Source organism: Haliotis asinina, chromosome 2 (genome assembly GCF_037392515.1).
Source record: "Haliotis asinina isolate JCU_RB_2024 chromosome 2, JCU_Hal_asi_v2, whole genome shotgun sequence".
NCBI classification, from domain to species: Eukaryota; Metazoa; Mollusca; class Gastropoda; order Lepetellida; family Haliotidae; genus Haliotis; species Haliotis asinina.
The window spans coordinates 29,117,139-29,261,317 of NC_090281.1; the positions used below are offsets into that span (position 1 = coordinate 29,117,139).

The 144,179-nt window shown below is 39.4% G+C and overlaps 6 protein-coding genes and 1 long non-coding RNA gene across 7 annotated transcripts; 4 read left to right on the top strand and 3 right to left on the bottom strand.

The window, feature by feature from the left end:
* Positions 1-11,605: 11,605 nt before the first annotated feature.
* On the top strand, positions 11,606-91,808 carry LOC137273555 (tubulin beta chain-like). Its single transcript, XM_067806295.1, has 5 exons — positions 11,606-11,662; positions 13,367-13,475; positions 13,735-14,090; positions 14,297-15,120; positions 91,792-91,808. Exons 1-4 carry the CDS (start codon positions 11,606-11,608, stop codon positions 15,113-15,115), a joined length of 1,341 nt encoding a protein of 446 aa, XP_067662396.1. The 3' UTR covers positions 15,116-15,120; positions 91,792-91,808.
* On the top strand, positions 22,499-30,765 carry LOC137274115 (serine-rich adhesin for platelets-like). Its single transcript, XM_067807113.1, has 3 exons — positions 22,499-29,642; positions 29,938-30,126; positions 30,506-30,765. Exons 1-3 carry the CDS (start codon positions 22,499-22,501, stop codon positions 30,763-30,765), a joined length of 7,593 nt encoding a protein of 2,530 aa, XP_067663214.1.
* On the top strand, positions 52,722-72,968 carry LOC137272432 (sodium- and chloride-dependent glycine transporter 2-like). The gene is made up of 15 exons (XM_067804812.1): positions 52,722-53,091; positions 58,059-58,272; positions 59,093-59,224; positions 60,087-60,272; positions 60,967-61,114; positions 61,655-61,787; positions 62,026-62,160; positions 63,376-63,479; positions 67,691-67,815; positions 67,987-68,099; positions 68,828-68,956; positions 70,289-70,388; positions 70,814-70,914; positions 71,499-71,666; positions 72,190-72,968. The coding sequence occupies exons 2-15, from the start codon at positions 58,062-58,064 to the stop codon at positions 72,322-72,324; spliced, it is 1,920 nt and encodes a 639-aa protein (XP_067660913.1). The 5' UTR covers positions 52,722-53,091; positions 58,059-58,061; the 3' UTR covers positions 72,325-72,968.
* LOC137273546 (zinc transporter Slc39a7-like) lies at positions 76,405-84,658 on the top strand. Its single transcript, XM_067806283.1, has 3 exons — positions 76,405-77,403; positions 77,922-78,133; positions 79,944-84,658. Exons 1-3 carry the CDS (start codon positions 76,440-76,442, stop codon positions 80,193-80,195), a joined length of 1,428 nt encoding a protein of 475 aa, XP_067662384.1. The 5' UTR covers positions 76,405-76,439; the 3' UTR covers positions 80,196-84,658.
* A 1,531-nt stretch (positions 91,809-93,339) lies between the features above and the next one.
* LOC137272433 (tetratricopeptide repeat protein 19, mitochondrial-like) lies at positions 93,340-96,959 on the bottom strand. Its single transcript, XM_067804813.1, has 2 exons — positions 96,774-96,959; positions 93,340-94,602 (listed from the first exon to the last, which is right to left on the bottom strand). The coding sequence occupies exons 1-2, from the start codon at positions 96,953-96,955 to the stop codon at positions 93,663-93,665; spliced, it is 1,122 nt and encodes a 373-aa protein (XP_067660914.1). The 5' UTR covers positions 96,956-96,959; the 3' UTR covers positions 93,340-93,662.
* Positions 96,960-111,128: 14,169 nt separating this feature from the next.
* On the bottom strand, positions 111,129-123,430 carry LOC137272434 (uncharacterized). The gene is made up of 3 exons (XR_010956091.1): positions 123,270-123,430; positions 112,661-113,114; positions 111,129-111,687 (listed from the first exon to the last, which is right to left on the bottom strand). It is a non-coding gene; the product is annotated as an uncharacterized lncRNA (long non-coding RNA).
* A 3,450-nt stretch (positions 123,431-126,880) lies between these two features.
* Positions 126,881-140,032, bottom strand: LOC137272435 (uncharacterized). Its single transcript, XM_067804815.1, has 3 exons — positions 139,983-140,032; positions 128,623-129,071; positions 126,881-127,936 (listed from the first exon to the last, which is right to left on the bottom strand). The coding sequence occupies exons 2-3, from the start codon at positions 129,064-129,066 to the stop codon at positions 127,928-127,930; spliced, it is 453 nt and encodes a 150-aa protein (XP_067660916.1). The 5' UTR covers positions 129,067-129,071; positions 139,983-140,032; the 3' UTR covers positions 126,881-127,927.
* Between the last annotated feature and the right edge of the window lie 4,147 nt (positions 140,033-144,179).

A 144,179-nucleotide genomic window follows, 5' to 3' on the forward strand; every position in this document is an offset into this window, starting at 1 on the left:
GGACACTTCCGGCAACAACGTCCTCCACTGTGCCTGTCTTGGAGGAAATGTACATGTCGTGAAGCGTCTTCTGTCAGTTGGTATGGCAACCAGATATGCCAGGAATAAACACGGCAAGACAGCCGCCGACCTGGCCAGAGAAAAAGGTTTTCATACCATAAGTCAGCTCCTTGTTTCATCTGGCGTTTATAAGTAAAAAAGGACGCAGAAGGATAAAGCGTGTGTTGCTGAGAATTATAAGTACAACACATAGCAAAGTCTTTATGTTGTGTGCACATTTAAAAGACGTCTTGAATGACTCAAGATATATTTTCATTCAATGCGTGATAATTTGCTTGAGTGAGGTACGAAATAGAATCACTTTGTTCCTGTCGACCGTTTTTCTTTGATTGTATTATTGAAGGTTCATAACTGCGGTCTGTAAATAATCGGGTCTAGGCCAGACCAGTCATTGATATCATGAGAATTGATCACTGGTCCACTTTTTCCAAATTCCTTTTGTCAAAAAACGACAGAACCAGTGAAGATTCTGTTTTAGAACTGACATTCAGCAAACCGTTCTGTTCCTGGCATAAATGACTGTTATCATTGAGTGAATAATTGGCAATGTATGAATCTGGTTGAACAATCTCCCAAACCCCAACTCCTTGTCCCAGAGGCCTTGTACTTGGGAGATAAACATATTGAGTTGGAAAATCAGAGGTATATAACGAAATTATAATAGCTCTAAATTTGATATAAAACCGAACGCGTAGCTTGAGGTTTTAAACACAAAATTTAGAGCTATTATAATTTTGTTATATATCGCTGATTTTCCAACACAATACGTTTATCTCCATTCTACCATCACCATGTTATTCTGATTTTAAACAAATACTTAAAATGTTAAAAAAATCAGAGGTATATAACGTGATTATATACCTCTGGATGACTTTGATTAACCAATCACAATCTAGTATTTACAAAAGTCATGGTAGAATGCAGGTTATTGTCTGGACATGTTCCCTGAGTCACCAAAGTTAGATAACTGTCGCGGGTTTACATGAACCCCTACGCTAATAACTGTTCCAGGGAAATGGACAAGAACGCAGTAAGGAAAATCCCGTTGAGTTTATGCATGTATCCCTATCGTGTAGATTTGTCAATTGATTGATTGTCCTATCGGATCATTTTTATCTTTGTGGATGTCATGGATTTACAGTTACAGAAATAACCTTGCCAGAATTTTGAAAAAAATCCGAGTGATATGTATCGAATCGTATCGAATCCTTCGACAATATCACTGTACGAATAGCTTATATTAAGGGTTTTCTGTATCGTCACACCTCTATTACAGGCAGTCATCATATCCGTTAAATACATGATTGTTAGCCGCAGAATCCTAGCAACAACGGTGATCAGAAAGATACGAATCAGACGGTGCTTGGAGACAGAGCGATATGATGAAGTACTCTGCAGCTGCATCCACTGCTACTTTCAATTTGGGCAGCTCACCTGATCGATTTTTTAATTTTTCCCTGATACAATCTCTGAACTGGTCTTGGGCTGTAGGATAGGTTTGTTCAGCTATGTACATCTTGTCGCTGCTTCAAGGACGAGTCGATTCCTCTTATTGACACTGCATCATTACCACCACCCATTATTGTTTTTGTTGTTGTTGTTGATGTCAATCCCTTTGATTCAAACCTAAATGTTATAATTATGTTATAGGATATTTATATAGCTCACATATCCAGGCAGCTAGTGCTTGCTTAAGCCACTGACATATATTTCGCTCTATCATTGGATGTCAGTGTCAACGACTCATCGCATTATGAGTCTCAACTCCCTGGGGAGTACACAACTCTTGCTGCCTCTGGGCGCACCGAGTTATTTGTTGCTGCCTCATCCTATCGAGGTACCCATTCACAGCTGGGTGGACTGGGACAAATAGTCACAGTACTTTGTACAAGTTTGTTGCACGTTGCTGTACCTGCAACTATGTGTTTGCATATATTCATGTGGCCACCGTTTGGTCATATAACAACGGATTCGTGCTTTTTTTAAGTGCACAGGAGTCTGCATACAAAGTTGAATGTAAGGTTTTTACACTAGGTCACAGTTGGGCTGGACACCTCAACCACTTTGGATCACTAGCCTGGCGTTTTAGTCAGCTCGCCCACCGCGCCTCATGTTGTATTTACTATTTATCTTACCTTGCACATACATCGCTTTCTGATTGCCTGAGCGCTCTTTTATTATTTTCAATGCATCCTGCTTACAAGCGGGGTGCGTTGCGATGCACCCCGTTTCCAATGGCAACTCATTCGGTACTTCCCGATTGTACGTCTTTATCTCGAATAACATTGACTTACTTCAAATTAAGTCCGTGTATAATACTAAGAAGAGAAATTACACAGCGGTGACTTTACTAAGACAATACCCACGGGAAAAACAGTTTTATTTACACAGGTTCGTTGATCCGATACCCGTCGAAACGTCACATCCTATATAATAAAGAAGTTGTTGTCCATAAAGAATTTTCCTTGCTTATATTTTTGCACATTGTGAAATTAAAGATATCTTCTATGGTCAGTGTTACCTATCTGATTTATCAGCACATTTATTCAAGTTCCACACGCCCCCATTGGTTTATACCATTATCATCACGGGCTAACCGACAAACAATAAAACGGCGTCTTCCAAATTGCCAGTCTCCACTTGACGGACAGTGTCTTCATCAACGGCTGAATGAGCTTGACCAGGAACAGGAACAGATTCCACAGATTTCCAAACACATTTAAACTGGCAATGCTTGTGTTTGGCTACGTCATACGATGGGTCATCTTCCCATAAATTGCTTCCATATCATCAAAGGTCTCTTTTGGTGTGCGACCTTCAAGTACTAAACCTGATCAGTGCTCGGTACTCAACTGGCTCCATCGTCACACCTTGCTTCAATATAACGCTTGCCAAAGCAATGTCTTTCATAGTTCAATGCTGAACATTACCACATGACCCATACATCAACATGTGCGTCATTACTCGCATGAAAACTAAGTTCCCAAGCATGACTAGCCTCATGTCGGCCGGCCACGTAGGGAAGCCTTGTTCCCACGATAACAATAATCAGTCGGTGATCTCCAGAACTGATTCCAAACTGACACATTTAAAGTCCGGAAGCTTCCATGGTTCAGACAATTCCGTTCCAGAAATAAGCCGCAACTGTCGATTTAACACAACGTACTGCCCCGACTTCCAGCGATGAGTCCAGTTCGGTTCAGTTACAGCATCTGAGTTTCGTAAGACAAGATTAGGTCTTGGACAGTATATGCTTGAAAGATATACCCTGGTTTCACATTGGCCACCTGTAATTGTTGTGGTAGGGTTAATGGACGTCCTGGAGAGGATTTCACGAACGCTTGTTAGTGTACGTGTTGATGTGAAATGCTATGAGATGGCATTGACTACATTGTAAGCGCAGTTCATCCAGTCTTTTATTTGGAGTATGACTTTGGCTTTAATCTCTCAACTTGCGTCTTCTTTCAGCTGACTCCTTTGGTTTTCTGTAATATCTAGATGCACATCATTTATTATTTAAACTTTCAGTTAACATTTTCAACATGTAATCTCCCTGCCTGGATATTGATTTCATTAATATCCGATAACACAGGTATATTATCAAGTCACAAAAAGCACGACAGTGTTAATTATGCATGGTATTTTAATAATCTGGAATGTTATTTTATTTTTCACATGTTCAGAGTTTCACATGTTCCACTTGAAGGCCATCGGACCATGTACAAAGGTATTTACAATTCATATATATATAGCAATTTACAGGTAGGTATACGTGTGTTAGTATTCAACTAGTGCAGATTTACATTTCAGAGCTTCCTTGGTAAACTTTGCACATTTAATCAGAATACTCATATCATGTATTGCTGTCCACAATCTTCTACTCTCTGCTGAAATAACGCCAAAAGGAAGTGATGTTTCCAATATCTTGACTAAGCCTCGCATATCCAAGACCATACATATTCAGCCAAAACCTGATATAAGAAGGCCACGTATTGTGTCCAGAAGAGTCTAGGTTCTTAATGTAAAGATAGCATTGTTTGGAGTAGCGAGTGTCAGATATTCTTAACAATTTACACCAGTATTTGACTCATTTCAAGTAATAGTTTACATAAATTCCAAGTCTATCACATTCAGCTAAAGCTGCGTTAGTAGATACATGTTTACCTACATCTAAAACATATTTACAAAAAACTATTATGAAATCTATCAATAGCATACCTTTCATGAAATCCCCATACTTCTGCACCATACATCAAATTGGTTTAATTTTGGAGTCAGACAGTTTAAATAATATATTAGCAGGAATTATGTTTTGTATATTTATGCTGGAGTTCCTTAATAACAAGTAAAGTCTAACTGGCTTTGGATAAAAGAGTGTTTGTACACACTGCCTATGACAACCTAATGGAAAACATAACAAATAGATAGTTGTAACACTTTGCTGTTTTTAGTGGTTTCCAATCAAAACACCATTTCTCATCACTTCGTAAATAACCACCATTTCGAAATACTAATATTTCTGTCTTACCAATATTTACTCGTAAACCCTATGATTTGCAAAATTGACATAAAATTTCAGTCCTTTTCTGTAAGACAGCGACAGAAAGTATGTAAATCATCTGCACACGATAACAGAAGTAGCTCCAAATATTCTGCACTTATGAATATACATATATAAACTCATCAATGAACATTGAAATAGAAATGGACTAATTACATAGCCGTGCCTAACTCCACTTAGACTACCAAAGTATTTGTTATGGTTGTGTTCGATAATCTGATGCCTTTATTTTAGAATCGCTTGAGATCGCTATCTACAGGGAAACCAGTTAAGTTTAAGACTCTCTTGACAGTGTGGATAGAAAACGTACATCGAATCTCAACAGGTCCTTTCCCATAGTCATAACAAAGATCGTCCCTTGAACTACGAGGAGTGTCAGATACATACTCCATGTCTCCGAGGGGAACTCCTACCTCCAGAGACCAGTTGTTCATATCTTTCTTAAACAATATGTAACTGATCTGTAAGACCCTGAACAGGCTTGTTAACATTGTCCAACCTTCTGTGCAGCTCCTTGTTAGATTTAATCATCTACTTCAAGATCAGCTGTCAGTCACTGAATGGTGTGGAACACCGGATCATTATTATTATGTCTTGTAGATCTTCGTTAGGCTTATCGATAGGGCCAGGATTCAACTCAACAGGGAATAACAACATCAGCATCGCAATCTGGGAAGTTATGTTTGTCGTTGCGTGTTTTCGTGGTATCCGAGACGCTGTTGCCCTGTTACACATTTTGCTCAAGATCCACCGCTGAACAGGTGCAAATGACCCGGTTTTCATACGTGTCTGTTCTACACATATTCCCGTTGTGTATTATTGTTCTTATAATTGTCTTAAATATGTATATTGTCCTTGAATTTACATAAACAAACAGAACTCTCGTTCTACCCAACTAGTTCAGTTCGCCATGTTGCTCTCAAGATTTTTGTGAGACGTAACGGACATATATAGTTGTGTAAAATTCTTAGGCTACAGTGAGTAGGGCGATAGCTGCAAACGCAGCCTCGATGGCAAGTAGGGAGATAACTGTGCAGCCATCTTAAATTATACACTGCTGAGGCGAGAGGATAACTGTTCCAGTATTTTAGAGGTATTTCGGTGCATTTATTTCTTGATATTCACAGTGAAGTCAGTGACCTGTGTTGGAACCGGCCGTTTTACTCTTGTACATCCCTTGGTCAAGAGCAAAATCATATTCCCTTTCCAGACACGTGTTTCACCATCGACTAAGTCGTATTTAAAATCAAATTTTGTTGTCTTGAAACCCCTATCTCCAGTCATAAATGCCATGCCATGCAAAATATTATTTTACTACATGGTGAACGTTTGAGCGTGGCTACACCACACATTGTTTGGGAAATCAAAAGTAAATATCACCTTTTTCATATCTCGTTCAATGGTAACATTAGAAACATATTTGTATTTTAAGTCTTACTTATTAGTTCATTGTAATTTTTGACGAGGAAAGACAGAATGTACATGATGACTTTATTTGTACTGTTTCACCAATTGTGGTTTGTCGGAATAAATATTGAATTGAATTGAACTGAATTGCAAAACAAATACCACTAATTTGATGGAACACTGTAGGACAGGAAGGAAGGAAATAAAAATACATACCCAATCCCCTAACTTAGCAGTGTCTAAGCAGTGTCAAAGCTGCAACATATTTACGATATTCTAAGCCAGTAATATTAATGAACACGTTGACGAAGAATGAGAAATTAAGCTGAAGAATACGAGATAAAGATTAATTTTCACGACAGCTTAAAACGCATCTGAGTCTGTCAGTATTATTGTCTATTTTATGGGACGTTGCTTGTTGCACACCAGCCTGTGCGTTAAAGGAAGTCTAACTGTTTCTGATTATGCAAATGCATAGTGCTACATGTGCCCCTCTAATAGATTTTGACACAGGAATTTGTAGCTGTATAAAAGCAGATACCTTTTTTAAAACCTGGATTATATAAAATGTGCTTGTGGTCATTGATTGCAAGATATTTTAAAACGTATTTGTAAGGAATAAAATTATGAAAAAGGAACAGGTAAGCGCCCGCCATACCTGTTGAAAAAGCTCAACATGTTTCGCCCCGTCTTCTGACACACGAGGACTGACCAATAAAACCTGAGAAAAATCAATATCGGTATCCAGTGTTGCCTTACCTCCTCAGGGAAATGGAGAGGTGGTGTAACCTAGTGGTTAAGAAGGTCGCTCGTCATGCCGAAGACCCCGGTTCATACCCCACATAGGCACAGTATGTGAACCCAGTACTGGTGTCCCCAGTCGTGATATCTGTGTAATATTGCTAAATGTGGCGTAAAACATAGCTCGCTCACTCACTAATAGAAAATAGAGAAGGTTATAACAATGTCATCGTCAGCTTGCCGACATTACCAGTGTCAAGCAGCGACGCACTCATTAAATGGTCGTATTTTCCTCAGATTCCGCACACAAAGACAAAACTACGTTTTCATCTATACATGTATATAAACTGACACACATTTAACACATATGTAGTGTATACAGCTCCAGTCTCCTCTTTGATTTGATACCCCTGAAATTCCCAGGGTAGGTATGTTTATGACGGTAGAAAAAAATCGATGATCGAATATCGAGCAATTCCTTTATTCAACACAAACAGTGCGATATATAAAAATATCGTTTCCTTTAAAAGGGCGAGCCGTGAGGGTCCGGGGTAGAATTCGTCTTCAGCAATCCATGCTTGCCATAAAAGGCGACTATGCTTGTCGTAAGAGGCGATTAACGGGATCGGGTGGTCAGGCTCGCTGTCTTGGTTGACACATGTCATCGGTTCCCAATTGCGCAGATCGATGCTTATGTTGTTGATCACTGGATTGTCTGGTCCACACTCGATTATTTACAGACCACCGCCATATAGCTGGAATATTGCTGGGTGCTCCGTAAAACTAAACTCACTCACTCACACCTTGTACATAAGTCGAGAATCAAACATGGCCCTTCAGTGTTACGATGACCGTGAAGGTCCGGGGTGAAATATTAATCTTCAGTAACCCATGCTAGACGTAAGCACGCGAACTCAAAGGGGACTGCTAATGTTCGGTACAACAGAAGCTCTTTATAAACTCACCTAATAGAATACAGGGTAAGTGCTTTGGACCAAAATGCCCAGTTCGTTGTAACCCATGGCCATGTCCAGTATAAACGTAGCTTACCTTGTATCGCAACTTCTAAAAACCTGGGGTGCTCGAAGACACAGGTTCCATTCCCCCATGGGTACAACGTGTGAAACCCATTTCTGGTGTGCCCCACCCTGATGTTGCTGGAATATTACTAAAACCGGTGTACAATTAAACTCACTCACTTATTCAAATTAACTAAAAGCATGATAACAAAATGAAAGTCGACCTCTTGTAATATTAGCTTCCTTTATTAAATCAACTGTTTCTGTCTGTCTGGTGTGATTTGAAACATCTTATTGTCCAATCAGCAATTTAAAATTCCATGGTGTAATATGTAGGGGGCGCTGTGGGCCAGCAGTCTAAGGCGACATGCTAGTGATATAGCGAGCTTGGAGGTACCGGGATCGAGCCCACCTGTGACCGGGTGTGAAAACCTTGGCGTCAACTTTGTGTGCACAATCTTTCAGTCTTTTCACAACCTCTAGTAAACAGTACACATCCCTGTGCACTTTAAAGAACCCACGAATCCGTAGGTAGATGGTCAGATATTGGCCACAGATACTTGCGGGTACAGCAAATGGCTGTAAAACTTTGAGAAAGTACTACTATTATGTGTCCTAGTTCAGGCAGCAGTGAATGAGTACCCCATAAGGATAGGGGCGCCGCTTGAACTCGGTGCGCCTAGTAGGCAGCAAGAATTGTATGATCCCCAGGGAGTTGAGATTGAAAAATACGATTTGCAGCGGAGATTGACAACCTTTGAGCAGCTGAAATATTAACATAATAATAATGATTGATTTTCACACAGAACGACATATGTTCGTGAGTTAGATGTAGTGCCACTTTGAACATGATTTATTTCCATTGTGACAAAATGTGAGTAAGGCCCAAGTCTCACACGCATGCTGATTTGAATAAACACTTGATCACAAGCATACTGATACAGGCGACAGTTAGTACAAAAACTTAATAAGTTGGAAAATCAGAGGTAAATGAGGAAATATTTTTATACACCTTGTTATGTAGCTTTTATTTTCCCACACACTATGTTTATCTCCATTTTAACATAACCACGTTAAAGATTAAACAAGAGTGACTAAATTGGAAAATCAGAGCTACACACCCTAAGTATGTACAGAGTCGTGCCAACTATTTTGGGCCTCTTGACGTTATGTCCATAGACTTACATGTTAATTTAGTGCAGCATATATAATTTTCGTAAATTTAGTTTTCCTAAGATTTGGCACAATTGTGAAGAATTACTTTACCTGCAATTACGTAATTTCTGTTTAATTTCCCGTTGCTTATTTATCGAATGGCAACAAGTTAATCAACATGTGTACAGTGCCGAGAACTCCTTTAGTATGTCGACCTGTGGGATTGTGCATTGTGGAAACCCATGTAAGTTGATAAGTTTGATGTCATTAGTTAAATCGTGGTCGGAAGGTTGAATTTAAATTATGTGCGCAGAGCAGAGATGATTTCACATTTGCCTGTCAAATTTTACAAAAATCCATGGTATACTCACGTCTTGACAATTATCAATGCTACACTGAAATAACAATGAAGTCTATTGCAATATCAAAATTTATGAATTAATTTAATTTCTTTTTAAAAATTCACTATTTAAACAACGGAACACATGAAAAAGAGAAGGGTTGTTTGAAATCATGGGGCATTGAAGGCGAATTCTTATCCTTTAATCATTTTAAATCGTCTTGATACATCTGCGGCCGATAATTAAACGATTATTTGAAATCATCTGTCACAAAAGACGAATTCCTATCTGATGTTAAACGGCCTATACACCCGACGTTCAGTTAATGACGGCCAATATCCTTAATTACAATATTGTCGGTCATGCGTTTAATTATTTCAGTACATGTCACCGACATGACGAGTAATCACCTATTGCCCATGGTAACACGCATATTAATCTTGACAAGAGCCTCCATATTGTAGACAAGCAATCTTTAAGACGGCCATTATCAGTCAACTTAATTATGTCATGTTTAAATGTTGTCTATAGTGCATGTTGTAATCCATGTATGCATGCTAATGAAACATCTAACTGACCGTAACTTTTGTATTAATATTTCTGTATATGATATAATATTAAGACGTTTTTCACATATGCATTGTGTTGTTTTTACAATAATACTCAATTATAATTATCAGTTCTCAAGAACGCTAGCACTTAATAACCCCCTGCCAACCCCTCACTCACTCACACACACACACACACACACGCGCGCGCACACACACACACACACAGGCGCGCACACGCACCACCACCACACGTACACACAGAATTACGTCCGTGTTTAGGTTAGAGCACTCTGATCAAATCCAGTTATCAAGCGGTGAAGCGTATACAATATTTTTCTCAGTTGTTTAAGTCAACCCAAATCATGAATAAAGCACGTGTTAAAGGCACATTATCGGTTATACTTTAAATAAGTGTCGTAAATGAATGAGTGTATGTATGAACGATTGAATGAATGAATATTCCCCGTTTTCTGTTAAGACTTCAACTTCATTGTCCATCTGAGATACATAGGTAACAGCTACAATTTTTCATCCTGCTAAACTTCAAAATATAAAAATGCATTGTTGAGTTATAACGTTACTCTACAGTCAGCTTCCCTTGTGTCAGCGACAACCAGATATCCTTCAGTATGCTAACGTTGACACACAATTCATTATCCTTCTTACACTTAATGCAGAAAACTAAAATCAATATCCGTTTATGCATCTGTGTCAACATCTACAAGCTGTTATCCTTAAACATTTTCATGTTGAAATCCTTCATCCATGACCTTTTGACAGTGAATGTCATCCACTACAATCTATTGTCCTCTTAAGTGAACCCCTACAATCCACGATCCCTTCTGATTGCCATTTCAATAACTCTTCTGTATTTAAAAGTTAACACCTACCATTTGATACCCACCAAATATCCAACAGGGAGTAGAGTGGGACGCGCAGTGACAACGTGATATGTACGGTTACGAGGAGGGAACATAGATATGCTGGTTGAGATGTAGGGGATCGCAATGAATGTGGCAATAGAGCCAGACAAACAATACACACATCGACAGTACAACAGATGAGGACAGTTAGATGGTGAGAAACGTTATGGACCTAATAATATGGTGTTGTGACGTTTCGATTCTTGTATCGCTAAAGGATTACATCCGGAAGTCAGTGGAATGTACAGATGTTTAAACACGTTCAACTTCTCCTGTGGTGTATACCTTTTTCACTCGCTTCCAGATGCAATCCCTTGTCATCACATTGTTGCCTTAGTTTTCAATTATCCTTATAATATATAACCTTGTTTTCTACCCGATTCATATCTGTTTGACAAAGATACAAGAATCTGTATGGAAACCTCGCATAACCTGAATGATGAAGTTGTTTATCCATAAACCTTGTCCTTATCAGTATCACTAGTATGTGTTCATGTATCAGCGCATCAAATAACCATAGGAGCAAATAATTATATCTTTGCCTTCCAAAATAACACTCTTCGGGTGGAGAAAACGATAAAATAACCCTTCGGGACTTCTGTAGCCAAAAGAATAATCACCTAAGGATTAAGATTGCATTTTTGTTGTATTTACTTGCAGGGAAAATCGTCAACCAATCGGGAGAAAGAACACAACAAGGGTGGAAACCGTCAACCAATCAGGAAAAAGAACATAACATGGGTTTTACATATAAACATGCCTTAGTGAAATCAGTCACAACTCAAGCACAACCTTGAAATCAACTGTAGTAAAGCTTTGCACTTCCTTTCCTTCCACAACATTCAACATGCGTGAGATTGTCCACATGCAAGCTGGCCAGGGCGGCAACCAGATCGGGGTTCAGGTAAATTGATAGTCACTTTACTCCATGTATAAACGAAACATAATTCTCACTGAATATTTCGAGGAAAACTGTGAGTCATGATGAATGATAAATTAAACAACAAACTACGCATTTAAACACCATTGTTATATCACAAGTTAAGAACATATTAGCCAATCCTTTATTTTTCTTCGAATATTGTTATTGCACAAAAATCTTGTATTAATTTCTTTGAGATTTGGACAAAGATTGCTTTAAATACCTTACGTAGAGTAAGCCGAGTGTTGTAAAGCGAACAATGAAATTCAATCAATGATAGTTAGGGATATATGTAAAATTTTAAATTATGAATAATGATCTATTTAATCAACGACACACTGTTGAAATATCAATGTCCCTAACGTATTTAATCCAGCATTTATTCAGTATAAAGGCCTTAGGCACACATACATAACACATCAAATTATTAGAAAGAAAACCAAGAGTTGTAACATAAATAGCAATAATACAATTGAATGGAACTGAGTAACACTAAAGCATTCCTAATAGAGACAATAAGAGAGATTACTGCATAGTAATGAATGAATTAGATAATTACAATGTATTACTGATGTAGAAAGCTATATTTCTCAAATAGGTCATAACATACTCTACATTTATAAAGAAAATGAAATTCGTCTTGTACATTGTTTTATTTAAATACTTCACAAGAAAGAGTAATACCATCATGGAATCAGGTGCAATACCAATATTCTTGCAAATGGTTACTTAGCCAATCCTTGGTAAAGTCAATCCTAATCGTGGATATATTGGCTTTATATTTAGCAGGTGAGGTCCTATACAAAATGATTGTTTGATGTAAATGCATAATGATGAATATTTGCGAATATAAGAGAAGAGAGATGAGAACAAATTAAAATACAAACTTCTGTGTATTGTCTACTCTCTGCGCTTTCGAAACAAAAATTCAAGCACACCATGCTTGTCGTAAAAAGCGACTATGCTTGTCGTAAGAAGCGAGTAAGGGGATCGGGTGGGCAAGTTCACTGACTTAGATGATACATGTCACCGGTCCCCAATTGCGCTGATCGGCGCTCATCGATCGGACCACTGGATTGTCTGGTCCAGACTCGATTATTTACAACACCGCCGCCATATAGCTGGAATAACTCAACTCACTCACTCATTGATTTTCAACCAAGTATTTCTACAGAAGACACCACGTTGTGTGTTTTACTTACAAAATTTTGAGCACAATTTGACCATGAAAGCTGATTTGAAAACAATAGCCCCAAATAACTATAATAGGTTAAAATCGTCAATAAATTACAGTCAAAAAACAAATACTAATTTGTCCACCATGTCTTCTCAAAACCGATAGGTGATCCCCATTGATAGCAAGTAACTGCTGTAACAAGTCTATTTTTCTTTGCAAACCTATGATAATGTCAGGACATGTAAACAATTTACTAGCATATGAATCAAATAAATACAATCTGAATAATCACGCCAAATAAAGATACAACCATAAAAGCGGACAGAATGTGCAACCTTGTCGTACTCCACTGAAATTTATCACATAGCCATGTTGTTGAAAACAATTCTCATAAACTCGAAAGCAAACATATGGTATTTATTTAACGTCGATAGAGATTTTTAGCTGGTGTCGATAATATTTGAAGAGTTAGTTGTCAACAAAATATGCTACTTTTTCATTTAATTCAGTTCTGGGAGGTCATCTCTGACGAGCACGGCATTGACCCCACTGGCACCTACCACGGTGACTCCGATCTCCAACTGGAGAGAATTAATGTCTACTACAATGAGGCTACAGGTGTGTTTAGTGTTCAAATAAACTTCCGAGAAGAGAAAGTATACACTCATGTTCGGCAGCTGCACAAAAAAATCGGGATAAATATGAATCAATTCGATGACCTTTCATAATAGGATAATTTTCTAACCTTTGATTCGTCAAATACATCTCATGCTTCTGCAGTAGCTACTGAAGAGTATGCATTTCTAAGGTATATCTCGGGAAAAGAGACACCCAGTGGTACATACATATCTACGTATCAATTCGTTTTTCTTTCAAGGTGGAAAATATGTTCCCCGTGCTGTTCTCGTCGATCTGGAGCCCGGTACCACGGATTCTGTCCGCTCTGGTCCCTTCGGTCAAATCTTCCGTCCAGACAACTTTGTCTTCGGTCAGAGCGGTGCTGGCAACAACTGGGCCAAGGGACACTACACAGAGGGCGCCGAGCTGTTGGACTCCGTGTTAGATGTTGTCCGGAAGGAAGCGGAGAGCTGTGACTGTCTGCAAGGCTTCCAGCTGACCCACTCCCTTGGTGGCGGCACCGGGTCTGGCATGGGCACCCTCCTCATCAGCAAGATCAGGGAGGAGTACCCCGACAGGATCATGAACACCTTCTCCGTTGTGCCATCACCAAGGGTATGAACTGAAATTCAATCAAAGGCTTGTATACAGAAGTTCGATATCTATACTTGCACGCCATTCAATTCATGTAAATAAAAGAGAAGAAATATAAAATGACACTCAGGCAACATGTATGGATGTCCATCGAAATAAATGGGTTGTTATGACTAAGTTATGCCATGTCAACAAATTTATGTCATCTAATGGTTTCTTTCCTGCAGGTATCGGATACAGTTGTTGAGCCCTACAACGCCACCTTGTCTGTACATCAACTGGTTGAGAACACTGACGAGTCCTTCTGTATTGACAACGAGGCCCTCTACGACATCTGTTTCAAGACACTGAAGCTGTCAACACCCACCTACGGTGACCTCAACCATCTGGTGTCCGCCACCATGTCCGGGGTGACAACAGCTCTTCGATTCCCTGGACAGTTGAACGCTGATCTCCGTAAATTGGCTGTCAACATGGTGCCCTTCCCTCGTCTCCACTTCTTCATGCCTGGATTCGCTCCACTCACATCTAGAGGAAGCCAACAGTACCGTGCCCTGACTGTGCCCGAACTCACCCAACAAATGTTCGATGCCAAGAACATGATGGCTGCCTGTGATCCTCGTCATGGCCGCTACCTTACCGTGGCTGCCATGTTCCGAGGTCACATGTCCATGAAAGAGGTTGACGAACAGATGCTCAACGTCCAAAACAAAAACAGCAGACACTTTGTCGAATGGATCCCCAACAACGTTAAAACCGCCGTCTGTGACATCCCACCACGTGGTCTTAAAATGTCTGCCACCTTCATAGGCAACAGTACAGCCATCCAGGAGATCTTCAAACGTATCTCGGAACAGTTCACAGCCATGTTCCGTCGCAAGGCCTTCCTTCACTGGTACACTGGCGAGGGCATGGATGAGATGGAGTTCACAGAGGCCGAGTCCAATATGAACGACTTGGTGTCAGAGTACCAGCAGTACCAGGACGCCACCGCCGAGGAAGAGGGAGAGTTTGACGAGGAAGGAGGAGAAGCAGATGAAGCCTAAACTTTGTACTCTAGGAAATAAATCTGAGCCGATATAAGTTTTGTTTTCTTATTTTCACACTTACAATACCTTGTCATATTTACGTTTATGCTAAGCGTTTTGTTTATGCAAAGTCTTAAGTCTGGGACCTTTGAACCTTTTAGTCAAATAACAGTCGGCAACTTAACCCTCTGTTAATGCTAAATATCAGAGGTATTCTATCGCTTAGACCTGGTCATATGGCGATCCCTAACCCTCATCCTGTACCATAAACCAATGAACATTGAGTCGAATACCAGGACATGTACCTTATCACCAGTAGATTAACGAAATATAGGTCTTTTTTACATAGTGAATCAGGCATTGCACACGGTTTCTAACAAAAAAGTCAGAAATTATGCATGCGCGGATGTCTCTCTTTATTAAAATATTTACATTTATTCATCACGATCAATGTTATATGATGTACACTGTCTGTTTTACATAGCTGGTATTTTACTTCACATTTCTTCTTTAATGCTCAGTCGGTGCATGTAGGTGGGAACCGTAGCACACATATTGCAAAGCGAAATTGTGACAATTTCAAATAATATCATATTTCAAATTCGGATCCTGTGGTCGAGTAGGTTACGTTTTGACTTATTTGCAAACAAATACCACCAACTAGATTCGATGCACTCGAGTGTGCTTAATTGAGTACAAACAGATGAATGAACCCGAATTATTTATTAGTGATGTGTTGACAAACTGGGAAGACAAATTATTACCCTCTCTGAGCCAGTAAGCAGTCAACTGAAAGAGCACTAATTACATGTTGCCATGATCAAACAAATGTCAGATTAATCAGACATTATAGACACCATATAGTCAACAAGGATACTGCAAATGTTAAACAAATGATCGGTTACTAACATAAAATAGCTGAACAAGCAATTTTAGGCAATGTCAAACAATTGAAGGTGTTAACACCTTTCGTCTCTCTCTAATCACAGTTCTTCATTGGCATTCTAGAAATTGGTCAGTCAAGAGCAAAGGTTAGGACTTCTCGGATAGCAACTTACTGTTTATTGCAAAGGGCGTTTCGGGGTGGAGTCTTCCACCATTATTAACCTAAAAGTGTTCACAACTAAGGGATGAGATTGACATCTCCACAGGATGTTGTGACAGGCAGCAGAATAACATTTAAATCCACCAATCTGTATTCACTACAACACCACCTAAGGTGGTACAAGAGCAAAGCACAAAGCAAATACATTACACGTTATACATGCGTCATGCATATAGGAAGTGTTCCATGATAGGACTTGTGAAACATTTATGAGTTTAGGCGGAAGCTTCAGCTCTCTTGTACATTTAGGTTTAAAATATTTACAAATGTTATGTACATTTCGGTACAGAAAATATAGTTTGGGAATATTTATAATTGTGTTTCATTTTGAAAATGTTTATAAAGAATATCCTTTGAGCTAGGTTTCATGTTTTTCTCTCCAGTTTTAGGTAGAACAGATCTGAAAGAATATGCCCCTCTCCAGAGACTAGCCAATGTTTAGAACAAAGCGAGGGATAGACAAATAGTTCTCTTAGTCCGATATTGTTTAGCGTTTAGAATAAATCGTATCCAAGGCTAGCCATTTGGACACTGACGGTATTTGGTCAAACTACAGTGACACACTGTCTGGGTCAGGCGTCATGTTCGGTGCAGGGATAATCAAGTTTATGCCGAAATGATAACATTACTGGAATAGCTTTCTACAAAGCGGGGTTCTACCTAGTTCTACCTAAATTAGTTCACCAACGATCATAAGATTAGCGAAGTTCAGTCGCCATTCTACGAAACTTTTCAACATGTTTAAATCCCCAGATTTCTTTTTTTAAAGTGGTAGAATTATAGTATCAAAAGTAGATAAGAGACAGTCAAGTGGTAAATTTATATTGCGTGATCTCTTATATAAGCTGTACATACCCTTTGTTGCGTTTGCAATAATGGATATAATGACAGACAGACAGACAGAAATATTTTATTTAAGTGTCACATGAAATGTTACAGGTAAAACAGTATTTCATATGCTCTGGAAATGCACATAAGCAGCCACAATCTTGGCCTACGAGGTACTGCTTAACATACAAAAATGCACAGTATACTATCTGGACAATTGTGTTCATAGCATACATAAAGAAGTACATTGCTAAAACATGTTAAGAAAGTAACTGCCTCCTACGAGCATAGCGTTAATAGTATCGACTTAAAGTTTAAAACCCTTGATTTCAGTAGTATTCATTACCATAATAAATTTCAAATAATCACTATCATCTGGCCTAAAACTAAACTCATCCATCAAAATGAATTTAAGATGATAGTAAAAGGGACAATTTAAAAGAAATGAACTTCAGACTCTAGAGAATCACAAAAAGGTCATAATCTTTGATTTGTGGGTCTGGGCTATTTGCTATAACACCCAATTTTGATGTTAAGATACCACAGAGCGATGGCGAATTTCATGTTTTTCAAAGCACACATCATTTGGCAGATTTGTCTATTTTGCGTTTGCGGTGAAAGGATAGTTTACATATAGATACGCTGGAAGAAGATAATTAACGTGTAAAGTGGTCTAGAGCTGTCTTGTTAGTGTTCGGTTTCATATGGTTGTGCCAGACGGTTGAGGATGTGAATAGGTTTATAAATGAATTTCGCGTTAGATCAAAAGATATGCTTCATCAAGAATGGAACTCGAGCTCAGATTCAAGCTTACGGTATGACTATCACAGGATGTTGAAAACGTTACTCTAAAAGGAAAAATATTTATAAATAATTACAACATATAGTTAACGAACAACGATTTTTCAGTTTGGAATTAATATTTTCTCAGTATAAAGTGTAGTTCAAGTCGATATTCGAAGCTTCACTCTCAGAAATAGCATGTAATCCATTGGCAGAACTCTTCTACAGAAAGGACTCGTGGAGGTCCCGGGTAGAACAGGTCTTCAGCAACCCATGCTTGTCATAAACGGTGACTATGCTTGTCGTAAGAGGCGACTTACGGGATCGGGTGGTTAGGTTCGCTGACTTGGTTAACATATGTCGTCGGTTCCCACAGATCGATGCTCATGCTGTTGACCACTGCACTGTCTGGTCCAGAACTCGATTATTTACAGACCGCCGCCATATAGCTGGAATATTGCTAAAACGCCAACCTCAACTCGCCTACTCACTCTTCAGAACGGTTCTAGCATTTTTACTTGACTGAGAAAATGTCATCTCAAATATCACATTTGTTACATCTGACCACTCTCTTCGAGGTATTGTGTACGGATTGATCCGATTTAGTACTAGGTATATGCATTGAAGCATGAATAATTACAGTCCTCGTTCGAATGTTTTATAACATTACTGAGTGAAATCCATCCTTTATGGACACTAATAATAAAAATAACGATTATGGCTAATGACATATAAGGTGTACACTTAACTGGAACGCTCTCCAGCCATCGATGCAACTACTGACACGATCGTGATCAAATAGATATTCTTTAAACAATAAGATCCTCCATGACGCAACGCTATAACAAAGCTGCAGTTTGACAGACTCCCGATTGTCGATCCTACTTGTTCATGTGGCCATGACAGAAGATGTTTACTATTTCTTTCTGTCATGTCCCCGTTTTGTGCAGTTTCGATTTGATAAATATTTTGTCGTTAACCGACATATATACTATACTCCACGGCAATGAAGATATATCTCCTCCAGACAATCAATGCATTACAAAGTCGGTTCAAACTTACATAACTGGAACTTTATGGAATTCCTTTGACAACCTAAGAATATTAAATGCATTTCGTGTCTTGCTCTACATTTTCATTTTATTTTGACATTTGATTCATTCATGTGTGTCTTAGTGTCTGCTCCACAGAAATGGTTACGTCAGGATAATTGACTGGGCGAGATTTCTTAATTATGCTCTTAGTAGGTCGAATAAGGTCATAATGATTTAAATTTTGTAGCAAAGTTTAAACCGACTAAAGTCAGAACAATGACACCTGGCCATTGACTTGTTCGAAGAATGTACCCATCAATATCCACAAAAAGGAACGACATGCCATCCATCTGCGGCTGACAAAGAAACCTGTTCCATGCCATGTGCCTTTTACACCTAAAATGCAAAACAAATGTCATAAATCGTTATTAATCGTTATGAACATTTAAAAAAAACCACAACAATGTGCGAGCTCTTATTGAAACAGCTAAGCTACCACCGTAATCGCTAGTTCCAATTGACCGATTATTTCTTGGGCACTATTCAGTGATGCTTCATGCCTATCGCTTTCCGCAAGAGTAAGTCTTTACGTACACAAGAATATTTTTCTATGTCCTTTTCTGGGGCTTAACTTGGTAACTTGCAATGTGAGTAGGGTTGGAAGCGAACACCGTGATGCCATCACTGATCCATTCATGCAATTTTGTTTTCCCCTATATACCCTAAATGGACAAAACAGACTATTTTGATTCGACGTTCTATACCTAACAGATGGGTTTTCTCAATACACAGCACCGCAAAAGAAACGTAACTGTTTTTTGTCAAGTTTTGAAACTGAAAACCTGAACATGTTTTATGAGATTTCGTTAGTTTGAAACATTTTTTGCGTTTCTTTTGCTGTTCAGTATACGTAAAAGCGTATCACTGAAGTAAAGTCCATCTTTGAATTTCTCATAATGTGGCTCCCACTCCTCCACCCAACGCAGAAAAAAGTGAATTGATCCTTCCCTCCAAGAAGGGAGACCTACGTGAGTGAGTTTAGTTTTAAAGCCGCACTCAGCAATATTCCAGCTTTATGGCGGCGGTCTGCAATTAATCGAGTCGACAATCCAGTGATCAACAACATGGGCATCGATCTGCGCAACTGGGAACCGATGACATGTGTCAACCAAGTCAGCGATCCTCCACTGCGCGTGTATTGGAGACGATGTGAGGACTGTGAAGTATCTCCTTTCGCAGAGCGTGTTGGATATCAACAGTAAGGGGATGCACAATGGAGCGCCATTGATATTTGTGATATTGGAAAGGTGTCACGATTTGCGCATGTTTACGTCTAGCATGGGTTACTGAAGATTAATATTTCACCCCGGACCTTACTGAAGATTAATATTTCACCCCGGACCTTCACGGTCATCGTAACACTGAAGGGCCAGGTTTGATTCTCGACATATGTACAAGGTGTGAGTGAGTGAGTGAGTTTAGTTTTACGGAACACCCAGCAATATTCCTGCTATATGGCGGCGGTCTGTAAATAATCGAGTCTGGACCAAACAATCCAGTGATCAACTTCATGAGCATTGATCTACGCATTTGGGATACGATGACATGTATGAACGAAGTCAGCGATCCTGACCACCCGATCCCTTTAGTCGCGTCATAGGACAAACATGGGTTGCACAAGATCTATTCTAACACGGACTTTCACTAGTCTGTGTCAGAGTAAAACTGCGTGTAAGTTTCCTAGTTAACTGTTTTGATGAATCGAGCTGTTACTCTATTCGAAGGGACCTTGTTTTTAGAACTCAAGCAAACTGCGTATTTTCGTAAAATTCACCAAACAAAACATTACACTGACACAAATTAGCAATGTGCAAAAATACATGAAGACGTAAATAAAGCAATAAATATTTTTTAACACTGTGATTTTGTGACTAGGTAGCCAGCTCATTTTGTCCACCACTGTTAAGGAGACTCTTTATTGATTTACACAGACTACAGTGAATAGCGAACGTAAGTGTTGTCTCATTAAAAATTGAATTATCGCTGGGTTTTATGCAACCGAAATGTGACGCCCTTGAGCAAGAACATGCACATATGCAAGTTAGAAGTATTCTCAACAGACACTTCAAGCCGGATCACATTTTAATATTTCTAGTCAGTGATTTAAAACTAATAGACTAGACCCAAAGGAGGATCCAAGGACAAACTGAATAGTCAAACAAAGGAATTAATAAACAATGTGAATTTTAACACCCAGCCAATACCCATTAGTTAGTAGATGACTGTGTTAAAGAATCCGTATCGGAACGTCACACTCACGGAAATAAGTTGTTGTCCATACAGTTTGTCAATATTGCCTGAAATCATTATTTCCCCTGACACATCGACGACAACGTTATCGACTAATGTGTAATTGTTCGTCTATTGTTTGGTTACATTGGATTGAATTTTGTGCGGTTGCAAGTGACAAACCTGCCGCCACATAACATTATGCTGCGTGGTAATCATATGGAAATATGTGTCCCTGTGGTTAGTTGGTCGAAATACTGCTTTGTCAATAGAGGAGTTTGTAACACCTAATAATGTGTTGTTGGAAGTGGCCGGGACATTTGAATGCCAAAGCCGTGGAGAAGTTAGGTTGGCAATAACGTCACTGATGTGCCTATCTGGGGCAGTCATTGACTAATCTTTGTCGGAGTGTACCGAACGAAGTGGAAGGCTGTTCGCTGAACTGAACGCAACTGAACTATATCTATATATCTACACTGGTGTTGTTATGTTACAAATGCTTTAGCACCAATTTCCTACAATTATGGTTTTCACGTTTCACAATTCGCACGACGTTTTCGTCGGCTGCGTTCTTATCGAAACAATGTTAAGTTTTGGCGAATATTTTTTGCTTGGGTTCAAACCTGTACCAGCATTTCGTTTTTAATACAATTACTTTGAAAGTGATGACTCTGTTTTATCGGTAGATTAGAATTTGATATTGACGTATGAAAGAATGAGGGTGAAAGTAAATTTAATCACTATCGTAATACCATGCTGTCTCGTATCGACCATCCCCGCCCTTACAACTCCGAATTTTTAATGTCCGTATCAACTGTCGTCATGTAGCAGTATGGTCTAATTTTCACGAACATTATCTTCCAGGTGCATCCCTGCGCCGCGAGGCCCAGCAGACCCGAGGAAATGTGTGTACCCGTAACTGCCTCTACAAGACACTTGTGTGTCAGTGTTCATCCACTGCAAGACACAGGAAGACCGACTACAGTACCTACTTCACCATCAGTGGTCCTCGGCAATGATTCTATATCCACAGTTACAACCAACGCTGCTAATTCTAAGGTAATAACCACTGACATTGTATCTACTTTAACACCAAACGGTGCTACATCTACATCTGCAGTAACAGTGAACGATTCTGCGTCTACCGTTAACACCAGGGAGGCTATATCAAGAGCAGTAACAAAGGACAATGTATCTACCCTTACCACCACTGTTAATGCACCAACAGTAACAACTAAAGATGCTGTATCTACCGAGGAAGCATCGAATGCTGCATCTACCGTTGCCACAAGTGGACTTACATCTACAGTGACAACCAAGAACACTGCTACATCTACAGCAATAATCAACGATACTGCATCTATGGTTACTATCAGTGATACTATATCTACAACAGCAACCAGTGATGTTGCCAAGAGTGACACTACATCTACAACAACATCCACTGCATCTACCGTTTCTACCAAAGATTCTACACTTACAGTAACAACCAAGAACGCTGCATCTACCGTAGCCACAAATGATGCTACATCTATTGTAACAACGAAGAACACTCCATCTCCTGTTGCCAACGACGATGCTACATCCACAACAACATCCATTAGCACTGCATCTCCTGTTTCCACCAATGATTCTACACCTACAGTAACAACCATGGACCGTATATCTACCGTGACCACCAGTGACCCTGTATCAACAATAACAACGAAGAACACTCTATCTCCTGTTGCCAACAGTGGTGCTGTATCTACAGCAACAACTAAAGACGATGGAGTTACCACCAAAGTTGCTACAACTACAGTAACAACCTCGAATGCAGCATCTATGTTAACCACGCGTGATGCTACATTTACCGTGACAGCCCAGAAGCCTGCATCAAACATTATCGCCATTGATACTGCATCTACCGTAGCAACCAAGGATGGTGTATCTGTGGTTAACACCAGTAATGCTCCCTCTACAGAAACAACCACAAACATTGCATATAGTGTTACTACCAGTGATGGCACATCTCCAGTAACAACCAGGAATTCTACTTCAAATGCAACCACAAGTATTGCGACTAATACAGCAACATCCATGAATATTGCATCTACCGTTACTACCAATGAGCCGACATCAATAGGAACCTTCAAGGACGATGCTCCTGCTGTTAACACCAGTAACACTACATCTACAGTAATAACCATGAACGATGCATTGACAGTCACGAACAATGATGCTGCAACAACAATAAAAAACATGAATGCTGAAGATACGGTTACCACCACTGGTACAGCAAACACAGCAACAATCAAAGATGCTGCGTCTACCGTTAGCACCACTGATAATACATCTACAGTAACAATCAAAGACGATGCATCTACCGTGACAGCCCCGAATGCTGCATCTACAGTTACCGCCAGTGATGATACATATACAGCAACAACCAAGGACGGTGCATCTCCCTTTACTACATCTATAGTAACAACCACAGACACTGCGTCTGTCATACCAACCAGTGATGTTACGTCTACAGGAACATCCAAGAATGCTCCATCTCCTGTTGCCAACAGTGATCGTACATCTGCAGCTCCATCTCCTGTATCCTTAAGTGGTGAAGCATCTACCACGCCATCCCCGAATGGTGCATCTACCATCACCACGAGTGATGCAACACCTACAACAACAACCAAGGATAATGCAACTACAGTCACCACCATGGACGCTGCATCTGTCGTTACCGACGATGATACCATATCTACTGTAATACCTATAAACACCGCACCCAGGGTTACCAATAATGATGCTATGTCTACAATGCCTATCGAAGATGCTTCATCTGCCGTTACCTCACATTATGCTACATCTACCATAACAACAAAGTATAATGCATCGACCGTTTATACCAGAGATGCTACATATACTGTGGCAGCCAACCATGATGCATCTGCAGTTACCACCCCTGATGCCGCATCTACAACAGCCAAAAATTATAATATATCTACAAAAGGCATGAATGATGCTACATCTACAACAGTCACTGTTGATGCTGCACTGAAAACAGTCACTAATGAAACTACATCTACAACAGGAGCCAATGATGTTACATCTACAACATCCACGACTGCTGCTACTACAACAGCCACTATTGATGTCATATCTAGAACAGCCATCGATTATGCTACATCTACCAGTAATGATGTTGCATCTACAAGAACAACGAGAGATGCTACTGCAACAGGGATGAATAACGATACATCTACAACAGCCACATATGACGCCACATCTACAATAGGCCCCAATGGTGTAACATCTACAACAGCCACTAATAATGCTGCCTCTACAGCAGCCACTATTGATGCCACATCTACAAAAGGCCCCAATGGTGTAACATCTACAACAGCCACTAATAATGCTGCCTCTACAGCAGCCACTATTGACGCCACATCTACAATAGGCCCCAATGGTGTAACATCTACAACAGCCACTAATAATGCTGCCTCTACAGCAGCCACTATTGACGCCACATCTACAATAGGCCCCAATGGTGTAACATCTACAACAGCCACTAATAATGCTGCCTCTACAGCAGCCACTATTGACGCCACATCTACAATAGGCCCCAATGGTGTAACATCTACAACAGCCACTAATAATGCTGCCTCTGCAGCAGCCACTATTGATGCCACATCTACAATAGGCCCCAATGGTGTAACATCTACAACAGCCACTAATAATGCTGCCTCTACAGCAGCCACTATTGATGCCACATCTACAATAGGCCCCAATGGTGTAACATCTACAACAGCCACTAATAATGCTGCCTCTACAGCAGCCACTATTGATGCCACATCTACAACAGCCACTAATAATGCTGCCTCTACAGCAGCCACTATTGATGCCACATCTACAATAGGCCCCAATGGTGTAACATCTACAACAGCCACTAATAATGCTGCCTCTACAGCAGCCACTATTGATGCCACATCTACAACAGCCACTAATAATGCTGCCTCTGCAGCAGCCACTATTGATGCCACATCTACAACAGCCACTAATAATGCTGCCTCTGCAGCAGCCACTATTGATGCCACATCTACAACAGCCACTAATAATGCTGCCTCTGCAGCAGCCACTATTGATGCCACATCTACAACAGCCACTAATAATGCTGCCTCTGCAGCAGCCACTATTGATGCCACATCTACAACAGCCACTAATAATGCTGCCTCTACAGCAGCCACTATTGATGCCACATCTACAACAGCCACTAATAATGCTGCCTCTGCAGCAGCCACTATTGATGCCACATCTACAACAGCCACTAATAATGCTGCCTCTACAGCAGCCACTATTGATGTCACATCTAGAACAGCCACTAATAATGCTGCCTCTACAGCAGCCACTATTGATGCCACATCTACAACAGCCACTAATAATGCTGCCTCTACAGCAGCCACTATTGATGCAACATCTACAACAGCCACTAATAATGCTGCCTCTACAGCAGCCACTATTGATGCCACATCTACAACAGCCACTAATAATGCTGCCTCTGCAGCAGCCACTATTGATGCCACATCTACAACAGCCACTAATAATGCTGCCTCTGCAGCAGCCACTATTGATGCCACATCTACAACAACCACTAATAATGCTGCCTCTACAGCAGCCACTATTGATGCCACATCTACAACAGCCACTAATAATGCTGCCTCTGCAGCAGCCATTATTGATGCCACATCTACAACAGCCACTAATAATGCTGCCTCTGCAGCAGCCACTATTGATGCCACATCTACAACAGCCACTAATAATGCTGCCTCTACAGCAGCCACTATTGATGCCACATCTACAACAGTCACTAATAATGCTGCCTCTGCAGCAGCCACTATTGATGCCACATCTACAACAGCCACTAATAATGCTGCCTTTGCAGCAGCCACTATTGATGCCACATCTACAACAGCCACTAATAATGCTGCCTCTACAGCAGCCACTATTGATGCCACATCTACAACAGCCACTAATAATGCTGCCTCTGCAGCAGCCACTATTGATGCCACATCTACAACAGCCACTAATAATGCTGCCTCTGCAGCAGCCACTATTGATGCCATATCTACAACAGCCACTAATAATGCTGCCTCTGCAGCAGCCACTATTGATGCCACATCTAGAACAGTCGCTGGTTACGCTACATCTACAACAACAAATAATGATGCCGTACCTACAAAAGCCACCAATGATGATGCATCTATAACAGCCACAAATGTTGCTGCAACTACAACAACCACTAATGATGCTGCATCTACGACAGCCACAACTGATGCTGCATCTATACCAGCTCCCAATCATGCTACATTTACAGCAGCCACTAACGATGCTACATCTACAACAGCCAGTAATGACGCTACGTCTGCAACAGGCACCAATGAAGTCACATCTGGAAAAGAAATAACTGCTGCTACATCTACAACAGGGCCCAATGATGTTACATCTGCAACATCCACGACTGATTCTGCATTTACAATAGCCACTAATGATGCTGAATCTACAATATTCACTAATGATGCTCCATCTACAACAACCATTATTGATGTCACATATACTTCAATCACAAATACTGCTGCATCTACAACAACCAGTAATAATGCTGTACCTACAAGAGACACTAATGAACCCACGCCTGCAACAGTCACGAATGACGACACAGGTGCAAAAGCAACAACTGATGCTACATCTACAACATTTGACGCAACATCTAGTTATGCTACACCTACAATTGCCACTATTAATGCTGCACCTACAAATGCCACTGATGATGATATATCTATAACAGCCACAAATAATGCTGCATCTACAACAGCCACGACTGATGCCACATCTAGAACAGGTCATAGTGAAGCTACATTTACAGCAGCCACTAACGATGGTACATCTACAACAACCGCTAATGCTGCTAAATCTACAACAGCCAGTAATGACGCTATATCTGCCACAGGCACCAATGAAGGCACATTTGGAAAAGCAACAAATGATGCTGCATCTACGACCGCAAATATTGCAGCCACATTTACAACAGCCGATATTGGCGCCACATCTACAACAGACACGAATACTGCTGCATCTACAACAACCACGACTGCTGTTGCATATACAACAGACACAACTGATGCCATATCTATAACAACCACTAATAAATTTGGACATACAAGAGCCACTGGTGATGCTGCATCTACTACAACCACTAATTATGCTACATCTACAACAGACACTATTGACACAACATCTAGAAGAACCACTGCTTATGCTACATCTACAACTAGCACAAATAATGCCGAACCTACAGGAGCCACTAATGATGGTAGAACTATAACAGCCACAACTGATGCCACATCTACAACAACCACAAGTAATGCCGAACCTACAGGAGCCACTAATGATGGTAGAACTATAACAGCCACAACTGATGCCACATCTACAACAGTCACAACAAAGCCTACTTCTACCACAGCCCCTAATGAAGCTGCATTTACTACAGCCCCTAATGATGCTACATCTACAAGAGAAACTAATGTTCCTATGAATACAACAACCAGTAATGTGGCTACATCTGCAACAGGCACGAAAAACGCTACATCTACAAGAGCCACAATTGATGCCACATCTGCAACAGGCACGATTAATGTTACATCTACAACATCCACGACTGGTGCTGTATATACAACAGCTACTGCAGATGTCACATCTAAAAGACTCCCTAGTTATGCTACATCCACAACATCCACTAATGAAGGCGCATCTGCCAAAGCCATAACTGATGCTACATCTACAACAACCACTGATAACTTTGGACCTACAAGAGCCACTGGTAATGCTACATCTACAGCAGCCACCAACGCTGCTACATCTAGAACGACCACTAATGTAACTACAACTAGAACAGCCACTAATAACATTACATCTACAGTAGGCACAAATGAAGATACATCTTCCAAAGCCGCAACTGATGCTACATCTACAACAGACATTATTGACACAACACCTAGAAGAGCCACTGCTTATTCTACATCTACAACAACCACAACTGATGTCGAACCTACAAGAGCCACTAATGATGCTACAACTATAACAGCCACTAATGATACTACATCTACAACGGAAACTAATGATGCTCCGTATACAACAAACAGTAATGATGCTACATTTGCAAAAGGCACAAATAATACTACATCTGCAACAGTCACCACTCAGGCTACATCTACGACAGGCCTCAATGATGCTGCATCTACTACAGCCACTGATGATGCTACATCTACAAGAGAAACTAATCATGCTACGTATACAACAACCACTAATGTGGCTACATCTGCAACAGGCACGAAAAACGCTACATCTACAAGAGCCACAATTGATGCCACATCTGCAACAGGCACGATTAATGTTACATCTACAACATCCACGACTAATGCTGCATATATTACAAATACTGCAGATGTCACATCTAAAAGACTCACTAGTTATGCTACATCTACAACAGCCACTAATGAAGGCACATCTGCCAAAGCCATAACTGATGCTACATCTACAACAACCACGTATAGATTTGGACCTACAAGACCCACTGGTGATGCTACATCTACAGCAGCCACCAACGCTGCTACATCTAGAACCACTAATGTAACTACATCTAGAACAGCCACTAATAACATTACATCTACAGTAGGCACAAATGAAGATACATCTTCCAGAGTTTCAACTGATGCCACATCTACAACAGACATTATTGACACAACACCTAGAAGAGCCACTGCTTATTCTACATCTACAACAACCACAACTGATGTCGAACCTACAAGACCCACTAATGATGCTACAACTATAACAGCCACAACTGATGCCACATCTACAACAGTCACAACTCAGGCTACTTCTACGACAGCCACTAATGATGCTGCATCTACTACAGCCACTAATGATGCTACATCTACAAGAGAAACTACGGATGCTACGTATACAACAAACAGTGATGATGCTACATCTACAAAAGGCACAAATAATACTACATCTACAACAGGCACAACTCAGGCTACATCTACGACAGGCCTCAATGATGCTGCATCTACAACAGGTACAAATGGCGCTACAGCTACAACAGCCACAACTCAGGCTACATCTACGACAGGCCTCAACGCTGCTACATCTAGAACAACCACCAATGTAACTACATCCAGAACAGCCACTAATAACATTACATCTACAATAGGCACGAATGAAGATACATCTTCCAAAGCTGCAACTGATGCTACATCTACAACAGACACTACTGACACAACATCTAGAAGAACCACTGCTTATTCTACATCTACAACAACCACAAATGATGCCGAACCTACAAGAGCCACTAATGATGCTACAACTATAACAGCCACAACTGATGCCACATCTACAACAGGTCCTAATGATACTACATCTACAAGAGCCACTGATGATGCTACATATACAACAGCCACTAATGATGGTAAATCTACAACAGCTAGTAATGACGCTACATCTGTGAGAGGCACGAATGAAGGATGATCTGGAAAAGGTACAACTGATGCTACACCTACAACAGGCCCCAACGAATTTACATTTGCAACATATACGACTGATTCTGCATCTAGTTGAGACAACTGGAACAAACGACGGTACATCGGCCACAACTGATTCTTTATCTAGAAGCTAGATAACTGCCACTGGTTATGCTATATCTGCATAAGGCACGAATAACACTACGTCAACAACATCTACAACTCATGCTACACCTACGGCAGGCCTCAGTGATGATGCATCTACAACAGTCACTATTGATGGCACATCTACAACTACTACGAATGCTGTTGCATCTAGAACAACCACTAATGATGTTGCATCTACAAGAGCCACTAATGATGCTATATCTACAACATCCACGACTGACACTGTATGTACAACAGTCACTACTGATGACACAACAGTCACTGGTTATGCTACATCTGCAGAAACGCTCATGACTCTGCATGTACAACATGTCCTAATAATGATACACCTGCAACAGGCACAAAATCATAATTGATGCTATATCGAGAATATGCCCGAACGATGTTACATCTGCAACATCCACGACTGATGCTGCATCTACAACAGCCACTACTGATGTCACATCTAGAACAGCCACTGGCTATGCTACATCTACAAGAGGCACAACTGAAGGTACACCTACAACATACTCAAATGACGCTACATCTAGAACAGCCACTATTGATGCTACATCTGCAAGAGCCACTAATGATGCTGTATCTACACCAGCCACTATTATTGAAACATCTAGAAGAGCCACTTTTGATGCTCCATGTATAACAGCCACTAATGACGCTACATCTGCAAAAGGCACGAAGAACGGTACATCTGTAACAGCTACAACAGATGCTACATCTAAAACCGCCACCAATGCCACATCTACAACAGTCACTAAGGATGCTGCATCGACAGCAACCAGCGATGATGCTACATCAACGACTGATGCTGCTTTTTCCAAGTCCACGACTGACGCTCCATCTACAACAGCCACAACTGATCATACATCTATAACATCCACTAATTATGACAACAGGCCCCAATGACCAACAACAGCCAGTGATGATGCTACATCTACAACAGGCACTAATGATGACAACAGGCCCCAATGATCTACAACAGCCAGTGATTATGCTACATCTACAACAGGCACTAATAATGCAGCATCTACAACATACACTAAAGATGCTTCAGCTTCAACACTTACAACTGGTGCTTCATCTACAAAATGCACGACTGATGCTTCATCTATAAAATCCACGACTGATGCTGCATCTACAAAATCATCGACTAATGCTGCATCTACAACAGACACTAATGATGATGGATGTACAACAGGCCTCAATGATGTTACATCTACAACAGCCACTGATGATGCTACATCTACAAGAGCCACTAATGATGCTGTATCTACACCAGCCACTATTATTGAAACATCTAGAACAGCCACTTTTGATGCTCCATGTATAACAGCCACTGATGATGCTACATCTACAAGAGCCACGAATGATGCTATATCTGCCACAGCCACTAATCATGCTGTATCTGCAGCAACCACTAATGATCTACAACATCCCCACCTGATACTGATAAACATTAGCGTATCGTGACATGAGAGTTGTTATCAGCGATATTCACGTTAAAGGGCCAGGCAACAAATCGTGGAACATTTCTGCAGTCTCTAGAAATGCAGAAATCAGAAAACAACACCCTATTCACCGTTCGATATGCCCCCTCGGAAAAAGACATCTAAAGATAGCTTCAGTCTGGTACTTCTTTGTATGACGTTAGTCGCCCACTCACATAGAAACACCTTTGGGCATTAATGACGACGTTTGGAGAAAATAAGTTATGGGCCGTGAACGCAGTCTGTCCACAGGCATCGATCCCACGTCAAGATTAAAGTGTTGTGTCACTGTGTCCAGGCAGCAACGGTTACATCTCGCAAACAGTGGTCAATCTGCACGATTTGGACACTCGAGATACTGATGAACTTGGTTCTGAACCGCCTCTCGTGTTGTGGCTCATTTGCATGTGCCAAGTGCGTTGTTCTTATGGACTGTCAGTACCATGTCTTTCCAAGCAACGAAATTTCATTTGTGGCTGTAGAAGCTTAACGGTGATTCTATTTTCTTTTTGCTAGTGTGTCACATAGTTTTGCCTTTGGGTACAGATTTAACGAACTCTACAAGACAGCAGAAATAGACTTCAACGAAATCTTCAATACGATGAAAGGTTACAAACGTTACAAACGTCTTACGAGAGAAATGATGTGTGTGCGATCTGTTTGGATTGTATTTTCATAAACCAGCTCATCCTTGCGGAGAACAGCAACTATTCCAGATCGCTGCAAAAAACACACACAAACACTGTGATGTTGCAAGGTCGGGACACGGAGAAGTTGTTGAGTTTCTAGTGCTGTTGTAACATGTGACTAAGGGCGGAATGTACCTGCTAGAATAAAAAAGGTCGCAAATTGACATTGTCCATGCACTGTAGATACAAGCCATTGTATTCTGGTGTTATTGTAAATAAACACATAAAGGGACCTCTTGAACCTTTGTTGTATCAGTTCTAGTTTCATTATTGACATTATATTTTCCAAATCATTTCGTTATAGGCCAAATTCTTCTAACACACGGAGCCAAGGCAAAGTAATATAGGCTACTTATCGATAAATAACCACGATGTCTGCATGAAGATCGTCCAGTGTTGACAGATCAGCTCCTTACCGCCCCGTGAGCGAGTGACTTTAGTTTTACGCCGCCTTTAGCAATATCATGGCCGGGTACCCATTTATTTACATTGTACCCATTTGAGGAATCAAACCTGGCCTGACGAAGCGACTGCTTTACCGCCCTTTGATACAGAACCTTGCAACACAAACGTATAGTAAGATGTGACTAACGGGATCGGGTGGTCAGACTTGCTGACTTGATTGGCACGACATCGTATCCCAACGGCGTAGACTGATCATGATACAGCTTAAATGTCCGATCCGGACCCGATTATTTACAGACCGTCGCCAAACAGCAAGAATATTGCGGCGTTAATCAACAAACAAACCACTTACCATTTTCTCATTAATTTTCCTACTATCGAAAGAAAGCATGTCCCAGATGTCAGTCATGTTCTCACCTGTCTGACAGACAAAAGAACCCTCCAGGGAAAACAACATCGATACAGTTTCTATTTACTTTAGATGTATCTTTGATACTCCCTGGAAGCTGAGGCCTCGTTGATTTGTTCACTGTTTCTGATTTGCTGAATGCCTAATGAATTACTCATCGTTCGAGAAAAGCAGTGCTTCGATCGTAACGCCGGTGTTGTCGAAGGACAAACGTGCTGACAACGACTTTCCTTGATATGGGGACATGCCCTTGTGTACTTAGTGGAAAAATTAAACCAGTTGAGGTTTGTGAAAGTGGGCGAAACAACGGTTGTGTGTGAGTGAGTGAGTGAGTGAAAATGTAACGTCACCTCTGCATTGGTCAAGCTATATAGCCACACGAGTGATTGGGTGAGTGAGTGAGTAAGTGAGTAAGTGAGTGAGTGAAAATGTAACGTCGCATCTGCATTGGTCAAGCTATATAGCCACACGAGTGATTGGGTGAGTGAGTGAGTAAGTGAGTGAAAATGTAATGTCGCATCTGCATGGGTCAAGCTATATAGCCACACGAGTGAGTGAGTGAGTGATTGGGTGATTGAGTCAGTAAGTGGGTGAGTGAAAATGTAACGTCGCATCTGCATGGGTCAAGCTATATAGCCACACGGGTGATTGGGTGAGTGAGTGAGTAAGTGAGTGAGTGAAAATGTAACGTCGCATCTGCATTGGTCAAGCTATATAGCCACACGAGTGAGTGAGTGATTGGGTGATTGAGTGAGTGAGTAAGTGGGTGAGTGAAAATGTAGCGTCGCAACGGGATGGGTCAAGCTATATAGCCACACGAGTGATTGGGTGAGTGAGTGAGTAAGTGAGTGAGTGAAAATGTAACGTCGCATCTGCATTGGTCAAGCTATATAGCCACACGAGTGAGTGAGTGAGTGATTGGGTGATTGAGTGAGTGAGTAAGTGGGTGAGTTAAAATGTAACGTCGCATCTGCATGGGTCAAGCTATATAGCCACACGAGTGAGTGAGTGAGTGAAAATGTAGCGTCGCATCTGTATTGGTCAAGCTATATAGCCACACGAGTGAGTGAGTGAGTGATTGGGTGATTGAGTGAGTGAGTAAGTGGGTGAGTGAAAATGTAACGTCGCATCTGCATGGGTCAAGCTATATAGCCACACGAGTGAGTGAGTGAGTGATTGGGTGATTGACTCAGTGAGTAAGTGGGTGAGTGAAAATGTAACGTCGTATCTGCATGGGTCAAGCTATATAGCCACACGAGTGAGTGAGTGAGTGAAAATGTAACGTCGCATCTGCATTGGTCAAGCTATATAGCCACACGAGTGAGTGAGTGAGTGATTGGGTGATTGAGTGAGTGAGTAAGTGGGTGAGTTAAAATGTAGCGTCGCATCTGCATGGGTCAAGCTATATAGCCACACGAGTGAGTGAGTGAGTGAGTGAAAATGTAACGTCGCATCTGTATTGGTCAAGCTATATAGCCACACGAGTGAGTGAGTGCATGATCAATGTGTTACGACGCTTTTACAATATTCCAGCAATATCACGGTGAGGGATCCAATAAATAGGCTTCACACATCGCATCCACGCGCGAAATCGAACCCAGGTATTCGGCCTGACGAGCGAACGCTTTGACTATTTAGCTACTCCACCGAAGGTTAAAATGAAGATGAGTGATGGATAATTTAACAGAAACCCATGCACAGCTTCTGATTGTAGTCAAAGGGGGTGGTTGTAGTCAAATTCACTCTATTAATCCGGAGTAGTCGATCACCCGCAGTGGAAAGTTACATGAACATCCTGAGAAAGGCTTGACACACAGGCATGGACAACACGGTTTGTAACCAGTTTCGGGGATTTACTACGGGGAATATGCTAGAAGATGCATATATATGTAAATAGATTGATCATGTATATTTCCTACAGATTCAGCCTTTGTCACATCACTACTTTTGATATGCAATTGAGCATGTTAAATGAAGATGTAAAAGAGTTACAACCGACCTGTTCTGTCATTCAACATTCAAAATTTCAGTAGAGTTGCAAGGTCGGTGGGGGTGGCCTAGTGGTTAAAGCATTTGCTTGTCACTTCGGAGTCCCAGGTTCCATTCTCCACATGGGTTGAGTGTGTGAAGCCCAGTTCTGGTGTTCCACGCCGCAACAGTGTGTTCGATAACGCCGCAATGTAGGTGAATACCTTCTCATATAGGTGAATATGATTATTCCTGATTGATCACTCTTCACTCAGTTACATAGTCAATGAAGACACGTCAACACTGATTCACTGAACAAACACAAATCACTTGCACGACCAGATCGGCGAACAACACAGGAATATTGCCTGCCTCGTGCGCTGTTTGAAACCTAAAGATCTGCAGACACCAACACTATTCCTCTAGATTCACAGACTCCCCTTCACATTATCCTAAACACATGCATGTTTCACTCACGTGTAAAACCATACATCACACTATAACATCCATGGGATTTACACGATGCAGAAACATGTTCAAATAAGCCTGAATCATCAAGTGTTGACATGAAAATACTTGTAAATATTATTGAACAGTTAACATAACATAGTACTCCGTTGAAAGATGGACGTCATGGCGAAGGAATTGTTAACATTCGTCTGGGTTTTGCTGGATAGAAAATGTTTCGTCACAAAGTGATCAAACGTACCATGCCATCTTTCCATTGACAGGTGTAGGCGTTGGTGTGTTGATCATGTGTTTTGGCTGTACTGTTTATTTTACCGTCGTCTGTGCTGGTCTTTATACTGCGTCATCTACACACTGAGACCAGTCGCTCCCCGGACTGCCTCTGACAACGTATGAAATTCCGGCGTGAAGAGTGTCAAGGGAGGAACGGTGTTTTAAAATGAAATAATGTCAGGGCTGTTTAGTTCATTAACGAACTGTCAGTCCAACTGTTATAGTTAAAAATTATAAGGGTTTCGCAACTCTAAGCTGTTGTAATGTGTTGAATTTGTATATCCTGTGTGTAGTATTTCAATTTTGTCAAGTTTGTACACGCCTGCTTTTATTTTATTTTGTTAATGAACAGATTTTAATTTAAGAATTCAATAACGTCACACTACTGTGTCAGTGACATTTTTCGTTACATTTAGTATCTCTCGATATTACAATGAATTAAAAAAAATATATTGAAGTTTCTAAAGTTTCTAAACAGAAGACACAAACATGAATGAATACTTTTAAGACATTAATTTCTTTCGAAACTAGCGTTTCCTTTGCTGTTAGTATATTACATTGCGTCTTTTTCTCAGTAAAAAATGTTTGTTTCTGCAGTCACAAATTCCACAAATATCAACATGACTGAACAGTTAAATACAACCCACTGCGCGGCTACAGCATACATATGGTGGCTGATTTGGGACCGCTTTCTCGGTTTCTCGCCTGAAAAATTTAAGGCGAGAAAGCGATGGCCCAAATCAGCCACCATACATACAGTAATCACTCTCAGTTTGATGGCAATGGGTGGACCAACGGCTCTGTCTCGCACAGCAGAAGCAGAATTCAGGCAGTAGGTGCAAACAGTCTCCTTTTGAAGTGTAATCATTTGAAATGATGCCGAGCGTGTCTGGTGGATATTATTCAATGTGTTCTGCGTTCAGACAATAAGCTTGGGATCTACTTGTGATGTTGACATTAAGAGCAGGTTTGACATGTTGTGTAGAATAAAATAATCATTTAATCATAATTGTAGCATCAGACATACTATTCGATTAAGTTACAGACTGTATCTTTAATGATTCTGGATTGTATACTCTTTCGAGCAACATCTCACGGCTGCAGCTTGTGTTTGGTGTCCTGTTTCTCAAACGTATACTAAAAATACTAAATAAATCTACAAAGATCATGACAGTATGTCTATAATAACGGCAATCGTAGGGAAAGTGAGAAAATAATATTGTGATTAAGCGGATGAGTGAGTGAATTTGGTTTTACGCCGCTTTTAGCAATATTTCGGCAATATCACAGCGGGGGACACCAGGACTGGGCTTCACACATCGTACCCTTAAGAGGAATCGAACCTTATTATAGTGTAGACTATAGTCAACGTCCGTTATTTCCTTAGCATTTATTTTCAAAGACATTTTCCTGGCGTCTATGTACCTTATACGTATACGGAAATATACGAAGGTTCAGAACACCACGCTAAGCATTTAGAAAATGAAGGTTCCAGAGAAACGTCTTTTTTCACCAGAATGTATTTAATAAGGTTTACCTGCAAGTCGTCGAAGTGTTATAAAATCCCCAAGAAATGAAGTCCATTGCACAATTTCAATTTGTCATGAAAATGTACTCATGAATCACAATCAAACAACGCTAAATGTACTCATGAATCACAATCAACACACGCAAAGGCAAGTCAAATACCCACCTTGTATAGTACACGTCCAATAGGAGCTTACATCTGATATTATTGTAGTCACTGATGTACCAAATTTGGAAATGTCCGCCACAATACAACTGGACACGGTGGTGTTTTTTTCATAGCTTCCCTTAAATTTTGACTTTCTGTATTTTCAAGGGAGCACATCAAAATAAAGCTTACTTTTACTGGGTGCGGGATCGGCTACTTCGCCTTAATTGTACCGGCCTAAATTTCACATATATATCACTCACCCACCCACCCAAAAACAGTCACTCACCACCCATCCACCCACTCTGTTATGTAACGTTACTTCTTCAGACAGTATTTCAGAGAGTCAGGATGTCACTTGCACCAAACGGTTCCGGCTGACCAATGCTACCCTGCTGTGAATTGTACCCCCAGAAACACATTTGTCACTGTCTAACGTCTAGACATAACGACTACATGCTAGTATCTCATGTAATCTCCAGCCGCCCTACAAACGACGAAAGTGAAAATGACGGATTTTGCAAACTTGAAGAGATCAAGTCCGTCACCCAAGACAGTATGTATACCATGTTTGGGCTTCATTGTTTCTTCATTATATTTTCTGCAATACAGCTAAGGCCAAAGAGTTTTTCACTTTCAGATATTAGATATAAGCAACCATTAAAAAGCTTTGAATAATTTCATTCTTGACTTTTCGGGTAGTTTTGCTAATATCCCAGACCTGTTGATATGGACTTCCCAACATGAATGGAAAATGCCCAGATGCAGTAAAATCTAGGTAACGATCAAAAAGCAATCAAAATATCTGACTCTATATACTCCGATGAAGCCCAAATTTTGAGCGAGCCAGTGAGTTTAATTGTACGCCACAATCAGCACTATTCCAGTTACATGTATATGGCGGCGGTCTGTAAATAATCGAGTCTGGACCTGGCCATCCAGTGATCAACAGCATGAGCATGAGTCCACGCAGTCGAGATACTGCACCATGTGTAAACTATGTCAGTGAGCCTGACCACTCGATCCTTTCAGTCACCTCTTATGACAAGCATGTGCTCTTGAAGAACAATTCTAATCAGGGTTTTCATGGGCCCCCTGTTGTGAGAAGGCAATGCAGTGATATACTTCTTGTGCAGTGTGTGATTGCTGGAGTCATGCAATGTATTTTATGTTTGTATGCTTTGATATGTTTTATTGTTTGGTTGTTTATGTATTTATTTTGTTATTTTTATTTGTTTCTTATTTTATTTTTAATGTATTTTAAATTCAAATCTCGCTTGTTTCACTGTAAACGTGCATGTCAGTCCAAGGTCACAAATGACTCCACGTTCAGAGACATTGTCCAAGTGAGATTCGGACCATTATTAACACCATAAAGATCCGGACTTCTAATGTCTCCACAGTTTGTCAGTTGTCTATTATTGATCACTCTATCATTCGAATTCATAATTTATTGACTATGAAAACCGTAACTTTCATTTTCATCGATTGTAATTTAGAGGTTACCGTGCACGGATGTGTGATGTTCTGACAGAGGGGCGCCTCTCCTTGAACATACAACATTTAGGACACTGTTACGGTAAATAAATTGCCGTGGCAAAAAATATAAGAAATCCCCATGAACCAGCAAAATATAACACAGACAAGTTACCATATAATCACAATGCAGATTTATAGTTCAATACAGTTGAGTCGCAAGTCTAAGTTGATAGGTCACAAATATACAAATATCAGATATCAACTCAAAAGAGTGTACATGTTGGCGTTTACAACGGGAGCATGCTTATGAAGTCAGTGGTCAGGTAGACTGTGTCAAATGATGGTGATGCACTGATGTAGACGAAGGCAGACAATCGATGTAGACAGACGACGAGGCAGATGAACAAAATTCCCATATATTCCAAGTGTAGGTCCGTGTGTGTCCATGTCGCACAACACAACAACCAGCCTTTATAAATATTACACACAGTCGAGAACATTCAAGCAAAGAACGGCTGTCGCCATACGCTCAGAACATTTTCGGACAGGAAGTAAACAGACTGCCAAGGGCAGGTAACTCTGGGGCGCTATCTTAAAAGGCATGTCGCTAAAATACTATTACGCTGATATGAAATGTGACCCACAACTCAAGCCTAAACTCTAAACATTGTAATCTAGTGAAAACTATCACTTACTGATAATACAAATTTCAGAAAACACACTCTCGTATCAACGCTCATTTGTAAAATTATCCGGACCCGAGGATTACTATTTGTATCAATAATAATCCCTTCTACTGAAATGGAGTCATTAAAGCGTTGGCTCATTACGTCGAAGATCCGGGTTTGATTCCCAAGATGGATATCCTCCAACGTGATTCCGCCGGGTTTCGGCGGTTCAATATGACACACGGTAATTGTAGCTGAACGTATACTCATGAACTCACCCACAAAGTCTACACTGACATTGCTGTACGGGTGACGAATTCAGTAATTCACTTTCGTTTGGACAATGCATTCATGTATGAACAAGTAGTGTTGACTGGTGAATAATTTTGTTTAAATTCTTGGCGGTTGTTCCCTACAGGGAACTGTTTAACAATGACCTACAGGAAATAACGCCTACAGTCTTAAATAGACATTTTTTCTTAGCAGCCTGTTTTTATGTACACTCATTTCTGTGGAAATCATATTTCTTACATATTGTCTGCAGATTTCTTTAATTTGTTGTTAAGCAGCTTTTACCTGCTGATAATCGAATCCAGACCAGTGATGAGCTCATGGTTTATTATTATTTTAATTTAAAAGGTGATATTTAATAAAATCGACAAATAATGAAAATGGAACTGTATGTGCTTGTCGCAGTGCAACCGGTGTGCCGACCTCTGTAAACGTGCGTGATTGTTGAACAGCTGCATGTCATATATAACAAGAGTTTGTAATTATTTTACATCTGTAAAGTGAGCTAGTAGTTCAGCGATCTTAAAAACCCGACATTCATTGCTCATTGCGTGGGGCAGCACGTGGAAGCTTGGTGATCGAGCTTTCTCGGGTGCAAGGTTAGTCATCCAGCGAGTTTCAGGTGCCGGGATCGAGCCCACCTGTGGCCGGGTGTAAAACCTTGCAGTCAAATGTGTGTGCAGACTCTTCCGTGTTGTCACAACCCATAGTGTACAGTACACAACACTGTGCACTTAATGAACCTACAAATCCATTGATAAATGACCAGATGGTGTCCTCTTGAATACTTGTAAACACCTAGTTGCGGTTACAGCAATGCGCAGTAACCTTGGACAAAACACTGTGACCATGTGTCCCAGTCCAGCCAGGTGTGACTGGGTATGTCATAAGGACATGGAAACCACATTACCGTGGTCCGTCTGGTGCCTGCAAGAGTTATGTGGTCCCCAGGGAGTAGAAATTGATGATACGAAGTTACGATAAGATTAAAATCCAATGATCGAGGCAAAAGCAATGCGCCTGGGAGCAGCCTAGGTAGGACTCGGCGCTATGAAAATAGGTTTCTCGTTGCAAGGCGTGTCGGTGTGCGTGCGTGCGGGCGCGTGTATGTTTGTGTGTGTGTACAGGCTTCACACACTGTTTCTGTGGTCCCCGACGTGAAGAATGGACTCTTCAACCAATAGCCCGCCCCACCCACTCCAACTTGTGACGCATAATCAGATATAAAATAAGGTATACACCCTGCTGGGATTGCACGGTCAAGGATAGGTGAATATTAAGGTCTGCCTGTCGGTTCAACAATTCAGGAACTACGGGATCTGCATCAACGAAAGGAACTTCTTCCTTTTTTATGCATACACCATGGGACCCCTTTGTATATGCAGATTAAAATCTGTCTCCTGTTACCGAGCTACCAAAACGTTTTATCACATATCCGCTGTTGCTGGTAAGGCAAAATAATTTATGGAGGACCTCTTTACCTCTTTATAATGAATCTAGACGAAGATCAGACAACTGAGACTATCAATATCATCATGTCGGCATTAGGAAGTTGTCATGCATGACGTGTCTTGCTTTCATTGTTACTTACCAACGTCTAGAGTGCTGAAATCAATCACACGGTGTTGTTGGAGAGGGCTACTGACAAGAGAACGTGGTTGTACACTATGCAATCTATCTTATGTTGGAGTCGAGTTTCAATTTCTTCTCAGGAGAAAGTCTCCCCAGGTTACACAAAGCCAAATATTTTCAAACTGATCTCTAGTGTAACGTTTTATTTGTATTAAAAATAGCCAAGATATAAAAAATATGGGGTGGGGATTCGTCCCATCCGAACCCTATTTACCGCATGAAATATCTGTGCAGGTTTATTGAGTTATAATGAAGGATGACATTGTATTTTTCTGACAATGCCGACATAACGTATATCCCAGTATGGCCGCGACGACTCCGACAATATGAAATTTTAATGAACATCAGCCTCCCAGCTGTTAGTCGTCTCAGCTGGTAGAACTATATCACCTATACGAGTAGGTGACGGTACTACGATCGATATGGTGGGTGAGAAGTGTATCGTTCTGAGATTGATAAAACTAGAAGCGGCAAAACCTTATCCTCATCCATAAGAGATGTCCGCTTAAAGCAGAGCCAAACTTCTGAATATATCATGCAATCACTATTTTGACTAAATAAAAATCGTTTCCACATCCATAAAAAACATCTCTGCGAAAAGCAGACAGATTGTACTGTTGTGACTATGTCACCAATATGTACTGTAAATCATTAAATATTTGCGAACAAAACTTTCAGACGCAAGTAAGCTTTGAAATTGCCAAACTAAACTGTGTTTTGAGAATTAGGCAAGTTGCAAAAATGTCGTGACGCAAAAACGTCTGTAGGTCGCCACTCGCAAAAATATCATGACGCAAAAAGTTCGTAATTTACAGTATTTGTTTCAGCAGTATTACAGCTTCCTGATGTTGCTTGTAAACAGAATCGAGTTTGAACCAGACAATCCAGTGCTTGTCAACATGCAATACGATGGCAGAGCATGTGTTTTTGAATCCTTATAAAGTAGTGACGATACCCGGTATTCTCGAAAAGATCGTATCGTATCATGCCCTACTGGTGGCACCCGTCATATATGCGACACCTAGTCATTTGTTCGGAAACATTTTGGAACGCATGGTGTAAGTCAAAATAGGGAATTGTACCGAGCATCATTTCTGTCACTGTCATTTCACATTTGGAAATTTCCCCCATATGTCCACCACAAAATTCGTTGAAAGCTTTGCTGACATCTTGAATGTTGTAACCTTGTTTGACCTACATCTAAGCAAGAGTTGACCTATATCTTGAACTGCTCAATAAAAATAGGTTACAACATGGATCGTATATGTACACATCCTAAACTCACCCTAAAAGATATAGACTCTTTCAAAACTGCCCTAAAACTCATCTTTTCAAACTCCCTTTTCCATAGGCTTTGCCTGCAATCTTTTCTATCTATAGCGTCATTGAACAATATTTTCCGGAAATAGGCACTCTATAAATCCATTATTATTATTACTAGTTTTTTTACTATGCGTGATATACACTGTTTATTTGTTGTCTCCAAACGGGAACAGCCGATGATTCAGTATGAATGACAAGCACTGAATTGATACAAGTTCCATGTGATAAAAATACAACTGCTTTTGCTGTAGACAATCACCTTGAAATTTGTTTATAATACATTTCGAAATGTGAAATTTCGTTGTGATAAATTTTGAGAATATGGATATGAAAAAAAGGAATAATAGAGAAACTCTCAGCAGTTACACTGCCGAGCACGTTCACCCATCCAAGGATGGTTTGCGGCCAATGATAATGGATACTGCAAACAGTACGTTCTGGTTTAATTGTGGTCCACTGTGCATACCTGTTGTATACCTGTTCACAAATACCTGTACACATATAATTGATTTTGTTACCTCCTACCCAGAGAAACTCATGAAGTAAATGATATAAGGGATGTCTTGAGCGTGTCTAGATATATGTGGTAAAGCGTACGAGGTAACGAGGTGGACAACACCAGGCTAGCTATTCTCGAAACGTTCGTAGCCCTACGAAGTTCTTAAGCCCATTGGCTACGACCAAAGTTAAGAATTCTTAGGGCTACGAACGTTTCGAGAATAAGGGCCCAGGTTCCTTCCCTGCCTGTAATACTACTATATCTATACTACAAGTAATCGAAGCAAAGCTGGGTTGATGAAGGCAAGCTGACTATAGTAGAGTAAAAAGGTAACTAACATGAATAATCAGTAGAGCAATATCACCAGAAGTCCAGGTGAAGAGAACAGTTATTACAGGCTGATTCGATGCATTCATTTAACATTCATGTAACATTTTCCTATTTGTTTACTTAGACCCCTATATCCCACTTTCATCGTGGCGGTCTGCAACAAGTTGCACGTTGCATTGTGCTGTTTGTATAGTTAGACCCAATACGCCCTGTACATAGCTGAGACTGGTGTACTATAGTTCACGTGATCAAAATCCACCAATGCCATAAATACATCTTCCATTTGTAAATATACACGTACATGAATCACAACAAAGCAAGGTATTTAAACATTATTTTTAAAACATCTCCCAGTCATTTAAAGCAAGCTAGAATAACGCGGATATTTTTCGCCACTAATTCCGTCTCAAACAATTTATTTAGGGTTACGTTTGTCGCACAAAAATGGCGGCTACGGTACAGGCATTGTTACAAGTAATTTCTTTCCCGAACCTTCAGTGTAGACTGAATCATCGGAAAGCTGTGATTGGATGACTTTGTGCTTATCCGTCCATGATTTTGTGTTTCAAGTGTACATTCATCCACTAATTTACACTCACCAGGTTTAGTGTTGTGCACTTGGTGCACTTGGTCTGTTTAACTTCCTGTTAACTGCCTGAGGTGGTCACATCTTGTAGGTTATGTCATCTTTAAGGTCAGGCTATGCACACATGTACATGTAATAGCAGTTAACATACTAGTTATTTATGAAAAAATATAATGGGACAATCTTGAAATCAGTAGGAAAATATTTGGTTTTGTATAACCTGGGGAGTCGCTGTTGGAAAAGACTTTCTCCTGAGAAGAAATTGAAACTCGTCGCTAACATAAGATGGATTGTGTAGTGTACAACCACGTTCTCTTGTTTGTAGCCCTCTCCAACAACAGCTGTACTGTGTGATTTATTTTAGCACTCTAGACATTGGTAAGTGAAGACAAGACAGTTGTCGTCTGTGACAACTACCGTCATGATGATATTGATAGTCTCAGCTGTTTGCGCTTCCTAGAGAAAGCAGTGGGGACATATTTGGTGTTGTGTATCCTACATTCCAGCAAAGTGAGAACTGGAGTGAAATCCAGAACAAGTTGATGGACAAAATGGATTAATATGACCGTTCTATGAAAGTGTACGAGTCGTACGATTGTTAAATGTGTCATTGGACCGCTATTTTCAGAAACTGATGAATTCTCTAGATGTACTTCCGCATCTCTCCATTTGATTGACATTGTACTCACCCGACATACTAACATTCATCTGTAAATGAACGACAGCTGTCCTGAAGGTGTTCATATAAGGAAGGTCACCGCTAACGCCAGTTAGGCCTGACGTTGTATTTATCGCTGTTCATTAGTTCGTGATGTGATCACGTGCCGTGACGCCATGACGGATGGAATGTTGACAGTTCCATAGCTCTCCGCTTGAATGACAAAGGGAGGTGTCGCAGGCCTTTAAGCCTTCGTCCACGCGAACAAAAAGCTCTAGCATGACGAACGAATGGTCATGCGGTTTGAGTGTGCTGTTAGTTTGCAATGTGGATATATCGATAACGAAATATTCTGAAATATTTTAGAATGTTGCACGACGAGCAACGTTGTGGAGAGCAATTTCTGATTTCAGTAATGCTTGCACATTTCAGTGCTTATGTCCATATATAATGCCAATACATTATGACGCGTGAAACCATTAAAGGCTGAGGGGGTTGTGTTTAGGGTGATGCATTTGGTAAAGTACTTAATGATATTAACTGGCTTATTGTTTAACGACCCACTCAGCAATATTCTTGCTATATGTCGGCGGCCAGGAATCCAGTGATACAGCTTTTAAACTAACGCTTAGTCCCTGAATATACAGACTAGTGGTAGTAACAAATCAACTCATATAAATGGAAAAGCAGCCCCAGTGAGTAGGGAGAAATCTAGTTCTACAAAATCTAAACTTGCTTCATTTGGGGATTTAGCATTGCAGGGAGGACAAGACGCTGAGGAAGACAATATGTGATTCTTCAAAGGCATTTAGAAGTTGGCGTAGTAATACAGGACAATATGTTTATGGATAGCAACTTCTTGAGTTTATTTTCACGACGTTTCGGGGCTTGTCCTAGCCCCCTCATCAGATTGAGCTGAACTGGGCAGTAAGGCTTAACTGTTAACTCTGCCCATGACCTCACAATGCTTATGACGTCACAATGCTATGACAACATCAACGAAATAATCGGTCACGGAAAACTGAACCAGCTCCATCAGGATTACCATTCCATACCAAGGCCAAATTAGCCATCACATCAGCCGACTCATTAGAAGAATAACAGTTTTGGATGTGACATATTATTCTGATAAATCTTTAAAAACCATCCTGAGAGCAAATGGGAGAGGTGGCAGCAACCAGAATGAATCCAATTTCAGAGGATGTATATACAAAATTTCTTGTGATTGTGGAAGCAGCTACATTGGAGAAACTTGCCGGCCTTTCAACATTAGACTAAAGAACACAAAACTTCAGTTGAAAAATCTGACCTTAAATCTGCACCCTCAGAACACATTGCTAAATATCAAAATCACTCTATCAACTGGCAACACTCTCAAATCTTGGCGTTCAACGTCAATATTTGGCGGAAAAGAAAACTTCTTGAGTCAAGCTTCATTAGAAGATTAGTACCGGAGATCAACAGAGATCTAGGGGTTTACCTCCCTAGTGCCTGGGGCATCACCAAAAAATCACAGTAAAGACCGACAAGGGCACCCATGGATGAACAATAATTACTTTACATGCTATACATGCTATACATGCAATACATTTATAAAAAATCCCAGTACATCCCAAACTTACAATTTGGTATAATAAGGATCTGTCATTTCTAATTTAATCCAACAACACTACTATATATTCAAATTAAGATGTATTCATTCTGTGAGTCATGTTAGTTGTAACCATTCACTACTTTTTCTATTATGTTGTCATAGCATTCCTGTTAGCTACTGGCATCATGTTGCCATAGCATTGTGACGTCATAAGCATTGTGAGGTTATGGGCAGGGTTAACAGTTAAGCCTTACTGTTCGGTTCAGCCAGAGACCATATAATAGGTCTCTGGTTCAGCTCAACCTGATGAGATTAGTAGGATAAACCCCGAAACGTCGTGAAAATAAACTCAAGAAGTTGTCCTGAAGATAATATGGTTCAGAAACTATGAAATAGACTGGGGGCCCTGGCGTCCAAAGCTGAAAAACGCGCGCTGCTCGGGTCATGGTCCAGTGAGTCGACGTTGTAAGGTCTAGTGAGACCATGCTGTTTGGTCAAGTGAGTCACGGCAAGTGCTGGGGCCACGTGAAACAGCTGGGAGAACGAAGAGTCACGCGTCGGTTGGATTGCTGTGAAATATACACGGCGTGTAATTGTATAGTTGCACAGACATATATCGGGCGCTCTCAGTAGCAGGTAAGTCGGTTTTAAAAGCATTTTTGTTCCTTATTAATGTATATGAGAAATACAAAAAGTATTGACTCAACACCAAATTCCCTGTAAAAACCCACAACTGGACGTTGTACACGGGTGAACGTCTTTTCTTTACGTTTAGATACATATACATATAAAAGTACATTTTTAACTTTGCCTTTTTATGCATATGCATATGTAAAAATAAATATGGAAATATAAACTATATATATTAGAACTTAGTTTTCTTTTTACGCATATATGTTAGTGTAAAACCAGTGACTATGCATAATCCCTGAAATCTTCAGTGATTATGCGTAATGTCTGATTCACATTAGACATATTCCCTGAAATCACTTCTTGTATGGTTTGAAGAATTTTTCATCCAAAAATATGTGGAAATAGATGTTTGTGTTAAGCAGGGTAGAGACGTTTCTTTGTTACAATGGTATCTTTCTTTAACGTAATGGATGTATACATGTTTGATGTACATAAGGAAGGTTATGATGGACATGTTTTGACAACACAAATTCTGTTTTTATATTGACAAGACATTGATGAGTGGCACCAAACCGACCTGATGTTCTCCAAACATGCCCATCATACATTTCCCTATTACATCAAAGACGTGTAACTTATAAGTAATGCGTAGGACAACAGTATTGTACATATGTGGGTCCAAACAGACCTTTCGACTCTCAGTGTAGTCACAACTGGCGTGGGTTCTCTTACCCATTGAATTCTTTTTTACAGTTTTGTTGGTTTTTTATTTTTGTTTCGTTTTTGGTGTGTGCGGACATAGGATCGTTGTGGTTTAACTTAAACACATTTAGGATTTTGATTAATCGTAACCATAATTTCGATTCGAAAAATCAACATTCTGTCTTCAAGTTCACCTTCGTCGTATATGCATAATTGATATATCACCCATCCGTGCTCAGTCGTTGTTATGGCTAGGCGATTCAGGCGTTATCCGTATCAATTGACCTCAATCACGTATTGATTTGTTGTGACACGCATCCCATGACCGCTGTTGATTCCATTGACTGACCCTGTGAGTCCTGTACATACAGTTGATTACCAACGCTCCGTCAAAACGGCACGGCCCAAATCAACTGGGTGTCAAAACGGTGCCGAAATGTCCAAAACTGCCAAGTGATGTTACTGTTGCTTATAGTTCCGGAAATCCTCATTTCAGTGAGTGGTTGAGTTTTAGAGCAATATCACGGCAGGGTACCTAAGGAATGGACTTAAACTGGTTGTTTATTCGTTGTATTCATTGCATCCATTTGGATAATCGAACTCGGGTCTTTGGTGTGACGAGTGAACGCTTTTACCACTGGGCCACCCAACCACCCATATTACAGCGTTAAGTAACCCTCCTGTACAGTTATGGAGACACGTGTTGTTTTTCGGTCACGAGTCAAAGTCGTATTTTGTCCCCGAGGAAAATAGGTTGAGACCAAGGTTTGAATTAATGTATTACCTCCAAAGCCAGTGACAGTCCGCGACATTCCTCTTTCGCCAGTCGTAAACATATTGTTAGTAAGTAAACCTATGTAAATACGGTAAAAATAATAACAGACCTTTCACTATCAGTCATGTGAAAATGATAGATTAGGTTTCGACCAAAGACTGTTTCGAATAAACAATGTCATTTCTAAAGTGACAAATTTAATATATGTCATATTAGGGATTACACTTCCTCAGCACGTACAGACTCTAGTACCTTTGCTGTGTTGACTCCCATCTGGGAATCGAACCACACTCACAGTGTCAGGTCCCTAATCGCCAGCACACGGCGTCAGCCGTTTAACCCACTCAGCCACCGCACAAAAAAGGAAATCGGACAACTGATAGTCTTGACCACGGACTTTGTCTACCCCTCTGATAAGAGTAAACTGGCACGACGTCCACGACCAAAGCTATGAAGAAACAATTAGATTTGGAGATTGCGTACTTATCCCACTGAGTATCATACGAACTCCCTTTTCATTGTCGCTGCTGAAGGCGCATGAAAATTACTGTCAAAGATTTGTTAGCCACTGTCGAGGAGCGGCTGATATTTATGGACAAAACCATCTAGGTAGAACTCATTGTATATACATTACCCTTCCGACCAGGTAAATATGTAAGGCAATTCATTGCTTGCCTCAAAACGAGAATGTACGGTTGACTGATTCCCATACGATCCATGACTTTAGGGGAGGACGGTGAATTGCATGTCCCGGCACGCCTTCAACCTTTCGCCCAACGTGTCCTAACGACACCATATCGCGTCCGTCGGATTACTTAAAAGAAAACTTTGTAATATGTTCAGAAATCCAGAATGTGTTGACACTGATTGGCCGGCCTAAAAGGTGGAGCTAGTTTTAAAAGATCAATTTACTCAGAGTTGGTGGTCTTTAAATACCTCTTTACTATAAGACTAACATTTGAACGTTAGTAATTTCTTCTAAGTATTTATATCCCAATTCTGAAATGTAGAACAAACAAGCAACTTCTACATATTTAGACCGGCCGCTGGGAGACCATAATCAGTGGATAGGCCGTGTAGCTGATGAATTTCGTTATTTACTGAGGTGTAGCTGCTGTAATGATACTAGACTAACGTAGATTCTTTTCAATATTTTAAATGGGAAAATCTGGTTACCTGCAGCTGCAAGCAGCTAGTGTATACAAAGAAAACAGCGGAATTGAAAACGCTATGGAAGTTTTGTTAATAGTATACTAACAGTTACTAACACATTTTTAATATTAACTGTACCTCCATCTTGTCTTTGTTTGTATGGAATCTGGTGCTATTCTACTCATGTTCAATCGTTGGGTGGTTGAAGCAGAATAAAGGCGTTGAAGCTGAAGAATTAGCTTAATGAATATACATATCGCCGAGAGACGGATGATATCAACGACAGACTGGGTTTTTCTTGTCTGGATGGTTTAATGGATGCGAGTGAAATTAATTTTGATGGTTTCTTCTAGAATGTGTCTGCAGAAGTACATGTACTTATGATAGCTATCGACATGGATCATAGATCATCGTTGACTAAATATGGATCAATAATCGACAAATATCGGAGGCGTAACTTTGAACAAAAATGCTATTACAGTTCACATGAGTGGTGTCATGGCCCAGACTCGGTGATTTATAGACTGCCGCCATACAGCTGAAATATTGATGAGTGCGGCGTGAACCAACCTACCAACCAACCATAACAACTTTCATGATGCCGTTCCATGATCAACATGGCGATTGTTTAGGTATACTGTGTATGAGTCTCCCAACGGTTGTTTGAAGTAGCCTGGTCCACTCCTCCAGCAGCTCCTGGTCAAGTTCATCCCCATGTGGTCCACCAGAAACCAGCGTTTCTTTTGCCCCTCAGTTTACTACTACTACTGCTACTACTACTACTACTACTACTACTACTACTACTACTACTACTACTACTACTACTACTACTACTACTACTACTACTACTACTACTCTGTTGTGGCTGCCACAACTACTACCACTGCTACTGCTACTCTAAAAACCTTCTGTTTTGCATCTACAAAAGAGTAATATAAAACCATCTCAAACGACATCTCCATTTTCGTTTTAGTTATACGACAAAACTGTATAAAATAGAATACAAATGCTTTCTAGACGTCTCTTCTCTTTTTTCTGAAAAAAGGCTCCCTAGTATTTCTGTAAAACGTGTACCACTGGAGCACTAAGGAGATCATATCAAGGTTTTCTTGTTTGTCCAAATTCTTACCCACAAACAAAGCAAACGAAACAACAAATAACCGATTACATATTTCATCCCGAATTCCGCCAGGCGATATCAGTCAGGAAGACAAATCTCATGCCTCCGGGTGAATACCTACAGCAGTGCAGGTTAAGGTCTGTAGAATTTATTACGTGACAGTACCGTCGCGTTAGGTATTTTATGTGTAGAGTTACTTTGTTGTGACTCACACGCCAACTGCTGGGAATCGCTAGAGCTGTACCCATTGTCCCAACAGCCAAGGACTGGAACCAGTTACTAGGACTGAAACCAGCCATTAGGACTGAAAGCAGCCACTAGGACTGAAACTACCCATTAGGACTGAAATTATGCTACAACAACAAAAACAACTACCACTACTACCACTACAACGGATACTACCACTACACATATACTACACATATATTTGAAAATGACGGTAGATAATGTTTCATTTGTCAAACCGCTACCATTTGAAAGGCAAAGGAATTCAGAAGTGATATGTCAGTTTAGTAGTAGTAGTAGTAGTAGTAGTAGTAGTAGTAGTAGTAGTAGTAGTAGTAGTAGTAGTAGTAGTAGTAGTAGTAGTAGTAGTAACATCTATGTGGACATTAAAACTTATCCTTGCTGGCACTTTGCTCGAGATATGAGAACAGAGGGCATCTGGAAACCTGAAGTCTACCCATACTCTTGCGGAGAGTGCGTTCAGCCATATATTTGATAGAGATACGGTAGATGTCATACCGTTACAAAGGAATTCCGAAATGACTAGTTCTTCAATAGTAGTAGTAGTAGTAGTAGTAGTAGTAGTAGTAGTAGTAGTAGTAGTAGTAGTAGTAGTAGTAGTAGTAGTAGTAAAAGAATCACAATCACAACAAAATGATGTCCAAAATGATCAAGCTGGGTTAATGAAGTCAACGGAATTTGAAACGCGTGACATCCAACGCCTCTGTATAACTTATATTCGAGTCTAAAGCTTCTTGCTTTGCATCCCGCTGAGCACAAATACATTGTTGCCGTTTGACTTATGGTATTTCTTTCATACAGGCATATGATACTGGCAGTACAACTGATAAATACAATAGACCTTAATGTCTGTGTTAGTCACATGTCGTTCTCACACACACGAACTGTTTCCATATAATAGCCAGAAACAGCTTCACCCCACGCCAACAGTGTCGACCATTAACTATAGATAAAGAACAGCGGGGTCAGGGTCAGCCAGTGGAATTAACAGTGGCCATGGGATGCGTGTCACAACAAATCGATATGTGACTGAGGTCACACCTGAACGGTCTTGCCATAACTAGAGATGGGCATCTTCATGTGCATTCTCTCCTACAAGTAACCTAAGATGAATTTACATAGGGATAAACCTTGGAATACATTAGACCCTTATCACGTTCACCTGTTAATACAATCCTGAATATGTTCAGACCTACACGTCTAAACAATAACACAAGTCATGTCGGTGTGATAATCCCGTGATTAACATTATAATCAACGCTCAATGTCGTAGGTCAGAGAGCATTAAAACTGAGTTCGAGTAGCCTTTCACCGCAAGTATTGGTTTAAGTGAGCGAGTGGGTTTAGCTCAACGCCGCCCTCAGCAATACTCCTGCCATATGGCCGTGGTCTGTATATAATGGAATTTGAGCCAAACAACCCAGTGACTAATATCAAGAGCATCAATCTACGCATCGATGACATGTCACGACAGACATGGACATATGACATGTGACAACTGAGCGAACAAGCCAAGTCAGCGAGTCTGATCATCCGATTAGTCCGATCTATTAATCGCCTGTTACGACAATCACGGGTTATTGTAGACCAATTCAAACCTGGATCTACACGGGTGCACTGGTTGAAGACAGTTCTGTAAAATATGTCGGTGTCAAAGGAAACGCAAGCTTCCTCGAAGCAGCCATTTGTTTATTTCGAAAACTAGGATGATGGAAAACTAGGAATCAACCGGAATTGTGTTAACAAGAACGGAATCAGATTCAAGCAGCTTCAGATACTTTCTCACAAATTCTACCCCGTAATCTTCCCAAGGACTGCGTGTAATGACAAGTGTATTCACAGTTACTCCGTGAACACACGGTTTATGTGAAGCTCTCGTTCGGTTTCTTTTCATCTGACAATCATGAATATGTTGGACACGGGCATTTGACACTGAATTGAATACAGCACCGACAACCTCCAGCACAAAGGTGGTCTTAATCCATGTACAAGGCTTACCCTTTTTATTTATCACCCCGCAAACTTTACAGTACGTCCGAGCCAAGGCCCAAGTGTATTATGGGAGATGAATTTAGTCACGTGACCTTCCTGGGACTAGAAAAGTGTTTGCAAGTGGAGCATACTATCTCGTAATGTGAAGAACTGAGGATTTGTCACGCAGTTGAACACTGTACGTAAGTTTGGACGACTATTTATCAACAGATATACCGTACACACACTAAACAATTCAGTCATTTCGTGAAAGGACTAGGAGGGTCAACCATTGTGTAACAACAAACAATATGCTCCAGTTATTTCATGAAATTTCATTTCATCTGTATGTGATGGGCAGGGGTTTGCGAAGTGTGTCTGCTGTGGACACAGCAAGTGTCAAACAAACGGCATAAATGCTTCAAAGCCAAGCTGGAATGCAACAGGCGTTCCCATTGTCAGTGACAATAAGTGATACTGAAATTGTGATCCACTTTGTTAAGTTATTAGTGAAAATTCATGAAATGACCGAAGCATAGTGATTGTTGTTACACAAAATGACGCGAAATGGTTGATCCTCTTAGTCATTTTTGCATTTGTCATTTGCGCTTTTCTCTTGAACCTTTCTATTGTTTTCCTTCCTTCAAATATCCCTTCTCTTTCATACCTATTATGCGAGACCTTGTGTCTGTGAAAAATACTATAAAATCTTATAAAAGCTCCATTAAACTATCACAACAGTATACAAAACATAAACAAATGAAATGAGGCATATGAATGAAACTAAATAAAATTATCACATGTCATGTAGAAAAAACTAAAATATATTTTGAATTCTTCAATAAGGGAGGACGGGTATTTTCCATGAATCCATTGCATGAATTCCTTGCTTGTCATTTCCATACAAACATATCTAATATATCACGGGCCGTGTTTTTGTGTGTGTTGATTCATATCCAAATATTGTATTCGTTCGGTTGATGTAAACACCTTCACAAAGACCATTGACCAAGCTTGGGGAATATAGGGAAGGGTAACAAAACATGATCATCAGTTATAAATATTCTGATTTCGTTGATGATACGCAGTGACGTTATTTTGTGATTGATAACGAGACACCATCAATTAGAATGTAGATTAATATATACTGGACAAAAATAGTTACGGATATTTGTAAACATTGAAAGTATGATATATTCACTGACATACTGATAACATATCAGTGGTAAAAATACCAATATCTCTAACTATTTTTTTCAGTATATATTAATGTTTTGTTTTGGATGATTTTATTGTTTGTGTTTAGTTTTTAAAACTCGAGTTCTATTGTTCTTGAACAGGACACTACATCCTTGAAGAATCCGTGTTAGTTTTACTAAGGTTGAAAGCGATATGCAGGAACAATGATCTCTGATGTATTCTGTGAACGCAATTTTTAGTTTCATAATAACGGTAATAACGAATCAGACAATGTCTCAATTACGAAATGGTACTACTTTGGAGGAATGAACTGTTTCTTTAACTTTACCTTTCGCGATTTTGCACAATTCCGATCATTCTTTTTGTTTTTTCGATCATTTCGGTCACATTTAGTGTCTGATGAAGGAAATAATGAATCAAACAATTTCGAAAACCGAATGGTACTACTTTTGGAGCGTGGATGCTGTCTTCAGCTTTACATTTAACGCTATTTCAAATACATGTTTATATTTTTCGAAATGTGGAGCATTTTTCTTATTACTTAGATTTTGATCACTTCGTCGTTATTTCAAGTTCATTAAAAATATAAACTACGGAATTCTTATTTCCAAATATCAATGTACGCTACAACAGTGACACATTGGACTTTTGTACTCAATAGCACGAACCGCGATAATATCATTATAAATTTTCATTCCTAGCCGTCAATGTATGTTTATATAGAATATATCACAAGGACCTAACAAATAGTGAATGTCGAAACTGCCGAAATGCAGAAGGATCACACAACGCGTAAATAAAGTTCCAATAACGAGTTTATTATAATAAAGCACCAAACTGAAAATGCACGGTCTCGACACGATACCGACTGTCATCTGGACTGAATCCCTCGCTTGTCATCCTGTGTCCTCCTGTGTGTAGCAGTCTTGCAATACTCTATGCCAGTCTCAATCAAGAACCCTGGCAATATAAGTGAATTTACTGCACAATAAACTTCGAAACTTGAAAGTATACGAACTTGCGGTATCCGGAACCGGATCCAGATAATGTAAACGGCGAAACCGCATTATCAGTTGTTCAAGGGAGATTACTCTCCCCTCTATCTCCTTCAGGAGAATGCGGGCCCACCTAAATCTCTGAAGAAAAACACATAAATGAACCCATATATCTGTCCACTTTAAGAACTTCAGTTTGGAAGTTTCAGTTTGCTCGATGCATAATCACAGTATGCACATTTATTTATCTTCTTAAAACGTGGGCCCACCCACAAATTGCTCTATAGGGATAAAAAATAAGTGGGCCCACACGTGTTTTCATGTCAATGCACTATCATAGCTTTGTAGTTGACATCGATGTAGTACTGTTTGATATCCAACTGTCAAGTAAGGACAATACAATGGCCTACCTTTTCTGGCTTAGACATCGGTAACTCCAACATCATGCGGTACTCTGCAATTCTATAAATCGAATTGGATTACTAAGAAAATACCTCTCTGTGTACAATGTGGGCCCACATCCGAGTGCCTTCAGTAAGCAGCTAGTGGGTGATCTAGAATTAGTAATATCTGACAAACACTCAGAAAAGTATTGAAGCTCAATAATTCATATTGATGGAAATGGTTGTCTAAATATAACAACCTGAGTATTTTTAATGAGGAACCTGACGGACGATATCGTACATCGCTTTCGCAGCGCCATGTATTCTCTCAGATACGAAACTAAACGTCAAAGGTCCAAGCTGTATTTAGAGTTGGCTCCCCTCGCAACTCAAACCACTGATAATGCGGTTTCACCATGTAAACAGTACCTTCCGGAAGCCACGTGACCGGAATGAATACCAAGGAGGACACACCTCCAACAGCTATCAAAATGTGATGCATGAAAGAATGAACCTAAATCCCTATTATAACTTGCAGTGAGAAACGTATGTCTCGATGTTAGGCGATTCCAATAATCCCCTGTGGAGGAAACCTTCGCCAGAGGCTGTAACTTGATGGTGTAAACATAGGAAGGTCGGAATGACCTTGGACCCCACCGGATCTCGATGACAGTTAGCGACTGTCAGAGCATTAGGTAAACTGTGAACTGTAATATTGATGATAAATCACTCCCGACTTATGATTGATAAATGTGACTGTATCTGTAACGTGTACTTGAATCTGTTGATCCAGATTATTCTGTCGGAATGAATCTGGATCGATTGTCGGATTCTCGGAACTGTCAGACGAACTCCGGATTCAACAATGTTGAAAATAAACCCCCCAAATCACTTATCCACAACTAGATTGTTAAAGAGCAGACCAAGTGTTAATAATATCCTTGTGAATTTAAATGTATACAATAAAAATGTCCTATAATGCGAAAATGAGAACTTAGCCGTGACGTAACCCCGGAACCCTATCTTGCTTGTGAGAGTCAAAACTGGCGCGCCGACGCTAACCTTGACAGACCTATTTATAGGTGGCATAAAGTCACATGATACGCAAACGTTACGGCAAAGAATTCAAGATGGCGACTGTAGACATGCCTGATGTTACTTGTGCTGGAATTTACTGTTATACTTGATACTGTAGCCTGGAAGCTGAAAAGGTATGTCACCTTAATAAAATACACCATAATACTGCCATCTTCGCTGGAATCACTCTCATTGATTATCTCTGTTCTTGAAGCCAAGAGACATCAGACATGATTTTTTGTTACAATATATGTTTTTAGGGTGTTCCTACACTTTTTGTTTGCAATATGTATATATACTACGAACACACAGTATGGGAACACCATAAAAATGTAGTCATGTGTAAACTTAAACGTGGTTAGGTCATTTATGCTCTCAGGTAAATGCAACGTTTTGTGTTAATGGGCACTTTAAAAGATGCGTTAGAGCATGCATTGAAGCAACTGATTCAGTATTCGTTTAAGTGAAATGAAACATTGTCAAAAATAATGAAAAACTAGGGTGCTCAACTCACCAGCACCATGTTTAATTCAAACAACCAAAGACAGCATACTTCCCATGCAGCTTTTGGCAACGTTTTCTTTAAATGAAGCTACAGACAGCGTTGAAACCTGACACAGTCTGCACCATGCTACAGTGCAGGCTTTAAGCTCATGCACAGACGTAGGGCCTTTGCATTATTACAGGTTGGTAAATCCATTAGAAGTGTTGCTTCGGGCCTCTTCATGTGTCTCCCTCCGTAGCTCACGGGCTGAGGGACAGGTTCAAGGCAACTGGCAGAATTCAGGACAGACCTCGCTCGTGACACCCGGAAAAGAAAAAAAAACACATCAAGGGCAGATGACCGTTATGTTTTGATCCGGCCTCCTCAGAACCGATTCGAAACTTCCAGAGCCCAGTTGCTACAAGATGCATAGGTCTGTCTTCTTCATGCACGAGCCTGATGTGTTTGGGTGTTTGGATCAAGCATAGTGCTTTTTTCTTTCAGCTCCCTTGTTTTGCGCTGTTTTTGACATTGCTTCATTTCACTCAAACTCAGCGAATACTGAATCGGTGACTTCACTGTATGCTCCAGCATATCCTTTAAAATACCCATTGAGGACACGAAAAGGTGCATTTGCCTTAGGGTAATATTATGAATGACCTCATCGCTATTAAGTTTATATATGACTATCAAATTTTAGGGTGTTCCCATACCTTTTGTTTGTGGTATATGTGTATTGTATATAAGACGCTTACGTAGTCAAATATATGTTCCCTGTGTTGAAAACACTGAAATTATTAGACATTTGACATTTTAATTTGTTGCCATGTAATGCAGTTAGGAGACAAACATGTCAGTGAAAGGCTACATGTTGGCATGTTGGGTGCGCTCTCACTCAGGCTATGTGGGGCGATAACTAACATTCATGATACTGCTGATGGTGGCGGTGGCGATGATAATGACGACGACGACGATGATGATGATGATGATGATGATGATGATTTCATGGTATTTATGACAATTTCAGAATATGAATTCCAACTCGAAGTTCGACGAGAAGTCCTACGAATCCGTCGCCATGATGGATTCCAAAGACTGCGTCGATGACGAAGACGAAAGAGACGACAACGAGAGGGGACACTGGGCCTCACAGCTGGAATACATTCTGTCTGTAGTAGGATTCTGTGTTGCCCTCGGCAACGTTTGGCGATTCCCATATATCTGTAACAGAAACGGAGGAGGTCAGTATGTCTCTCTTTTATAAAATTGCCATTGACGATGAAATCATTTGACTATCAAATTCTCTGTTGACACTGAATATCACCACGTGTTTTGATCATTCTGTCTAGTCGCACCTTCACATACACGTGTCGGTTTTAATCAGTAATATGCACTGAATGAAACTATTTCATTGACATTCTAGAAGTTGGAGAATAACAGGAAAACGTAATTTTAACAAAGGCAATTTGTGGTTTACTGTTTACACCTCTCATCACTTCCCATGTCTTCCTACTAACCGTATACGGATCAACACTGAATGAACCTTGAAGATCCTGATTAGAATTTGTCCTCAGTAACCTGCGCTTGTCTTAAGAAGCGACTAAGCGATCGGGTCGCTGACTTGGTTGGCACGTGTCATCACATCCCATTTACGTAGATCGGAGCTCATGCTGTTGATCACTGGATTGCCCTGTCCAGGCTCAGTTGTTTACGGACTGCTGCAATATAACTGGAATATTGCCGAATGCGGTGTTAAACAACAAATCACATCGGGTGTCGCTATAACAAACAAATCTGAAGCTGTATGTTAATAAAGTTTTTCATTATTCCATTGTAAAAACGTAAAGAATAAATCAAGTTTTACAGGCATCGAGGATTAAGATCTTTACTGAAGGATGTCCGTCATTATATTTTCAAAGAGTTGCATGCTCCCTTGGAAAGATGAATTACGCACAGCCCATCGTATGGTATTTGGTAGATGGCACAATTCATTCATTCGTTCGTTCGTTCGTTCGTTCGTTCGTTCGTTCATTCATTCATTCATTCATTCATTCATTCTAGGTGCCTTCTTGATTCCCTTCGTCGTGTGTCTTGTGCTGTGTGGTCTGCCTCTGTTCTTCCTGGAGATGTCGCTGGGACAGTTTTCAGCCATGAGTCCGACACATGTATGGAGTCTTTGTCCACTTTTGAAGGGTGAGTTTATTCAGATCAAAATGTACAGTGGATGCGTTTGTTTTAATGCAGCCGTGGACAATATTCCAGCTGGGTCACAGTGTCCCAGCATAATGTTCCCGAAGTCTCAGACTTTCATCATATTCTAGAAACGCATTATGGACATTATGCTGGCTCAGACAGGTAATCAGAGGAAAATGATATTTGAACCAAGAAAAGATGTCTTAGCACGCCAAAGGGACACACCTCGCCGCAAACACCCTGGGCTAAGTAAGCACTGGATCGCCCTTACTCCCTAAAAGTCAGTGAGTTTAGTCTTCGGTCGCTTTTAGCAATATTACAGCAATATCACAACGGGGGATCTCAGAAATGGGCTTCACTCACTGTACCCATGAGGTACTGCTTGATAGGTATGTTATTCAAAAAGACATCTGATGGTCATTCCATCGTGATGGATTTGTACAAGACCATAATATGTTGCAATTGCCTAATCAACTTTTCGGCGACCATGTCTGATAAGAAACGTTTCGATAGCATTTGTAAATGTTTGTTTAATCCAAAGTGTTTATGCCTGACAGTTCACCATCAAGCAGAGCTTGTGAATGTACAGTTGAGAATGCACGTCGTAGTGCATACTGAACAGAAAAGAAACGCAAGTTTCGAAAAAATGAAGTCTCATAAAAGGAAGCCTTCATGTTTATATCTTCTATTTAAAAATTTGTCAAAAACCAGAGCTGCATTTCTTTGGCTGTTCATTATTGATGCAGTCATCTCGAGTTTGACGTTATAACCCCATTCCACCTGTACCTTACTAAATGCCAGTTGACTTAACATCATCTTGGGTCAATCTCGATATAATAACGAGACTTGTTCTCTGTTCCAGGTTTGGGCCTCGGCATGTTGGCCATGTGTTTCTGCTGTGTGGTGTACCTGACCGTGATCTGTGCCTGGGCACTGTACTACACCGTCTACTCTTGTAGAGCCACCTTACCTTGGACAGACTGCAACAACAACTGGAACACCGACTCCTGCGTTACAAGTGTCAAAGCATTAAATCAACTTACAGGAGGTAAGCATATCATCATTCAATATGTGAGGATATGGTGTGCCAATATTTTTAAAACTACATGGCTTAAAAAGGGGGCTACGTCTTTTCCTTTGTACGGAGAGACATTGAGCATCCAAATATGTAATCTTTCAAGGAGCAAACTGAAGAAGAGATGAAGGAGCATTATTTGCAGCCAAACCTGTGGAAACTTTTGAGTAGCTTCATTTATGGAATAGATCAGAACCAGACTGGAAGATGAAGGACACATCCTTAGTATCAAGTGTCTTCAAGCGTGTTCTGGGCTGTGGGTTGGCCCAGTGGTTAAAGTGTTTGCTCCAAGACCCACGTTCGATTCCCCAGATGGGTACAATGTATGAAACCCATTTCTGGTGTTCTCAAAAACCATACTTACTCACTCACACTTTGTACGTGAAACGTTCATGTTATCACATCAAAGGAAGTAACTTGTCCACTTGTCCAAAACATCCGGAGCTCTGTCAAACCGGACCGAACTTTCAGTCCCTAACAAGACTTCCAAACTTTCTGTTTATGGCATGAACAAAAATCACAATTTCATTACGCAAAAAAGTCTTTCTGTGTCTGATCACAGAACTTGTCTTTCATCTTTACAAAACAGTATTACACTGTTCAGTCCGTCTTTGATAATGGACAATTTGGGAATACAATACTAATGCATGCATGTTTCATTTTACAGCGTTCAATTCTACAAGTATGAACGAGACTGAAGCGTCTAACACCACTTACACCTCTGTGATGGCTCCATACAGTAATGGTTCCCACATTGATGGCAGCTGGTGGAACAATGATTCTCTGTCTCACACAGCTGCAGAGGAATTCTGGCAGTATGTGCAACCATCTTAACTTCTTTGAGTGGCATGTTTAGAAGTTGGTGAATCAAATAAGGACAAATGCAGATTCTTGTATCGTTGTCAAAGATGTAATTATACTTGGGCACGTGTGCTTGACAACGATACAAGAATCTGTGTCGGAACGTCTCATCATCCGAATAAAGACGTTGTTCAACGATAAAGTTTGTCCCAAGCTGAAAATATCTTGCAGTTAAAACTTCACTGACTGCACTATCTTGGTTGATATTATTCAATATGCTAACGTGTGTATGTATGTATGTATGTGTGTGTGTGTGTGTGTGTGTGTGTGTGTGTGTGTGTGTGTGTGTGTGTGTGTGTGTGTGTGTGTGTGTGTGTGTGTGTGTGTGTGTGTGTAAGCTTCTTACGTTCCATAATTGGTTAGGGTTTGGGTTAATTTAGGGTTTGAGCAAGGTTTATGGTAAGCATTATTACTAGTACTAGGGTGGCGTGGCACTAAACAACATGGCTTGTAGGTATCTGGTATTCTGTAGATGTACTAACTTTCATTTTCAGGTACAAAGCTCTTGGTATATCTGGAGGTATAAACAACCTTGGACCTGTCAAATGGGAGCTGGCGTTGTGTCTTCTTGCATCTTGGGTTGTGATCTTCATATGTGTTGTAAGAGGTGTGAGATCTGTGGGGAAGGTGAGCTGTGTTCTGGGAATGATTGATGCGAAAACGTCTCACCAACAGATTTATAACAACAGTAAACCTTAAAACTATTGAAGGTTTACATTTTGGAAGATAGTCATTTCATTTTTAAGATTATAGAATAGGAGAAATTGATGTTGCGAAAGTATTGTGCTTTTCAGTCTGATTGTCTTGTTCAGACTGTGTATTGCACAGCTACAGTGCCCTATGTCAATCTGATTGTCCTATTCAGGCTGTGTACGTGACAGCTACATTGCCTTACGTCATCCTGATTGTCCTGCTGGTGCGTGGCCTCACACTACCTGGAGGAACAGATGGGGCTCTGTTTTACATCACTCCTGACTTCAATAAACTCCTGGAGATACAGGTAAATCATCTAGACTAACATATAATCTCTGAGATGAACATATTTTACAGTAAATCCGCTCTTAAAAATAATATTAAAACATAAAGAAAAGGAACACCCTGATGTTCTTTTCAGAAACTGTGAAAACTTGCCAAATATTCAAGACTTGCATGGGCTTTCTTTGATATATTTGTTTCAGGGTCTGCATGACACACTAGTAAACCATCTTGTATCCACTAACACATCGTCAATACCTTGTGCACATAAGATCTACTATCATCCTATCACCGCTGTGAGACGTGACATAAAGAAACTTAACAGAAGCGTCAAAACAATTTTCGTTATCAGAAGACAACGTTTCTGAATGTAGAAACCTTGAGTGATATCGTGAAATTATTATTTGTTCAACATTTTTATGTTAACTCACTACCATTATAAGAATATATCAACAGAGGTTTGAACTTACAATAATTCAACGAACTGCAGCTCCCTTTGTATTCAAACACTTCAAAGTGAAAATAATAATGACGCCACTACCAATGAATAGCACACCATATTACACAGACGTTACCCTGTATAACTCATAGGTGCCCGTTAGGTGCTAGAAGGCTATAGTGACATAACTGTGTACTCTCTTTTTCTGCTGGGTGAACAGAGACAGATTTGAACAAACTCACTTGCCAAATGTGAGACCACATGTATCACGTGCGTTTCGTTTTTGGGACAGGACAGGACTCTAAAGAATCAAACTGCCAAACATGGTCACCCATCCAAAGATGCGGCCAACGTTGCTTAACTTCACCTGATTTGTAACCACACACCACCAAGAAGTGTAACAGTAGCTCAATCAAGTATTTGAAGGAATCTTTCCCAACACCTGTATGCTTTAGCTCATGTTCATCATTCAAACCATGTTGTCTGCAAATGACTTAAAAGAGTCATTCCTAACATTTATTGTATGGTTTACATTCGATTTGGTCTAGTGACACCTCTTTCATCATTCGAAGCATTTTTTTCTGCAAATGACCTAACAGAGTTATTCCTGACATTTATTGTTAGTTTTATTAGTTTCAAGATTTATGAAACCAGGGCCTAGATTTTCGAAGCTCTCTTAGGGCTAAGATAGTCATAAGTTAATGTATGGCAGTTACGACTATCTTAGCGCTAAGAGAGCTTGGAAAATCTGGGCCAGGACCATAGGTGTCGCTGAGGATGACGTTTCTCCCTGTATTTCAGGTGTGGTTGGAAGCCTGTCTTCAGGTGTTCTACTCCCTGGGTCCGGCCTGGGGCTGCATTATCACCATGGCCAGCTACACCAAGTTCAACACCAACTGTCTTAGGTAACATTCAGTCTTATTAGTTGAAATGTATCAATTCCACGTATGGACTCAAGGTCATGTCTCAAATGAGGAATTGTACACATGAGTTTTAATCATGCGCCACCTGATATGAATTCCTGTTCCGAAATAACATCACAAGGCCTAATCTGAAAACACTTGAATGACCGTTGGAGTAGGTTTGCTGCTGTGTCAGATATAGGTACCATCCAGTTACAAAAAAAAACAAAACAGAATGAACGGCACAATGAATGGCCAAGGATACTAATGACGACATTCAGAAACCCACGCTTGTCGTAAGAGGCGACTAACGGGATCGGGTGGTCAGGCTAGCTGGTTAACACATGATCGCTGGATTTACGGACAGCTGGAATATTGCCGAGTGCAGCGTAAAGCGCTCTCTCTCTTTCCCAGTTGCCTGCTAAGGCCATCTGTAAGATGGTGTTGCTATTGATTGCAGAGATAGTACTGATTCATATGGTGACAAGATTTGCAGGAAAACCAAGTTCTTCTTTATTGCAATGAGTACGACCTTTCAAGGTAGGTACTAACAACGTTATCAAGCAAGTGATTGTGCTTGATAACGGTATTAGTACCTACGCCGAAACGTAGCACTTATGGCAATGAAGAAGTTGACTATCCATACAACTTGGTTTTTCTTCATCTTTACATTTTCTAAAAAGCCCTCACAGAAAGTGACAATATTTGTCCTTCAAAGCACAATGTGTCGTGTTGGGAGTCGGGCGCCGATACTTTTCAGTCTGCAGACTTCGTGTGTAGAGCCAAGTAACAGGATTGCCAGTGACAGCTCCATCTTATATGTGAGTGATGACAATACCAGGCTTTCGGTTTTATCAGTCAGCTTCTCTTTTGGAGTGTTTTCAACAATGAATTACACAGGTCATTTCTTAAATGTAGCATATATCGGGAAAGGAAAAGTCGGTGGAACTGTATTAATGCTTATGAGTATGATTATTATTTCTATGGTAAAACTGATTGTGGTTTACACATGAAATCAACATCGAAAGCATAGTCAATATGTAACATGTAAATCAATCCTTGAATTACTGAAGGTATCACAACACATATCCTTCATACTTTATGCTTTGTTTCCTTTGATTTGTTGTCAGCTTCTTTATGGTGCACAATAACAAGACATTTTGGAGTGTATACTTGCTGCTTCATCACTTTTCAAGATGGAAGTCAGTTTCTTTATTCTTAAGGAGCAAGTATACCCCCCGAAACGTCACTTGATGAAGGAGCAAGCATATACTCCGAAACGTCGCGTTGACACCTTTAAATTCGTATCCTTTATGATGCTCTGTAAAATGCTGCATCACGTAATGCTACATTCATATCACCAAGACTTTGAACATCCAAAATATGTTTTGTGATATTTGACTTTCTGGCAAATGGACATATGCGTACCTCTTTGACCTTCACCTTGGGTCCGTTCAGTGCGGATATTCATAGACTAGACATAGACATCGATTAGTATAATTTTTGTAGTGGACGTTTACATACTCATACGGTATTATTGTATTTAGTCCATGACCTAACAGCTAATATGCTGATATCCATGCTAGACGTCTCGAGTTTCTGCAGGATGTTTATCTGTCCATTGCAGCGATCTGTTCATGTTTTAGCTAGATGAGATTCACTTTTCATGCATGTTTCCATGATCCATACTGATTCTTAGATATTTTTTGATAAGTAAAGGTGACGTGTCCGGGTAAGGAGAGTGGATGTGATCTGCCATACCTGCTTAATTCAAGGAGGTACTGTGAGAGCGTTCTAAGAAGCAAAACTAAGTCTGTCTCAATCACAAGATTATCATAACTTTTCATACCATCATCTTTAATTGCACCATTTAGGTTCAGTTGGAGGGAAATGAAAATTTGAAAATGCATATGTCTATCAAAGTGTTTTGAGATTATGTTATTGTACATAGTCGGTTTATGCATAAGATTTATGTCACATGGACGCTGTTTTAGTTTAGTGCCATTTTACGTGTCATACGTATTTACAAAGCTGTTCAATTAGTGCTGTATGCATACAGGTGGTATTTATTTATGTTATTACATACATTTGTTATATTGCATAAGTGTTATTTTACTCAGGTGTTCCATTACACAGGCTGTTCTGTGATATGCATGTGGTAGTTTATCACAATTATCCACAGCGAAATGGTGTTGAAAGATTGTTAATCCACTGATTTTACTCTTGACAAAATATTAATGACATTGACGATATGAAAAGTCATGAAAATAAATGTTAGGAAGTTTTGAATTAATTCAGTTCTTCGAAAATAAGCAGCTAGAGCCACGACAATTCCACAAAGTATTTGCGCAAGAGACAAAGGCTCTACTTTACCCAAAGTCCGCATGTAGATCAAGATATCTGGACCTCGATCGTTTAACACCATCCATACTGAAGATAAGTCTGAGCAGTTTTTCAATGTGTGAGGACTGTCATACCACGTGAATGCATTAAAATAGAGACGCCATTTGTATTAGATGGTTCATTTTGAGCTATGATAAGATCGTGTAACAGTTTCATTTTGAGTTATGATAAGATCGTGTAACGGTTTCATTGTGTGTTATGATAAGATCATTCATAATTTTGTATTATCATAGCATCACGATTCATACTTTGTTTTGACAAGATCATTTGTTTCGTGTTTCATTTGATTTATGATAAGATCGTGTTAGATTTTGTACTATCATAAGATAAAATTTGATTTTGTGCTATGATAGATTGTAGTTCGTTTCATATTATCATGTGTGTCTTAGAAAACAATTTCATAAGATGTCTTCTTACATTTTTGTCATAAGATCGCCTTACATGTTGTATTATCATAAGGTCGCGGGTTTTTTTTATAATCATAAAATCGTATTTGATATATTTTATGATAAGATCGGAAGACTAAATAACTAAAAGTGGTCAACTTGTCAGTATCTGAATGAGTTCGTAACAACGAGTAACATATTTTCAAAATAGCAAAATGATTATAGGATTGAAGATCTAATAGCAACAAGAGCAAACATTTGAAACAATAAACTAACATCTCCCACAGAAATTATACATTATATTCTAGAAAGTTCAGTATGAAAATACACGAGTTCTTTCTCCGATGTTTCACATGAGTTTGCACGTAACTGTCCTAAATTGTTACGTTTTTACATAAATGTACCGTCTGCCATGTCAAAGGTCAATCAAAACACATTTGTCTGTACATTCTACCATGACAGTCGTAAGCCCAAACCAGTGTAAATAATGTCACGTTATTGTCACATATAACCTGATTCTAAAACACACTTAGTGCGAATTACCTATGAACGACCAGCCATAGCAAAATGTAATATGATGCATATGATATTGCGATTTTATATTCATATATACGAGGGGCGTTCATTGAAGATTTCCCCTGACCCACATGCAGTGGACTTGGTGGAACGAAACTGAGCACAGTTATTGGTCCTTCTCAACATAGCAACAGCCAAGACTTCGACACTTCTCCCATTGTTTGATGATACTATTATCATGGGCTAACTGGCAAACAGTAAAACGGCCATCTTCCAAATTGACAATCTTCACTTGACGGACAGTGTCTTCCTCATTGGCTGAATGAAGAATTTCCACAGATTTCTGAACATATTTAAAATGGCGATGCCGGTGTTTAACTACGTCAAACGATATGGCATCCTCCCATACGTTGCTTTCATTTCGTCTCCATTGGTGTGCCACAAAAACTTGATCACTGCTCGGTACTCAAATGGCTCCATTGTCACACCTTGCTTCAATATAACGCTTGTCAAAGAAATGACTTTCATAGTTTAATGCTGAAAATTACCACATAATCCATAGATTGTCATTACTCACATTTCAGCCACATGTGAAAACCAGAACTGGGTTAGGGAAAATCTTTAATGAACGCCCTCGTACGTTATATATAGCCAGATATATGTAATATACTACTGTAGCTAGTTTTTGTTATGCACAGAACTGTAATCGCTGAGTCCAGTGTCGTGTTAGTGGCTGAGAGATCAGGATATTGTTCCAATAATTACTTGTGTTTGAACGTCAGTAAATATACATACACGTTTGAGGCGCCGATGCGTTCTGTTATCATGCGAAATGGCAGGCTCACTCAGTGATACGATTCTGAGATGGAATAAGATCACACACTAATTCCTATTTTTTCCTAAATTTAGGAATGCGGTTTTTTGCACGTTTGTGTGTGAAGGAACAAGTCTGTTTGCTGGTCTTGTGGTGTTCTCCATCTTGGGATTCATGGCCCATGAGGCGAAAGTTCCAATAGCTGAAGTTGTGTCGTCAGGTAACTACATGTATATTTGTCATCCAAAACTCTGTTCTGCTAGAGATGTCGCGAGATACCTCCGAGGAGATATAGTGCTATGCCCTAAAGTCATCAATTACACGAGATCACAATGGTTTGACATCATCAAACTTTGCATGTAAGAAATCAAGTATGAATTTTACTTTGCAGGACCTGGACTGGGTTTTGTTATTTACCCGGAAGCGCTATCCCAACTCCCGCTGCCTCAACTGTGGAGTGTCATGTTTTTCATCATGCTCATCCTCCTGTCACTCGACTCTCTGGTAGGAGCATCATCAACTATGTACGCTTTTGCCAAGGAAAATATAGAGCCTCGGGGTTATAGAAATTATCAAAATGATGTATTTCGTACACGATATGACGTTTTAGTGCAAGCAGTAATTCTTCAAATCCCACACATACTGTTAGTTGGGAAGGTTTCATTTTTTCCATTTTACTTTAGTCTTATTATTACGTCATATTGTGACGTCATGTATTACGTCATCAGGTCGTTTGATATATGCTAACCTTTTGTGATCACATGATTTTGAGTGGTTCTTTAATATGATTTCCTCATTCCATTTAACTTTTCCGACTTAATAATGATAATGTTGAGGTGCAGAATACCCATCAATAATCGTTTTGTATTTCACTCAGCGTAAACCGTTATTAGTGCATATTTAATATCTGGGTTATCTTAAATTATGTCGTTCAAGATCCTTGTCAATGAGGCTTATGGTCTGGGGAAACACAAACAGTGCCTTTGCCCTTTGTTTATCAAAGGGGCGTAACTCTTTCTTCACTGTTTCCACATCTCTTCTAACAATCTGATTTCAATAGCACGGAGGTATAACTTTAGTTCTATAAATGCTCCAGACACTGAATTCCACAGGGAACACAAAATAGATGTTGGGAAAAAAATTCTGTTTGATTGGATGTTATTAGACCTTGCATGGTGAGAATTATATCCGTTCCAGTTTCACTTTGAAATACATTTTGATCTATTTTTCAGTTTTCAATGGTTGAAACTGTGGTAACTGCCATCTTAGATGAATATCCCAAGCTGATAAGATGGAGAGTAACAGTGAATGGAATCTACTGCATTGTGTCATTTCTTCTTGGACTAGTGATGACGACTGAGGTATGTGTCGACAATATATCATCAGATATTCTTGAACCAGTTCTCAAAATATCATGAGACATTCTTCAACATATCGTCAGACATTCTTCAACATATCGTCAGACATATCGCCAGACATTCTTCAGCATATCGCCAGACATTCTTCAACATATCATCAGACATTCTTCAACATATCGTCAGACATTCTTCAACATATCGTCAGACATATCGCCAGGCATTCTTCAACATATCGCCAGACATTCTTCAACATATCGCCAGACATTCTCCAACATATCGTCAGACATTCTTCAACATATCACCAGACATTCTTCAACATATCGTCAGACATTCTTCAACAAATCGCCAGACATTCTTCAACATATCGTCAGACATTTTTCATTATATCGTCAGACATTCTTCAACATATCGTCAGACATATCGTCAGACATTCTTCAATATATCGTCAGACATTCTTCAACATATCGTCAGACATTCTTCAACATATCGTCAGACATTCTTCAATATATCGTCAGACATTCTTCAACATATGTCGCCAGACATTCTTCAATATATCGTCAGACATTCTTCAACATATCGTCAGACATTCTTCAACATATCGCCAGACATTCTTCAATATATCGTCAGACATTCTTCAACATATGTCGCCAGACATTCTTCAATATATCGTCAGACATTCTTCAACATATCGCCAGATATTCTTCAATATATCGTCAGACATTCTTCAATATATCGTCAGACATTCTTCAACATATGTCGCCAGACATTTTTCAACATATCGCCAGACATTCTTCAATTTATCGTCAGACATTTTTCAACATATCGTCAGACGTTTTTCAACATATCGCCAGACATTGTCCAACCAGGTCCCATCAGAAATTGTCATCATATCATCAGACATTATTCAATATGTCGACATCCTTAGACCAGTTCTGAAAATATGATCAGATATTTTTAACCAGTTCTCAACAGATCTTCAGGCATTCTTCAAATATCATCAAACATCGCTCATCCCATCATCAGACATTTGTTCAATATATCATCGTATCGTTCTTAAGTATATCGTTAGATTTTTGTATGACATATATTGATATATCGTCAGACATTTGTTCAGCATACCATCGGATGTCTTTCAGCATATCATCAGATATCTTATATATTTATTTATAATCATCTCGTCTAATCGAATACCAAAATCATCTCATCTAATCGAAAATACAGAATATGCATAGGGTGGGTCGGACAAAACTAAACACAAGTGCTCAATCTGACGGAGATTCTTTGTGAACTTTGATGAAATTACCACCTAAAAATGTTTTCCAACGTCCTTTTCAGGGCGGGATATACGTATTCCAGCTGCTTGACTGGTACATAGTCGCCATTTTCCTCATCTTCTCGGGATTGCTGGAGTGTGTTACAGTCGCCTGGATCTATGGTATGATGTACTGAGAACTATCCTTGTTCTAGAATACGAATGAGTTCATTGACATGACCGTGCACGTTATTTTGCCGTGTTCACGTGAAGTGCACAGTAGGTGTAAGATTAATACAACAGGATGTGACCTATATTCATTGGAACTAAGTTATCAAAAACGGACACAGTGAAAACAAGTAATTTCCATGATAAATTATCGATTCCATTCGATGACATCAAAGCGAACCATTTATTTACAGATCATTCATATAGATCCATGTGTTTGTCGACATTTACATAATTGTTTACGGACATTTACGTACCTGTTTTGGGACATTACATAACTCTTCGTAGATATTTTACGAATACGTTCCCATTTTTAATGGCTTTTTAGTCAGTTAAAAATATATTTTCTGGGAATTTATGCATGCGTTTTTTGGTTCCAGGAATTGACCGTTTCAGTGACGACATTGAGATGATGATTGGCAGACAAGTTCCTCTGTTCTTTAAGATCACGTGGTGTTATATCACACCTGCCATGCTTCTGGTTAGATGATAGCGCTTGCTGACGCGTCTCTCACATCAATCGTATATCGAGCAAAGTCACGCAATAACATATCCGTGAAGATCCTGTTTAGATCTTCAGTAACCCATGCATGTCGTAAGAGGCGACTAACGGGATCGGGTGGTCAGGCTCGCTGATTTGTTTGCACAGGTGATCGTATCTCTGTAACATAGATCAATGATCCATACTCAATTATTTAGACCACCAGCTTATAGAATGTAGCTGATTGGGGCATAAAAATAAAATCATTCACGCAATACCAAAAATCAACAGCATTTAATCATTGATTTTACTTTTACTCTACAATTTTATTCCAATTCTTAAATATATAAATACTGAAATCTTACAAACGGTGGAGTTCTTTACAACGTGCTTGCATTATGCTTTCTCATGCAAGTTGATGTGATTGATGTTTCCTTATCAAATAAAATTGTGGAGTTGTTTTAAAACGAATAACAATGAAAAAAAAAATACGTAGAAGCAGATAAATAATAGATGTACGATTCACCGCCACATAATTCGTATTGTGTACCGTATATATGCCAGAAAGTACTTTCTTTTTCCAGACAACTCTCATCTTCACCTTCACTCAGTACAAACCGCCGACATACGGCAAGTATGTCTATCCTTATTACACGACTGTGATTGGTTGGATCATCGCGGCTCTTCCGTTAATTCCTTTCTTTGTGATGATGGTGGTTGCTGTTAAGAAACAAGAGGGAAGTCTGTTACAGGTGAGTACAAGACCTCAGTTCTGTGGGTTACATGACAACGAATGATAGGGATTTACAACACGACGTGTCTGGTCTTTCTTGCCAACCTTCGTCAGGGGTTACAAAATGTTTCCAGCAACCCTAACCTTGTGTTAAGATTTACGACAAAATGTTTGTTTGTTGTTTAACTGCACTCTGCAATATCCCAGCTGCACTGCATCAATCTATAAATAATCAGGTTCGGACCAGACATTCTAGTGATCAATAGCACGAGCAATGTACGCGACTGGGATACGATGACATGTGTCAAGCAAGTCAGCGAGTCTGACCACCCGACCCCGTCGGTCTTACGTCACGTATGGGTACTGAAGATCAGTTGTATCCCTGATCTTCACGGGTAACATGCATGCCAGGATCAAATAACCATCGACCTGGCAGTGAGCAGTTAATACGTTTTCATAAGTTTCATTAAAATCTTTTCATCTTATTTCATGTGATAATAATAACAGTATTATTATCGTCATTGACACGTGTTGTATTTCAGAGGGTCAAGATGGCCATGATACCAGATGCAACATGGGGGCCAGCTGACCAGTCGTACCGCGCTCACTACCTCCAGCAACATAGGAAACCGTCAACCCTCAAAAGTGCATTCAAGTCGTCAGTGTCCTGTAAATAGAAAAAAAATGTATTACCAGATTCGGCCTATATTTCCTACAACATGACCAAAAAAACATGGACATGTGTACTTAACAGAAATTAGGCCTACACGATGATTTGAAGACAATGAGGGTTTTTAATAGATCATTTCCATTTGTTTGTAGTGTGACGTAATGGGCACGTGAACGAAAACATTCGTCACCACTCGCCCCTTTCCGTAACCTCCTTTCAGCTCGTCCCGGAATAACACGAGCTGGTAACGAATTGCACGATAGTGTTTACACGAGGTTTTATTTGTCCCAATCGAGCCTTGTATCTGGAAAATAGAATGAAAGTAATGGCAGGTAAAAAAGGCTCATTGTTTCATTTTTTATACTGACTTAATTTCATACCGATAGTATTAAATAATCACAAAACTCATTTCTACTTCTTTCAGTTTATATCATGTTCATATATTTTATATTCTTTGATCGAAATATTACACTAAGGGACAAAGGAAAGTACACGTAGGGTGCACTTTATATTTGCTGAAAGCACTAATGTCAACTTGCATTGTGTTGATATAGCCGTCACTCATTCGTGCCACGGTTTGCAAAATATTACCCGAGGCTTGGTTATTCTGTGAAAAATAAACTGGTCCAGTGAATACTGGAGTCAAAAAAATGTCCCACTTCTTTGAATGTTGAATTTGTGTCGAGACTTCCAGTTGTAAATCAAGTTATTGTTTCAAATGAAACAATGGACACAGATTTTTAGGAGTGTTGTAATTTGCCAGTGAATTTTAGTTTTATTTTAAAAGACATGATATGACTGAAATATTGTCGAATATTCGTGAATCCACGTGTTGCTCGTTTTCCTCCTCAGTGAGTGAGTATGGTTTTGCGCCGCTTTTAGCAACGGCAGCGGACATCAGAAATGGGTTTCAGACAAAGTACCCATAAGGCGAATAGAACCAAGGTGTTCAGAGGGACGAGCAGACCCTTTAACCACTAGGCTACCCCACCGCATCGGGGATGGGGGCGGGGGTAGGGGTAGGGGACGGAATCGGGTGGGGGTACATTTACGCATCCATAACTACGGGACACGTTTAATCTGTAATCGCTTACGACTCCAATCGCCAAAAAAAAAATAATAAAATAAAATAAAAAATAAAGCTGGCTAATTAGGATGTACAAATGCACCCCTACTTTTTTAATGAAACCGCCGGACCAGAGCTATATATGTGATTTTGATTGACTGTTTTCACAAGAATTTTTAGTTGAGTAGGAAGATAAGTATATCCAATATGAATTCCAATATTTTTTTAAGATGTAAAGCATTGGCGAATGAGCATTCGTCGTTTAGTAGTGATTACTTTTCTTAATGGCCTAACATGTCAAAATATTCGGCTCATACTCATTTTACAAAACTACTCTCAAACAGTAGATGCCATACAGACTCTCGTGCCTGTTTACAAAATGTACATAATGGTGATTCATTTATTCCAATCTTGTGTAAATAAGTATTAGCTGTTAAAGTATTCTAAGTAATCCTGCATTGGAAATATTTCAAATTTACACTCAGTGTACCTCTATTGGGCATTAAATGTATACATCCAAATCATTTGGGGGTAATCGTAATATTTCTTCCCATTAAGACAGTAAATATATTTTAATATCAATAACTAAAGTCATTTCATACCTCTTTATGCCTCTTTTTCTTCTTTCAAATTCAGTCAAGTTTCAGATCATAGGGGTGACGCTCGTATATCATTGAGTAATCTGTGGTCAACAGACCATGAAGTGTTGTTAAAGAATGTAGGCGAACAGAGATTGTTTATTGCTTGTTTGTTTATTAAAGTGTCACAAGTTGTACATCGTAAAACGCATCATATGGTACTGGCATAAAATAAAGTACAACATCCGGCCAACACGGTCTATGAGACACTAAATTCCATTTAAAAGCAAGACTTAAAAATAAGAAAGTAAATCACCAACAACTATAGTTGTTCTGACAGTGTAGCATTAGAATCATATGGTTTAATAAGGTTGCTAAGTTGATTAGAGACGTAGTCGAGTAGAGAACAACCCCGTGACACTCCCACAAGATCGAGTTTTCGCCTCATAATATTAGTGAAAAACTGTTCAAATCGGCGACAAACCCAACTCACTCATTCATTCTTTTATGATATACTATATGCATGCGGCATGTGTTTCGGGTTGTTTTATTATTTTGTAAATGCTGCTTGATTTCTGCCTACAGCAATATACTCAATAAAACCTACTGTATCGATTCTAGTTCGGCTTGTCCGGAATTCGACACACCCGACTTCGTCTACTTAATGACTGACTTTGAAGCAGACAGAAGCAAGCAAACGTTCACCTGTGTGTTTACACCCGTAAATATCAAATTATTCATGAATGACCATAGTTGATGTGTAATACTAACGATGCCATCATATTATGAAGTTCGTAAAACACCTCAGTATATCTAGTCAGAAAAACGTCTTAGAACAAAGCCTACAGAGGATATTGACGTTCAACTGAACGTCAACGCCAGTGTGGTTGCCGAAAGAAAATGTCTACGAGCTGTCACGCCAAAAGGATCATGAACATTATATGGAAGTATCACTGGAAATTAGTGTTGACACCAGGTGTTCAAAAAACGGGTCTTCTGGTCTATTAGTAGCAGTTCCAATCAGGACAAAACCTCAGAACACAAATTGTACCATCTTACCTCACTGACGTACATCAACAGAACACATTCATATCCTACTCAACAAAAGTTAAGAACGCTCGAGAGGATTTAGCTCAGACAGTAACACACACCCTTACTGACGTCAACCAACATAACACATACACATACTACTCAACAAACCATGAAAAAGAGAAGGCTCAGCTCAATCAGTACCGATATTCCCTTACTGACTGTCATGCTGTGAGGAGGAGCATATGCATTTCGAACCTGTGAAAGAGTTTGAAATTTACCTTTGAAACATAACAATAATGTCTCCATGTGTTGGATCTGATGCATTGTTATTGACGGACACCGGTGGTGTGCTTGCTGGACATGAGTGGTCGAGGAGATATTACGAGCCCTTCAAATGGGCGGTGTCGTTTGTGCCTGACGTTATTGGTCGACCTGAAAATCCGAGACAGACAACACCGAAATGTTTGATTGCTCTTATAAATTAGAAATTGGTCTTCAGTAACCTATGCTTGTCGTAAACGGCGACTAACGAGATCGTTTGTTCAGGCCTGCTGTCTGGGTTGACACATCTCATCGTATCGCTGACTGGGTTGACACATATCATCGTATCGCTGACTGGGTTGACACATATCATCGTATCGCTGACTGGGTTGACACATCTCATCGTATCGCTGACTGGGTTGACACATATCATCGTATCGCTGACTAGGTTGACACATATCATCGTATTGCTGACTGGGTTGACACATATCATCGTATCGCTGACTGGGTTGACACATATCATCGTATCGCTGACTGGGTTGACACATATCATCGTATCGCTGGCTGGGTTAAATAGACGTCATATTCTCGAAAGTCGATGCTCAGACTCGATTATTTACAAACCGCTACCATATAGCAGGAATACTGATAACCTCACTCATGCAAACATATATTATCAGCTACATAATTATCCAACAGCAACATTCTGGTTAGTGGATTGTGAAATGGCATTGGGCGTAAACACATGAAGCGCTCGTAAAATCGCCGGATATCGGCACATTCCCCGTTCAAAATCGGCCCGTTCACTTTGTCTAGTTTAAGGGTCTTGATTACAGTTTTGTCGTCTATAAATAAACCAGACAACCATTTTACCCGTTTTCTCCATGGGCAGTTCAGTGAATGAAGTGTTGATTTCTATTTTTCGGTTACAGAACGCGCGTGACCTTATATAGATTTGTTATTTCAAATCGCAACGTGCATAAACTGTTTTGTTTTACACTTTGCTTGATTTTGTTAAAATGTTATTGAAAACCGACAAAATTCATGATACGCTGGTATGATTCAAGAGCATGGGGATTTCCTCGTCATATACTGCAGGTGCCCTGAGGGAAAGCCACGTGTATTTGTTGACATCGGTCACAGCGCCACCTATCGCCACGTACACAAACTCGTGTCAGGTTCAAGATGGCTGCTCCCAGTGCGAAATCACGATACCGGCTGTTACTGATTTCAGTGTTAATTTCTGGGTTTGTTTTAACTAATATCATTAATGCACATGGTCATGGTCACGCTCATGACCACGGACACGACCACGGACACAGCCACGACGAACCGGCGTCTTTTAAATACAGCAGGCAGGCAAACGAAGCCCAGGAAGATGACCACGGTGCTCATGGACACACACATGGGGGACACGGTCACGCTCATGACCATGGTGGACATGGACACGCCCATGATCATGGGGGACACGGTCACTCTCACGGAGGACACGGCCACGCCCACGGAGGTCATGGGCACTCGCACGGTGGTGGACATCATGAAGATCACACCGAAGAATACAAGAAATGGGAAGACGCCAGACCAAAAGCGCCTAAAGCGAAAGAAACAGACTGGCTACTGTGGGTAAAAGCTATTGGTGCCACAGCATTCATTAGCGTATCACCGGTTTTCATATTGCTTGTAATTCCCCTCGACAACACCTCAGAACATGAGTCACTGTTAAAGATATTGTTAAGTTTCGCCTCGGGTGGTCTCCTGGGAGATGCGTTCCTTCATCTCATTCCACATGCAGTGTCACCTCACTCACATGGCGGTGATGACCATGGACACTCACATGATCACGGACACTCACACGAACATGGTGGACATAACATGTCTGTAGGTTTGTGGGTATTGGCTGGCATAATCGCCTTCCTTGTCGTTGAAAAATTTGTACGATATGTCAAAGGAGATGGTCATGGCCACAGTCACTCCCATGCCCCACCCCCTTCTAAGCCAGTGGAGAAGAAAAAGGCAAAGACGAGTGATGACGAGGATGACAGCAAGTCAGAACAGAAGAGTAAAGGAGAGAAAAAGGAAGATAAGAAGGGGGAGAAGGAAGATAAGAAAGCAGCAAAGAAAGTTGAAAAGAAGGAAACTGCTAAGAAAGGTATAATAATCATAATGATTTTGTCTCAGTATAACCATCAAGCTATGCATTAGTTTTAATGAAACAATAGTCTACTGGTCAGAAGGTCACTAGCCAAGTTACTTGAAATCAAATAATTGATTTGTTGTCCATAAGAATCCAAAGAGACCCGATGACATAATTATAAATGTACAGTTTCGACACTTGAGTCACCACGTCTAGACACTGTCACAGGTGGTTTGGCCTAAAGACACTGTTTGCTGTTGCAGTATACCCTATCGGTTATGGTGTTCTTAATACCAGTCTCACTTGTGTTCAGGCTTTTGATCACTGAACTGCCTTGTCCAGATTCGATAATTTATGCCAGGAATATTGCTGATTGTGGCACAACAATTAAACAACAATTAAATATAATACCAGTCACAGGTGTCAAGTCCAGATACAAAATGCTGTCACATAGTTGGAATCTGACATTGCCTGCATTTCAATACTATTACCATTGATCTATGCCAACCTTGATTTTTCATATTTTATTGTAGACACTGAACAAGGCGACATCAAGGTTGCTGGCTACCTGAATCTGGCTGCAGACTTCGCCCACAACTTCACTGATGGTCTTGCTATAGGGGCTTCCTTCTTAATCAGCCAGAATGTCGGTATTGTCACCACCATCACCATATTCCTACATGAAATACCTCACGAAATCGGTGATTTCGCCATCCTTGTCCAGTCAGGATGCACAAAACAGAAGGTAATTGCAACAGTTCCTATGTGTGCTGTGAGAAGTTTGGTTAGGAGACTGAGATGAGTATTCTCCCTTTGACCAACATTTCAGCACTTTCATCTGGGCCAAGTGTCTGCAAGACTGCCTACCAGTCCTGTCCATGGATGTGGGGTGGTTGGGTAGCATGGTGGTTAAAGCATAGAAGATATGGGTTCGATTCCTGACATGGGTGCTGTATCTGAAGCCCATTTCTGGTGTCCCCTGTTGTGATATTACTGGGATGTTGCCAAAACTAAAAGTTTTGTAAAACCATACTCACTTACTCGCTTGATAAGTCACTCACTCTATCGGGATTGGTGATATTTACACCTACAGTACATTCTGGACCTATTTAAAATTGTCTTTGAGCCATACTGACATTGGTGAATCAAACATGGATATGAATCTGTCACAGAGAAATATTGAATAGTTTCGGTGTTTGTGTGTATGTTATGTTGAAGTGATTCTAACAAAAATCTTAGGATTAACTACTCTAGCATGTACAGATGTACATGTGTCTGCACCTTGTGAGACTGGCTTATCCTCCTCTGTGAGATTACTGGAATATTGCTTAAAACTCACTCAGTCTGAGACTGATCAAATTTATGAATTGCTACCCAGACTGGAAAGATGGGAGTTACTAGTATTAAAATTATGTCAAACACTAGTAAGGAGCTGTAACATGTTATCAATTCTCCAATTTCAGTGAAGACATTTGCACTTCAGGTTAGAACTACGTGTCTACTGTCATATGTATTTACAGTCAAGGAATTACGCAACCAATACTCTGACACGTGAAGGTCCGGAGTAGAATAGGCCTTCAGCAACCCATGCCTGCCATAAGAGGCGACAAACGTGATCAGGTTGTCATTGGTTCCCAATTGTGCAAATCGATGCTCATGTTGTTGATCACAGGATTGTCTGGTCCAGACTTAATTATTTACAAACTGCCTTTATGTAGCTGGAAAATTGCTGAGTGCGGGGTAAAACTACTCACTCACTCAAGGCTCTGTTTATGACATAGACACAGGACAAATTGTCAGTTCATTGTTTTGGTACTGATAAGCAGGAGATATTTTACTTAAAACTAAACCAGTAAAGATGGTTAGAAGAGATCCTCAGTAACTCATGCTGGTCGTAAGAGGTGTCTAACGACATTGGATGGTCCAGCTCAATGACTGGATGGATGCATGTCATAGTTTCCCAGTAGACTGATGCTTATACTGTTGATCAGTGCATTGTCTGTTACAGATTTATTTACAAACCACCACCATACAGCAGGAATATTGCTGAGTGTGGCATTAAACACCAAATGAAACTTAAAATAGGGCTGCAATGATTCGGTTTGATTCATGAAAAATCAAATCTGACACCTTAGTTTCTATTTTCGATAATATTATCACTATTTGGATTTGATATTTGAACACCCATTTGAATTATTGACACCCAAAATGTAATGTTTACTTCAACCTGTGCAGTTTCGAGCACGGATATTAGGCAAAACATTATTGATCAACGCTGGGTTAATTATCCAATGCATTGAGAATTGTTGCTAGTAGACATCGCCAAACTGATGATGCAATATACGCTAAGTGATTCGACTCTGAGAGTTAACGCTTTTACTTGTATGAAGAATTGAATCAAAAATGTTTGAGATTCGAATCAAGGGTCCAGTATCGAAAATCAAATTGATTCGTGGTTTGGGTGAATTGTGGCAGCTCTGCGTAAAATGAATGAAAGCTGACAGATGGTGACTAATGTGTTCTGTGTACATATCTTGCATAACTCTCTGTTGCAGGCCATGATGCTTCAGTTCTCTACAGCCATAGGCGCCATGCTAGGAACTCTTTGCAGCTTATTTGCCGAGGGTATTGGCGATGTTGCTACTGCCTGGATCCTCCCCTTCACTGCAGGCGGCTTCATCTACATCGCCACTGTGTCTGTTATACCTGAACTGCTTGTAGACTGTAAGCTCAGCCAGTCAATCAAAGAGATTGGTGCCCTGCTTGTAGGAGTATATATGATGGTTTTGATTGGTCAGTTTGAGTGATGGACAGGTGTCTTTAGCCAATGATTGTTACTTACTGCTAACAACTAAAGCTGTTGATGATGGATTGGATGGATCTGTTACCATGGTTTCCGCTTTGATATTTTCAAAATATATTTTTAATAAGTAAGTTCAGAATGTTTTAAGTAGTAACTTATAATTTTTCAAAAGTTATGGTAACTGTGGGTTTATCATTTTTTGGTTGATATTTTTATTGTTTTTTCAGTGTATGTCAGTTCAGATATCATTCCAACTTTTTTGTTAAATAATATGAAGTCTGATATTTTGTGATTTTTAGTAAGGTATGTTAAAAGTGTTGTAGTAATGGGCCGATTTGTCCTGGCCCAAAAAAGAGACATTCTTGCAGAATAATAAAGAGTTTTAGAATTACTGTCTTCAAGGCTCAAATACTGCAAATTTTTGGAGTCCCCTACCATGATATTGTTGGAATATTGCTAAAGGCGGCATAAAACCATACTCACTTACTGAAACTGAAGATGATGTCAGTGGGGTGTTCACTGTCATTCATGTCTATTATTCAACAACTCAAATATAGAATTAACTTTGTAAAACCCAGCTCACTCCGTTAAGGTGAACAACCAATAGTAAAAAGCAGAGGTCAAGAGGTGGTATTTTGTCCATGATCTTTGTTTGTCTTGCTTGTTGCAATACTAGTTTTAAGTATTAATGTTCTCCTTAGTATTGTTCTTGTGTTTCAGTTTGATTTATGTTTGTATTTTGATGCAACTATTGAATTAAACTCATTTTCTCGTCATTGTCTTAATATCATATCATGCATAGTTGAAATGCTCGTTACAGTACTGTTCAAAAGTAATTACTGCTAAATTGTGCTTGGACACGTTGAACACAGTTTGACAAGAAGTATGTGGAATCATGTTGATATTAATGCTGTGGCATTAATGTTGATATCAAGAAAATTTAAATACATGCTTTTGAGCAGAGCTGCTCAATCAAATGATGATTTGCCCATATTAAATATTTAATTAGTGTTATTTTTGAACTGATAAGAGATATTTTACTTAAAACTAAACCTGTAGAGATCCAGGTTAGAATTGGTCTCCATGCTTGTTAAGAGGTGACTAGCAGATCGGGTAGTCAGACTTACTGACTTAGCTGACGAACCTCATTGTTTCCCAACCGTATAGATTGAAGCTAGATTGTCAGGTCAACTATTTACAGACCGCCAACATATAGCTGGTACGTTGGCTAGAGTGGCATTAAACCCCAAACAACAACAACAAAAAAGCAGTGTAAAACCATACTCTCTCACTCACTGGTATTGCTAGTGATCACAGCGCCATTATTACGAAGGCAGGTGTTACTTAATTTGTCATGACTCTTCTAAATACTCATCACATTTTTTAAAGTTAAAGAATAACTTGTTTTTAAGCTAAACATTTAAACATGGCTGTCTGTATTCTTAGCTTATTGGAGACATAAACAAAGTTGCATGTAGAGACTTAAGGCAAAACGATTCATTTGATTTTTAACTCTGGATATGTAGTGAGTGCTTGTAAAAATGTCCATGTTTCATTTCAGTGGCAAAACTTGTAAGTAGAGACTAAGTAGGGTGGTGATAGACTAATGATTCAGTCACAGTGAAGGATAACATGTGATTGTCAACGTATTTGTACCACCAGCAACAATGTTGCAACAATTTGGTGCTCAGAGTTGTCTCTCCCACTCAAGTCAGGATCTCATGACCAAGGTTCAAATTCCAGATTCTCTCTGGTTATGATCCATGAGTTGTCTGCTTGTCCGTACTCACTGATTCTGTCAATATGTAAATATTTACACTATGTCACTTAAAGCATTTTTTCCGGTGATTGAGCATGAAAAACACAGCTTTTTCACATTCACAGTTTGTCTTTTTCTTGCCTAATGCTGCTACAGCAACAATGTAGGGCTGGTTGAAAAGATCAATAATTTGAAATCTTGTCAATGGCAGGAATAATAGTGGATATATCTGTGAAATGGTATCATTGATAATAATCTCTCCTAAGCTGTTGTTAGGAAACAGGAGGGACCATTGACATGAAGTATGTTGATTTTTGTTTGACTTTTTTGAAGTTACTTCTCCAAGGGTAATTAGTTATCAGCTGATATTATGTAAACGATTATTAAGTTCTATGATCTGAGCAGAAGCCAGCCCTACTAAAATTTGTTTATCATGAACATTTGAAACATTGTTGACATGTAGATTTTTTTTGTTGGTGAGGTATCGTCATATATTTTGCTGATGTGAGTGTAATTACGCTGTGTTGTCTATAAGATGTCGTTGATACAAATAATGCTGGCAAACTATACAAAACCGTCTCTGAATTCAGGTTAGGGTGGTACTTGAAAATTATTTGCAGTATTCTTTTGCAGCTCTGAAAACAATCAAAGACAATTTGTTTGGTTAGGCATTCAACTGCTATGAAATATGTGCCAAGAAAATAGGATTTAATGATCTGTTATTTCCATAAGATGAGGGTAAACAAACACTCATGCATGCTAGTTGTGTTCTGTTCGTTACACATTGCATGAGGGGCACCTTTCTGTCAGAAAATGTTCCAACTAAATAAGAATTTTAGAAGTGGTGGTGGAGTAGCATAGTGGTTAAGGCGTTTACTTGTCATGTCAAAGGCTCAGTTTGAATCTCCATATGGGTACAATGTTTAAAACCCATTTTTGGTGGCGATAGCTGGAATATTGCTAGAACCAACATAAAACCTAGCTCACTCATTCATTCTTTGAAGAAGTCAATTAAACAAGAAGTCTGCACCTGTGATGATGAAATAGAAAATCACTTTTAGTTCCAGTAACAAAGCAATGCATTTTTCATTTTCGTACATGTCTTTGAAACACAATTTTTAAAATGTACACCAGTCAGATATCATTTTGATGTTTACATTTTTCACTGTTTTTTAGCAAAGGTTAATTGGGATTCAGCAGCTTATGAAATAAGGCCTGTCCGACCGCCCAAGAGAGGCTAGATTTCTGACTGATGGGCAGTCTAAATTTACAGCTCACTAGCCTGATGGTCTTGTAAAAGTGAGATTACATGTTCACACATCTGAGTAAATTCACTGTATGTTAAAGTCTGTTTTTCAAATTGAGCACTATTTAGACTTGACAATTACTGTCTGAATATTGATCTATGAAATTGTAAGATTGAATCACTGCCTTGGCATATATTATCACTATAACAGCGACTAAACAATAACTAAAAATTGAGTGAAGAATATTTTCTTTGAATTGTTTGCTCTGATTAAATCCAGTAACTTCAAAATGTTACCAGCCATGGTGTCTGGCTAGGGTTTTGGCTTATTTCATACACTGGTTTTAGCCAGAAACTCTAGTTCCAGATTTCATGGCATGGATCCACATTTTGTGAAAGTATTAGTATTGCAGTTTATGAGTGTCAATGACAAGTATATAAACCAGTATATCTTCACAGTGGTGGTGGGATGAAGCTTTTAAATTGACTATGCTACAGTTAAGTGTTTGAGTTTAGTCGTTGTGTAAATGTGATGTGAGTGTTAAGAATTGAAAGATGGAATGAAAGGAAAATGGCAGTTCGTTGCTTTGAGTCGGTCCACCTGTTACTTGTGTTCAAACAAAATCTTGGAATAGCACAACCTTTGTTGAACTGTTTATTTCTGTGTTATTAGCAGCGGTACCAACGTGTATGACCAGTTGGTCTGTGATTTAAACCAGGTAGATGATGCCAACAGTGCTATTTTTCTCAACAAGGTCTAACTTCACTACAGCTCATTGTACCCTGTGGCATTGAGGTAGCCTATTCATTACAGTGTTCTCTCCTCATGCTGAAGCCTGTGTTCGTTTCCCTAACATGGATACTAGATGTGAAGCTCTTTTCTGGTCACTGATAGTGATGTCTGCTGGAATATTACTGAAAACAGGGTAAAAGTTAACTCCCCACTCTCGCTCATTGTACTATGAGCCTGTAAATATTGACATCAGACATTATTTGGGGTCAAACCATTTGAAGGCTTTTCAGGGCAGTTAAAATGAAAGACCTTGGGCAAATATAATACCCTGATAAATAGTGTTACTCTTATACGTTTCTCAGTTTTGTTTCTCTTGATCTTTCAGATGAAGTATGCTTACATCGAATTTCTGTATCTATTATTAAATCACTGCATGTGAAAAACTATTGTATGAGTGAATTCATGTTAACGTCAAGACTTGTTGTTAAAGCAGATTTCTTATTTTCTGTTAGACATGGTTTTGTTAGCATTTTTCCAGTCATGTGCATGTGTCACTAGTTATGAACTAACAGGGCTTCATACTGTAACACATCGACACAAGGCATTAAGGACTGACTGTCTGTATTGGATGACAATGTCACTGTAGAGAGTGTGGATTCATGGTGCTCAGATCGTTACTATGTCACTATGTGTATTGTATGAACTGGTGAATAAACATATATAAATGCATTTCTTTTTGTTTGTTTGAAGAATGTCTTTTGAAGTGGAATATATGTATTTGAAGGTGAAAAATTTCATGTTCTGATAATGCTCAAATATGCTGAATGTTATCTCATCCCACATTGTCAACTTCATCATTATATGGCTGTAATATTGCAATGCAATGTAAAATTTAAACTCACTCACTCACATTGTCATGTCACAATGACCTAGGATCAACCAATATAGCAACCCTGATGCCATTGGTTGGTTCTTGTGACAAGCAGTGTTACTTTAATTTGAACCATAATTTTCTGAAACCACATGCTGTTCATCACTGGATTGTCCGATCCAGACCTGATTATTTACAGACCACCACCATAGAGGTGTAATATTACTGAGCGCAGAGTTAAAAAACAAACAAAAACTTAAAGTTTAACCTGTTTTTATTGAGCCTGAAACAATTGCATATAGTCAGCTCAAACACGCATATAATATTGCATTATTTTCTGACCAGACAAACACTCACAGATGTTACACACTACAGAAATGTATTCATACACTCCAGGAATGTAGTTCCATCATTTAACATATACTGGCTCTGAGTAGAAAGTACAATGGGGGTTCTTGGATGGAGTGGTTCCTAACTCTCTTTGTACTTTCTCTCCAGAAGTTACACACAAAAATGAAGTGTGTTGTATACCAGACTTCCACGGAATCCAGGCATCTTGAGTAATGTTGGCTTCACACTTCACTTTGTACAAGCTATGAACCTGTTCACCTGCCAGAAAATGTGTGCTTGGTTAATGGGTACCTGGAAGGACCCTTCTTGCACCTAAAAGTTTGTGGCAGTTTGAGTTATCCAGGGTAATTATGTCCACTATGTTGTATTTGCTATGATAATGCATGTGCAGTGTGAAGTTCATAGCTCTATAAATGACTTTATTATCATTACTATGGTTTACTTTATTATCGCCAAGATTTTGTTTGTTCACAAACAACTAGGCTCTCCATAGCCATTTACATCCATGGATGGCTCCCCAAATACATGGTTTTCAAATGATACATAAAAAATTTATAGAATAACAAAAGAAAAATGATCACACTGTTGATATGTTGCATATGGACACTTCAAGTATAGTATGATTTCATTTTGAGGCAGATGAATTGCTCTCTAACACAAAATCTAACTAATGCAACACAAGAAATCGACATACCAGTTCTGTCTAATACTTTTGAACACCAAATAAAAAAGCTGTTTAACAAATGATCATTATTAATTTTCGTTGTCACTTTTCATGATTTTTCACTTGGGGGCACCAACTGCTGGTACAACTGCCAGGTAATCATTGTCTCTAATGAACAAACCTGTGTGGTGAAATTTCTACTTGCACAACTGGCAGCTCTACCAGCGATTCATCGGTCTCAAATGAAACCTAACTGTCTATGGACTGATTATTTATTATTATCCTCCAAAAGCGGTTTCCACATGTTATTACACCTGGGTGAGATCAACCAATGTCTCATGGGACATACTGCTACAATGAAATTGCATCACAGTACTTGGAGGACCATTTGTACATTACTGGTTACCATGACGCCACTATCAATTATCAAAAATATCTCTAACTAAACCTAGTTAGCATTTCCTTTGAACACATTTGAAACACTGATACATTTGTCATCCAAAGACAAATGAGTGAGATGATTTATTTCCAATATCCTTTCAATTTTTCAATTTGTTAAAAGTAAAATCAAATTTGTCAATAACAGTTAAAACTCTCAGGCACTTATCAGAGTTTTATACTATTACTAAACCACATTGATATTGTAGACATTGAAGGACATGAGGGTCAAAATGCTGAGAAATCATCAGAAATGACACTGCTTAAAAGTGATCATAACCAGCCTTTAGGCCAGACCAATTTGCATTTTTTCAACAATAAGAAAAAAAGTAAAAATTAATTTTCCCTGCTCAAAAAATAAAATCCTGATGTTTTTATTGGTTACAAATGTAAACTCACAAGAAAATACTTTTTAGGTTGTTTTTTGACTCATATTCGCTTCATAAATTGCCAAAAGTAAAATACTTTGTGTACTGAGAAGGAACATTACTTTGATTGGAAATTTTAATTTTTTTTTTTTCTCCCGCCTGCCTTTAGGTTTTCAGAGGGCAAAAATCCATAAAACAAGTAATGAAATTGGTCTGGCCTTAGTAATGATATTCACGCCAAGTGCATCCAAGAAAACCTGAACAGTGTTGAAAACATTCCAAGATCATGCAGCCAAAAGGCCATTAGAGCAAGTATGATTTCACTGTCTCACAGTCTGGAATGTGATGTGTCCTCCTGTCACCATCTGGCTGTCCTGACTCCAAGATTCTGACTACATTTCCTTTGGCTAAAACTCTACCCTGAATATATTCCAAGTCTCGATTTACTATGTCCATGGTGACCAACATCAACTTCTTGGGCTGGCTTAAAGATTCATAATGTAAAATATTATTGTATGAAAAATTATCAATGATTATATGAAAACTGTGTTTTTACAATGACATCCAAATAAAGCTTTATGCAGGTAACACGTTTATGTGTGGGCTGCTTCTAAATCAAGTCCAAGATAGTTTTGTCAGTAATTCAAACATTAATGCATCTTCAATCACCAGTGATGTGACATATGTTACTTTCTTTCCGATTTTTAAGCAGTTTTGTTCAAAGTTAAATCTCAGGTATTTATCGATAATCAACTGATATACAGTTACAGATTATAGATCTCTGTAATCAATAGCCAGCCCTGTAACCTCAAACTCTGACTAGTTTTCAAATATAAAGTGCAAAAAAGCAATGCATTATCATTGTGGAAGCAAAAATGCCATTATAGCATGGTGAAAACACCAAACACCGGTCACGCACTGATGGTGTAACATTTCCTGTGCAATGCCATATGTACAAAATACTCAATAACAATATCAGTACTTCCTTCAACAAAATAATGTATTCTGATCTAGTTGATTAATAAAAAGTCCATGTGATGACACACATATCTACTGAAAATGATACCAAGCCAGGTATTGAATAGCTGACTGAACATTTGAATACAGACGGAACTATACACTTCATTATGAAGACAATCGTGTGTAACTATATACCTTTCAATTACTTCCTGGGGCTTCTTTCACAAAGCACTATGGTAATAGGAAGTCATTAAAGTAATTTCAGTGCAATGTTAAAGAATGGAAGTTAAGGTTGGCCATAGTAAAGGTTGCTTCATGAAAGGAGACCCTGATCACCAAATACAGAAGGCATTAACTGAGTCACCATTAGATTATTTCAAAAGTGACTTGTAAGTTGAGAAAAAGATTGAAAAAGGAGAAAAAACAGTGTTAAAAATTTCCCAAAGTTTCATCCAGACAATTGGTCTGGCAACCAACCTATGTTACCAGATCAGATAAAATCTTGCTGGTCCAGAACTTTCTGGACTAAGAAAAGCAACAGGAAGGTAAATGTGAGGAAATAACCATTGGATATCAGATCATTATTGTCAGAACAAGCATTTTCAAATATGGTTCAGTCTTTGGATTATATGGTATGAGTGTGCTACTTCTTAAAACTGACCATCCTGCCAAAAACACACCATCACAGGCTGTCAGGCAGGCAGGAATTTGCAAAACTGATAAAACATGTATGAAGTAGCTTACAACCTAGTAATGATAATGTTGTACTCAACATAATAAACTGATGCTTATAATAATTCATAAATAACAATATGAATACATGAAATGATGATAAATCATGATACAGCAATCTTCAGTACTCCACAAAGGAGATGCAAGGTGTAAAATTAATGATCGTCTATGATGATGATGATGATGATGATGATGATGATGAATAGCTTCCATGACCAATGTTTTTCCTGAGGTTTTGACTTTGGTAGGTTTACAAACATTTCTGACTAGCACACACATGCCAGTAGAATTGCAAGATGAAATCATATATTATGTGATCAAGAAATAAATATTAGAAAACCTCTCCTATCTGAAATGCTCGTTCCACTACATATCAGTATCACACTGATGATGATTTAGGTCAATTTCATACCATAATAATACCACATATCCTAAAAATATCAGGGGTTCAGAAATCCCATCACCCAACACTCAGGACAAGTCAGTTTTCATTTCGGGCAATCAAATAATGGTAATTTACTTGTCCATGGACTACTAGATAATTTCCACTAATGGTTTCAAACTACAAATAAATTTGGAGTTCAATTCTGTTCAAAATGTAGGTACTAAATTTTGCAATGATAATAAAGCAGAGTTTTCTTTCTTTGCTATTTATCACTTTTTGATAAATAGTTCCGAAAGCATTAACATCAAGATACCATGCTGATCTATTCATTCACAATTACATTCATCAAGGCATCAACAGTGATTGTTTGAATAACGATAAAAACCACGGTGAGGCAGGTCAGTATTTAATCAGTACTGCGCAGTTAACTGGCAAACAATAAACTATGTAGTTTTAAACAACAGAATATTACAAGATTAGATTATCTGAACACAGGGCATTGCATCAACAATGATGTCTTTATATTCACTGTGAATTTGAGATAATTTGGCGTCAAATACGCAGGTTTTCTGCGTCAGGGCAAACACTGAGTCCATCAATATGACATTTTTCAAGTCAACTTATGGAATGGCATAGCCTTGCCTCATACACGAAAGGCAGTGCAGTAATGGTACATTGGTATATCAAACAATGGGTGAACCACAAAAAATGCCCTAAATATGATACAAAGAACATACCCTACACACTGTTACCTGTATATCACTCAATCACATAACATAAATACCATTCACATGTGCAAATGAAGAATACATGGGCTGAAAGCCTTTCATGAAAGCTTCATGCTGTGAATAAATACATGAACTATTGAATTTGTTCACATTATATAATATACTTTGTGTGGTCTAGTTCTTATTGATATACATTTTGAGATGCTATAATGTAAAACTGATCTTTAAAGCCCATGGCTTTACTGATCTAGTAATCAGCAATATACAACTCATCTCTACCAAGTGAGTGAGCAGGGATTTAGAAAGGTTGGGGCCATGTGTCATTTTGCACATAAGAACAAAAAATGGCCCATTACAATTTGGAAGTTTGCTACTGATACAAGGGCAGCGGCGCATTCTAAATTCAGAAAATGGCTAATAATCCTGAAAATGGCCAATTGTCTAAGTTCTCTTTGCCAATCCCTGAGTGAGTGACTTTAGTAAAATGCCTCACTCAGCAATATTCCAGCTACATGGTGGCAATCTGTAAATTATCGCCCCTTGACCAGACAATCCATTGGTCAATAGCATGAGCAATGATCTGCGCAGTTGAGAAACAATGACATTTGTCTAAAAAGTCAGCAAGCTTGACCGACTGATCCTGTTAGCCGCTTCTTATGACAAACATGGGTAACTGAAGATCAATTCTAACTTGGATTTTCATGGGTCACCGGTACCAAGACATAAGATCAGATATTGCAAATATTTCACATGACTATAGAACTGATGTACAAAAAGAAAGTTTACAACTGTTTTGAACAGTACACCAGCGTGCCAGCTTGATTTCGGAAGAAACCCCAAAGTGAAGCAGATCTTACATTTTTGCCACTTTAACGAAGCCCTAGAGCACAGGCATGGTGTTGACAAATCAGGAAACATATCATGGCAAATATTTGTGGTCCGATTAATTGGAACAATAAACAATTGGTCGCAGTTACTAACCCAGCAAACTTATTGTTAATAATAATAATCCAACAAAAACAAATTTCAAAGACTTGTTTGCATCAACAATATTATTCACAAGGTTGGTTTTGTCTGTGTAACGACTTTTACATTTCATTAGCCCTACTAACTCGTTTCATGTCATGATTGAATTAATGTTCCGAGCATACTAGTCATCTCTCAAATGCATTTCGAGCAATTTGCAAAATGACACAAGGAACCATGTTTTTTTCTTTATTTGCTTGTGAGAATTAACAAAAGTAACGTGTACCATTTGATAAATGATGATAACCTATTATTTTTGATGACTGATCAGTTGTAATGGGCCAATCATCAATTATGATATTTTAACCCGTTAATAACACTAATGGCAAAATGGGATTAAAACTGGAGAGGGGTTGTAAGGTATGATTTCACGATGCCCAGGTGGAGTGGAATTCTTGAGTTGGTTAAGTAAATATCCACATTAAACCTTATATTACCATGGTAGCTGTGCCAAACTACTGAAATGTTTTAATATATATTTTGATAATGAAATAAAAATGCAATGGCTACCGACGTCTGTTAGTTGTTCAGTTGTTCATGAAGATTATTTGAGACAGTAACTAAATTCTACAGTGTGGTCAAGTGAATCTAATATTTGGTCAAGTGGAGTTTGAAAGTTTTCTGGACCTGTGTCCAGTGGAGGTTTGAAAAACATTTCAACCCCTGCCGGATCACCCTTCCCCCTGCCTTGCTCAGTGAGTACAAGATACTGTGGACACTTTGAGGATGTGAGTTGGGTGCTCTCAAACCTAGAATAATAATCAGCTGATACTTACTAAACAAAAGACACAACTCTATATATATCATTCACCAATTAAGTACCCCATACCTTTTGGAAGACGTGCATCCTAATTATAACTATGATCAATGAAGATACACGAAGAAGATGTCAACAATAAATCCATTCTCATTAACCATGTTAACTTGATGAATTAGTAAACATTGTTTATCACAATTACTAGCAACATTTTCTTATAGCACGATGCTGTGTGGACAATGACAGTAAGTATATGATCATGACAGTGAATATGTTTGCTAAATTCACAACACATAACAACTACCGTAATGATATTACAAGCCACTATTTGGGACATTTGGCAACATGGGTCATCATGGTTATCACAACACAATCAGCAAGTGACCTGGGAGGCACAGTTAAAGATATGTGTACTACACTGATGTTTCACGAATAGATCCAGCTACATCACAGCTTTAATAGTCTACTCTGGAGTGGGTCAGAACTAGGGCTGCCACATTCACCCAATAAACCATTTGATTTGAGATACTGGACCCTTCATTTGATCATTTCTGACTCAACTTGTACAAGTAAAGGCATCAGATTTCATTTCCTCTGAGTCATCTTTTTCAGCATGAAATCCATTGTCAATTTGGTGATGTCTCCTAGCAACAATTCTTATAGGATAACTAGCTTGGCATCTACCAATTATGTTTCCCCTTATTTCAGCATGTAAAAAACTGTACAAGGTGGAGTCACAATTAATTTCCAATGTGAGGAAATTATCTAAATAGGTATTCCAGTATTGAATCAAATTAGTTTATAGTGGATATCGAAAATCAAAATCAAAATATCTGATTTCATTTTCTAATCTGAATCAGAACTGAAGGGTGGCAGTCCTAGCCTGAACTCATCAGCAGCCCCTCCATCTTAAGGCCTAGCCAGAACTTATGAGCAAACTGACAAGCAGTCCAACAAGTCACGAGCCTGACAATCCTATCTAATTGAAATGAGTAAGCATGAAACTTGAAAGGAGTCTATCTTTGTACACATGGCACATGAAATGATGATCATGATCTTTATCATAACTATCTAGATAAGACAAGGGTCAAAAAGATAACTGATAAATGCAACTGCTTAAGGCTTATTGCATAAATCTGCCCTATCCGACTTCAATACATGACTAACAATGGGTTCGGGAAAGAGGACAAAAAAAAGTCTCAAAACATTAAACAGTCAAAATAACAAATATGACATATTGCACTGTCATTATTCCAAACCTTTAATTTTAATAAAAAACCCATAACAATGAGATACTGAAATGTGAATTGGTCCATGCTGATAAACTGAATGTCAGACCCAAATTAAATCATCCACACCTGTGTATGACTATCAAGGTGATTCATAACGGCGTGACAATATAGCAATGTGGTACTGTATCCAGTAGAGCTGCAGTGGGTACACGAGGCATATATTGTGTTTCACGGATGTAGGGCAACAAACAAAAATATCATTTATGAACATTTATGCTTGATATTAAGTCGTGGGTGAGATTTACGCTTCACCCAGCTATATTCCAGCTATATAGCGGTGGTGTGTAAATAATCGTGTCTGGACCAGACAATCCAGTGATAAACAGTGTGGGCATTAATCTACAAACTGGGGATATCCTGACATGTTTCAACCCTGTTACCATGCCAGACCAACAGATCCTGTTAGTTGCCTCTTACATCAAGCATAGGTTACTGAAGACTAACTCTAGTTCATATCTTCACTGGTAACACTACGGTATGCATTGCAAGGGGCCTTGGGGAAAAGGGCATAAGTTAACTCCTATATATCATGATTATCATCTAAATATTCGATTTTACATATCAACAACAGACAAATTCAAAGTAAAACACACAAACAAATCCTTGATTATTGTCAATATGTATAACAAATTGAATTCCTGACCGGATATGGTTAGATTTTAAATTTTTATGAAACGTAAAAGGACTTAATCCTGAATTGAAGGCCACATTACAAAACATCCATTCACAAACTCTATATCATGACACACTAGATATGTTAGTATTTTTGTTACATTATGTTTTTCACATTGTTACAGGGATGTTTCATCAGGAATAAAAGATCCGAGAATACCTTTACTTTTTTTTCATTTAGAATGCCTATCAAGAATCTGATCCACAGAAACTATGCTGACTCAGTAAAATAAATAAATAACATGCACCACATAATGGCTTGGTAATAATGCACAACTAATGAATTATGGACAGGTTCCTAGATGAATATGATAGCTGAGAGTACCACTAATGACAATGGACAATTCTCATCAAGTTACAACTGACATATATACATACCTTGGTCTCTCTTCAAAGCATACACATCAATGGCAAAATACAACTTAAGTTAACAATATCAAATAAATTAAATCATAAACATGATAAACAAGAAGTCTAAAGAGCATGTCATTAACTGCTTTTACTTCGTCTAGTAACCTTGTGAATTTTATCCAGGCATTTCTGTGCTTGATGTGCCGATGTAGTGTCTTTCATTTTCTTAGCCAGTTGTAAAGCATGGCTGCAGGCTTTCTTGGCTGCTTCAAGTTCTGACTTACGCATATACAGAGCTCCAAGGTTACAGTACAACGCTGGCACCTCACTCGACTCAACCCTCTCTCCAACCTCTATGGCGTATTTCAATGTTTTCTCAGCTGGCCCGTAATTTTTACGGAGAATATTCAGTGTAGCCAGATCATTGTGTAAAACAAGGGTCTGTGGGTGTTCCTCCCCTAGAGCTGAAGTCGCAACGGTCACAGCCCTTTCAATCAAAGGCAGTGCCTTGTCGAGTTGTTTCTGGTACATGAGGTACCTTCCGTAACTCTCCAAAGCAAGACCCAGTAGTGCCACCGTGTCCTTGTCTGTGTCGTCTAACTCATTCACTTTCTGTTCCTGTGTTTTTATACAGAACTCAAACCCTGTCCGTGCCTCAGCATCCCTGTGTTGCATGGCATAGATACTTGCAAGTTTGATGGAGATTTCAATCACTGAGTTATCATCTTTATCGACGCCAACCTCAAAGCAACATTTCATTGTCTCTTTGTATAATTTCTCTGCCTTGTCGAACTGGCCCCTGGATAAAGCCATATCGGCAAGACTGTCAAAGATGTTTGTTTTGGCGTAGAGGTAATCTCGAGTTGTCATGTCGGTTTTTCGGTGATTTTCTGCTGCAACTTTAAGTGCTTCATGAAAATAATATTCTGCTTTGTCAAAGTTTTTCTCATGCTGTGCCAGTCGTGCTTCTCGGAACAAACTTATCACTGGATCTTCTTCCTCTTTCTTTCCCAAGCCAAGCAACATGAGCAGGCCCCTGGAGAACGCAACTGTTCCAACAGCGAAGCCAGCAGAAAACCTGGAATGTCAAAATGACTAACATTGAGATCTTTTCAAAGAAAAGACGAAGATACTTTGACATGTCTTTTCACCCAGCTTAGACCATAATAGGCATAATTTGTAAATCAACCCAATCTCATTGAAATCAGTTCTCAGTTTTTGATACAGACAAATAAAGATTATGGATATCCCATTGTGGGTCCAGAGTCCTTTACCTAACTTAGCAGACTGTCTTGCCAGATAATGAAATTTGAAATTGTTAACATGGACATTCAGAATGACAGCTAAGGTTTGCACAATTGATTCAGTCAAAATCATCATTTCTCTCTTTATGTAATTGAATAAACATTTGAATCTAAGCTTATGGGAAGCACTTTCACACAATCTCAACCATCTCATCTGCTAATGGTGTGAATGAAATGTTCTTTTATTCACATTTCATTCACATTTAGAATCAACCAGCTTTGTCAAAGTAGTTTTCCAAGGCTTAAATGGTATAACATAGCCATACTACTAGCTGAGCACATACCATTATGAAATAATTTGCCTAAAGCCAGACTGCATTAACATGAGTTAAACAATAAAAGTATATGTTTCCAATTCATTCATCACTTTCCCCACTCATTACTTTAAAAATATTTTATTCTTAGCATGGTTATTTTTCCAACATTCATTCATTAATCATGTTACACATTTCCAACATAAACATATCAAACATTTATTCATTTGACATTTCAAACATTCACTTCAAGTCATGTATGTTTTAATTCACTTTTTTTTTAATATGAGTGATTGAGCTGTTTGGGTACAAGTGGGTATGGGTTGTCCTACATTTGAGTCTGTCAAAAATGTTTTAACATGAATCTCCATGAGTAAGGATTATCTAGTTCCTCTCACATGCATTCATTGATTTCACATTAATTTTCAGGTTGCTTCCTGGATGTACAGGGAGGGGTTAAAAAATATTAGATACCCAGAGCAGAGTTATCTTCTTCAGAAATCTCTAGATGATAATGGAAGACATAACTGGATTTCGGAGGTCAGATCTCTGCTCTTTTCAGCGGGTTTTGCATGGAACTTGGTTATCACAACAGGTTGGTGATGGAAAGCTATTCATCAACACTTTCAAACAAAGGTTACTTGAAGAAATAACTAGAAACACTCAAACAATTGTGTGTAGCATTTCAATGGCAGATCGGTGAAATGTCATATTTTTCACACACCTCAATTACTCCCTAACAATTTCTTTAGTCAAAACTGTCACTATTACTTGCAAATACCTTTCAACTAAAGGTATGTTTTCCTTCTAAAAATTAAACAAATGTGTGAAAGAAGTTTTTATTGGCACAATTTAATCTATCTTCATGCTGAATCGGGAATAGAAACCAGTGAGCTATAAGATACGGACTTCAAACTTTACTACAAATCTGCTGTCCTAATACGGACACTAATACCCATTATTTGACTTAAACTGAAGTGACAAAATAGTTAACCTGTCTTCTACATGTAGGATTTCAGTTGTTACAACACTAATCAGCTGTTGAAAGCGGCTTTTCAAGGAGTTTCTTCACCCCCTCTATACAGGCTCCCTGATTTAACTAATCCTAGCCTTTGATTTATAAATGAACTGAGATCACTTGAGTTTGACATAAAACTATGGATGTGTTATTAGTATCTATATTTACCAAGGCTATTTTGATTAATTTACATATGAAGATAAGTGTCTACAATGGTTCATACTGTCAGTATGGTCAAGTAAATGTACCTGGCTCCGAAACCTTTATCGAAAAGGCCTATCCCTTTCCACGGGTCAACAAACATGGGTGTGATCACAGATTCAGTTGGCCTGTATCACAAAGTATGGGGTTACTAATCTTAAGTGATTCTTTAATGTTTAAAATTAACTTACAAGGGCGATTTTAAGTTATCCCAACTTGATCGATCCTCATCGGATCCTGAGAATGGCTTCCACGCTATGAAATAATATGTATGCTGATACATCTGCTTTTCTTCGGAAGTTAGAACTTGAGTTTAAAGTTATCAATGACTGTGAAATTAGTTACATTTAATTAAACATAAAAGAAACATAGACAAATCAGCCTCCCTTCAGAATCAGACAGTGATGACGCATTGCATCACTTCATTGCATACGACGACCGGGCATCATTCTTTGACAAGGTCACAACTCACCTCGATTTACGCTCCCGATCTGAGGAAAATCTCGCTTGTGTTGGTAACTGACCAAAAGATCTTGATTGTTTACAACATTGTTCGGTCAAAAACATTTGATTCGACCTTCTGGAAGAATTACATAACCTGGTGAACAGCTGTTTTGCGCATGAGGACACCGCACGTGTGGTACATACCGCCATTTTGTCTTATAGCAGACGACGTCACTGTTTCGTATATTCTCCTGCTTATTCTTTTATAGATAAATGCATCTGATATGGATTATCTAGATCTACGTATATTCTTCATACAATAAATATATTTCTAGTATCATAAGAAAATCTTTCATTCTTAAAAATGAAGGGGCCAAAATGACACATTTGTAAATACGGATTCGTGGCTAACGATTTTCTATATTGAAAAGTAGAAATTCGTAGGAAATGTTTACGAAAATAGATTCACTAACGGATTCAAATATTTTCATTTGGAAAAGAATACGTCAAATGTCAAAAGGTCAAGTCAGTTATAATTTAGTCCACCTTCATACTGCTAAATATTGATACCAAGAAGCAAAATGTGAAGAAGTACATATGTCAAATCGTTGTTTTTGGTTTAATTATTTCTCTTTGTACAATGACATGCTTATACATTTGTATTGAACAAAATGAACACATTTTGCCATATGCCAGTACTTTTAATTTCTTCATGTTAATTTTCGACACACAAAAAGCCACGTTCCTTAATACAGCGAGATATAATACAGATATGTATATTTTAGGTATGACCTATCTGTGAGCTCACGGGCGATGGGGGTAACCTAATAGTTAAGGCGTTCGCTCGTCACGCTGAAGACCCGGGTTTGATCCTCCATATGAATATAGTGTGTGAAGTCCATTTCTGCTGTCCGTGATATTGATGGAATATTGGTAAAACTAAAACCATTCACTCATAAGCTCTTTTATATTGAAATTGTTTGCCTATCAGCAGCCAGTAGATACTGAGGCGCAGGCTATGGACATATATATATACCTTCAAAAGTCTGGAACGCGTGCACATGTCAGTCGTAAGATCGTCAGGTTCGCTGACATGGCTGACTCTTTTTATCATGTCGAATGAGGTTTTAAAAACAAACAAACAAACAAACAAACAACAACAGAGTGTTGGACTGAATATACAGTGCACGTAACTGACAAATTCAATGGACCACATCATTCGTAACTACTCGATCGTCACTTTCCGTGACCTACAAGGCTTGCCGGAATGACACGAGTACTTACGAATGCTGACCACATATCTGTCCACACCGCCGAATCGCCTACATTTCTATTCGCCTACGTCTCCAATCGCCAACAAAAACAAATAAAGATGAAAAAATGCACACCTACTCTTTTAATGAAATCGTCTGACCAGGGCACTAGTGATCTTGATTGACTGACTAAATATAAGAATATTTAGTGGAGTAGGAAGATAAGTATTTCCAATATAAATTCCATTATTGTTTTGATGAAATGCATTGGCGAATGAACATTCTTCTTTTATTGCTGTTAACATGTCAAAATATAAGCAACATTTTTCAAGTTTTTTTTTTAATTTCCAAGAGATACGTGTTAGCTTGGTCGCCGTGTGCAAAGGCGATAAAATTACACGATTTGTAGTATTTTTTTTATCCTCCTTTTGATCTAGTGAAAGTTTAGTTTAACTTATTTTCTGCTCATAGTGTAAATATACTTCTTTACTATTAGGGCACATACTGTTCAGAGGGTTGCTATTTTCCCCCCTTAAAACCAAATGATATATCTTCTAATGTTAATTCTATTTGCCCTCCCCTAATATCCATGAGGACAATTCGGCCCGCACTCCCTTTACAAAACTGCACTCAAACAGTAGATTACATACAGACTCTCGTACCTGAGTGAGTGAGTTTAGTTTTACGCCGCACTCAGCAATATTCCAGCTATACGGTGGCGGTCTGTAAATAAATGAGTCTGGACCAGACAATCCAGTGATCAACAACATGAGCATCGGTCTGCGCAATTGGGAACCGATGACATGTGTCAACCAAGTCAGCGATTCTGACCAATCGATCCCGTTAGTCGCCTCTTACGACAAGCTGAGTCGCCTTTTATGGCAAGCATGGGTTGCTGAAGGCCTATTCTACCCCGGGACCTTCACGGGTCCTCTCGTATCTGTTTACAAAATGTGCATAATGGTGACTCATTAATCCCAATCTTGTGTAAATAAGTATTAGTTGTTAAAATATTCTGAGTAGTCTTGTCTTGGAAATATTTCAAATTTACACTTTACGTACATCCCTTTTCATTAAATGTACATATCCAATCATTCTGGGGAAATCGTCTTCCTGATATTTCTTCCCATTAAGACATTAAATGTCTTTTAATACCAATAACTAAAATCATTTTATACCTCTATATGTCTCTTTTTCGTCTTTCTAAAATAGAAGAGTCCAGTGTCAGATCATATGGGTGACGCTCGTTTATCATTGCGTTATCTGTGGTCAACAGACCATGAAGTGTTGCTTTAAGAATGTAATCGAATAGAGAACAACCCCACACAGGTCTATATTGTTATGTAATAGGGCTATTCATAGAGTGATCCCTGTGGTTCATGGACAGATAGCATTGTCGGACCCATCCTTGACTACCCAGTAAATATGATAAATACCACCCATTTGAGAAAAGAAGAAAGTGTACACACTTCATTTTCACCAGAGTTGTCATGGTCATTTAACAAAATAATGAAAAAGGGTGAAAATGAAGTGTGCATACACACATCCTGAATGTTACGACAATGGTGTCTGTTATCGCCCGTTGGTCGTATCCTGTTCTCGTCTTCTAAGTAATAGTAATCAAACGCCCTTACAGCCAAACACCTTTGTGTCGAAGTTTACAAGGGAACTACGTATACTTAAACACATTGAGTTATGCGAGGGTTGACACAACCGTAGAATGCTGAGTAAAGATGGACATTTGACAAATCTAAGTTTGATAAAACGTGTTTGGCAGTGCGAGGGCTCAGCCTTTGTACCATATCGATGCGTCGAATTTTCGATGGATTGCAACAATTGAGTCTCTGATTACCAGTTAATTGATGGAAGAAACTAAAACGTATCGATGCACTCTTAATATGTATGAATATCGACAATTTAGTAATTGACTACCGTTGATGAATACATCATACATCGTCTCTGTATTGTTACGTAACTATGGCGATACAACTGCGGTCGCCATACGATAGGAAGCCGGGGAGAGAGACGTCAGGTGATGGATGCGTTCATCTTATGTCACTATAGCCTGTTATGTAGATCTAACTTACGTATGTACCTGAAGATGTCTCGCATTCTAACGTCCACCATTAGATTTCCATGTAGTTATCCTGTAATGAACTATCGGCCCTCAGGGAAGCTACTATATAATTTATTAACAGGGTATCATCATGGTTTCAACTGTCCAGAGGTGTTCGACAACTTGGTATGCTCACCTCTTATACATAAATCAACTCCCCGAGCAACTGTCTGCCAGTAACAAAGGTGCCATTGTCCTTAACCTGAATATCTCGTCCCCAACTCAAACAGACGACACATATATCACGAGCCCGGTTTCAACATGTGTGCAACACATGCTATCAACATGTGAGAGTTCTACTGCGAATTGGCGATTTACATTCTCGCACTCTTAAAAGCAAACTGACGAGGTTCTCAAATAGGAACATGGACCCTAAAGAACTTCGACTCTATGGAAAAGTACTAGTAATTCAGACCACTTCAGAAATCAAACATGAAGGAATCATCCGTGAAGCGTCTGCAACCACATGGGAGAGAACTCTTCATGCAGTCTCCAAACTGAGGCCCTCTTCTAATGCCCTTGTAACCTCAGGTCTTCATGCTAAAGCACTGAACACCTTAACTAGCTCTAAACTGATTCAATCTGACCGCATGCCAAAGGCCCTCTTTTTTGGTTGTGAACTATGGTCGAAACTGTCTTCACACGAAGTTATTGCTCTTGAAAGAGCTCAACGTTTTGCTCTAAGACTAGCACATGGTCTTCACCGACGCACCAGAACGGACATAGCTAATTCCCCCCTGGGTTGGCTCCCAACAGAAGCCAGCATACATACAAGAAAATTGTTCTTCCTGGGGCAATCTTTACCACTGTGCAAACCACCTCCTTCCAAAGAAGCTGTCTTTGACGACTCTCTCTTCACCGATGTATAACTGTGGTGCATCTAGTTCAGGCTTCGTCCTATACTCTAGCTATCGGTTCACTTTACTCTATTCAAGAGGAATAAAAAGTATGATATATTTCAAGTGAACCCCATGACCCGATCTCGAAGTCTCAATTATCGATTTCAGGCAAGTCGAAAGGAATAAAAAGTCTTTTACTGTATCAGTATGAAGCTAAAGAGAGTGCATATGCCCAGAATATATGCCAATATATCGTCGAAAATGTGTGGCATTGTGCCTTTAAAAATCAAAACGTAAACCCAAATCGAATGGTCGCCAATACAATTTCGTGAATGGTCAAATTGTTGTGCGGAATTTTCATATCATAACGCTGAAGAAGTCTGTGGAGTGAGTTTAATTTCACACCGCATTCAGCAATATTCCGACTATATGGCGTCAGTCTGTGATTTATCAAGTCTGGAACAGCAGTTCAGTGATCAACAGTAAGCGCATCGATTTACGCAACTGGGAACCGATGACATGTGTGAACCAAGTCAGCGAGCCTTACCAACCGATCCCGTTAGTCGCCTCAAGAACGACAAGCATGGGTCATTGAAGATCACCCGGATCTTCAAGGATTGAAGGCTAAGGCAGGCAGAGACAGGGATTTGTCCACATGGATGAATGAAAAAACAATTAGAAACACATTAAGAAGTATAGTCACATTTTACTCAAACAAAAGATATAAAAATATATTAACTCAGTTGATTATTTTATATGCTTTAAGTATAAACGTGTAGAAATCTGAATACAAGTGTTTCTGCACGCAGATTTACGGTTAAAATAACGTATTAACTACTGTCTGTGTTTGTGCCTGCATGAGTTTGTGTGACAGCTACTCTATGTAGGAAAGAGTTATTCCCCCTGCTGCCAGCGTATTTCAATGTCTGAGGTTAGCAAGTCACAATTGTCCCAATGTACTTGGCGATGTCCCTCTCGGACCAGGCACCGGCATGTTGATTCCTTCATTTATCGACAGAATGGGCCCACGAGTAACTTCTTCGGTTGGGAATCGTATTTTCACTTCTTCAAGCGTTAAAAATGTCGGGGGTTCATCTTTCAAGGCGGTGTTGGACACAACTGTGCCGTCCCAGTAGTCCTTCCCATCCACCCAGGAGGATCCAAGGACGCTGACTGCAAGGCACAAGGTCAAAAGCGACGTCATTCCGTGAATATTGCAGCAAACGGTTGCAGAAGCTGAAATAAAAGAAGAGATATTGTACGGTATGCCTTGTCTGGTATTATTGAGTAACTGCATGAGTGTGCGAAATATAACACGCCTCTACTTTCATGAAAGAAAGCCAATGGGCGATATACCAGGTGAGGTATATCGGATATAAGGTAAGGTAATTTTTTTGCACACGACACCACTATTATAGCCAGCATGGCAGCACCCTGATCGGGCGTACACCCACTAGCTATATCCAAGAACTTCTGTGAAAGGCAAATTCGTAACTCTTGATTATCCAATCACTTGAGCCCACAACAAACGTCAGTTAGCGTCTACGTAATTTGTTTTGCTTCAAATGTGACGGATATTAATCATTTAATTCAACACGAATTGATAGGGATGGTATCTTATAACCAATTTGTGTTGCTCTTTCAATAAAACGTGTGTGTATATTCCCTAGTGTGGTTGCCTACTGCTTGTAATTACAGGTTGACTTGTCTTTTGTACGTTAGTTTAGATCACATTCCTCGTGTTATAGAATAGACCCCTCTCTTTCATTCAAAGGAAAATGCACAGAATGTGTTTTTTAAATAAAAACACCACTTTCAACCCGTGTCAAACAATAGAGTGAGTGAGTTGAGTTTTACGCCGCACTCAGCAATATTCCGGCTGTATGGCGGCGGTCTGTAAATAATCGAGTCTGGACCAGACAATCCAGTGATCAACAACATGAGCATCGATCAGCGCAATTGGGAACCGATGACATGTGTCAACCAAGTCAGCGATTCTGACCACCCGATCCCGTTAGTCGCCTCTTACGACAAGCTGAGTCGCCTTCTATGGCAAGCATGGGTTGCTGAAGGCCTATTCTACCCCGGGACCTTCACGGGTCGTCAAATAATAGACAAACTAAACCGTAAAATGTGACAATTTTGACAATAATCCTACATTCAATGATGTTTGCCTTCTTTTATGGCTATGTAACATATATCTACTGACTTTGAGGATTAGTGTATCATTGTCTGTCGTCATGAGGAACTTCAACTTGAAGTTATTTGGGTAACTTCAAAAATGCAGCGGTAAATATAGTTTACATAAGTCATTGTAATGTTCGCACACAAGCAGAAAATGATACTCGTATTCCACGCCCAACTGACACTAGTGGACATACTCTTAAACAATAGTCAACATTCGAACATCTGCCTTCATTTACATTTAACCATATTTCTTTATAGTAATGGCAGTTAAGTATTTTTCAGGAGATAGAAGACTTTTGTACTCCTTACACAATCTATATCCTATGCTATTTTGTAGAACGCCATTCCAAGATTGATAACGCGTGTTTATAGCAAAATCTTAAAAGCGTCGAAGAAATATCAACGTATTTCCAACTGATTGGCTAATCCATGCAAATCCAAATCCATGGTTAAACATAAAAAGACGTATTGATGAAGCATAGTTTGTGTATGAAAGATTTCTTAAAAGCCAGGGTTTTTACCTACCACAGACGTCAGCTGAGCTCTTACTGTACCAACAAATTATTAGAAATTCTTAGCGATGTTATTTTGCACAGAACATGACTAATGTTTAAACGTGCTCTTTGAGTACCTACAACATAAAACAAATCTTGAAGAGGGTTGAAAATAAATGGTGCATATTTTATGCAGGATAGCCAAACCAGGAAATAATAGGAGGTTGTTGGTATCCTATAAGGAATGTATCGTTTACGGAGTTATCTCCCTTACACTTATATTTAACAAAACATCACTGGCTGGCTTCATCGTTGGCTCTCCAGAAGGCTTCGATGACAGCAGGTGGAGCCGTATAACCCATGTAAATAAAGGAGCGCTGTGCAAATCGAAATAGTGTTACACCTTCTAGGTTATTTTCTCAGTGAAACTAAACCATTTTAACAACGATGTTTTATTGGATATATAGACTCATCAAAAATAAAAGAGTTACGAAATGTGCACATTGTATTGAATAGACTTTCTCATTAAGTATGTTTCATTGTGTCATTTTCAGGATTTGCTCGTGATATTGTTTTAGCTTAATCTATCTCATGTGAGCAATCGTTATGCAGGATTTCACATCTAGGAAAACGGAAGCTCTCTGCGGGAACAAGGAAATCGTGTGCAATATCAGTTTGACTGCATGTCATAAATAGATGCACAACACCAAGCACAACAAACAAACATCCCTGACGAGATAATGATAGTAAATCAATAAAAGTGTAATTTCACGAAAATCAGTTCATTCACAATAAGTTTGCCAAGTTTGTGACAGGATCTTAGGAACCGTTACAACCCAAACCTAGTGAACAACCCAGGAGGCGTGATTTCAATAATTCGTTTATTTGGCCATCCGAGCTAAATGTGTCTCTCATCTCCAAATTAAAAAAATAAATAAAAACCCGTTTTCACCAATTTTGTAACTCTTTTCAGAGATTTTAAAGAAATCTGTACTTGATGCTTCAACAACAAAGCGGTGTACAACTAAACTCACTCACTCACTTCCTCATGATTGAGTAGTATTTTGTGTGTCTTCGTGGAGTGATCTTCCATACAGGCGGGGAGCATTGGGTGGATAAATGAGTAAGTTTAGCCCAAGAAATGGGCTTCACACATTGTACCTATGTGGGGAATCGAACCTGGGACTTCAAAGTGACGAGCGAACCTAGACTGCTTTAACAACTCGAATAACCCACTTTCCTTGAGGTAAGAAAACGTTATGTTATTTCACATCGGAATGAATATTCCGGGAATGTGGGAAATGGGAAACACTGGGATAATTCAGACAGTTCGATCTGGATTCGAACCAACGAGAAGCCGATCCCAGTAACGACCTGGAGACAAATGTTGGGCCTAAAATACACCTACCAACAACCACTGTCATTCCTCATTTTCATAACGTAATTATCAACAATGAAAATTATAGAATGTATGGACTATTGGACATAACCGTGAATATCCGGGTAGAATTCATCTTCATCAACCCATGTGTGTAAACAAAAAAACAAACAAACAAACAAATCTTACCACTCGCCTCTTTCCGTCGAAGGGTTGGTCGGCTTGCGGGATGGCAGGCGTGAGGCCAAATGACGTTTCTTACCTCGATGTCAAGTTTCAATCAGAACACCTCTGAGCCTCAGTACTGCTGTTCTGGAAACGCGGACTGTAGAGATTGGCCGTGCCCGCTATTTATGTGGCCGAAGAGATAGTTTAACCGCGGTGCATCATGGTACATGTCCTAGGGATATGACTGACCAGATGAACTGTCCTCGTCTCGGGTAAACGGAAAAACAGCTGAGAAAAGTCTAAACGGTGCTAAGATGAGGATTAATTACTGGCCGGAAGAAAATGACCCTGTAAATCTGACGCCAATCTGATAGAAACGCAGATAATGGATCTTTGAAAAAACCCAAAGAAAACAGACGCATTTTACTCACGTTTATCACTACAAAAACACATACAAACCCCCTACAGATATATGTATTAAATCGATGTACGGAATGTAAACAATATGGATTTTTCTTCATAGGAACCGGTTGGAGAATGCTTCAAAATCTAGGAAGGTTCCTATTTCGTGAGAGAAATAATCTCAAATGATATGTATGATAAATCTACTCGCTTGTAAAGCTGCATGTAATTATTTACATGTTACGTTTCCTTTCCTGCTTGTTGAGTTACAGGTCATAGGGATGGGAGTACGTTGATGCTTTGGGATTGTGGAACAACATGAAAGAGGACAGGTGCGCTTAATGTTGCAACTGCTGAGAAACACAGTTTTAGTTCATGACACAAAATTATTTCGAGTGGTGAATTGATTGAAACTATACGGTCACGAAGAAATGAGAAACACTGAGGGAGGAAACACGTTATCATCTTCTCTGCTGTGAATTGCCACTTCAAACGCTGAATTTGGTTGTTGTTGGTGTCGTTGTTGGTGGCGGTGATGGTGCTCTATCGCCTGAAAATAAACAAGAAAATATGAAGAGTCATTCTAAATAATGTAATAGCGCTGAAGGTGAAAAACTAGGTTATTTCAAGAATTGTTTTCCCGCTCTTTTCATTACTTTCGTCGTCATTAAGATGATGTAGACGTCGTTGTCAGTATTATCACGTCAAGGCTGATAATCATATACATGAAGGCTGATAATCATATACACCAAGGCTGATAATCATATATCATTATCTTTACATTCATCACCATCCTCGTCACTTTTGTCATTTGTCTTCGTTATAACTTTCGTCGTCGTTTCGAAGGTTTTTCAAGGTAATCGAAATGAACCACCGCCACTGCTAACATGCTAATTTAAATTAAAGCGTTATCGTGGGTATGATTGAAATGAGGTAGCCTTGTTCTTAAATTGTTCACTTATCACCTCTACGTCTGCAATGAATTCGTATAATGTTCATATGGTGCAAGGTGCTTTGTTGTTGTTAATTAACTAGATTGCACTGTATTCCTATAAAGGTCTTGCTAAAGTCGTTATGCATTCTTTGCAGCACCCTCTGGCATGTGTATAACCTAGGTTGCCATATCGACGCTAGGCCTCCACTTCATACTGCCGGGTATCAATTTACTGCCAGTATATTTTTACCTGTTTGAATAGGCACTTAATGTTCATTCTTTTCCACCCTGCTCCCGGTGGGAGGCCTTGGAAGAGTTTGGGAGAATTATTCTTTGTCCATTCCCGGCGATGGATTCCTCGCTTTGGGACAGGGCTTTTTTGTCTTGCCCGATCCATACATTCATCTGCTCCATGGTCAGCCCGTCCAGATTCGTGACATTATTCTGCTTGACCACAGACTTTGGTTGTCTTCTTGGCGTTCCCAGAATGTTCCGTATGTCCTTAATCGCAATATCTTGGCATAGTCTTGAAACCACATCTTCCCCGTATAGGTTGCCATCGCGTGTATTTCAACTCTTCAAATTAGACAACTATCTTAATCTCCATAACAATAATGTGTGGACACCTCACATAAAAATATTTTAAACAATTGTGGCCTATCATATGTATTTGATAAGCCCAGTAGTGTTTGTAAACAGAGGCTAGCTTCAATGGTCGAAACAACTCATAATTACATGTATCATTTTATACAGAAATGGAGGGAAGATATACATGTAAGTTCATGGGGTAATTATTATAAATTGTTCGAAGATCTGCCTTGGAAAAATACCTTCTATTACATGTATACGTTTCTCGGCCCATCATGTCATTTCGGACATCAAACCATCACTTAACAATAGAGACTGGCCGCTGGAAAAGTATACCAAGAATAAACAGAAATTGTTATCTTTGAAAGCTTACGAATTTCACTACCTGTTTAAATGTTCGTTTTTTGACAGTGTAAGATCCCGATATATCCCTACTTATTACAGCAAATGGCCGAACCTTGCCAAAATGAAATTACTGTTTACCTTAGAGGATTATTCACTTGTTAAGAATATTTCAACATTTATAAGAACTGTCAATAACACCATAAATGGATAACACACTAACATACTTGCCAAGTGATCATAACAGTATATCAATTATATGATGACTTTGTTTGTACTGTTCCTGTACCACCAATAGCGGTTTGTCGGAATAAATATTGAACTGAACTGAAATGAATTGGAGAGTTGGGGAACACCCTCAGCGTTCTTAGAGTTGGCTCTCACTGCCTAATACCCCCTGGGGGGTTGACCTCGGCCTCAGATCTAAGACCCGGAGGCAGAGGTATTGCCTGCAATGCCACTGAGTGTAGACAACAGCGTAAGATCACTACCCGAATGCTGCCTGAAATGTCAAGATTAGTTGTATAGAAAATAGTATATTTGGCCAGTAAGTACATAAAGTACACATTCGACACTTTGCTGACAGCATGAATATCTGTTAACATTCGGTTTACAAGGAATCACTATCACTAGTAATTCCTGTAATAAACACAGAGTTGATTCATAATTATGTTGTTGTTGTTGTTCTACACTGTTTTAAACAAGTATTCCAGCTGTACGCCGTCGATCGCATGCACGTTGCTAGGCAGCTGATCCATGCCCCTTGTATCGATTCAATGCCCTGTTGATTATACACACACCTTTACAACGTAACGTTGTGCTGATTCCGATTTATGCATGTCCATGCACACAGGGGTTCGAATCACTGCTAGGACAATAATTTTAGAAACATCGAAAACTAGACTTTTGCAAGGCATTTATTTTTATTATATGCTATGGCTAACATATATTTCAAATTTGAACAAAATCAGTCTAGGAATAAATATGTCACCTATTTCGTTCAAATTTGAAATATATGTTAAACATAACATGTAAAAATAGCATACGTTGCAGAAGTGTAGACTTTTATTTGCAAATTATTGTCCAAATAGTGATTCGAGCTCCTGTCCCTATATATCTGTCCACTCGTTGGTGCCAAGTTGGCATATGTTCATTCAGTTGTTTAACGAGCGAACCAGTCTAGTTTTACGCCGCACTCAGCAATATTCTAGCTATATGGCGGCGGTTTGTAAATAATAGAGTCTGGACCAGACAATCCAGTTATCAACAGCATGAACATCGATCTGCGCAGTTGGTAAGTTGTTTAAATGACAGTGATTGTTTGTGGTAGTGATGTGAAGCCGCAATACATCCAAACACAGGATAGCAAGTGCCTCTTTCATTTCGAATCCTTGACTGCGTGCTTAATTGCTTCATCATGAAGCGCCGGTCTTTCTGGGGTTACCTCATCACTGTGTACCACGATATTGCATGATTTTTATTGTTACATTTTCAAAACCTAGCCCTTTGCAAACTTGTAGTGGTATGTATCAAAACTTGCCTGCAGCAGAACAAAAACCTACTTACACGGTAAAAAAAGTCGAATAATAACCGTTTAATTTAATTGGTTATGAGTTACAAGACACTAGATCGTCACCGGAGAAACCCTTCTTGAACCCCGTCTCATAGTTTTCCGAAACCTCATATTTTCTCTTCTGTGATGCAATACCCTTAAATGAAGCAAGTCTAGAAATTCCTACGGGTTCTGCTTCTAAAAATGTCTTGAGAAAACAAGATTGACAATTGCACTTATCTCCGGTTATATCGAATTCGAAGAGACCATTTATTCTAATTCCTCACTATCGCAGTCCCTTGTATGCATTTCGACCATAAAATGCTGCAAGTGTGCGGAACTTCCTAACTGTTCGTTGTATCGAGGTTGACGGTACCTTACGTTTTAACCAAACAAAAACACAAGGTTTGTTTCCTGACATACGTATGTTAGTCTTCAGTGGTATTTATCAGTAAATCAACAGACGACTGAGTCACTGTGGGATTAAGCCCGCTCGAGATGCTATCAGCGTATGGCGGGGTAGACTTGACTTGCTTTTAGGTGTTTATGAAGGTCCTCCTCGCCATCAGATTCTGGCATTTCAGCAGACTTATCCCGCCTCGGGCTGTATGGGAGAAATTATATGCATGCTTCCTTGTAATATATATATATATATATACTGAAAAGCAAAAGAAACGAAAGTCTGGCTTTTTGTGAGGTTATTGAATAGGAGACAACCAAATTATGTCTTAGCATTTATTTTATAGACTGCCACTTTAACAGCTAAAAGTTGCTGTTGACGTTGAATTGCAATAAGTTCAAATTGACCACAGTCCATCAAACAGAGATACCACTGAACGGGAAACGTGACAACCTTTGACTATGACTGCTGTTGCTGCTTGAGTTCGGCTTCTAAAATGAGTGACCCAGATGAACGGATCTTGCGCATTTCCCTCTGCTCAGTCGTTAGTCTTGGCTTCGTTTGTGTGTACACCTCCTAGCGTCAACACTGAACTGCTCTTTGACACAAACCTTCATAAAAGATACCTCAGTGTGAAATGCATGCTTTCCATCCAGAAAAAATATGGTTTTGCCATGAAGGTTCCATTACATGAACGCTAACTATTATAACATTTCATTCTTTCGAAACTGGCGTTTCCTTTGCGGTTGAATAGAACAAGTTTCCTTTTCATAGTTACCAGAACATTTGGCCACGGAAATTTGCTTATTCCTCGTGTGGGTGTTATTCATAAGTTGAACCGCGGCTCAGAGTATGAGTGAGTGAGTGTGCTTTTAAGCCGCGTTTAACAATATTCCGGCAACAAGAAGACGGGGACACTAGGAATAGGTTATAAGAACTGTTCTCTTGTGGGAACCCGTGAAGGTCCTGGGTAGAATAGACCTTCAGCATCCCATACTTGCCATAAAAGGCGACTAAGGTTGTCTTAAGAGGCCATTAACGGGATCGGGTAGTCAGGCTCGCTGACTTGGCTTACACGTCATAGGTTCCCCAGTTGAGCAGATCGATGCTCATGCTGTTGATCATTAGCGTGTCTGGTGCAGACTCGATTATTTACAGACCGCCGCCATATAGCTGAAATTTTGACGAATGCGGAGTAAAACTAAACTCACTCACTCTCTTGTGGGAGCTCGAACCAGGCAGATCGTTGCGATGCGAAAAGTATGAAGCTTAAAGTAACAGTCAAATCATTTTGACTCTACGAGCGGTAGAATCTATGTGCTACGTTAGGAGTAGTATCGATTGAAGAAGACACTATGGTTCGCTATACCATATCATGTATGAGTAATGTTTTGACGTCGCTTTCAGCAATAAACTAGCAATGTCACGACATGAAATTAGCTTCGCACATTGTATCGTCGTTTGCAAACGCCATACCCGTGCTGCTTGCATCACTTCGAACGTTCGTCCCACATTAAGCAGACAGGCGGTAATATAAATGGGTTGTCGTTCTGAAGAGCATTAAACCCCGCAAACAAACTCCCTGGGGCGACGCTGACCCTGTGGTAAATATCCAGCGAAAATAATTGACAAATTTCAAAACCAAGTGAAGCATCTATGAATACCACGAACGTCTGGTCAGCATCCACAGCTTATGGGCTACACAGCTACATAAAACTGACAAAGTGAAACTGCATTAATTATCTTTTATTATACAGTATTACTCATTTCTTGAATAAAGATTGAGATGTTCCAGAACTGGTCATTGAAGATATTTTGTAACTGCTCTTTGCATTCCTTCAGATCGTTTCTTTCGCTTGTTTCAAATGATTCTGTGTCTTCGTACTTCGCAGCTTCTTGACGTGAACTTGAAGCTTTTCATCAGGTATCGTTGGAACCACTGACAATTTCAATGAGATGTATTCTCAACAGATACAGGGAAGGTCGAGATACATGAAATGAGAAGGGGATGTGACTTAATTGTTTATGTCTTGGGATTGTGGAATAAGACCTACATGGAAATACGTATAAAGTGTTCCAACTCTTAGGGAACACGGGTTTTGTTCACGTCACAGAAAGCATTCACTTGAGCAGGTCACCAAGCACCAAGACACACTTAAGAAGGCAACGCTTTATTATCTTCTCTGTTGTAAATTTCCAATTCCTACGCTAAATGTGATTGAGGCTGCTGGTGTTGTTGGTGGCGTTGTTGTGGCGGCGGCGACGGCTTTGACGATGTTGATCTATTACCTGAAAAACAATAAGAATCAGTCTAACTGTAGAAATGCTGAAGATGAAAATATTTCTTATTGTCATCCCATCGTTTTCATTGCTATCGTCATCATTAAGATGATATCTTTACAGTCATCACCATCATCATCTATTTTGTCAAGTGTCTTTGTTGCAACTTTTGTTGTTGTTTAGAACATTTTTAATTATAAACGAAATTGTTCACCGGAGTCGTCATCATCCTCATCTACATTATAGCGTTGTCATGGAGATTATAGTACGAATATAGCCTTGAGGTTAAATCGTTCTCTATTCACGTCTACATCTGGTTGGGATAATTAACTGTTCATATGGTGAAAGGTGCTTTGTTGTTGATTAACTAGAATGCACTGTATCCATTCTCATCTATTAGGGTCGAAATGCATTGTTTGTAGCGCCTCTGACGTGTAAAACCCAGGGCCTAGAAGTGCCATACATCAACATTAACGTACGACTTTCGTAGCGATTCGAAAATCTAGACCCAGGTTGCCATTACGACGCACGGCCTGCAATTACACCTCTACATACTGCCGGATATCCATTTACTGCTAGTATATTTTACCTGTTTGAATAGCCTCTTAGTTGATATTTAACGTCACATCGGCAGTATTTCAGCCATATCGTGACGAGAACAAAACACTAAAATGGAGTACATGTGTATTATAAAAACCTGTCAACAAAGGACAGTAAAACAACTAGAATATCACAGAAAGAAATTAAAACTGATAACTATATACCTAAAACAATTTATCTATAGATGACAATACAATATGAAAATGGGCTACAGATTGCTAAACAGTACTTTTGCTACCTACATGGACCCTAGCTGGATTTACATCATCCCCGCAGCCGTCAGCAATTTGGGAAATCTAGCCATACAATAAAAAGACACTTATTCTACGATTAAAAACCTGGAAATTTAGAATTCACATTGAATGGTTGTGGACTTACGTACCGAATGGCCTCTTAATGTTCAACCTTTGCCACCTAGTTGTTTCCGACCAGGGGCCTTGGAAGAGCAGGGGAGAATTGATCTTTGTCCATTCCCGGGGAGGGATTCCTCGCTTTCGGCTGAGGCTTGTTCTCGCCCCGTCCGTTTTGTTTGATCTGCTCCATGGTCAGCCCGTCCTGGTCCGGGAACTTAATCCTGGTGACCACAGTCTCAGGTTGTCTGGTTGGTTTTCTCAGAATGGCCAGTTTGTTCTTAATGAGGAGTTGGAGGACACCATCCGGGTTCTTAGAAAAGGGCATTAACTCTGGGACATGCTTTTCTCTGCCCGAACTCCTGGAGATTCGAATGCCACTATGAGGAGGCATTGCTCTCCATCGAGGAGCTGCAACGACGCGAGGGACAGCCTGCAACATTACTAGCGGTAGACAACAGAAGAAGATCACAGCCCACATGTTGTCTGAAATGTCAAGATCAGTTGTATTGATAATAGTAAATCCAGTGTCTATTAACACTCTAAGTAAAATTTATCACGAGTAATTCGACAGTAGCTATAACTGTAATAACGCGGAATCGATTCATATGTTAGTATTGTTGCTGTACACTGGTGTAAGTATAAAATATTCAAGCTGAACGCTATGTACCATCCTAACATCACTGGAAAGCTGATCCAAACATTCATTATAAAAAGACGTTCACAATATTACCGTATGACGAGTTCGAGTTCGTTTCTTCGTGATGGTAAAGTGGTTCAAGATCATCACAGCATCCAAGGGAAAATATTTCTAAAATTTGCAGAAACGAAAAACGATCTGTCATTTGGTGCCTCTAGGATAATGGTACGCCTTCAGATAATGTCATATAAATATGCTCAGTATAGTATTGGACGACTTCCGTCAAAGATTATGATTGCTTTATTTAGATTTGGAGGAAGTCCTCCCATTTTAGTCTTTCAAAATACATCGTGTCCAGATATTCAAGCTGCCACTGTTTCAATATATTGGGAGCTGACACTTCTGTGACCATTCAGTATTTAGTTTGATCCCTCATCATCATGTATGAATAAATCATGTCCTTATTATTATGTCATCTAAATAGGAGATGGGTATTGTTACAAGCCCCCAAACAAACCCTTTCAGGAAACATGAAGGGGGGGGGGGGGGGGGGGGGGGGGGGGCACCTTAAGAATGTAGTTTCAAATTGCTTGTTTATGTACTGTAATATTTTACGTAGAAACCAAGATAACAAGTCAAAAGAAAAGGGATCGTGAGGCTGGAACATAGCAAAGCCAATTTGCTTGAAGTTGACAGATAATATGTACAAAAAATACAACAGCAGCATTTGTATAATTTCCAGGTTGATGCAGACCACTTTCTCATCTTAAGGCTGCTTAAGCATCTTTTCTGTTGACGTTGATGCTTAGTTGACATGGGTTTAATCAGTTGTCTAAATGACAGTGATAGTTGCTGATAATGATCCTCAGCAACGATGCATCCAAACACAGGTTAGCCAGTATCTCTTACACTTCCAACCCATAACTGTACGCCTCTGTCTTTCATCGTGAAGTTACCGGAGTTTATCTAATCACTGTGTACCGCGTTATTTCAATGATATTTGTTTTTCAATTTTCATGGTTCTTTCCCATTTGCATAACATAACAAACATAACCCTCAGCAAACTTTGAGTGGTATATATCAACACGTAAATCTTGCCCGAACCAGACAAAATCCTTCGTCAGTGTCATCATTCAGCCGATCTACATCTGGCTGCCTTTTCGCCTACGTTGACCTACATCCAAGACAGTCCGCTTGCTGCATAGCATTATATAAAACTGATTCATACTCTCAAACCAAGACTGTGGTGAGTTGATATTATACTTGTGACCCATTACGTTAGACTTGACTCTGTTGCATTGTACTATTGTAAATCTTTGTATCTTGCTCTTTGGGCAATACATAATATTGGACATTTAGTTTTGTCAGTGCTATATTTTGCTGGTTCATAGGTGATTTCTTATAACTTTTGTGAAGGCAAATTATTCACCGTAAGAAAATTGGTACCTTGTCAGGGATAGAATTCATTTGACATTTGAGACCTATTGTGAAATATATTTTAAGTTTTTGCAAATTTGCAACAAATGAATTGTGGAACCAGCAAAATGGCGTTTGAACAGAAGCTAGTTTTGTTCCCTGACCCTGAGACTGTCAGTCAGTTGCAAATTTCTTCACATCTCAAACCTAATGCCAAACCTGCTTTGAGGAAACTTCAGAGTTTGAAAAATGTGTTGAATCATCACTGTATGGATGAGGGAGTTCTCGAACATGATAGTTTGGAAATGGTTCAAGACGAATGTTCAAATCAGTTGGAATTAAGAAAACTTAGGAAATTCAGTTACATATTCAAAAGGACGAAACGAGAAAATAGGAAGAACTGAAAAGTATGGAAATGAAAGGGTTTGAGATGGAAAAGGGAAGAGAAAGAAATAGCAATGAACAATTTTGAAATGTAGAAAGAAATAGAAAAAGAAATGGAAAGAGATAGAGACAAAAATGGAATTGAGAAAACTGGAAATTGACAGAGAAATTAAACTGAAAAAGCTTGAAAACCCTTCTCCTCCCTCAACTGCTTCTCTTTTGATATTGCAAGGCATGCTAGAATGGTACCCCATTTTATTGAGAAAGAAGTAGACACATATTTTCTACATTTTGAAAAGGTTACTGGAAATCTCAAGTGACCTAGGGAGTCAGGGACCATGCTACTGCAAACGGTTTTGAAGGGTAAAGCTGAGGATGCTGTTTCAGACTAGTTGATACAACAAAGCTCAAACTATGACATGCCCTCAATACCCTGTTATTCTATCTGCAGTTTTGGTAAAAAATGAGTGTCATATTCTCTTTCTGGACTGTTTGTTCTTTCTCCTTGTGAAGTTATACAGTAATACCAAGAAGAGAAACACGTTTTTGTCAAATTCAAATTTAAAACCTAATCTCAGTTCCACACTATTTGAAATCCATAACCATTCATACACCTTCCTTTGGTCACTTAATCATAAGTTAGAACATTCTGGAAATTGACCATAGATGGAAGTCGCATGCAGAAGGTGAGTACATCTTGAATACCTTCATCACACACAATCATCACATATCCCTTTTGGTAATGTATATTAGTTGTCAAGCTTTAACTTGTGTCTTTTATTGCAGTGTTACTTTACTAAATAAATAAATAAATGTTCTTGATAAGTAAATGCTTTTTAGTGTTAGATTGGAGATAGTACATTTTGGTTCTTAATTTCTATGGAACTTTTACTAGTTATAACTGTGACATAGAACAATATCATACTAGGTTTGTGTTCCTTGAGACTGAGTGATCTTCCCCATGAAGGTCTTGTAAAAATGTCGACTCACTGCACCTGTTCAAGATATTTTGCAAAATCAAAATACATCAAAATACGCATATGCTTGTACATCCAGTTCGGTAGGTTTGGAAACATATTGATCTGTATTTTCAAGAGTGTTCTCCTCTGTAATTCCAGAAGAAATTATTTGAAGATTTGAAAAATTTCGTCATATTTCAATAGGACAGGGGACGGCGAAACATCTCCTATCCTATGTAAAAATATCCATTCTTGCCTTTCTAATCAGTGTATCCAAACTGATGAGGACTTGAAATCATCAAATATCGACTTTTAAAGACACTGTCCAAACAGTTGATTTTAGACATCTCATTGCTGATCAGTTTGTTGACTACACTTTCCGTGTTGTGTATTGAGGAAGTCTAACCATGGTCACCTCAACTTTTCCTAATGATTCGGCAGATTCGCAGGAAATTCACAAAGTAGAACCAGTTATGCAAGATCATCTTGGCGTCTCTTCTTTCGTGGTAGTATCTACTGATGCTGTTGCTGATATTGCTAATCTTGCTTATCTAGAATGTGAACAAACCGTAGATGGAGGAGTTCACGTTTGATTCCCAGGACTCTTCGGGCTCACAGGATGGCCAGGACTCTTAGGATGTTCAGGAATTTCCTAGACTCCCAGGATGCCTAACACTCAGGATGCGCAGGATGTAGGGACCAGCTCACAGAACATGACATGTCTGCAAGTTCTTGTAGAAGGTAATCTTCTATTCAGGAAGTCGATAGTATACACTGTTGCATTAAGGGGCAGTGATTGAGGAGCACAACCATGAAATCTGCAGTCCATTAGGAATCATAAAAGCCATGGAAAGAGCTTGGAGTAAAGCACCTAAGCACGTCATTCAAATGAGGGAGAACCACATTAAGAAATACATGGAATCAGCTAAACAGACCAAAGTTAAGTCCATAATGCTCAGCCTGGAATTCAATATTTCATTCACAGCATTCATGCAAGAAACAATGCAGTCCGTTTGTCAGTGCAGGACCCTTTATCCATTAACTGGGTGTCCTAAACTAAAGCCATCACAAAATACAAGAACTGAACCTGCAAAAGATTGTTAATGTAAAAGCAATGATGAAGTTCATGCCAGCTGAAGAATGGTTCATGGCTTGACTCTTATCTTGAACTTTGATGATGTACCAGTTTCTGCTAGTGAGAACCTAATGGAATGTTCATTTATGGCATAGTGTGTCCATAGCTGAGTTGGGTTGATATCAAAGTTACAACAACGCCGTGGTAAGTCCATTATTTTAGTTTTTGTTATGATTATAAACACGACGCTATTCCAAATATGTACTGCACTCAATAGGTGGTGTGCACTGAACTGTTTTGCAGAGGGGGTATTTTCTTGGAGTGGATCATAAAATCATTATCTATTGTTACAGATGGTGCTTCTGTTCGGAAGTCATTGTATGTAGCTTGTTGCATTTAATGTGATTTTGATGGACCGAGAATCATTCTCTCAATTCCAAAGCATTATTATGTTTGTGAGTTTGGCTTGTTTTTGTTAGAAAAAGATGTTTTTAATGAAAAGATGTTTCAAATCTTAGAGAGCCCTTTCTGTGAAAATTCATATTTGACCGTCACTTGAGAAATGAAAATTAAAACGCAGACTTACACTAAAATGGCCCTTAGAACAAGGTGTAACGACACACTCTTGAAACTTTTAACATGGGCCATTTTAGAACAAGGTGTAACGACACACTCTTGAAACTTTTAACATGTTTGTTCTAACTCAATAAAAAAGTGAGTATTTAGAAACTATATATGTTTTCTTAGAAATCTGAATAGATATATGGCTTCCCAATCATGTGAGTATATCCATGCCAAATATTACCTGAATACATAGACAATCATAAACGAGAGTAAGGTTCAAAGTTTCGAATGCCTATAAGTCGAAAATGTGTTTATGTGTAGTTTGGAAAACGTGGTTCTTTGGGCACGATGATCTTGTCAAGAGTTAGTGTCTGAGCCTTATCGTCAGAAGTTCAAAAATGCTCACAAAAGGGACAATAAGACTTTTGCAGAATTTGCTACAAAAAAGAAAACCTTGTTTGATGGGTGGTGTATGTGTAAGGAAGTCACTGATTTGGATGGTTTGAGACAGTTTTGATGGAAGATTTCAAGCTGTGTGTGTTCACTCTGATCGTAAGAGGTATTTGGATGAATAAAAGGTTAATGACTTCCAAGAGGCAGCAATGTTGGCAGATGATTATTGTTTGACTCACAAGATTTTTTTCAGGTGTCCCGGTAATACAAATTTTTCTTTCTTTTCCCCGGGTAAGGCTTCTGGACATGAAGTTTACACTGGTGTTACAACAGGTTCAAATTCATAAGGTAAAAAGCCAGGCCATTTGATTTCTGCATGTCACAAACTCCAGTTTAAAAATGGGGCTGCGTGTACCCCAAATGCTTTTGTGTCCGTCGCACCTTAGCCTTTCCAGGTGGTTCTGAGATGAGTTTTATGTGTGAGAGTACGTCATGCATGCCGAATTGTTGGAAAACCAAATCAGAAAATTCCTTCTGTAGCCTTAAAATGTATACCGGCTTTTGAGGAACCTTTCAGTAGATTGTGTTGGTCCACCACCTAAGCCTAAGTCTGGTAATCAGTATCTACTCACTGTCATGTGTACTTCTACCAGACTTTCTGAAGCAGTTCCATTTTGGAGGATTGTTGCTCCTGTGATTCTAAAGGCTTTGATCAATTTTTTCACCGTAGTTGGTTTGCCAGGCTGATCACTTGTGGTGAGAAAGTTAGTTTTACTTCCCATTCCTGGTCAACCATTGAGAGCACGATATCAAGATCCACATGTTGTTGACAAAGGGGTTAGCGACACAGACTTTGTTGTCTTGACGCCTGGTCGACATAAACAAAAGAGGTTGTATCATGTAAACATGGTTAAGAAATATCATGACAACCAAACAGGTCAGTTTTACTGACACTCTCCCCAGTTACTGATTGTACTAAAGACAGCATGTTAACAACATTGATGATGGTGTTAGCAAATGTGAAATTTGATGACCATAGTGATAATATTTCTCCAAAGTTAAGAAGTCCTAATGTGTTAGCTCACCTTGATGAGATTTATCCCCTGAGCAGAAAGTTCAAATGCATGATTCATTGATTCTTGAATTCTCTCACTTATTTCCTGATGTGCCTACTCGAACTCATGTTGTTAGGCATGATATCGATGTAGGTGATGCTGTGTCTGCAAAACAACACCCATATCGGGTGAATCCAGTGAAACGTGAAATTCTTTGGAGGGAAGTGAAATACATCCTTGACAATTACATTATTGAACCCAGTGACAGTCCGAAGAGTTCACCATATGTTCTTGTTCCGAAGAGAAGTGGAGGAGGTTGGCACTTCTGTGTTGACATAAAAGCTGTCAATATAGTCTCAAGAACTGACTCGAGAGTGGACAATTGCATTGAGTGCATTGGTCAAGCTAAATATATAAGTAAGTTTGACTCACTGAAGTACTTCTGCCAGGTTACACTCACAGACAGAGCAGAGAAAATACTGGCATTCGCTATACCAGATGGACTGTATCAATACAAAGTGATGCCGTTTGGCATGAAGAATGCACCAGCGACGTTCTGAGACTCGTCAACAAATTCCAGTGGGATAGCGCTGCATTTGAAAAAGTCAAAGCCATCCTCATGAATTCACCAGTATTGCAGGCACCACATTTTGAGAAAGCATTTAAGTTTCAAAGCGACGCAAGTGATATAGGTGCAGGTGCAGTCCTGATTCAACAGGATGATTCAGGAATTAAACATCCAGTCTGGTATTTTGCAAAGAGGTTTGCAAGCATTAAAGAAATCATACAACCACTGAGAGAGAGACATTAGGTCTCTTGCTAGCTTTACAGCATTTTGAAGTGTACCTATGTACCCATATTTGGCCAATTAAGTGTTTACTGATCACAATCCCCTAAGTTTTCTTCATAAAATGAAGAATGGGAATCAAAGACTTATGACGTGGTGTTTGACCTTGCAAGGGTTCATTCTTGTGATCAAACACATTAAAGGCAAAGACAATGTATGTGCTGATGCACTTTCCAGGTTGTAAGTGTATTATGACTTGATGATGATGTATGTTTGAGTTTACATTATATCATAGTAATTCTCCAAGATGTCTCTGATGTCATTCATATATTACATGTCATGTTATTATGTTTGTTATGTGACTATGATTGTAACATAAAGTTTCTGCGAAACTTGCTTTTCTTTAAGATGGAGAGTATTATGAGAGTGTATTTTCTATAAATTGTATCATTGATTAAGTGATCCAGTAGCTGTGAATTGTATCATTGATTAAGTGGTAATTATTGGGTCATTGGGTCAAAATGTTTTGAATGATTTTCATTATGGGTCACATTTCGTATCTTCAATGTTCAGTGCCTTTCGTACTTTAGTAGCAGGCTTTAAGGTAGCACTTTAGAGTTACCCTCTTTGAGTATCTGTTTTGATTAGTTGTGCTACTTCCTGGAGACTACGAAAAAATTCTACGTTAATGGCCAATTATGTTCATTATCTCGATCTGATTGTTACAGAAAATTTATGTGAAACTCTCTTTTCCTCAAAGGGGGAGAGAGTTATGGGAGTGTATTTTCTGTAATTTGTTGTTACTGATTAAGTGATAGTTAATGTTGGCTCACAATATTTAGAGTTATGAGTGAGAGTTATTTTGGGTCACACTTCGTGTTATCATTAATGGTCTTTTAGCGGCACGCCTTTCAGGTAGCGCTTTGGAGTTGCCTCCGTGTGGTGTGTTTTGACTGTTGGTAAACGATTCCGATCGTTCCATACATCAGTGGAATTTCAAAACATCAGTGACTGTTTATATGAAGGCTGGTTGTTGTGTTGACGACGCACACACACGGACTTACACTCAGAGTAATAAAGGAGTTGTGTTATCATTTGGCCTATCTACATCTGTCTGCCTCTTCGCCAATATTCACCTGCATCCAAGACAGACCGCTTGGTAGCATTTAGTACAACTGATTCAAACTCTCAAACCAAGACTTTGGTCAGTTGATATTATATTTGTGATCATTTCCTCTAGACTGGACTCAGTTGCTTTGCATTAGACATCCCTACTGTAAATCTTTATATCTTGCTCTTAGGTCGATACATAATGTTGAATATTTTAGACTTCAGATTCAAATCTTTTGAGAAAATTTTGGTACATTCCTTTTGGTCAGATTTTGCTGGTTCATAGCGGATTTCTCAAAACTTTCGTCATGAGAAATTATTAACCATAACAGTGTACGGTAACCTAAATGATATTGATGACGAATTTCAGGATTTGTTTCTGTGCCTCAAATTGAACAAGAAAGACACAATTATGCATAAAATACTTTCCTATCTGACATCAGTAAGTTAGGAATTTTTATAAAATTTTCGAGATTTTGTGAAATAGTCATGGTCCTATTTGATAAAAGGTTCAATACCTTACTTTGTAACTCGCTCGATGTACATTGCACCTATCCTGGCGTTTGTATATACCTTTGATGTTTCATGAATGTAAATATCAAGAATGTTTCTGTAATGCTGGTGTTTGCAGGATGAATGAATGAAGTTCATTTCAGTCAGTTCACTTCAGAAAATGTGGCATACGATTATAGTAAACTCAGGTTATATCGAATAACTTTAACGATACTCCACACCAAGGTGTATTTTCTGACATTAATCAGTACATAACACAGACGGCTGATTCATCAGCTATGGGATTAACCCCGCCCGAGATGCTATCAGCGCCCGAGTGTGACGAGGTCGACTTGACATGCTGCTAGGTGTTTATGAAGGTCGCCCTCGCCAGTTGTCAGTTCGTCATACCTATCCCGAATGGGATGGACGTAGTAAACTGTATATATGAAAGGCAAGAATCCTATATTTCTATTGTGTAAACTTTCCTTTTCATAGGTACGTGAACATTTGGCCACGTTTCCTTTTTTTCTCGTTGGAGACATTCTATTCATGTTGTATATTCAGTCAATCTACTTCTGTACCTGGACATGTCATTGCAACCGCTGCTCGGAGTAACAGTGGGTGAGAGTGGTGTTAGACTGCTTTTAACAATATTCCATCAATGAGACGACGTGGGCACTCGGAATAGGTTTCATGCTTTGTTCTCTTGTGGGGAATCGAACCGGGTCGATTGAATAATACGTAAATGATTGAATAATAGATGTGTTCATTATAGTGTTGGCTATGGCTCGCAACAAAATGAGCTGCTGCAGAAAATCAAGTTAGGTAAAGTCGTCTTACATTGAATGTAAATATAGAGGTGATAATCACTGGAAGCGGTTGCTTGTAGAAATGAACTGGTGTAACGAGTTGAGAATGTCACTAGTTGTTGAGTTATTCAATGCGCTATTACCGTTTAGTAGTAGTTTTTATATCGTCTCCTTGAATGTGTTGTTCTTAGGTTTGATAGTTCCAACATGTAAAAAGATAGTGAATAACGTCTCTGATGTAATGACCACATGAACAATTGGATGTTTCCGATATATGTTGATTATATCTGTCTGCGTTTACATCACTGCAACCGAGCTTGAGGAATTGGACTTTCTGTTATGTTTGTCATGGTTCTCAATTGATTCATGGAAATAGCATTGACAGTTCCAGCGGGCAATGAATTCAAAGGCGTGTTTGCGCACGGAAAAGATGTGAATATCTTTTATCTCTCTAAATGGAAGTAAGAGAGATCGTGCCCAATTTTAAAATTAAACAACCTGTACTATATAGGTAAACCAACCGCAGCCTGTATCGATAAAAGGAACGTCTTAACAGTGCACACATCACATAGGCTACCAAACAGAAAATGTTTTCCCACAGACCTCTACAGATTTTTAAAATATCCCGTTTTCAATAACCATGCCATGTACACATGGGTGCAGTCTGACCTTTAAACTAAAATAAAGGCACTAATGCCAGATTCCTTAGCCTGCCTATTTTCTAGCACATGAAGCTGAATACATTAATCCCAGTTCGGCACCAAATGTCACTAACCTTTAAATATCAATTTCATCATAGGCATCGTGTTAAAGAAAGGCAGCGCTAGATTTTAAAGAAATGTGGTCAGTTTTAATTACTGGATGGATGTGCATTTAGAAGCGTAAATATCTTAAGTAATCAATATATCACGTCAGTTGTCAAAATCGTATAACGAAAATTCGGTTTATACTCACATGAAGCGAACAAGCGAAACATACACGATGTTCACAACCAACGAAATACAGGCAGAAATGTAGAATGTCTAGCTACTGTGAGATCATCATCAATTTCACCCCGCACAAGCTCCCAGCCTTCATGCTCCCTTCCCCTCCTTAATGTTGTTTCCATTGAAATCCGGGTGTTGTGCAAGCAGATAAGGGCGGTGCAGCTCGAAATTGGATATTGCGTTCTACTTTTGTGTTTGTTTACAGTCCATGTCACCTCAGCCGCTGATGGAACATACTGTGTTGAAAACTGTTTTTCCAACTGATGAGGGTTTTATGTTTCAGTTGAAGATAGAGACAATAGGAATCACTGGACATGGCGTCGTCTGTCTCACAGTCCCTGTTCCATCACATCAAATTAGGGAACACCGGGCATAGTGCTATTCAAACCTGGTGATGATAATTGGAAAAATCAAAGGGAAAATGGAATGTTCTTTAGTTCCTTTATTTGTTGCTTTTAGTGTATGTTCTCACCCGCCCAACTTGTATTGCTACAGTCATAAATGAATCAAGTCTACATCTACAATTTCACGTCAAAATCGTTTATATAAGCCAACCAATGCGGGAGGTCGGGATTTGATTCATGTAGAGGTTCTTCATGATAGAGCTTTATTGTGTACTTTTGCACGTGTCTAGTTACTGGATGATCCTATGATGATGGACGTGAAGATAAATGATAAAAGCTGGGAACCCCACAGCTACTTATGCATGCCAAGGTTGTTGGACAGAAGCTGAAAATTTAAGATTTTTGTTGAAGGTGATGTACAATGCAGGGATGGGAGTAAAGCAGGTGAAGTTATTCACCAATCTGCTCAGAGTCGATCTTTTGGGGAGAACGGTTCTGCGAAGCCATTGTATCGTGTGTAATGCAGTGTGTGGAACAGTCAAATCCAAGCGACCCTTTCGCCTGGATGAGGTTGACCGGTCTTAACTTTGAAACTGGCTTCCTTTTTCCTGCCCAGGGCCAGTCACCTTCCTCTCGCAATCGCCTAAATGTGATTCTAAAAGAAAGAAAATGCATGAAATGTCGATTGTGTAACCTGCTGAAACAGCAGGTCTCTTAAACGACATGATGGCATAGCTCTGCTCGGCATAGTTTCTGCTATCGTCTTTTTTCTATTTTTTTGTTGTTGCTATTTTCTGTCCCTTTTGACTGCAGTGCGATTGGCAAGGTTTAGGAAAAGCATGCCACGTGCGGGATCTCGAGTTTTGAAATGTCTTGCTTGCATCTTAAGTGCACTCAGGCCTCTCATTATTCTCTTGATTTGGTACCTCCTGATCCCGTGGCACAGATCAGTAGAGTGCCCGCCCTGGTTCTCCACTGGGACACGGCCTTTCTGACGCTCTGGGTAATGCAGAAGGCTGCGGTGTTTGGGAGTCTACATGTTCTGCGGAATGGTATTGGTGGGTTAGACTAAGCAGCGTTTCCTGGGAGTAGTCCCATTCACTATCTGGGCTACGTGTAGAGGGGGCAAGGGCCTGAGCTGATGAAAAGCCTTACCAGCCTGACTGTGCCGGCAAGGTAACCCGAGGCCTCACTAATACATTTTCATCTTAATCTGTAAAACTTAATAATATTCTAAAAGTCCTGATTTTGACATTGTATATTCAAATTCTGGCAGTTCTTGAATGGACTTTAAGCAAAGGGTTCATATGTAATATTAGAATCATATGCATGAACCCCACCGGTTCTCAGTACATATATGAATATATGGGATCATGACAGTGCATATATACAATATTGGAGAGAAGGAACTTCAAACCATAGGTAATGGTATCGAAGTTCGAGTTATGTGGAACTTGCTAAATGGACTTTAGCAATATCTAGTCACCCAATACATGTCAGAAATAGGCGTTTTCCCAAACCAGCTAATTTGAACAGATACATTTCAATGCCGATAGCAGTTGTTGAAACGCTGAAAATTTAGGTGCAAAACAACTGTTGTACCCGCACGAAATACGTCGTCATCAAATACGTTGTTATCAAATACGTTGTCATCGTATACGTTGTCATTGTCATCGAATGCATAGTTATCGAACAGGTTGTCATCAAATACCTTGTCATCGAATATGTTGTCATCGAAGGCGATTACCCCTTTGTTTCGAGGCTCGATGACCTCCAAAATGCTTGTCTGTACACTTTTTTGTTGCAAGACAAGTTAGTGTGCACGTGTGCCTCTGCGTATATCCAATGTCTCTAAGAATACATAGAACATGATCCATTCTACTATGCAAAATGTACATTGTTGCCATCTCTAACCTGGATGATAACCTGTCATATTCTTGAAGATTTTGGCAGTAGAATACGCTAATTCCCACAGTGCGAGAATATATGTTATAAACTGTAGTCAACTATTCTAGTCATATACATATATAATGTAAAAAATGGAAATGTCAGCCGTTCAAGGGCATGGGTAACGTTCTAAAGCCTTGCTAAGAATGGTTGTTAGTCATCCGACTGCCACTGTATACTTGTAGCATTTTTCATTTAAGTAAAGTTTCCTTTTCACATGTACCTGCATGCTTAGGAAAATATCCTTGATAGAACAGGTTTTCAGCAACCCATGCTTGCTACAAAAGGCCACTATGCTTGTCGCAAAAGGCGACTAACGGGGTTAGGTGTTCAGGCTCGTCGACTTGGTTGACACATGTCATCGGTTCCCAAAGATGCTCGTGCTGTTGATCGCTGGATTGGCTGGTTGAGATTCGATGGTTTACACCCCGCCACCACGTGGCTGGAATGTAGCTGAATTCGGCGTAAAAGTCTACTCTCGTAGGAAAATATAACTGTTGTTCCAGTTCGAATGTATCGAAAAAGAGAAGATTCTTTTCACAAGTTGTAATTTCAGTCTAGCTACTTCGTCACCAATTTCAGACATTTTAACTGCGTCTCGAAGTATGAGTGGGTAAGTGTGGTTTTAGGACGCTTTTAGATATATTCCAGATAATAAGACGACGGGGACACGATGAATAGGCTTCAAATATTGTTCTCTTGTGGGGATTTTAACCGGGCCGATCCGCCATGAACGATCTCCACCACCACTCGTATTCCCTAACACAGAATCCATGCGATACCTAAAGCATGAAGCTTAAACTAACAGTCAAACCACTTTGACTCTACGAGCGGTAAAAGTCAGCATGATTTTCCATAGATTATAAAATGTATGAGTGAGGTTCTACATCACTTGTAGCTATATTCCAGCAATAACACAACGGGAGACACCAGACACCAGAATTGGGCTTCACATATCGTACCCTCGTTTATAAGCGCCATGCCAGTTCTGCGTGATTTGCTCCAACTTGCATCAATTCAGCTGACGGTTGTGACGATAGGAGATACAGAACATGGTTTCGTCCGTCTCAGTCCCTGTTCCATGATATACTGAGGGAAACAAATAAAGGAACACCACTTCATGCAAGGGTTCCTTTATTTATTTCCTGATTTACCTTGCTATTCAAACCTGGGCATGAAATCTGGAAAACATGAAGGTGACAGTGGGATTTTCCCGTGTTACCTTTTTTGGATCTCAACCACCCAGCCTATCATGCTAAAGTCATGAATGAGTCATGAAGTCTGTATCTCAAAGTTCACCAGAGCATCTTTTTATTTCGAAAGGATATATTTCTGTGAAATATATTTTTGGAACAGGACAGTGGCTCAAGAAAAGACGTGCATAAATGATTGCATTGTTTTACACACTTACATGTTTAGTCTGACTAGATATACCTGCTGTATATTACCCATCAAATTTCAACAGTTTCACATAGAAGATCTTAAATCTTAATCTTAAACACTAAGTGAAGACAGCTAAATATCCATTGTTATATGTCGTGTTTTAGAGGGGTTTGCAAGAGGAGGGATGTACAGTTGCTGTGTTTTTGTCTCACAGCAGTATTGACTACTGAGGTTCCGATTTCATTATTTACTGGTCAACTTGTGAACCATACTAAAGTTATGCATTTTCCCTGTGTCAGAACAGAACATCTACATTTAAACTTAGTCACTTCGTGAAGACTGGTATATATTCAGTGTTACTAGTCGTGTATTAGGGGTGTTTGTCACAGCTATATATATTGACTATCTATATAAAACATGTCAAAGTGAATTTATCTTTAATTAAGCAGCATTTCTTATTTCTTGAATACAGATTAAGGTATTCCAGAACTGATCTTTTGAAGATATTTTGTAACACTTCTCTGCATTCCTTCATTGTTTTGTCTGCTCCTTTGAAACGACGCTGTGACTTCCTGCAGCTTCCTGGCAAAATGTGCAGGTATGTTAAGGCTTTTCCTCAAGTATCGATGGAAGCATTGACACTTTATGAGGTATTTTCTTAACAGATACAGGTGAAGAAGGGGATGTAACTTAGCAGTTTCTTCCTTGGGATTCTGGAATAGATCAATAAGGAAATGTCGTATAAAATGCTCCAACTGGTAGGAAACACAAGTTTAGTTCACGTCACAAAAGGTATTCAGATGAGTTGGTCACCAGACTGTAAGTCACACTTAAGAAGGCAACGCGTTATCATCTTCTCTATTGTAAATTTAAATTCCTACACTAAGTTTGGTTGATGTTGTTGATGTTGTTGGTGGCGGTGGTGGTGGCAGTCATGGCGGCGGTAGTGTTGCTATTTCACCTGAAAACAAACACCGAAAAAAAAGAACAGGATGTAGAAACGCTAAAGGTGAAAATGTTTCTTAGTTTCATCCCATCGTTTTCATTGATATTGTCATCATTAAGATGATATCTTTACAGTCATTACATCATCACCAATTTTGTCAAAGATCTTTGTTACAACTTTTGTTGTTGTTTAGAATGTTTTTCATCGTAAACGAAGTTGTTCACTGGCTTCGTGATCATCCGCATTTAAATCAAAGCGTTATACTAACAAAATAGCCTTCGTGTTAAATCGTTCACTTATCACGTCTACATGACATTTGGATTCTATTCACGTGATGTAGGGTGCATTGGTGGTTTTAATTAACTAGGTTGCACTGTATCCAATCCTTTCTATAATGATCTTCTTAAAGTCGAAATGCATTGATTACTCCTCCATAGGGCATATGTACAAACCAGGTTGCCACTTTTGACGCCAGGCCTAAAACTACACAACGTCACACTACCGGATACCGGATCCATTTACTTTCAATATATCGTTACCTGTTTGCATAGCTACTTAATGTTCTATTGTAAATTGGTACATATATGCCTCCTTGGTTACCATTTTGACACTAGGCCCACAATTACACCACTTTTTACTGCCGGGTATCCATCTACTGCCAGTATATTTTTACCTGTTTGAATAGCTACTTAATGTTCAACCTTTGCCACCCTGTTCCCGGCAGTGGACCTCGCGAGACACGGGGATACTTGATCTATGTCCATTCCCGCGGGTGGATTCCTCGATTTGGGCAGAGGCTTTTCCTTGCCCGGTCCATACTTTTGTTTGATCTGCTCCATGGTCAGCCCGTGCAGATTCTGCAGCTTATTCTGCTTGACCACAGTGTCTGGTTGTCTGGTCGGCTTTCCCAGACTGTCCCGTTTGTCTGTAATGGAGAGTTGGGGAACACCCTCGGAGTTCTTGGAGAAGAGCAGCAATGCTGGGACACGGTTGGGTTTTTTAACAGCGCTCTCACTGCCGGAACTCCTGGAATGTCGAATGCCTGTTGGAGGTCTGAACTCGGCCTCAGTTCTTAAACCCGGAGGCGGGGGTCTTGCCTCCAACACCACTAGGTGTAGACAACAGAGGAAGATCACTGCCAGCATGTTGCCTGAAATGTCAAGATCAGTTGCACCAAAAATAGTATATTGCCCAGTGAGTGCATGAATCACTTGCAACCGTCAGTGTTGTTCTTGTAATTAACACAGAAACACTGGCCCTCTGGGAAATAATCAGGATGAATAATCGACACATTCCTATTAAAACCAAGTACAGTACACATAGCACATGCAATCAATACACTGATCAGTACCACCTTTACCAGAAGTATACAAAACTAGGAATCGCGTCAGTTTTCAAAGTCTAATAATGAAAGTCGGATTTACACCCACCCGAAACAAATAAGCGAAATATACACGATGCACAACCAACGTAATCCAGGCAGTTGTGTAGAAATGTCTGACTATAGTGAGCTCAACATAAACGTAACTTCAACCCTCACCAGCACCCTCATCTTTATGCTCCCAAGTGTTGTCACAATTGAGATCAGGGTATTATGCAGTCAGATAATAGCGCTCCAGCTCGGAGTGGGACTTTGTGTTCTACCTTTTTCTTTCATCCCAGTCAATGTCACCAGAACATGCTTTGTTGAAAACGCCACGTCACTGTTTGCCCACTGATTAGGAGTTGAGTTTCAACTGAAAATTAAGACGACAGGAAATAGGGGGCATGGTGTCGTCTGGCACACATTCCCTGTTCCAGGATATACTGAAGGAAACAAATAAGGCAACACCACTTCATGGCAGCGTTCCTATATTTATTCTCAGATTTCTGCTAGTTCGGATTCGTAAAATGTTCACATGGTGCAGGGTACATTGTTGTTTATTAACTAGATTGCACTGTATCCGTTCCCTCCAGGGACACCTGCAACACCACTAAGTGCAGACAACAGAGGAAGATCACAACCCGCATTTTGCCTGAAATATCAAGATTAGTCGTGTAGGAAATAACAACTCCAATGTCTTTTAACATTCACAATAAAAGTGTGATCATGAGTAATTCCTGTAAAAAAGCAGAATCCATTCATAAGTTATGAAGAAATAAATATTCAAGCTGAATGCTATCAACCACGTACACGTCAGTGAACAACTGATCCAAACGTTCATGATACAACAACATTTTTCAACTTTGGCATATGGCGATTGGCAAGGGTCATTAAAATGTAATTGGCCTAATATATTCTTGATGTCCAGTGCTTTAAAAACCTTCCATTTTATTTTGAAGGAACTAGTAGCAAAACCATATCCATAAATTTACATGTTGGGGTATAGTGGTTAACGACACATATAGTAGTCATCAAAACACATTGGGGAGAGTAGCTCTTAAAGGATTTGCAGAAATGAAAAACGATCTGTCATTTGGTACCTCTTGGATAATGGCATGTCTATAAATATGTTAAGTACAGTATTGGACGACTTCCCGTCAGAGATTCTGACTGTTTGATTTAGATGTTCAAAAACATTGTGTCCAGATATTTAATCTAACACTCTATTTTGGGAGAAGGTACTTGTATTGGAATATGACCATGTAGTATTTAGTTTGCACCCTCAACTTCATGTATGAATACGTTATGCCCTTATGATTACGTCATGTAAAAGGGGGATGGGTAGTGTCTTCAAAAGCCATGAACATGAAGGTGGTCACGTTAACAAGCCAGTGTAGTTTCAAATTGCTTGTCTAGGCACTTTAGTTTGATTCTGGCGGACTTCCACCTATCTCAAACACAGAAAATGTTTCCTGAGGTTTGTGGTGTATTTATTTCAGATTTTGTGTTTTGGGCTGTGATAACAAGATTAAAAAAGTCAAAAGGAATGGAGATTATAAGGCTGGAACATACCAAAGCCAATTTGCTTGAGGCTGAAAGATATGTAGACAAATAAAACAGCTGCACTTGTATCATTTCCTAGGTGATGCTAACTACGTTTTCATCGCTCCTCATAAGCATGACTGAGCATCTGTCTGCTTTTTCTCTTATGGTTGATGCTACGTTGACATGGGAGTAATCAGTTCTTCAAATGATAGTGATAGTTGCTGATAATGATCTTCAGTTACGATAAACACAGGTTAGTCAGTACCTCTTTCACTTCACCGGAGGTTACCTAATATGTGTATTGATATTTCAATATCAATTTGTTCATGATCATTTTACATTTTCGAAACATAACCCTTAGCAAACTTTCAGTGGTATATATTGTTACGAGTGAGTATTTTCTGTATATTTTGTTGTTAATTAAATAATAATTATAATGGGTCACATATCGTATAATAGATGACCCGCATTTTTAGGATTCTCGCAGCAGGCTTGTCTGGGAATTATCTGCCCTGGACTTCCTGTTTGTTTACTTCAGGGAGACTGTTTCGAGGGCATTCTACAGTGTTGGCGATGGCCGTTGGTGCTCGTAATTTCGTTAAATGACTGAAAGTATGTATAAAGGGTAGTTGCCATGTTCGGCGGACACATTTATATTCTCTGGAGTTACATCATCGCCAACAATCTGTCAACGCCTGAATCTACATTAACCGCCGTCAGACAGATCGCTGTGTTTACATTCTTCACAGTTGATTCTCTCTCACATTAAGACTTTGGTGAGTTTGCTATTTTATATCTTGTGACCCACTGCCTTAGATTTTTGTCTCACTTGTAATGTATTTGAGATCAGTATTGTGAAATTGACTTGTGATTTTGTATACCTTGCTCTCTTTGCTTATTAATAATACAATTTAAACGTTTATGACTTGTCTTTGTTCTGTTTTGCTGGTTCACAGGGGATTTCGTACTTTGTTTGTCACGGCAAATACTTAACCGTAACAAAATCAACACGTAGAGCTTGCCTGAACTAGACAAAAACCGACTGATCTACATCAAGATGCTACATTGACAAACGATCAGAAAAATCATATAGTTACCGTTGAATTTATATTTGTAATCGGTTATGAGCTTCAAGTGACTTGATCCTCTCCGGGTACACCCTTCATCAACCATGTTTGAAGGCTCTCCAAACCCTTATATTTTCGCTTTTTAACGCAGTATCGACAGGTTACGAATCTAAAACTGCCCTGCTTTAAAATGCCTTGTTACAATTTCGAACTTCTAATCATTTTCTTCCAAACCACAGAGGTTGATGACAACGAATCCTACTAAAAGTGTTCTATGTGGAACCTAAATGATATTATAAAGAATTTCGTTATTTGTTTTTATGCCTGGTATTGAATTAGAAATAGATCAGATTAGAAGTTTGGAACTTTCAGAAAACGTTCATTTTTAAAAGAAAATAACCATGACCTTATTTGAGCATTTCAACTTCAATACCTTAATATGTAATATGCTTGACATACACTGCACCTACCTGTTTGTATATACCTTGTATGTTGCATAAAAGTAAATATTGAAAATGTGACTTACAATTGCAGTAAAGTCCGGTTATACAGAATTCGAAGTGACCAATAACTTTGTTTGCATTTCGACCATTTAATATTTCATGTGTCTGGAAACGTCTAAAAAGTTCATTTGTATCGAGGTTCACTGTACTTACGTTTTAACGATACTCCCCTCAAAGGTTTATTTTCTCACATACTTGTGTTAGCCTTCAGTGTTCATTAATCAGTACATCACACAGACGGCTGAGTCGTCAGCTATGGGATATCCCTGCCCGAGATGCTATCAGCGCCCGAGTGTGACCAGGTCTACTTGACATGCTATTAGGTGTTTATGAACAGCATGGGATTAACTCCGCCCGAGATGCTATCAGCGCCCGAGTGTGACGAGGTCGACTTGACATGCTATTAGGTGTTTATGAACACCATGGGATTAACCCCGCCCGAGATGCTATCAGCGCCCGAGTGTGACCAGGTCTACTTGACATGCTATTAGGTGTTTATGAACAGCATGGGATTAACTCCGCCCGAGATGCTATCAGCGCCCGAGTGTGACGAGGTCGACTTGACATGCTATTAGGTGTTTATGAACACCATGGGATTAACCCCGCCCGAGATGCTATCAGCGCCCGAGTGTGACGAGGTCGACTTGACATGCTATTAGGTGTTTATGAAGGTCGTCTTCGCCAGTTGTCATTTCGTCATACCAATCCCGAATCGGCTGCACGGAGTAAACTGTACTTACGAAAAGCATGCATCCTATATTTCTATTGTGTAAACTTTGTTTTCATAGTTACGTGAACATTTGGCCATATACATTTCCTTTTTGGCTCGTTGGAGAGACTCTTTTCATAAGTTGTCTATTCAGTCAAGCTACTTCTGTGCCTGGATATGTCACTGCAACCGCGGCTCGGAGTAATATTGAGTGACAGTGATTTTAGGCCGCTTTTGAGAATATTCCGTCAATGAGACGACGTGGGCACTTGGAATAGGTTTCGTGCTTTGTTCTCTTGTGAGGAATCGAAACAGGTCGATTGAGTGAGTGAGTGAGTTAATATTTAGCGTCACATCGGCAATATTGCAGCCATATCGTGACGAGAACAATTTTAATTTATATCAAGATTAGAATAAATAAATTTAGAACATAAAAACCTGCCATCGAAGGACAGTAAAATACTAGACTATCACAGATATGAACATAAAACTAGCATGGAAAACTAAAATACTGTAATCAGGGAAGACAATACAATATAAAACACGGGCACCAACAACCAAGGGTAGATCACCATACTAGGGACCATGGGGACTTACATTACCTTTGCTACCTGCATGGATCCTAGCTGGATTTACATCATCTCCTCAGCTGCCAGCGACTGTGAGAAAATTTAGCCAAAATTTAAAATAACAAATATACTACGTTTAAAACCTTGGTACGTGAAAATTTTACTTTGAAAGTTCTGGGACTTACGTACCTTCTCAGGGGGACAATAATTTTTCAATACTTTAACCCCCTTTGAAGGCACAGCCACTAACGATCTCAGTTTGCCAATTTACACTACCAGTAATAAAATAACATTTATCTATTTACAAAACATATTGTTCAAAATTTATCCAACAATTCTATTTCTTTTAAGAAACCAATTATTAGATGATAATTTACTTTATTAAAAAGATTCTTAATTGTTTTGGCACTGAAATATTTATCCCTTGTTATAGAAAAATCAATGCAGTCAAGCAAGACATGCTTGACCGTGATTCTCTCATCACAAGGGATACAAAACGGAGGATCTTCGCCTTTTAACAAATACTCATGAGTGTATCTTGTATGACCAATGCGACATCGTCGCATAATGACCTCTTCGAATCTGGACAGACAACCCAAGTAAGTATAACAGATAGTTGGCTTGATTTGGTGTAATTTATTGATACCTACTTGAGTATCCGACTTCTTTTGCATAAGATGACGGATATAAGATCTAATAACAGCTTTGTAGTCAGAGTATGGAATTAAAAGTGGTGTTACAGATTTTTTCAGCGCTGCCTTAGCAGCAAGATCAGCCATCGCGTTACCAGAGATTCCAACATGGCTGGGTAACCAACAGAGGACGATGTCACATTGGCCAGTAGCAAGAGCATTATACAATTCAATAATGTCTAATAAAAGTGGATGCTTGCAAGACAGATTCTTAATAGCCTCAAGGCACGAAAGAGAGTCAGAAAAGATTATGTATCGTTTACATTTGGGGTGTCTATCAATGTACTTAAGAGCCGTCAGTATTGCGTTTGCTTCTGCAGTAAAAAATAGAGCTATTATCTGGTAAGCGAGAAGATATTGTTCTGGATTCAATGACAGTGGCACAAGCTACGGTGCCACCATCCTTGGATCCATCTGTAAATAAGGATTTGTATGTATTACATTTACTTTTTAGCTGATTAATTTCTTATTTATATTGTAATTCATTAGTTTCAGATTTTTTTAATGCTGTCAGTGTCAGGTCAACTTTGTGGCCTAACAAATTGCCAAGGAGGAGAGGAAAGCAGGCGGAAAGGGGCTATATTATCTAGTCGAATGCCTGCAGCAGAAAGGAAAGGTTTGACTCTTATGCCAAGAGGCGGAACAAGAGAAGGTTTCTTGGTGTACAAATCTGCATAGAGAGGATTAAAAACACATTTATATGCAGGATTTGATTCGTTAGCGTAGAGTTTTGTAACATATTGTAAAGCTAATTTTACACGCCGATGGAAAAGAGATGGCTCATCGGCTTCAACATAGAGACTGTCAACAGGAGAAGTTCTGAAAGACCCAAGACAAAGTCTCAGACCTTGGTGGTGGACAGAATCCAATAGTTTTAGATTGCTTTTGCAGGCTCCACCATATACAATGGAGCCATAATCAAAGTTTGGATCTGATGAGTGATTGATACAGATGTAGCAGGGTAGCTTGATCTCCTCCCCACTTTGAACCAGACACGACTTTCAACAAGTCAAGCGCCTTCAGGCATTTATGCTTCAGGTATTTAATATGTGGTAAGAAAGTCAGATGAGAGTCAAAAATAAGTCCCAAGAATTTGGCCTCCTTTACAACCTTGATGGGAGTGCCATTTAAAAATAGTTCTGGGTCTTTGTGTGGTTTATATTTCCTACAGAAATGTATACAATTTGTTTTGGAATTAGAAAATTTAAAGCCGTTTTCAAGACACCATTTATGGATTTTATTGAGACATAATTGTAGTTGCCTCTCTATTGTATGCATATTTTTACCACGACAAGAAACATTAAAATCGTCCACGAAAAGTGATCCATCAACTAAATGACTTAAAACCCTTGAAAGGCTGTTTATTTTAATACTAAATAATGTCACAGAAAAAATACTGCCTTGTGGGACACCCTGATCTTGGTTGTAATGATCAGACAGGGTAGAACCCACTCGGACTTGAAAGTGTCTGTCGTTTAAAAAGTTAGATATAAAATGAGGCAAACGTCCCCGTAAACCGAAATCATGTAAATCTCTTAAGATACCATGTTTCCATGTGGTGTCGTTCGCCTTTTCCAGATCAAAAAAAGATAGATAGATGTTGTTTATTGATTAGAGCGTTCTTCACAAATGACTCTAAACGCACCAGGTGATCAACGGTACTTCTGTTTTTACGGAAACCACACTGGATATCGGTTATAAGGTTATTGGTTTCCAAGTACCATACAAGTCGATTATTTATTATGCGTTCCATGGTTTTGCAAACGCAGCTTGTGAGAGAAATTGGTCGGTAATTTGAAGGATCGGTATGATCACGTCCGGGTTTAGGTATTGGGACTACTATTGCTTCTCGCCATGATGATGGAAATTTTCCTGATGTCCAAATGTCATCAAAAATATTTAAAAGGGTTTCTAAACAGGATTCTGGTAAGTGCTTCAGGAGTTGATAATGTATATCATCAGCTCCTGTAGCAGTATCATGAGCCTGCTCAAGAGCAGTATGAAGCTCGTGAATAGAGAATAGTTCATTATAATCTTCTCCATTATCAGAATTGAAATTTATAGCTTTCTTTTCATGTTGATTTTTATATTTTTGAAATTCAGGTACATAATTTGAAGAAGATGAGTGTTTGGCCAGGGTTTCTCCAAGTTTATTTGCAATATCTGATTTATTTGTCAGTAGTTGGTCCCCATCTTGGAGGTGGTGAATGCTAGATTTAGTGCCCTTACCTTTGATTTTCTGAATCATGTTCCATACCTTTGATATCGGCGTACGTGCATTGATCTTTGATCCATACATTCGCCAAGAATGGCGTTTACTTTGCTTGAAAGTACGTCGTGCTTTAGCATTTAGAATTTTAAATTTATACAAATTGTGGACCAGAGGATGGCGACGGAAATAATGTTCAGCTTTTTTCCGAGCCTTTCTAGCCTGTTTGCAATTATCACTGAACCACGGTTTTCTAATGTGTGGAAGTACAGAGGACATAGGAATACATTGTTTGGCTACGTTATTCAATTCATCAGAAAAACACTTTGCGGCGTCAGCAACATCAACAAAAAGTTCAGGTTTAGGTTTGTCAGCACAAAGGGTTTCAAATAAAGGCCAGTTAGCCTTCTTAAAATTCCATCGGGATGATGGAGGAACATCAGAGGGGGTTACCGGTGTTAGAATTGTTGGAAAGTGATCACTTCCACAGAGGTCGTCATGGACGCACCAGTCAAATTCATTCAAGAGATTTGAGTCAGTGAGTGACAAATCGAGATTAGAATATGTACCAGTACCAGGATGTAAATACGTGTGTGAACCATCGTTATAAATGCATAAGTCATTATTTGAAATAAAGTCCTCAAGTAATTTACCTTTATTGTTGGTGTGGTCACTGCCCCAAAGTGGGTTGTGGCCATTTAAATCGCCCATTATGATGCATGGTTTGGGAAGCTGATCATAAAGTGCTTGAAGATCAGCTAGCTGAAGCGTCAATGTTGGAGGAATGTAAAGTGAGCACAAGGTAAAAACAACGTGCATAGTTATCCGAACTGCGACAGCCTGAAGACTGGTATGAAGCAACACAGGACTGTGGATCACACCCTGCTTTACTAGAACAGAAGATCCACCAGTAGCCTTAGTCCCTGGTGGAGAGAATGAATGGTAAGTATTGTACTGACGTAAAACAAAGTTGTCAGTTTCTTTTAAATATGTCTCCTGGAGACATATTGCTGACGGCTTATAATCTTGTATTAGTAAGTGTAAATCATTAAAATTGGTCCTGAGGCCTCTGCAATTCCACTGAATTAACGAACTGGAAACGCTCATGTGACAGGAGGTTGCACGGGAGATCTATTTTTCCCTTTTCTAGGCGACTTACTTCTATTGCGCCGAGGGGGGAGAGGAGAGACATCCATGTCCTCCAAACAGTGAAACCTATTATGTATCCGTATAGGATCACGCTGACCCTTCGGTACACGATCTGATTTATCTTGCTTTGTGTTGGTCGTCTTCACAACAGGAGATGGTTGTGATACCGATGTAGGGGCCAATGGCGACGTTGGTATCATTGTAGATTGATCTTCAGTTTGTGATGAAGAAGAACATGATGTTTTTTGAAGACGTTTAGTCTGAACTGGAGTCGAGGACTCTAGCCACGTGTATTCGGTCTGGCAAGCTACCGAATGACATGAAACAGGTCTGGAAACATTTTGGACTGAGGCAGAAGCAGTAGCCGCATAAGATGGCCCTGGTTTTTCAAGAGCAAGAACATACGCCTTCGCTTCTGAAAAGGTGATATTGCGGTCATGTTTCAGTTTTGAAATTTTGTTTTGAAATGCCCACGCAGGACAGTCTCTGGAAGATGAGGGGTGATTCCCTGAGCAGTTAACACATGAAGGAGGTTTATCACAGAGATTACTGTCTTCACATTTGCCACCACAGCGATGACAGGCAGCTGGGTTATGGCATGATTTTGAGCCATGACCATACGTTTGACACCTGTAGCACCTAAGGGGATTTGGGATGTAAGAATCCACCCTTAAATGACAGTATCCAGCTTTTAGTGATTCTGGGCGTTTAGGAAGAGCGAATGTAAATAAATACGTGTTGGTCTTAATAATTTCTTTGTTTCGTTTTGATGTAAAACGTTTAACAGCTGTAACTCCTTGTGAGCTTAATTCCGAAAGAATGTCATCTTCATCCATGTCTGAAAGACAACGACTTACATCTCGGACAATACCTTTACTGCTGTTGAGAGTCCTGTGAGGGGAAACCGTTACAGGAACATTCGCCAAAGACCTTGTTGATAGTAGGATTTGTGATTGAATCTGCTTTTTGCATTCAATCAGTAGACAGCCAGAACGGAGCTTTTTAATTTCTTTCACGTCACCTGCCAGACCTCCAATACCTTTTGCGATAGCAAACGGATTCAGTTTCAGTGGACCATCATTTGGTGAAGACATGACTAAGAAACGAGACCAATTTTCAGAATTACCAACGGCAGTAGGAGTCTCATCTTCAGAGGATAATGAATCATCAGATTCATACGATCTTTTTTGAGTGGGGGTGCCATGGTTGTATTAAATATAGTTCGCCCTCCTAGCTCCCCACCCACCATGGAGTGTCAACAAGGACGATGCCTTATGTCCATGGACCTCCAACAGACGGCACCAGGGATACCAGGAGGGTATACTCAAGCAGGAGAATATCTTGAAAAGATACGTCCTACCAGATTGGCCCATGAGCCATCGCCTTCTGGGCATAAGACTCTAGGCAAGTTCGGAACATCATAAATCGAAATCAAAAAGTTTGAAATGAACAATTAGGCCAAGACTCAAAATAACACAGTTCCAAAATAAATTTGTGCAATGACATATATAAATGTAATCCATGCACAGGGCTTGGCATGACCAGCCGATTGGTCGAACCGGGCCCATTCGACCACCCGTCTAGGCGAAGTCAGGGCCAAAGTGGTGTGTTGAGCAACAGTAACACGGTTGCAGGCCCCTATTGCTCTCAACCACCAGGATCCCTTCCTCCGCCGACACAGGGCCGCAACCCACGGCAAACGGGTTGGTGGACCAAATATCCCCCCGGGTCCACTACCGGGGTGTTGGCGAGCTCTTGGCGTAACCCAGCACCCACCACGAGGAGGTGGCTCGCCACGGGTGCCACAGGTCGATTGAATAATAGATAAATGATTGAATAGTAGATATATGTTCGTTATGGTGTTGGTTGTGGCTGGCAACGTAATGAGCTGCCGCAGAAAATCAAGTTAGGTAAACTCGTCTTACATTGAATGTAACTGTAGAGCTGATAATCACTGAAAGCGGTTACTATTCGAAATGAACCGGCCACATACATTTCCTTTTTTCCCCGTTGGTGTAATGAGTTGAGAATGTCACTAGTTGTCGAGTTATTCACCAAATGTCACTTACCTTAAAATATCTGAGCACACATTCATCATGGGCATCGTGTTAAAGAAAGGCAGCGCTAGGTTTTAAGGAAACATGGTCAGTTTTAATTACTGGATGAATGTACATTTAGAAGAATAAATATCTTAAGCAATCAATATATCACGTCAGTTTTCCAAATCTTACAGCGAAAATCCGATTTATACTCACAACAAACGAAACATGCACGATGTTCACAAGCAACGACATACAGACATAGAATGTCTAGCTATTGTGAGATCAACATAAATATCACCCCACACCAGCTCCCCACCTTCATGCTCCCTTCCCCTCCTTAGCGTGACGGTCATTCCAGGTGTTGGTTCCATTGAAATCCGGGTATTGTGCAAGCAGATAACAATAATGCAGCTCGAAATTGGATATTGCTTTCTACTTTTGTGTTTGTTTACTGTCCATGTCAGAACAGCCGCTGATGGAAAAACATGCTTTGTTGAAAACGCAACGTCACTGTTTTTCCCACTGATGTAGGTTTTAAGTTTCAGCTGAAGACAGAGACAATAGGAAACACTGCGCATGGTGTCGTCTGTCTCACAGTCCCTGTTCCTTTAAATACTGAGGGAAACAAATAAGGGAATACCACTGAACGGGGTGTCCGTTTATTTGTTTTCGTGTTTCCTAGCACAGTGCTACTCAAACCTGGTGATGATAATTGGAAAAATCAAAGCAAAACTGGAATTTTCTTGAATTCCTTTATTGGTTTCTTTCAGTGCATGTTCCCACTCGCCCAACCTGTAATGCTGTAGTCATGAATGAATCAAGTCTACATCTACAATTTCACTTCAATCGTTGATATAAGCCAATCAGTGCGGGAAGTCGGGATTTGATTAATGTAGAGGTTCTTCATGACAGAATGTTGTTGAAGTACTTTTTCAAGTGTTCATTTATTGGATGATCCTGTGGTGATGGACGACAAGACTAATGATGAAAGTAGGGAATCTCACAGCAGCTTTTATCATTAGTTGTTGGATAGAATTTTGTTAATGGTGATGTACTGCTGGACGGTACAGCGATGGGAGTAAACCGGGTGACGTTATTCACCAAATCCGCTCACAGTCTGTGAGTTGGAGAGAAGCTTTCTGCATCGTGTGTACATGCACTGTGTGGAGCAGCAATCCAATCGACTCCTTAGCCTGGATGAGATCGGCTGGTCGTAAATGTGAAACTGAGACCTTCCTTTTTCCTGCCCAGGACCAGTCACTTTTCACTCGCAATCGCTTAAATGTGTTTCTGAAAGAAAAAAATACATAAACTGTCCATTGTGTAATAAATTTATAGAGGCTGCCCAACACCTTGTCAGTGGATGCCCTTCCTTGGCTCAAACAGCATGTATCTTAAACGACATGATGGCGTAGCTCGTTGTTTCTGCTATCGTCTTTGCCATGCCTGTAGCTTTGACTCCGAGGTCTATCCACGGTACCGGTGCAACCCTCAACATGTCCAGGGCGTTCTGGCATTTTCTTCCCCTTTTGAGCAATGTCATTGGCAAGGTTCAGGAAAAGCATGCCACGTGTGCGATCTCGCGTTTTGGAATGTCTTGCATCTTAATTATGCTGTTTTCCCATTGTTCTCGGTGCCCTTGGTTTGGTAACTCCTGAGCTCTTGGTGTCGACGTTCGAGTTATAATTCATATGTGAAACCTACAAAACGGTCATTTATCAATATCTAGTCACCGAGTAAGTGTCAGAAATAGGAGTTTCCCCCCAAACAGGTTCATTTGTTAATATACGTGTCTACGTCGATAGCAGTCTTTGAAATACTGAAGGTTTAGGTTCTGCACACAACTGCTGTACCTGCGTCGAATACGTTGTCATCAAATACGTTGTCATCGAATATGTTGTCATCAAATACGTTGCCATCAAATATGTTATCGTCGAATACATATTCATTAAAAACGTAGTAATCAAAATGTTGTCATCGAATACGTTGTCATCATAGAATACATTGTCATCAAATACCGTATCATAAAATACGATTACCTCTTTGTTTCTGTACACAATTTTGCAAGACAAGTTAGTGTGTGTGTGTGTGTGTGTGTGTGTGTGTGTGTGTGCCTGTGCGTGTATCAAATGTCCTTAAGAAATAAGGAACGTGATCCATTCTACTATGCAAAATGTACATTGTTGCCATCTTCAACCAGGATGGTAACCTGTCGTACGCTGGACCCTTTTGGAAATACGAAACGGTAATTCCCACATGACTGATAAGTGTTATATACTGTAGTCAACAATTCCAATCATATAATGTTGAAAATGGAAATATCAGCCGTTCGAGGGCATGGTTTACGTTCTAATGTCTTGCCAAAAATGAGTTGTGAGTCATCCGACTTCAACAGAATGTAAACGTGTAGCATTTTTCTGTTGAGTATTTTTTTCACATGTATCTGTATGCTTAGGAAAATATCCGTGATAGAACATGTTTTCAGCAACCCATGCTTGCCACAAAAGGCCACTCTGCTTGTCGTAAAAGGCGACTAACGGGATTAGGTGATCAGGCTCCCTAACTTGGTTGACACATGTCATCGGTTCCCAAAGATGCTGATGGTGCTGATCACTGGATTGTCTGGTTCAGACTCGATTATTTACAGACTGTCACCATACAGCTAGAGTATTGCTGAATTCGGCGTAAAAGTCAACTCACTCAGGAAAATATAACAGTTGGTCCTTTTTGAAAAAGTATTGAACAAGAGAAGATTCTTTGCACAAGTTGCAATTTTAGTCTAGATGTTTCGTTACCAATTTAAGACAATGAAACAGCGTTTCGGAGTTAGCTTGAGTGAGTGTGGTTTTAGACCGCTTTTAACAAAATTCCAACAAGAGGACAACGGGGACACGATGGATAGGCTTCAAGTATTGTTCTCTTGTGGGGCTTTGAGTGTGAGTGAGTTAATATTTAACGTCACATCGGCAATATTTCAGCCACAACGTGACGAGAACAATGAAAAAGACAATATGGACATTACAAAACCTGTCAACGAAGGACAGTAAATCAACTAGAATATCACAATTTCAAATTAGCATGGAAAGTTAAAACTAATATCACTATTTAGACAATACAATATAAAAACGGGCTATAGATCTCCAACAACCGAAGGTAGATCACCATACTAGGGACCATGGGGACTTACAGTACCTTTGCTACTTGCATAGACCCTAGTTGGATTGACATCATGCCTTCAGCCGCTGGAGAGTGTATGAAATACTAGCCATAAATTGAAATAACACAAATACTACGATTAAAAACATAGTAGACTTAAATTTACATCGAATGTTTTTGGTCTTACGTACCCTTTCAGGAGGACAATAATTTTACAATACTTCAACCCCCTTTGAGGGTACAGCCACTAACAATTTTAGTTACTAATTTAAACTACCAATCATTAAAATATATCTTTCTACAGAAACATATTGCTCAAAATTCAACTATGAAATCGATTTCCTTTAAAAAAAGCAGTGATTAAATGACAACTAACGGTGGTAAAAAGGTCCTTGATAGTTTTGACATTGAAATGTTTATCCCTTGTGATGGAGAATTCAACACAGTCAAGCAGGATATGCTTGACCGTGACTCTCTCATCACAAGGGATGCAAAACGGAGGACCTCACTCATGTGGGGCTTTGAACAGGGCCGAACAACCATAAACGACCTTTCAGTACTAAGTCTTGAAACAATTAAGTCGCAGAAAATATCATGGATCAGAAGATTATTCGTAAATGACACGACATACAAACAAATTATACGACGTCACAGGGTGCTCCACCAACACTCGTGAAGGAAAAGAGCGAGTTGGATTGAACGAGACATATTCCCTAACACAATCGTTGCGATACGAAAAGTTTGAAACTTCAACTAAAAGTGAACCAGTTTGACTCTACGAGCGGTAGAAGTTAGGATTTATGTTATGGAAAGCAGGGATGGAAGAAGTCACCATAGTTTTCCATACAACATAAAATGTATGAGTGAGGTTTTACGTCACTTGTAGCAATATTCAAACAATATCCCGGGGGAGGACACCAGAAACTGGCTTCACGCAGCCATTGCACCAGAATCTCTTTCGTAGAGAACGAGCAGTGTAACCACTAGACCACCTGGACAGAGAGGACATACAATGCAGTGAGTGAGTGAGTAGAGTCATTAACTACATGTTTAATTTATAAAACTTGTACGTAACTGACATTAAATAAGCAAGATACAGATGTAATGTGTTTGAAATAATAATTTATCACCATTCAGGTGATACGCATGAACATACGCCAGAATCATTAGTATGAGTAACATCAACAACATGTCATCAAGAGTCATTTTTCAGCTTTTCGTATGTTCATTTTCAGACACGACAATTAGTTGTCA

Bases quoted from the DNA above. Each gene is read 5' to 3' on its own strand.
- LOC137273555 (XM_067806295.1), top strand. From the start codon at position 11,606: ATGCGTGAGATTGTCCACATGCAAGCTGGCCAGGGCGGCAACCAGATC. The intron at 11,663-13,366 runs GTAAATTGATAG...CATTTAATTCAG, and splicing joins GCAACCAGATCGGGGTTCAG to TTCTGGGAGGTCATCTCTGA. The intron at 13,476-13,734 runs GTGTGTTTAGTG...TTTTCTTTCAAG, and splicing joins CTACTACAATGAGGCTACAG to GTGGAAAATATGTTCCCCGT.
- LOC137274115 (XM_067807113.1), top strand. From the start codon at position 22,499: ATGGTTACTATCAGTGATACTATATCTACAACAGCAACCAGTGATGTT. The intron at 29,643-29,937 runs GTAAATCTACAA...CACCTACGGCAG, and splicing joins TACAACAGCCACTAATGATG to GCCTCAGTGATGATGCATCT. The intron at 30,127-30,505 runs GTTATGCTACAT...CATGTATAACAG, and splicing joins TGATGACACAACAGTCACTG to CCACTAATGACGCTACATCT.
- LOC137272432 (XM_067804812.1), top strand. From the start codon at position 58,062: ATGAATTCCAACTCGAAGTTCGACGAGAAGTCCTACGAATCCGTCGCC. The intron at 58,273-59,092 runs GTCAGTATGTCT...CATTCATTCTAG, and splicing joins CTGTAACAGAAACGGAGGAG to GTGCCTTCTTGATTCCCTTC. The intron at 71,667-72,189 runs GTGAGTACAAGA...GTTGTATTTCAG, and splicing joins AAGAGGGAAGTCTGTTACAG to AGGGTCAAGATGGCCATGAT.
- LOC137273546 (XM_067806283.1), top strand. From the start codon at position 76,440: ATGGCTGCTCCCAGTGCGAAATCACGATACCGGCTGTTACTGATTTCA. The intron at 77,404-77,921 runs GTATAATAATCA...ATTTTATTGTAG, and splicing joins GAAGGAAACTGCTAAGAAAG to ACACTGAACAAGGCGACATC. The intron at 78,134-79,943 runs GTAATTGCAACA...TCTCTGTTGCAG, and splicing joins CAGGATGCACAAAACAGAAG to GCCATGATGCTTCAGTTCTC.
- LOC137272433 (XM_067804813.1), bottom strand. From the start codon at position 96,955: ATGGCGGTATGTACCACACGTGCGGTGTCCTCATGCGCAAAACAGCTG. The intron at 94,603-96,773 runs GTGAGTTGTGAC...TTGACATTCCAG, and splicing joins GATCGGGAGCGTAAATCGAG to GTTTTCTGCTGGCTTCGCTG.
- LOC137272435 (XM_067804815.1), bottom strand. From the start codon at position 129,066: ATGCTGGCAGTGATCTTCCTCTGTTGTCTACACCTAGTGGTGTTGGAG.